We start from the raw sequence: 132,256 nt of genomic DNA, 5'->3' as shown, positions 1-132,256 counted from the left end.
CGGGAGTCACTGGTGCCACTAACTTTTACAGTTGGTACCAGCCCCATGATTTGGTTGGACCCAAATCACAAATAATATTAAAGTAATTCATAGTGCTTTACTAAGAAGTATAATAGACTATGGAGTTATCCAATAAATACGTTGTCTCATTTAAAACGGAATGCATGATTACCTAATCCAGTGATTGTCATGAATTTCTGGTTGACAATTAGACTATAGTTGCTATATTTTGCAGTCAAAATAGGACACCAGAATTTCACGTTTTTTTTATTTGTTCAAGAGATATTAATTGAATAAGCCTACATCTTTATGTGCACTAACAGTGCTGTAGTACTCGAGACCACAGTGTCTCTCGGTATTGGATACATTTGTACTCCGTCTTGATTTAGCCTCGGACAGTGAGGATTCATACCGTCTTCCCGAGACCAGCCAGGTAAAAAAAATATTAATTATCAGTTTCCATCCAGTCAGCGCACAAAACCGCTTCGCCAGGACAAATATATACACTGCTTTCTTGAAACAATATCCTAAGTCTTTATATCTATTATAGACATGTTTGCGCAATGGTGAACCTTTCGGCCTTCCGTGTGGGACAGGTTCGTGATTCGGAAAGGACAGCAGCCGTAATACCAGCGCACTCATGTAGGAGAGTAGGCAGGTATACTATGTATACCCTCGTTTGTTTTTCAGTGGGTATTACATATAGTCACTTATTAATCCCTACTGGTGCGTAATCACGCTAGTGTAGTGGAGGTATACGATTTATTAATTATGTAATACAATAGAGAAATCATGCACAACGTAGCCTACACAATCGCAAAATCCGTGAAATATATTCACATGCACGACACACAGCCTAGTTTCAACAGAATATCATCTGCAGGCAGCAAGAGTGTGCAGAGCTCAACTGGTTTTGGCATGGAGCAGCTCACAGAAGAATCACATAGGTAACCGGTAGGTTAGGAAAGACATGTCACCGTATGATATCTACCATGCTATGCTAAATCAAATGAACAAACTGTAGGCAAACCAAACCAGGGGAGTTCTGAACAGATACAAAAAATAAAAGCATTGCATGCATTTAATCGCATTTGCGTAGTGGCATAGAGCAGTACAGTTTTTTTTAAGTGTGTAGCCTAGGGTCCAGGAAAAAAATGGTCCTTTTGAAAAAGCATTTCATGCAATTCTAAATCATTTCACATGACTGGAGACTTTGGCAGAATCGTTAAATATACCCCACAAAAGATCAATCATTTAAAAAACTTTTATTTAACTAGGCAAGTCAGTTAAGGACAAACTCTTATTTACGATGACGGCCTTGTCTTGAATCCATCAATGGCCTAGGCGTGTGGAGACATACAAGTATTGTAGGCTACAATATGTGGAGGAAATTATAGTAATAAAAATGCTTTCAAATTTCACCGACTCACCCAATGATGAGCAGCTTGCTGGTGATGGCCAATGCGCTAGCGCCAAAAGCCTCTCTCAATCTTTTGTAAAACATCATTTGAAAGTTGATCAAATATGTTGGTCTTTTGTTTTCAGCAGGACCCATTTGCTTTCCAAACTGTTTTCCCTCGACTGTATTTGAAATATTGCGAAAAGCCCGTTTTGCCCGTTCACTGTTTTTTTTTACTGACATATTTGCCGCACGTCCCGACTATAGGCTATGCCTTGTTATTGGGCTACGATCCACAACTAAGCTATTTTTTTAATAAGCTATTGACCCTCTGTGGCTATATTATAGGCCTTCTCATGGCGTAGTAGGCTATTCTGAACGATTTCATGTATTTCTGAACAGACAGCGGTTATTCTATAACTTGGGCAAATGTATTTACATTTATCAGGGGTGCTGCAGTGCAATAAGAACTCTTTGCGCGGCTATGAGGAATTTAATAAATGATGAAGTGCACCGCTGGAGAGATGAGAGTTGCAGACTCATGTCTATCAGGATAGAGAGATCATAGAAAGTTAATCTCATTGTAGTTATGAGAGAGATACGTGCACGCTTCTCACACAGCCACGGCCAGGAAATGGTCTCAAACATAGGTTACAATGTTGCGCAAACCATAAACCGGGCCTGCCCAACCAGAATCAACTTAGAATATTAGACCCGGGCTGAAAATCTACTTTTTCCAGGTATTTTTGTGAGGGCAGGAGAATTAAATAAGAGGCAACTCGAATTAACTTTGTTTTTATTATAATTTTTACATGTCTACAAACAGCACTGGCTACTTGTGATGCACAATTGTCATCATGTGCTGTTTGCATTAGGGGCTTATACACACACAGGCCTGGGTGAACACAGTCCCACCCACTGGGGAGCCAGGCCCACCCAATCAGATTGATGTGGTTGAAGCATTGTTGTGGACTTAAACACATTTGTATTTTTTCTATTAAATAAAAGGGTGATTTTGAGAGTGAAAATTCTACAGGCAAACAGGACTTCTCACACAGAGTGCCTTTCCTTCACTGGAGGGGTTTGAAAAATGTAACTAACACCTCCTGCTGGCACCACTACACCACTGCATAGGGCTGACGGAAGACAGCAGTCACACACAGCCTGATGTTAAAGGATAAGCAGCCCAAACTGAGACATAATCACAAGAACACAACCATTAAAGCATTTCCCAATCGAACTAAGTAAAAGTAACCAGTGACCTAGTTTAAAGTGGAAATTAGTGTTTTAACTACTTTGCAGATATGACATATTTTTTTACTGATAATATAATTGTCAAATTCTCAGTTTGCTACAAAACATATTTTGTAAAATAGAACCTATTTTAAAATATATATATTTGACTCAACGTTCCACGACGTACACTAAGGCATTGTTGACAGAATAGATGGATGCAGTTCAATGCGTGATTAATATAATTCTCCAATGCATTTCTTGGTAGTCCCCCAAAAATATTGATATCAGGTTGTAAATCTCAGATGGCCTGGTACATTGTTTGCTGCCTCCATTCGGGATGTACTGTTTCAGTTTTAATGCCTCAACATTCTGGACAAAAACAGACAAATATAAATAAGGCTGGAAATGTTAATACAATCAAACTAGCATGGGCAATGATCACAAGTCAGTCATAACGTAGCTAATAGGCTAGCGTATCTATTTATGTAGCAAGCTAACAACACAGAGCCCAACGTTAGCTAGATAGCTAACTAACTTAGCTGCTAGGAGGATGTCATGTCATGTCATGCCATGGGTGAGTGAGTGACTGACTTTGCGCTTCGTGTAGTTTTTCGGTGGCTATACACAGCTAGAGATGCAGGTGTCATCTGGTTAGCTAGCAAGAACTTGAGTGACTGTTATCCAGTCAGCATATCTCTTGCATTCGTAAATTCACTCTGGCTATCAACTCTGATTTCAGCGCACTCGTCTGAGTGTGCCAGAGAGCAGAACTGATGAATTTACAAACGCGCAATACCAGTGTCAGTAAAGTAGGCAAAAAAAAGTCAGTCAAGAACTCATTAGATAAAATGTAAACAGCCTATCCAGCTCTGCTACGGCGAGTAAAATGGTCAGAGTGAGGTGTTCTCTCATTTGTGTCTGGAAGTAGCTAGCCAACTTTAGTCAGTTAGCTTGGGTGCTTGGTTGGGACAAGCATGCATTGGCAGGGAAGCTGCAGAAGGATGAGGAGGCTACAATTCCCCATCGTTTCAGTGCAATTTTGACAGCCAACTAGTTAAAGTAGAGGGTTTATCTAAATGTTCCTTCGTTTTGAGCTCATCTTGCTCTGGCTAACATTAGTAGTTGTTGTTGATGTGCATAACTGAGGGAGAGAGACTAGCTTCCCATGGTTGTTTGATCAATAGGACTGTAAAGTCCCCAAATGTAAGAGGACGCCTGTGGTGTTTATATAGAAATCATGCAGAAATCCATTCAGGTGTATTTTGTGGCTTTTGGCAAATGCGTTCTAATAATCTGAAGTCACACTGTTGCAACTGCTTGTAAACACACAGTTCAGTTCAAAGTGAATGATGGCAGGTCCGTGTGGCGATGGCCTACTGTAGCTCTGATTGGCTATAGCACACCGGTCTGTGTAGACTCCGGTCCTAGACAGATGTATTCATTAGGTTTTATTTACTGCAATGTCTATGAATTGTTCAAACGCACGGCCGCTTATCCACTCTATACTGCTATAGAATTTTAACAACTCCCAAACGTTCTAAGAATTTATGAAAACGTGAAAATGACCATTTCTAAGTGGTCGCTTGTCATTAAATGTTTAAAAGAGCCATATTCTTCCTGGGGGGTGTCAATGAACAGATTTGAATAACATGACACTAAAATCAGTCAATTGAAATAAATTAATTATGCCCTCATTTATGGATTTCACATGACTGGGAATACAGATATGCATCGGTCGGTCACATATACCTTTAAAAAAAGGTAGTGGTGTGGATCAGAAAACCAGTCAGTATCTGGTATGACCACCATTTGCCTCACGCTGTGCAACATCTCCTTCGCATAGAGTTGTTGATTGTGGAATGTTGCCCCACTCTTCAATGGCTGTGTGAAGTTGCTGGATATTGGCGGGAACTGGAACACACTGTCGTACATGTTGATCAAGAGCATCCCAAACATATGAAATGTCTGGTGAGTATGCAGGCCATGGAAAAACTGGGACATTCAGCTTCCAGGAATTGTGTACAGATCCTTGCGACATGGGGCTGTGCATTATCATGCTGAAATATGAGGTGATGGAGGCAGATGAATGGCACAACAATGGGCCTCAGGATCTCATCACGGTAGCTCTGTGCTTTCAAATTGCCATTGATAAAATGCAATTGCATTCGTATGACTGCCCATACCATAACCCCGTCATGGGGCACTCTGTTCACAATGTTGACATTAGTAAATTGCTCGCCCACATGACACCATACATGCGGTCTGCCATCTGCCCGGTACAGTTGAATCCAGGATTCACCTGTGAAGAACACACTTCTCCAGCGTGCCAGTGGTCTTCGAAGTTGAGCATTTGCCCCTGAAGTTGGTTACGATGCCGAAATGCAGTCAGGTCGAGACCAGATGAGCTTCCCTGAGATGGTTTCTGACAGTTTGTACAGACATTCTTTGGTTATGCAAACAAAGTTTCATCAACTATCTGGGTGTCTCAGACTGGTCTCAGACGATCCTGCAGGGGATGAAGCCGGATGTGGAGGTCCTGGCCTGGTGTGGTTACACGTGGTCTGCAGTTGTGAGGCCGGTTGGAAGTACTGCCAAATTCTCTAAAATGACATTATGGTAGAGAAATTAACATTCTCTGGCAACAGCTCTCTGGTGGACATTCCTCCAGTCAGCATGCCAATGGCATCCTCCCTCAAAACTTGAGACATCTGTGGCATTGTGTAGCATGACAAAACTGCATATTTTAGAGTGACTGTTTATTGTCCCCAGCACAAGGTGCACCTGTGTAATGATCATGCTGTTTAATCAGCTTCGATATACCACATCTGTCAGGTGGATAGATTGTCTCAGCAAAGGAGAAAATGATCACCAATAGGAATATAAATAGATTTGTGCAAAAAATTTGAGAAAAAAGCTTTTTGTGCGTATTAAACTTCTCTGGGATCTTTTATTTCAGTTTATGAAACCTATGTTGCGTTTACATTTTTGTTCAGTGTAGTTTGCTTAACAAATAACTTGCATGATGGATTCCAGCTGTGTGCAATACTAGGAGTTAATATACCACAAACACCAAGGGGCTTTTCCAATGGCTTATAAGTAAGGGGACCAAATGGTTTGGGTCAAAAAAAATACTGAATACCCCGTTGAAAATGGTAAAACTTTTTTATTAAGGCCTACTGCTTAATTTCAAAAACACCACAATGGTAGCCACTTAGTTTCAGAAGGATATCACAAGTTCATATGACTAACCACATCATAACCTAAAATCTAACGTTGTTTTACTTGTGTTTGTAAAAAAAAAATTTTTTTTAAAAATAGGCCTAATGTATTGCTTCAAAATATGGTTGAAACTATCAAGAGATTGTTAGGATACGAATGATTAATAGTGCTTTATATAATGTCCCAATAGGCCAAGTAAATTAGCTAACATCTTCAAATGAAATAAACCAGAAGACAATTGTATTAAGCAACTTCTATGTCGTAATCCAGACAAATTCAAACAGGCGCTGGTTCAGCCCTAAACCACAGACGTTCCAGTTGATAGAAAGACGCAGATCACCTCACGCAGAAAGGAAATATGATTGATACACTTGTCTTAATCTCAGGGGGCATTCCATGTGAGTTTGGCCAAAGTTTATTATGTTTAGGATCTTCTTGAAATTCAATTAATAGAAAAAAGGTATATTTTTTATTTAATTTAACTTGGCAAGTCAGTTAAGAGCAAATTCTTATTTACAATGACGGCCTACCCCAGCCAAGCCCTAACCCGGACGATGCTGGGCCAATTGTGCGCCACCTTATGGGACTCCCAATCACGGCCGGGTTTGACACAGCCTGGAATCGAACCAGGGTCTGTAGTGATGCCTCTAGCACTGAGATTCAGAGCCTTAGACCGCTGCTCCACTCGGGAGCCCAATATGTTTGGCATACTTTTGATATCTGCATCTAAATAATTAAGACATTTTTCTAAAGTAGCAAAGCGTGCACTCTGGACATTTTCAGGCAGCATCTACAGACTAATCATTGTAGTATCTTAAAGCAATCCATGCATGAAGACAGACTACGCTTTCAAGGTAAGGAAACACATTTTCTTTTGTTATTTGGGTAAACTATTCCTTTAAGTCAGGAGGAGCACTAAGGTCATTGGACTTTAGATCATGTGTTTGAATAAGCAGAACAAAACTGGCATGTGGTCATTACCAAAGGCACTAAATAAAACCCACTGAGATCATCAATTAATTATGTTAATAGTGTGGTAACAAGTTAGTGCAACTCACCATAAAGACTATGGTCTACTTGTAGCTCTAAAAAGGGAGAAATCTGAGAGAAGATGTTCCACTATGGCCTACAGAGGAAAGCATTCAGCTGAAATAATGCATATTACTGAAAATACATTGTCAGAATAAATAAAAATAATCACTATTTTCTCAAAATGTATCTTTTGGCATATGTGTACATACGTGTGTATTTCTGTATCTGGAAAAGTTCAAAAACAGCTGCTGGGGCACAATAATGACTTCAATCCAGTAGTGCTTGTGAATATTCTTTCACAAACAAAACAAGATAATGCTTCCTTAAACCCATCAAAGCATGACAAAAATTGCTCTCATAAGATTTACTACAAAACAGTTCATTGAAAGTGGGGTTTGTCCATTTAACATCCCAACACAAGTAGGCTATTGTATTTTAGAGTGAATAAATCTAGTGATGAGTCTTCTTAGCAAAAGTATGTATAATCAGAGGATAAGTACATTAATAAAATGGATAGGAGGTACATTTAGGATCATCCTGGTTTAGCAGTCTTTAGTCTTTGAAAGTAACATGTGCCACATTAGGGACAAGGGCCTTGCCGCTTCCTGCCTTCTCAGGATCCGAGTCACTGGCAAAGTCATCATCATCACTGCCCAAGTCACCAAAGTCATCATCAAGCTCATTGAAGTCCTCCTTCATCCGAGTACGTCCGGTCATCTTTTGATTGGTGTATTCCTCCTCTTCCTCTCCCTGCTTCTGTGTGTTAACCCTTTGGGAGGAATTTGAATTAAAAACCAAAAAAAAAAAAAGACAAATGGAACCCTTTGATTTTTACGGCCTGAAACTACTAGTTCCCAACAACACACTTTTGGAATGTCGACCTAGGTTTTTTGTAGGTTCTTCAGAGATTTAAGCCGATTGAAATAGAAGTAGGGAGGACTGGATAGTTGTAACACTTTTTACCTTTTGGATAGTTACTCCAAGCTTTTTAATAGCTAGAGTTCAAAATGAGATACATTTTGTAGCAGACAAATGTATTTTAAAGCAATCAGAGAATGCATGATTTTAACACATGGAGAGTAATGTTACAACTGACCCCGGGGTCAATTAACAGTATTTGGGGTGTAATATAAAGAACATTGTTTAAAATCCATGAAATACCTGTATTCAGGTTGAAAATGGCAGATTTTGACAATAAGTGCCTAAATTTGAACGCCGTGCCTGTACAGTAACATGCTATACATGAAGTCAGAGCTCTGGCTCGGCGCTTCACAGCTCTGTATGGGTTTTGACGGACGGCCATTCTGAACTTGAGCACCTCGTGCAACAAGACGCTCACTGTGCACACTTTGGAGAGGTGTGTGGCAGCGCTGGGACGATAAACCGGAAATTATCGATACCGACCACTTATCACAGGCATTTTTCGGATATCGTTCAATACGATAAGTAGCCTAAACTAGAGAAATTTGAAATGAAATAAGTTTGCCAATATGGGTGATTGTTAATGGGATAATTGATGGCTACAACCATCAAACTAGTAGTAGTAGTTTAAAGGATAATAAAAATGGACACAATAACCCATAATGACGGGTTTTGAAACGGCAAATTTGTATTTATTTTTAACCCCAGAAATCACATTTACATAAGTATTCAGACCCTTTACTCAGTACATTGTTGAAGCACCTTTGGCAGATATTACAGCCTCGAGTCTTCTTGAGTATGACACTACAAGCTTGGCACACCTGTATTTGGGGAGTTTCTCCCATTCTTCTCTGACAATCCTCTCAAGCACTGTCAGGTTGGATGGGCAGCATCGCTGCACAGATATTTTAAGGTTTCTCTAGAGATGTTTGATCGGGTTCAAGTCCTGGCTATGGCTGGGCCACTCAAGGACATTCTGAGACTTGTCCGGAAGCCACTGCGGTGTTGTCTTGGCGGTGTGCTTAGGGTCGATGTCCTGTTGGAAGGTGAACCTGTTACCAGGTCTTCTCCAGACGTGGCGCTTGGCATTCAGACCAAAGATTTCAATCTTGGTTTCATCAGACCAGAAATCTTGTTTCTCATGGTCAGAGTCTTTAGTTGCCTTTTGCCAAACTCCAAGCGGGCTGTCATGTGCCTTTTACTGAAGAGTGGCTTCCGTCTGGCCACTCTACCATAAAGTCCTGATTGTTAGTGCTGCAGAGCTGGTTGTCGTCGTGTTAGGTTCTCGATCTCCACAGAGGAACACTGGAGCTCGGTCAGTGTGACTGTCAGGTTCTTGGTCACCTCCCTGACCAAGGCCATTCCCTCCCGATTGCCTTTCCAAATCATGTCCAATCAATTGAATTTACCACAGGTGGACTCCAAGTTGTAGAAACATCAATGATGAACAATGAAAACATGATGCACCTGAGCTCAAAGCAAAAGATCTGAATACATATGTAAATAAGGTATTTATGTTTTCTATTTTATACATTTGCTGTCATTATGGGGTATTGGGTGTAAATTGAGGGATTTTTTATTTATTACATTTTAGAATAAGGCTAATGTAACAAAATGTGTAAAAAGGGAAGGGGTCTGAATACTTTACGAAAGCACTGTAAATCACAATGCTTTATGGGTAAATAATCACAATAAGACACAGGGTGACGTTGCCCAACCCCAGTCTACAATGAACAAGGTAAATTTGGATTATTTGTTTCACTTTGGCTGCGGATATGACTTTTCTGTACCATTCTTCCGGAGTGCGAAAGGTCCCGAAGCTTCTGCACATGTGCAGATCACATTCTGCGCATGCAGTTATTTACCTCTACGTTATGTAAAAAAAAAGTGTGGTCTCCCTCACTTCATTTCTCACTGTCAATCGTGAATGACAATTCTCTCAAGTTTTACCGGTGAAATGTCTATATAGCATCTGCATACAAACCATTTGATCTCAGTCAGTTTCACTGGGATGTGAATTTAGATTTTCTTGAGGAATTTATACAGTCTTTGAATTATGTACAGTGAGTGAATTTTGCCTAGTAGCACACCGTTGAGGTTTGGCCACATGAGACAAAAATGCAACCATTTGCACAATATTCCTTAAATCCCCAAAACTAGGTGGTGTTTTCGTCTTACAGTACAATACTATTATATTCAGTTCTGCTATTTAGAATACTATCATTATGTGATCTTGCACATTGATCTAACTTTATTAAATGAGCACCATACGCCAGAGTAACTTGTTTTATATGAGTAGCTAAGAGCAAAGACTGTGCGTAAAGTATAGAATCCCGCAAATGCGCTGAAGCGTCGGGACCTTAAGTGCTCGGGAAGGTCCAGAAAAGTTGGATCCGCAGCCACTCAATATTTGTTTCCCTCCAGTAGATAGCAGTCTTTGAAACGCTGTGATTATCTTATAGGAATGTTTTCTGGACTTTGATTGACAAGCTGCATTCTGAACACCACCCCGAAACAGACAACACAGTTCCCAAGCAACACCTCTGCCAGCTTAGCCCATTGTGTGTGGGCTTTAGACTCACACACACCATAGCGTAGGAAGTAGGAACACTCACGGAATTACAATGTCCTCTTTCTTCCCACACTTGGCACAAAGCTCCAGCTTCAGGGCACAGGTTTTACAAATGACGTGATATGCATCCTTCACCGTCTTCTGAGAACATTTCACACTAAAACACACAAAAACACAGAATATCCAACAAGCTTCCCTCGGTCTTCCACATTTAAAACAAGTATAGAGAAAAACATGTCCCTCACGAATGATGTAGCGCTCCTACTTGTGTCAATTATTCATACGTATGTTGCGTACACACACACACAAACGTTTTTACATGTTGGTTGTGCATTTTCAAAAGTCTCCTTGCAAGGTTTCAACTGCAATGATGTATATACACCGGATAGTTGACGTCTCTGGCCAATGAGACCATTTAAAGCCAATGTGCCAACAACATCTTAGCATTCCTCCTTTCAGGGTTTTGAGTAATGGGAGTGCATTGACAAAAATCAATATCCCAACATTAAGTAAGTCAACCTATCAACAATGGCACGATGTGTGCATATGGATGCAGCCAGTGCCAATTCAATGGATGTGGAAAATCCATTTAAATTTGTAAGTACCAAAATTATATACACTGTAAAACTTCAATTAAATTGCCAAGTCTACGGAACACATTTCAGAAAGAAAAAAATGTTTTAAATAAACGCTGGGTCTATAAATGAATTGTTTACTAGGTTTCAAGTTTGATTTGTTACATTAATTCAGTAATGCCTCGAAAAAAATAAGTTAATCATCCGTTTTGAATCGCCAGTAAAAAATAAATAATGTAAATGTTGCCTGCTAACAGCTGAGAACTGTTAGCTAACTGGCAAGCACAAAAACAGTCAGACCCCGAGATATCGAGAAGGGTGCAATTGCGGCCATCATTGCAGGAACCCCTCTTTATACCTCTATTGGTCAATTCTTAAGTTAGGACAGACAGGAGGCGGGGACGCTCCACCAGTACAGTAGGTGACAACAATGCACAATAACGTTGGACGCCACCCGCCATAAACCCAAAAGAATAACCGTACACCGGTGTCCTACGCCCCCGAATATCGGCATTGCTTTCCCGCAGTTCTGTTAACGACGGCAAGGGCTGTTTGTTAGCTTAGCCAGCTAGTCTTAAGGATGACTCTGTTACACAGCAGGTGGGGCCAACATACAAGAAAGCTACCTAGCATACGGTGTCGCCTTAGCGGTGCTAGCGAGAGGCGGGGACGACCGGTAGCAGGTTTGGACGGTCTCCCATATACCGGGGTATTTGGAAATAGCCACGGGATGGTTTTTCAATACCGTTTAAACTATTTATTGGAATGTTTTATAGACATCTATATTTGTAGCTACGTTTTAAAGTAAATATCTCAAGTCAACTTGTGCTAGATGTTAGGAGATAAACATCGCGTTCTTCATTTCAACTTTGAGAATGTTGAAATTATGATGCTTACTGGTAGTCCTCAGTCACGTGGTGTTTGTTTACAAGCACACAACGACGAGACTTGTGCGGCCAGGGGATCTAGTTACAGTATGGAATTCACAACTAAATGTTTGTCAGCTAGATGACTTATAAGCTAACTGTCGAAGTTGTGATAAATGCAAAACCAAGTTACGTTTGGTAATAGCAGAGAATCCAATCCTGGATCAAGATCCTTGCTGTCTAATTTGTTTTGTTTGGCATTTTTTTTGTTACTTGTATAACTCTGAGCTGGGATGTATGTCTGGTGTACTGGTGCGTTTCTTCTCAAAACCAAAAGAAAGAAACACAATTTAACATTATCACAAACGGGTAAGTACTGATGGGAAGGCAAGTATACATCCACAATAACATAAGATGTTTGAGAAAACCTTATACCTTTTCCCCCCATACAGAATAAAGTTGGAATAGGTTTAATAGGTTGAAGGAAAATAGGATTTTGAATGGAAAGAAATGTTAGGTGTCCACGAGGACAAAAGGGCATAGCATGCTTGTACTCACCATGTTCGAGGTTGGGAAAGGGATTTGTATTTGTTGTATTTGACTTTCCACTCAATAACTTCCTTGCAGCGTTGACATAACCCGTTGTGGACCTTCGAGTTTGCTATCTGCAATAATAACATCCGATATACACACACAGAAAATTAAAACAGTAGAGCTACAATTAGCTCAGCAGTATCCATACAAATGGTGAACATACTGTAGCTGACTTGTCAGAGTGGCTCCAAATGTACGTTAGCCAGCCAGTCATAAGACCCTACCTTTACTTGAACACTTGCTCCATATTTGTCGTTCTTGTAAGCAGTCGTGTTTTGGTGCTTTTGTCCTCGCGACCGCGATGCGTTGCCCTTTTGAGAACTCATTTTTATCTAATCATAGGTTTCTAACGTTAGCTTGATGTCAGCTACCACAACACATGGACCAGCGACTCGTCAGCAACACACAAAAAAAGTCCTTCCGGGTCACGGATTTTTTAAGTTTCGAAATAAAAGCCACATGCGAATATGTTATTGACACTTTCCCTTTCAGATAACGCATTTTCCTCATCCCCAGTCAGCATAAAATGTAAATAAGTATGCCATTCAAAATGTAAGCTCTAATGGTTCTTTCAAGACAACTTGGGAACAAATCAAATCAAATTTTTTGTCACATACACATGGTTAGCAGATGTTAATGCGAGTGTAGCGAAATGCTTGTGCTTCTAGTTCCGACAATGCAGTAATAACGAACAAATAATCTAACTAACAATTCCAAAAAAACTACTGTCTTATACACAGTGTAAGGGGATAAAGAATATGTACATAAGGATATATGAATGATGGTACAGAGCAGCATAGGCAAGATACAGTAGATGATATCGAGTACAGTATATACATATGAGATGAGTATGTAAACCAAGTGGCATAGTTAAAGTGGCTAGTGATACATGTATTACATAAGGATGCAGTCGATGATATATATATATATATATATAGATGATATAGATGATATAGAGTACAGTATCTACGTATGCATATGAGATGAATAATGTAGGGTAAGTAACATTATATAAGGTAGCATTGTTTAGTGGCTAGTGATATATTTACATCATTTCCCATCAATTCCCATTATTAAAGTGGCTGGAGTAGAGTCAGTGTCATTGACAGTGTGTTGGCAGTAACACAGACAAAAACTATGTCAAATCATGACGTCAGTGATCTTCAGGTCGAAAAGTCAGAGCAAAAGAAAGATGGCCAAGTTACCGACTTTGAATTCTGAGTTGACCGTTCAAAACGACTTTCCCAGGCGGAGCTAGTTTTTTCAGAGTTCCCCGTTGTCTTAGGCTACTAAAGTCAGATATTTCCGAGTTTCCTGTTGTTTTGAAGGCGGCATTTAGTTCCCAGTGATGAGGTTCGATTAATCACACCGGGCGCCCGTTTAGGCGTTTTTTTCTATCGGTTGAAGGTTGATTGCATTCAATTTGGAATGGCTGCCTCCCGGTCGTGAGCCAGGTGCCCGCTTCAAAGCCACAGCAAAGTCGTCTCAAAACTAAAGTGACGTAATTAAGCACGTGTAGTAATTACTAGGATTCTGTGGTTTCCTTATGCAAAATGGATTGCTTTTGATGAAAACGCTTTATTTGCATTTCAAATGAAAAGTAGTTAGAAAAGTCTAACATTTATTTTATCGAAAAAATAATATGTTGTGTGTTTCTGGACCATCCACCATGCTGCCTTGTTGACAAAATGATCGAGCCATGCAGATGACTGTCCGATTTGAGAAGGGCGCGCCTTCCTCCGCGTTTTCGTCTGATGACGTGACAGACTATGTCCGGTGCCCCGCGGCTCAGCATAATCGAAAACGCCCAGTGGGTCAGTCGTTTTCAACGCTGCAAAACACCGCCTTGAGCAATCTGATTGGTCTCTGTTAGCACATTGTAGTTTGTAATTGGCTTTCTTATAAGCCAATCCAATCATCACCTCGACACTGCGGTTTCGATATGTTCCCCAGCCGGTTTCCTTGGCTTGAACTGAAGACATCTAGCGACAGTGGGCTAGCTACAAGGATTGAAGCTGGTGGCAGTCAACATTAAAATAGCATATTTGTTTACGCAAGTCTTGTGGATGCAATTAAGTCATTATCCGGACTACTTGTTGACAAGCTTGAGTGGTAAGCAGGCGGAGCTTGATTTGGGTAGTCGTACAAGTGTCAAGAAGATAAATAGCTATTTAACGCTACCCATAAGAGAGTGGACGAGGGGGAACGAATGGGCATTCAAGTCAACCTGCCTGGTTAACTAGCTACATGTACTTGTTTCCAGTTAGCTGTATTTCATCAGCTGGCTTGTTAAGACGTTAACTACAATCCGTGACGTTACCAATAATCAGGTAAGTTATGTGTGTGATCCTCTTAGCCGTTTGCTAGTTTTTCAAAGCTTAACATTATTGCCGGTGTTTTTGTTAGCTTGCTAACTAATGTAAATTAGCTGCTAGCTACGTTTTTTTTTTTTTTTTTGCTGATCACTGCGTGACTGTTCACTTAAATGAGACCTACGATTTGTTTTCGCTAATCGATGCGACGCAATTCTGGCAAACACGACAGGGATTCAGAAGAGGGGGAAAAAAGTGCCACTGTTAACGTGAATAGCTAACTAGTTAAATGTATAGAATAACGTTAGGCTAGCGAACGTTGTAGTTCGGCCTTTTGGGTACTGTAACGTTAGTCTCTAAAACAAACCCTCGTCGACGATGTTATTGTTTGTGGTTCCCTAGAATCTGGATTGCTGTTATCGGAGGGGTCACCGCCAAGCTTGTCATCCAAGACAAGTGGTTATTTTCATGTTGGACAGTGCTCACCTTACTGTAGAGAAGTGGTTTCAGAATCGTCATAACTACGTATCTTAACATTGAGCATGATTCCTGTCCCCCAGTCCCATCTTTAACGAAAATAGATTATGGAAGCCTATGTGTGAACTAGACTGCCCCCCCCCCACCCATTTCTGACCTATAACCTGGATATTAAAACACACACGCCATAAAATTGTATTTGTCACGTGCTTTAACAGCAGGTTTAGATTAACAGTGAAATGCTTATTTATTGCCCATTCTGAGCAATGCAAAGTGAATAATAGAAAATAAAAACACAAGGAATAAATGTAATGACAACTTGGCTGTATACACAAGGTACCAGTACAGTCGATGTGCAGTGGAACAAGGTAATTGAGGTAGATATAGAGTGATTAGGCAATGGGATAGTGGAAGGGAATGGCATACATTAAAATTAGCACTTGAGAACTGACTAAATGGACCAGTCAGGACTGGAGATTGAGAAACATACATTTCCAAGTGTCAGTGAGGGAATACAAATGACACCAATATCTTTTCTTAAAGCATGTGTGGTTCCAAGAATACATTAAACAACTAGCCACTTCTCCAGAGGGACATTTTGATAGGACATCATTGAAACAACAGGCAGTGCAGACGGATCATCACAAAGGAGCTGACCAACAGGCTCTTATAAACCCAACTAAAAGTTATTTCTGAAAGCAAGCCTGGGACAGAGGAGGCATTGGAAAAGCTACTCTATGTACTCACCGTAGCAAGAAACTTTGAGGCAGACAGATTAAATCCTCATCAGTACTATAGCTGTCGACTGATCCCAGGGCCAAGGAAGGCCATACACTATTGATTCTCTTCTGCATGTATGTAAAAGCAGCTTTGTTGAGGGCAAGCCTAGGGGAGTTCATGTGCATTTCCCACTTAACAAGTCAGGGTGGATAGAGAACTTTGAGAATCCCTGCACACCAGCCTAGTAGCCTAAACCTTCGGGCTCGACTCTTCTCAGGGTTCGCCGAACCAAAAATACATGTTTAACCTTAAAATGTTTTAGATACAGGCTTTCTGTTTATCAGTTAGAGTTTAAGCAGAGGTGAAATCTGGTTATACGCTATAACATGTGTGACTCATGGTGGGTTGTTGGTCTGTTTGTGGAGCGAGTAATACATCAGTGGTCGAGACTCAGCTGTGAGTCACAGCTGTGTGTCTGAGCATACTTTCAAAATGGCCATCAATAACTGGGGTGTGCTTGTGCACTGGGCTGGATAAGAGATATGAGGTGTACAATTAGCCTAACCACATGTAAACACGCGTGCACCTTAAACCCTCTCATTTGTCCTCCGTCTTGGGGAGATCATGCAAGTGTTGGCTATTTAATGTGCCATGGCAATGATACCTTTTTTAGTAATTGTGAATGATGAGCAGTAAATGGTAATGCCCCCCCCTCCCTTGCCCCAGCAGGGTTTGAGGATGAACCACTTGTCCCTGAGTGAGCTGTGCTGCCTATTCTGCTGTCCTCCATGCCCCAGCAAGATCACCTCCAAGCTGGCCTTCCTGCCCCCGGAGCCCACCTACACCCTCTTGTGTGACGAGAGCGGCAGTCGCTGGACCCTGCACCTGTCTGAGCGAGCAGACTGGCAGTACTCGGCACGTGAGAAGGACGCCATCGAGTGCTTCATGACGCGCACTTCGCGTGGAAACCGCATCGCCTGCATGTTTGTGCGCTGCTCGCCCAGTGCCCGCTTCACGCTCCTCTTCTCGCACGGCAACGCCGTGGACCTGGGCCAGATGAGCAGCTTCTACATCGGCCTGGGCTCACGCATCAACTGCAACGTCTTCTCCTACGACTACTCTGGCTACGGGGCCAGCTCGGGGAAACCCTCGGAAAAGAACCTGTACGCCGACGTGGACGCCGCCTGGCACTCCCTCAGGACACGGTAAGTAAAGGGACCAGGGGGCGGAGGTGATGGTGGAGGAGTAGCTGTCTGACGTTGTTGTTTCCTACCAAGAGTTGTTGACTGTCTTTCCACCTTCAGCTCGCTCCATGGCTTATACGCCCTAGGTTGGAAAGCAAGGTGGGGACAACTTTTCTTGTTCATTATGATGATTGAAAATGTGTAGGCTATGGTGTCTCCTCTACCCGTCCGCCCCATAGGCAATGGTTTTCTGTTCACTGGTTCTTCTAAGCCATCCTTTTGGCCTTCCATTTATCCATCTCAATGAATTGATCCCCATGAAACCTCTAGTCTCAACACTCTCCTCTCTTCTGCCCTTTGTCCGCTATGACATCCCCTCTCACTCTCCTCTCTTCCGCCCTTTGTCCTCTATGACATCCCCTCTCCCTCTGTCTGTTTTCTCTTGTCGACAGCTCTTGGTCTCTGGTGGGGTCCTATACTAACACACACAGCTTCCCTGTGTCTTAGCATATGAGATGTTTTAAGCTGGATATTTTGTTTGTGGCTTTGTTTATGCACCATTTTTTTGGGGGGGTGGAATAAAAGTGAATCCAGATTTATTTCCTGCATCCTGACGGCAAATCAAAGTAACAAACAAATGAGTCAGGAAAGATGGAACATCCAAACACACAAGGAGAAAGACAGAGAAAAGAGTGACTCACACCAAGTGTCACTTAGGCCCAAATTGCCCACCATAATGACATTGACTAGAATAAGTGGTCCTCCATATAATAGGCCTCCTTGGGGGGGAGGGGGAGAGAGTCAAGTTAAACAGGAAACTATTATCATACAGAGACGAGTCTACATACAGCAGGTAATACTGTAGCTAGGGCTGAGAAACCTGTCTGATTGCTACTAGTCTTACATTTCAGTATGATGTGATTATGAATTCATTATGAAAGTAAGGACATTTGACTATATTATGCTTATGTGTTGAACTGGCAAAGTGGTGTTTGACCCAGGCACCTGTGGAATTGTTTTAAGATGATCATACCATAGGTCATTTAGCTATTTGAGTTGGAATTTTAGGACCCTTCTGGGTATAAAAAAAAAATATTTATGCTACAGATGTTATTGTGAGAAGACCAATTCATGGGATGTCTCATGGTCTGACAAACACCGATGTAGCTCGGCCACCTTCCACCACACATGCGGAAGGCCGACATAAGCGGATGCTTTGTATTGAGACGCAGCCCATGCAAAATACTAGCTTAAACTGACAGAATTATATATATTTTTCCCCCTTCATTATGTTACTTAGATTGACTCTCCATGCCACTGCTTGCCCCAAGTATCCACGGGGCATGTATTATTGTTCTGTTCTACAGGGAGCCCTGGCCTCCTTTTAAATAACATGAATCATCTTGGTGTGTTTCACTGCCCTGTGTTTGACAGACAACATGCCTCTGTTATTCCAATCGTCTGATCACAATACAAACCTTCACACTACTAAACTCACTGAGTTCAGATAGTGGGGAAACTTGTAAAATTTTTAGATGCAGATATGATAAAGATGAACAGAATTAGAATACTATAGTAATTTAATGGCATGTCTATTAGAGGTTGACCGATTTTATGATTTTTCAACGCCGATACTGATTATTGGAGGACCAAAAAAGCCCTTTATTTGTCTTTTTACATATATATTTTATTTTAAATATTTGTAGTAATGGGAATTACAACAATACTGAATTAACACTTTAAAAATTTTTTTTTTTAAACTTCATATAAAACAGATTTTATTTATTCAATCATAATGAAACATGTTCAATTTGGTTTAAATAATGCAAAAACATTGATGGAGAAAATAAAAGTGTATTATGTGCCATGTAAGAAAGCTAAAGTTTATGTTCCTTGCTCAGAACATGAAAATATATGAAAGCTGGTGGTTCTTTTTAACATGAGTCTTCAATATACCCAGTTAAGAATTTAGGTTGTAATTCTTATACGATTGTGCTTTTTTTTTTTTTTTTCACGAATGCGCTTTTGTTAAATCCTCACCCGTTTGACGAAGTTGAAGTAGGCTGTGATTCGATGATTAATTAACAGGCACCGCATTGATTATAACGCAGGACATGCTAGTTAACCTAGTAATATCATCAACCATGTGTATTTTCTTGTTAGATAAGTTTAATGCTAGCTAGCAACTTACCTTGGCTCCTTGCAGCCACAAGGTCCTTTTGATGCTCCACTTGCGTAACAGGTGGTCAGCCTGCCACTCAGTCTCCTCGTGGATTGCAAAATAATCGCCTTCCAAAAATGCAGATTTACCTAATTATTTTTATTTGTTTTTGTTATGAGAACTCGAAATCGGCCCTAATTAATCGTCCCACCTCTATACAAGACACCTGTCTGAGTGGACTGATCCATTGTGGAGGCCATGGGGATCAGTCTAAAGCATGCCACTGAAATTATATATCTTTGTTACGTAAGAACAATGGTGCAACACTAAAAAAATGTATTATTGTGTTATAAAATAAATGTGCTTTGTCCCGGGTTGGTTAGTGGTCACTGTCCACGGTTCTGAAACTCATTGCGCTGTTGAATTGGTGCCTTTTCCTAGACCATGTTGCTATGTGCATAATAACAAGGTTAACTTCATATTAGTGTTGATCAATGCGGCGGGGGCAGCAATAGAATGAGGAGATGAAACAGCCCTTGCCTTATTGTCTAACAAAAGTGAGGAGAATGTCTGCAGTATTGAAGGTCCCCAAGAACACAGAGGAACTCTGGAGCTCTGTCAGAGTGACAATTTTAAAGAATGGAAGAAGTTTGGAACCACCAAGACTCTTCCTAGAGCTTGCATCCCCGCCAAACTGCACAATCAGGGGAGAAGGGCCTTGGTCAGGGAGGTGACCAAGAACTCGATGGTCACTGACAGAGCTCCAGAGTTCCTCTGTGGAGATGGATGTCCTTCTGGAAGATTCTCCCATCTCTGCAGACCGAAGCCACTCTTCAGTAAAAAGGCGCATGACCGCTTGCATGGAGTTTGCCAAAAGGCAACTAAAGGACTCTCAGTCCATGACGGGAAAAAACATAATCTGGTCTGATGAAACCAAGATTGAACTCTTTGGCCAGAATGCCAAGCATGACGCATGGTGGTGGCAGCATTATGCTGTGGACTGGGACTGGGAAACTAGTCAGGGTCAAGGGAAAGATGAACGGCGCAAAGTCAAGAGATCCTTGATCAACCTTCTCCAGGCCCTATTGTGCCCTCTTCGGATGGGATTAGTTTTACTGGGGGAGGTCGGGTAATGTAATTATGAGCACAAAACACCACATCTGTAATTTTAGCCCCGTCCGAATCTGCCAGTCAGTAATTGTGTTTTTTTCTCCCCGATTTCGTGGTATCAAATTGTCCCATCGCTGCAACTCCCTTACGGACTCGGGAGAGGCAAAGGTCGAGCTGTGTGTCCAAGCCACACTGATTCTTGACAAAATGCCCGCTTAATCCGGAAGCCAGCCACATCAATGTGTCATAGGAAACACTGTACACCTGGCGACCGTGCCAGCGTGCATGCGCCTGGCCAGCCACAGGAGTCCCTAGAGCGCGATGGGACAAGGACATCCCTGCAGGCCTAACCCGGATGATGCTGGGCCAATTGTGCGCCGCCCAGTGGATCTTCCCGGGTCACGTCTGGCTGCGACAGAGCCTGGACTCGAACCAGGATCTCTAGTGGCACAGCTAACACTGCAATGCCTTAGAACACTGTGCCACTCGATAGGCCCGTCAGTAATCTTTACATGGCAGGAGAGTAACTATTCCAGCCAGAATAAAAAAAAAAACTGGGGGGCAACTCCATGGTCCTCTCATAATACTAGTCCTGTGCAAATCGACATTCCTGTGTTGAAAGAAGTGTTTGACAGGTGTTTGCGCAAGAAAACAATAACGAATTCGATAAATTGAACTAAGTGCTGCGCATTAACTTAGGCTTCATGTAGGACATTCCTATATGAACTCTGACATTGAATGCTTTTGTTTGTTTTGTGCGTCTGAATTGAATCTTGTCAAATGCATCAGTAAAGAATCCTAAGCCTATTTAATTCAACCCTTGCTGTTACTAGATATTAAAGCAGAATACAACTGGCCTAAATGTTTGTAAATTATTATTTAACTTTCACATCCATAGCGTTAAAATGCATCTCAATTGCATTTAGTTCACATCTGAACTGAAGATCACCAAAATATCCTGATGATTTATGATCACACTTCCTCAATTAAAATATTATAGCAACAGTAAACCAAAGATGGTTTCGAAACTTGGGAACCAAGCTCAAGTTATCAGTGTGGCCCTAACCCCTCAACATGTTAAAATAATTATATTTATTCCTAGAATAAAAACCTCCAGGCTTCTGTCATAACTGTCAATTTATTGACCAGAAATAAGAATTACAGGGGGCAGTTAAAAAAAAAAAAAACTAAAACAAATCCCATCTGAATCGTCCTCTGGAATAACAAACATTCTGGAGAAATGATTACATGACCAACGTTCTCTGGTAATACGAGTCCTGTGCGACTCGGCCTTTGGTCATGTGCATGTGATACATATGTGTCACGTGAAGCGAGCCACGGTTGAGGGAATAGGGAATGTTTTTCCTCAACAAATGAATGATTTCGGTACAGAGCTTTTCAGTCAAATGACTGTAATTATGTTGCTGTTTCAGCAACACTGACAGTGGGATGAACACTTTGCTGTTCTATGGTGGTCGCTGCAGCAGGGAGGAGGGAGACAACGGGTTCTAGTCACTCGCTGTTTTTTTAAACACAGCGCAGCAATTCTGAGCCCTGCACAATCAAATCAATTGCTGTTCGTACTCCCTCTAGTAGTTTTTCTTAATTATTTAATCAAACAGTGTGCTTAAAGCATCAGACATGTTCAATATATGGAAAAATACAAGTTTTATTTAAATGTAGACCAATAAATTGGTCGAAAGAGCAGATAACTCTCTTGGTCGACTAAGATCTTATTTAGTCGGGGACAGCCCTAGTGTGTGTGTGTGTGTGTGTGTGTGTGTGTGTGTTGTATGTTTTGGTGTAGGGTGAGGTCGTCTTTTAAAAAAAAAAAAAACTTTTTTTACCTGAGTAGTCGGGTGACTCAGTCATGAGTCAGAAGGTGTGTCCCACACCGTCAGCAGACCGCTTTGCCGGTGTGTACACACACTCTTTATTGTTGCATATTGTCCTAGGGTATAGGGCGTACAGCCAGTATCTGTGTTAAGGCATTGAGGCCCCACACCTGGGTGTGTCAGTAACACCATCTGCTCTCTTCACCACCCAGAGAGAGGGAGACTATAGGGACGAGGAAAGTAGGCTGAGATCCGGACTGGGATGGACAGAGGACAACCTGTTTAACGAACCATGTCCTAGATAAGACCACTTTATCGAAATTGCTTTCATAAGAAGGGTGTGATTGCGTTGTGTACGCAAGTAGGATGGCACGTTCAGTGTTTAGTATACACTGTTTGTGAAATTGTTGCCACCCGTTTGTGAGATTCTGGAACTGAAAGGGTTTTGTTTTCTCAGTGTGAGCCTGCTGTGGTTGGGAGGGCTGTCCACTCCTATAGAATAGTGCTGTATAATTTTCTTTTCACTTGGACTTGGAGGTGTTCCAGCAGTCAATCCTCCTAAGTCTAATATTGACTGGTAGCCTAGCAACAGATCTCCAGTGAGGTTTCAGACAGAATTTTATAGGATCTCTACTGAGACCCAATGCAACCCCGGCAATAGCCTGTGCCCCAGGAAGTGAAAACGACGAACTTCCTAATCAATCATATTATTGATTGGAGACAAAATGAAGGTCTCTTCTCCAGCATTGAACGCACGCGCACGCGCACACACACAACATAGGGCAACCCACACAGTAAGTGGTTTTATTAACTCGTGGTTCGTAAAGTCATTTGGTATGGGGCGACAATGCCCTGCACACAATGGCAGTAGTGTCCTCCGTCTGAGGGTAACCACTCAATCTTCAGTTCCGATTGACATGACTGGGAGCCAGTGGTGGCTGCTGAGGAGAGGACGGCTCATAATGTCTGCAATGGAGTCAATGGAATGGTATCAAACATTCCATTGACACCATTTAAGACATTATTATGATCCATCCTCTCAGCAGCCTCCACTGCTGGGAGCAGCTATTACTAATGTACAGTCGGGTATGTAGCATCAGGTCCTCTTAAGTGGGAAAAATAGTACAGAACACAAAGTACACAAGACTGAATTTGCTTATAGCCTGACTGCTTCCTCCTTGAGCTCTCCTGTCAGTTCTGTTCTTCCTTTCTTTCTTCCCTTACATTTGCTCACTCGCTCGCTTAGCCTACTTCCTCTCTCTTTCTCTAGTTTTCGCTCTCTCAATTTTCTATTCAAAGGGGCTTTATTGGCATGGGAAAAACATTTGCATTGCCAAAGCAAGTGAAATCAACATAAGTGAGAACACTCAAAGCAACATCAACAAATAACTTAAGTTAATGTTGCACTACTTGGTTTCAAAAAGAGAAATACATTTCAAGTGTTATAATATTCACTATGTACAGTGTTTTAGCAATGTTCAAATAGTTCTAGTACCAATATCTGTTTACTTACATTCTGCTATTTGTGTTATTTACTATTTAGAATTATTGTGTTCCACTGGTTGCCCTTTTCTCATGGCAATTGGCCACAAATATTGCTGACGTGATTGCACAGTGTGGAATTTCGGGCTAAGAGATGGGGATTTTATCAATGTTAGATTTGTTTTCACATTGTGGCTCTGTGGGAAATATGTATCTCTAATGTGGTTACACATTTGGCAGGATGTTAGGGAGGGCAGATCAGATTCCCCCTCATTTTGTGGGCACATAACCTGTCTTCTCTCGAGCCAGGTGACTCTCAATAGCAAGGTTTTGCACAGTCTGTACATATTCAATAATTCTGGGTCAGTCACAGTGGTCAGGTATTATGCCACTGTACTCTCTGTTTAGGTCCAGGTAGCATTCCAATTTGCTGTTTTTTTGGGGGTGGGATGGTTCTTTTCTAGTGTGTCAAATAATGATATTTTTTTGGTTTCTCATAATTTGGTTGTGTCTAATTGTGTTGCTGTCCTTTGGGCTCTGTGGTCTATTTGTATTTGTGAACAAAGTGCCTCAGAACCAGCTGGCTGAGGAGACTCATCTCTAAGTTCATCCATCTCTCACTGTAGGTGAGGACTTTGGTGGAATGTGGGCGTTGCTTCCTTTTAGGTGGATGTAGAATTTAACAGCTCTTCTGGATTTTGAAAACTTCCAGATGGTCCTAATTCTGCTCTGCTTGCATTGTTTGGGGTTTTGTGTATATTTTTGCAGAAATCTGCATGCAAGTTCTCCATTGTTTTTTTTTGTTATGGCTGTGACTTTAATTGAATAACGTGTTATGGATGAAGACATTAATATGCAACAAGTCCTCTTAATGTTGATGGAATATGCACGCATGGAAGTACCTGGCCTGCTTCTCACAAATGTAGGGAAGTACCTAGCTAGGCTTCAGTCATTTTTCTATTATTTTTTTTCCCTTCACCTCACACTGAATGAATGAAGCCCTTGTATAAATGTTTTACACATACATTCAAATCATAGTTCCTCACAGTATTTGAAAAGTCTTTCCAACACACTCCCCCTCTAATCGGTGTCGCTGATAAATGGGCTTATGGCCATTTTTCTATGGACGTGTGTTTGTTTCTATTTGAATCATTGTCAATTTCATCTTCATACAATAAGCATAGCTGTCCCCTTCATTTCCTTGTCAATTTCATTATCTTATAGGTTTTCTGAAGGTAGGCTAAGGCAGTCCTAGGTGTTTTTAATGTTGTCAAGAAAAGCAAATGTGGGTATATATAATATTTAAAAAATATATATTTTAAATAAAAGAGGAATAGTCACATACAAACTATTTACATTGCCAGGAATCCTAAACAAAAAAATCCTATTCATTAATAATACAAGTTTTAATTGCCTTTTTGTTTTTATTTTAGTTAAAGTAGTGCCATAACTTTATAAATGAGTTTAAACAAGTTTTGAATTGGACCATTTGTGAATATGAAATTTACCTAGTATTAGCAGTTCATTTAAATATACTACATCTTTATCAGAATTTCTGACATAAACCATTAAATAGTACAACTGGTCATATTTATTTTCTTTAACAAAATTATACTATAAATACAGGAAAAACACATGCAAAATTGTCTCTTTTTATACTTTTTATTTAACCAGGCAAGTCAGTTAAGAACAAATTCTTATTTTCAATGACTGCCTAGGTTAACTGCCTGTTCAGGGGCAGAACAACAGATTTGTACCTTGTCAGCTTAGGGGTTTTAACTTGCTACTAGTCCAACGCTCTAACCACTAGGCGACCCTGCCGCCCCATCTCCATTCCACAGAAATCAGTTATATTCAGCTTGAATCTTTCCAAAACATGTTTCACAGGATAAATTCTATGTTATTCTTAAATGAACGTTCCTTTACTTTGTTACTGATACAATATGTGTTAGCAATTTTCCATGCTTTACCCCCTTTTGTATATCACCATAGATATTTGACCAAAAGAATCTTGCTGAGGGAATTGTAGTATCACAAACAATATTCCTAATCTGTTTATTAATAAATTTTTATCTTTGATGTTAATATTGGCAATTAATATTTTCATGTAAATCTGTTACATTGACCATTGAGGAATTTAAGAGCTACCCCCCTGGATTCGCATAAAAAAAACAATTGCATATTCTTTCTGGGTTATTGGAATTTTAAACTTATCAAGACATTCCCCATTTGAGAGTCGATATCATCCTCATTCAGTAACTGGCATCGTATATCTTTGTTGTTCCATATAAACTATCTGTGGGGGGGAATAGTTTATACACTAACATCCAAGCTAAAATTGCCTGCTTATGGAATTTGGTTAACTTAACTGGGATTTTCTCAACATCAAAATTACAATTGAAGCAAAAATTCTAAACCACCAACAGTCAAATAAATACTTAGGGAAGATATTCCAAATACTGTTCTGGTTCAACATACTTCAGAATCCAATTTATTTTAAAAGTATTATTTAGAGTATTGAAATCTAAGACCTCCTTGTTCTTAGGTATTAGGGAGAATATCTTTTTGTAGATGGAGGCTTGTTCCTCCAAATAAAATTATAATCTTATCTAAGTCCTTTACAATTTTGGTGGGTAAGCCAAGTGATAACAAGACATAAACCGATCTGGATAACCCTTCAGCTTTGGATAATAAAACCCGACCATAAAACGAAATATCTCATCAACCACATGTTCAATTTCTTTGTTTTCTCAATAATGGGGTTAAAGTTCAATTCACTCCTCCTTTGTTTTTCATTCTTGCACATTCCAAGATAAGTTACCTTATCTTTAATTGGAATACCATGTACTTCCTGTGAAACACAATCCTTGAGTGGAAATAAGACTGACTTATTGATATGAATTTTCAAACCCTAAACCAAGGAAAAGTCTTCAATACAGGAAACTGCTTTAGAAACCTCAATTCTGACTCTTAAAAATATGGTGGTATCATCAGCCAGTTGACAGTTTAAATTCATTGCCAAGTGCTTAAACACCTTAAATTCCCTTTCTTGATTTAAAGAGCCATAATTTGAGTAACCAATAAAAAGGGAATAATTGGGCAGCCCTGCCTAATGCCACGGCCAATATCAAATCTTTGGGATGTCCCGTGAGCTAATTTTACAGAGCAAGTACAACCACTATATAAAGTTTGGACTGCTTTAAAAAAAAAGTCACCAAACCCCAAAAAACGTATTGCTTTGAACATAAACTCATGTTCTACAGTGTCAAAAGCTTTATAAAAATCAACAAATGTAAGAGAACGATCATCAAGGATGAGGTCATTATAGTCAGTCATATCTAAGATCAACCTGACGTTATTACTAATGTGTCGACCATGCATAAAACCAGATTGTTCTTCATAAATTATGAAGCAAGCCTTGTTTCAACCTCTTAGCAAATACAAGGGCAAATAATTTCCCATCATTGTTCAACGCTTAATGGGTCTCCAGTTGTCTATATAAAGAGTATCCTTATTAGGTTTGGGAATCAAAGTAATTACACCTTGCTTTAAGGAAGCCGTTAACTCTCCTTTTTCTATTGATTCTTGAAACATGGCAAGAATGAAAGGAGTCCATTTATTATTGAATGCTTTCTAAAACTTGCTTATTAAACCATTTTCAGGGGACTTATTAAGGCTTTTAATAGTCGTATCTCAATTTCACATAACTCATCACAAAAATCCCTAAAATCATTATTTATCTTCTTAGCAATGTTTGCTACATTGTCTAAGAAAAGCCAACATATTGGATGTTGGCTGTGCTGATGTATACAGATTCTGATAAAACTGGGCAACATGCTGAGATTTCTTTTGGATTTTCATTGGGAGTATTAATAATAAATGTACATATGGAAGTCTCTTCACCTGCCTTTTTTTCTAAATTAAAGAAATATTTTGTATTTTTCTCTCCCTCTACCATCCATTTTCGTCTTGATCTTACAAACGCTCCCCGGGCCTTTTCCTCGTAGATACATTCTAACTGCATTTGCAATGAAGATAGCTCCAGTAATTCGTTTAGTTTATTTTTTTTGTTGTAAAATCCATTATTCCCTTTGTCATATTCCTTCTCTCTCTTGGCACAAGCAATTTCTTTCCCCTTTCAAATAGCCAAAAGCCTTTCCAAATTTCATTATCTCCCAGTAACTTCCAAACGTATTCATAACACAGGCACAATTCCAGTATTTATCAATAATTCCTACTACTTCCTTCTTAAATACTTAATTCTCTAGTAAATTCTCATTTATTTTCCAGTAACCTTTTAATTTTATTTTTTTGACAAACCATGCATATTTATCTTTATTCAGATCCCTTTGGTCTGTTAAAATCGATGGTTCAATCGAGACTGTATCAACCTTGTCAGCCATATCTTCAGATATCAGCCAGAAATCAATACAGGATTGTATAGCTACATCTTTGGTATAATCTTATCTGGGTTCTTATGTCTCCAAATATCTAGAACACCTAACCTTGGAATATATGTCTTTCTCATAAACAGAATTACAATCCTTAGGCCATCTATCTAGATTATCATGTAATACTGTGTTAAAATCTCCAACCCATATTACTTTGGCCAATGGAAATTTAGACATAATTTTACTTATTTTCCTCTCAATGTCTCTAAATAAAATAGTTACTTGAATTGTTATTGGAAGCATAAGTATTTACAACAATGAATTGAACATGGTTGACATCTACCAATATTATAATCAATCTCCCTGTGTTATCTGCTTCATGACTCTATATATAACCCTTAAAGTTGCCTTTTAAAATAGTGACACCTGCTGACCGATTTAATATCAAATATTATTCCCCCATTGACACTATCACAGTGACTATATGAAGAATGTTAAACTTGTATACGTTCACATGAATCTGGTTCTCACAAAAAGAAAAGATCTTACTTGTTTCAAATAAAAACAGTCCTTTGCACCACGCAAGTGGTTGACCTAAATTATATATATATATTTTTTTATCCAATTGCAAATAACATTGTACCGTAGATTGGAAAAATGAATAGCCGTCAAGCTGACATTAAGTGTCAGTGAGAATTTCCCTGCCATAAAAAATGAAGTGTGTGAATATATCACTCTTGCTTTGATGTTCTCATCAGATTTTTCTGCTATTCCATCTCTGACTATATCGGTCATTCTCGTTTAACTTTGACTCAATTTCAGTGAGTTTCTTCTCCTGCTTTGTAACCTGAATGTTCAATGTTGAGTTCTGCTGCTTCAGAGTTTACTTCCTCAGCATTGAAATCAATCGTTTTCTTCAGGTTAATGATACTGTTCTTTTTCACTAAATCCATGATGTCATCTGCGCTCTTTGATTTTAGCGGTGAGGATGTGGACGATGTCTCATTGATGGTTCACTTCTCAGCTTCTTTGGAAGTTGGTCCTTGGTTGGAGTATTTGGGTATGAATCACATTCACCCCTTTTTTTTCTTTTCTTTTTTTAACACTGCAAGCATATGAGTGAGTTTCAACAATGCCTTTTCTCTCCTTGGATATTTCAACATCATTATCTCAGCAACAGTTTGGTCATGTCCTGATTCCATGCTACTAGCTATGAAGACGTTAGCAGGCTAACTTAACTACACACGCGGAAACGTTTCGATCGCTAGCTTGTTGGAAATCGTCAAATATATTTCAATGGTTTGATTAATTGCAAAATTATTAATAATAGCTACATTGTATGGTTATCATTTTTGTGAAAAAACAAATTGCAGTTGCAATCTAAAACTATAAACTTTGTGAGAGAACCCTAAAATTGTTCCTCCGATAGAAATGTTACACCCTCATGTCGCCATATCAAGCCGACCCCCAGAAAAGCAAATATTTCTGACACACTGTTGGCTTTGATGCATGCTTTTACGTGGGTTTGTGTGAGTAAACTGATTCTCTCTCTATATGTCCATCCAGAAGGTTTCCTAAAGTAGCCTGTTTGGACTCTTTAAGAATCAAATGCTCCTGACATGATTTTTTAAAGTCTTTATAAAAGGCCTATTTTCAGTAGCTTAGGCTACATTATTTCTCTCATTACAGCGTACTCTTGCGAATATTTTGGCAAAAGTGGGACGAAACCCATCAGACTTCGTTTGAATGGTTTTGTGTCAATAGGATCTGTATATTTTAAAAAAATGCAGAAATGCCTACCTTGTCAGTTGGCATATCTTTATTTTGACTCCGTTAATTTTATCAATACAAAAATGTGACATCCCCCTCCAACCTGACATTTGTTGATTTTAATATTCATGTAATAACCTGAATAATAATGAAATGCCATGATAATAACAAAGTGTAATGGCTTGTTTCAAATGGGTTTTTATTAAGAACCATATCCATGTTAACAAGTTTATGAACAGAATTGTAACACCCCTTTAAAAAAAAAAAAAAACACAGTCCTAGTGTTTTTTTTTGTGTGAATTCTTGTTTTGTAAGTGTGCCCGCCTTCCATAACAGATTACATTTTTGGGGGGGGCCAGATCCTTTTTGGGATGTTGCGTTTTATGTTCCTGTTGATGACATAGGTAGAAGGCCCTTCTTGCCTTGTGGAAGTCACCTGTGGTGTTACAGTTTAGGCCGAGGTAGGTGTAGTTCGTGGGCTCTAGGGCAACGGTGTCTTGATATAATTTATTTTCTTTCTCTCTCGCTCTCCCCCCCACTCTCGCAGATTGCATTATTGGCATGAAATACAATTTGATAGCTTTCCCATTAAAATTCTATTCAGTATTTTGGGACAAATTAGACTCCTGTTTACACACGTCACTCAATGCAGTAGTTCCATGTATAAATCAGTTCAGTTATATGAAAATCTGGAGTCCCTTTCTCATTCGAGGCCCATAAGTTGAATACAATGTGACAATCAAATGATAGCAAAGGTTATAAGTAATAGAATGGCAAGTCTCACCAGACTTGATACATAGCAGGGTTTATTAAAAAGACGCTTAAATACACAAACATGTTTCGGTTTAATACAATACGCCCCAAAAAAATAACATATAGATTGATCAATAATGGCTATTGATGCAGAAAAAACTTTTGACCATCTGGAATGGCCTTTTCTGTTCAAAACTTTCAACTTTCCAGCTGAAATAATCCATTTTGATAATAAAAAATATGGTAGAAATGTCCTAAAGCACATATAATACATTATCTGATGATGAAATTGATTTAGAAAGGGGCACAAGATGGGGAGGTCCACCCTCTTGTTTGCACCTGCAATTGAACCGCTTGCAGAAAGAATTACATGACCCAAAATGGGTTTTGGTAAACATGAATATAAACTTATTTGCAGATCTTCTGATTTATACCTGACTGGCTGTGTTTTATTGAAAGTTCAATGCCCCCTTTGCTTAAAAATGCTCAAATACTCATACTCAAATCACAGGATATAAAACTAACTTGGAAAAAAACTCAATGGCAATAAGAAAAATAATTACTCCCAATCTTGTTAAGTGGACCACAAAACAATATAAAATACTTAGGATGCTTCAGTGACTAATTTATAAAGAACTTTATTTAATTTTTCAGCAATATGAATGCAGATCTAGTTAAATTAAATGATCTTCCCATAAATCTTACAGGCAGAATAAGCCTCTCTTAGACTGGCACATTTTCTGTAATCCCAATTACTCCACCGAAGGCGTTCTTTAAAAACGTGTACTCTGTCATAACAGGTATTTATAGAAATTCATTAGGAAGATGTAAAGTGTTCCTTTAAAAATAATACTAATCTGAGGGTGGTTTTTAACCTTCCAGACTTGGAATTTTCAACTCACTACACAAGGCTTTTACTTGTGACATATTGTTAAATGCACTAAAGTGGAACAGTGGTACATATTGAAGATGCTCATGCTCATCCCCAGAATCTTTTTGTCTATTTTCAAAAGCTAAGAACATTAACAACTTCATAGTTAACACTATAACAATCTATAGAACACAACCTGTGTGTGACCAGTTCACAGTACCTGGAGGAAACATGGCAGGGAAGGGGAGACTAGTCAGGATCGAGGGAAAGATGAACGGAGCAAAGTACAGAGATCCTTGATGACAACCTGCTCCAGAGTGCTCAGGACCTCGGACTGGGGCAAAGGTTCACCTTCCAACAGGACAATGACTCTAAGCACACTGCCAAGATAACAGACGATTGGCTTTGGGACAAGTCTCGCAATGTCCTTGAGTGGCCCAGCCAGAGCCTGGACTTGAACCCGATCGAACATCTCTGGAGAGACCTGAAAATAGCTGTGCAGCAACGCTGCCCATCCAACCTGACAGAGCTTGAGAGGATCTGCCGAGAAGATTAGGAGAAACTCCACAAATACAGGTGTGCCAAGCTTGTAGTGTCATACCCAAGAAGACTCAAAGCTGTAATCACTGAATACTTGTGTAAATGTTTGGTTTGTCATTCAAATGAAATAAAATTGTATGTGTGTGGACCTTACTGTGGAATGGGGTATTGTGTATAGCTTGAAAGGGGGGGGGGGGCATTTAGAATATGCTATAATATAACACAAGTCGGGTCTGAATACTTTCTGAATGCACTGTATAATAGGCACCAAACGGATGAAAACACACAAACCGGGAGGGACTACTTGGACGTCCCTCTTCAATAAACATAATTCTCTCCCTCTGTATTGGTGGTGTCACTGTAGTCAATCAATAACAAGGCAGGAACCTAGGAAGAAACCTGGAGGAATCAGGCCGGCTGGAGATGCAGCGGGATCGCACAGTAGATTCCACGTACATGTGTAGTGACTGGGGCTGTCCCCGACAAAATAAATAATATTGATTGACAGAATAGTCTTCTATTTTGAGGTGAAAACATTACTTTGAGAAGCTCTACAGGTTATTAGTGGTGGTGCGTTATGCCAATCAGAAATACTATCAGATCCCCAAATGGGCAATTTTATATGCCTACATTTGCGCGTAGGCAAGGTAGCGGAGGGCTCCAAACAAAAGACAATGTCGACTAATTGGGGTCAGCCCTAGTAGTGACACTAGTAGAAGTGGCGAAGAGTTCCACCCTAGACAATACGAGGTGGGAGTGACGGAGCGAAAGGATCTATTGCATTTAGTTTGGATTGGTCTCGGCTCAGGGAATACATTGATGGGGTGTTAGAGCTTGCGTAACCATGGAGCATGCTCAGTGAGGTGAAGTGAGTTCATGCTGAAATTGGTCCTTTTTGGCCTGGCAGAACACACACGTTCATATCACCTGACCGACTGTTACAGCCCTGACTTTACTGTATATCAGATGTTTTAGATTAATTTATCATCAGTGTGTTTTGACAACCTCTTGCTATTTTATGCTTTGGCCGGCCTTTTATAGCCTGGCAGTAAAACCAGTAACTAGATTCGATGTATCTGATATAGGCTAAAGTTGAAATCCAGGCCTAATGTTTGAGGTACTGCTGCTCAAAACAGTTGCATGTAAAGAACAGGCTGAAGTTTTAAATTCCTCACACAGCTGAGTATTTTAGTTATTTTATATAGGTTAATTCCTATGGGACCTTGTCAAATGGGGAAACTCCTACATAGTCTATTGGCTGGCTTTGACATCCTGTGAGCCTCCGCCCCATCACGTGCCTGAGCTGTCACGCTCAAACCAGTTGGATGACCTACTCTGGGGTCAATGTTCACAGCCTGGCCTGGCTGGATTTCACTCGCTGGGAGCAGAGGATGTCTGAAGCGTCAATACAAAAGCTTTGTTCATCATGCACCAAATGGAAAAAGACTGAAGTGGGAAGATACTCTTTTTAATTTCGGTTGCAAAACATTTTCTGTTACATGCCCAAATGAACACACCCCATGCGCTGTTTTTGTGGAGCTTCTTTGACTCTCCTTTCTAAAGAGAAATGTTTTGAAAACCTACTAGTTGCATGTTACTGATTTTCATTTTAATAATCAGAAAATGAGGTTGTTCCATGATTATTTTTCTTATAGGGAATAGTGGATTACATTTTGTAATTTAGTAGACACTCTTATCCAGAGTGACTTACAATTAGTTAATTCATCTTTAAGATGGCTAGGTGAGACAATACCACAATCGCATGAAGTACATTTTCCTTCAAAGTAGGCCTATTTTTTTTTTTAGCACAGTCAGTGTATGTAGTTAGAGACATTTGCCTTTTTTGGGTGTTAAGGCACTCTTCATATATTGATTTTTTTTAAATAAAGGTGCTGTTGCTGGGTTGGGTAGAACTAATGTTTGTTCTCAGTCCTGCAACGGTTTAGAGCCAGGATCATCAGATGACTGGCTGTGTTGGTCACATTCTCCATAATCAGCTATGGAATTCTGTCTCTCGCTTGTGCCATTTAGCAGACACTTTTATCCAAAGTGACGTATACCGCTCTGTACCTCCTTTTTATTTCTCTGTATTTCATTTTTCTTTGGTCTTACTGACATGTCAATGGCCCCACACCTATCCTTTACTTCCACCTTCTCCTGACCAATTGACATCTGACCTGAGTAGTGACTGAATCATGTCAATGGAGACTGACTATCTGTGACTACATTATCATCCTGATCTTATCATATTAGATTATTTACCACCTTGATGCTGATAATGTTTAACCCGAGGGTGTTCTGTGTCTCCCCTCAGGTACGGAATTAGGCCAGAGAACGTGATCGTGTATGGTCAGAGTATCGGTACGGTCCCGTCCGTGGACCTGGCGGCACGCTACGAGAGCGCCGCGGTCGTACTGCATTCCCCCCTAACCTCTGGCATGAGAGTGGCCTTCCCAGACACCAAGAAAACCTACTGCTTTGATGCCTTTCCCAAGTGAGAGACACACACACACAGAGATCATAAAAGCAGTCATGTTTGAGTCACTCTAGATTCAATAGCCCCATCTGGTGGTCCTTGGTTGCCACCAGGTTATAGATAATTACACTGTTGACAAGGCTAAAAGGGGAAGATGCCTGCTGTTGAAATGACCACATTGGGTCATTTTAAATCCTGTTCATGTCATCTGTTTCAGCATTGGGGGAAATTATACTTGCCTAACTGTTCCCTTCCTCTTTTGTGTTTGTGTGCGTGCGTCTGTCCTCGCCTTGCCTCCCAAAGTATTGACAAGATCTCCAAGGTGACGTCTCCGGTGCTGGTTATCCACGGGACGGAAGACGAGGTGATCGACTTCTCCCACGGCCTGGCGCTGTACGAGCGCTGCCAGAGGCCCGTGGAGCCCCTGTGGGTGGAAGGTGCCGGCCACAACGATGTCGAGCTCTACGGACAGTACCTGGAGCGCTTGAAACAGTTTGTGGCCCACGAGCTCGTCAACTTGTCAACTTGACTTCGACCCTTAGTCACCCACCTGCTGCAACTGTGAACATTTTGAAATGTCCATCTTTTTTTTTATTTTAAGTTTTGTATATTTTAGTTTACCATTTAAATCAGCGTGGTAATTAGAGACGGAGGGGATGATGGAAGGATATAATAACATGCCATTTAGCAGACGCTTTTATCCATAGCGACTTAGTCATGGGTGCATATATTCCAACCCCACTATCCTAGCTGGAATGTGCCCTTTACCAACTGAGATACATTGGACCACTTGAGTGTACTCAAGGGTTGTGTGTTTTGAGCACAGAAGAGCAGTTGGATTCTGTGTGCTTGTCACATTTTTTTGCTGCCTTTCAGGATGCGGTTCTGGTCCAATGTATGGACATATGTCACACACCTAAGAGGTTTCTGTGGAGCAGCTATGATGGATGGAAGACTGGACCGCCACTCAACTAAGTCTGTATTGACTAAGGAGCCAAATCTACTACAATGTGGTCAACATGGATGTTTTTGTTTATTTTTATATATATATGTTTGCACCTATCATATGGTATGTAGAACTGTACAAGATAGAACTCTGACATTTTAAAATGGCAGTGCCAGTGTTGCCAACTGTTCAGCATATTGAAGAAAAAAAGCACGGGGTACGGACAGCATCCTTAGAAACCTCTCAAATTGTATAAGCAATACAAAGCTTTTTGTTTCATGTATTCTTTCAGTAAAGCTGCTACGACTCAATTTTATATAGTAAAATGAATAATAAAGCGCTATCATTTCAGAGGAATAGCATTTCTAGATATTGATTTTGTATAAACTGCTTGCACACCTGGGGTAGTTCTTGTTACATAGTTTAAGACTCATGTCACTGATGCCATAAAGCTTTGAAAAACAGTCAAAGTCGTTAATTCGTGATAGGAAATTGCTTTGAAGACAGCTTGGTTTTAAGGAGGACACAACTGGACTCTTGTGCACTTTTTGTTTAACCCTTATCTGACAGAATACTTTTTTTTTTTTTTTTTTTTGGTTTTCTGAGACACCCTATTAATGCAGAATAAGGTAAAACATTTACCAATGACGTACTTTATTGTATTAGTAAGACACTAAGTGGAAGCGGATTTTGTTATCAAGTGCTACTGCATGCTATGATAGGCTAGTGTTTTCTTAACCTTTTTAGCTGGCTAAATTCTGGCTAGCTCAAGGCCATGGATGCTACCCATAACCTCTAGTTTTGATTGGTACTGTCTGATGAACTGTTTGGATTGGTTGTTGATATTAGAGTAATCAAGAATGGTTAGGATTGGTTGTTGCCGTTCGATAATGTGTCGTTGAACTCTACTGGGGACTTTTCTGTACTTAAATGTAATGCTTTCATCTGTATTCACTTTATAAATAGTTTGTACTTGGACAAGCCTCTAAATTGTAGTTGTAAGTACAACTGTAACTTGAATATGATCCGGCATCCATCTGTGGTGAGCATTTCTAAATTATTCCTGATGACTGTTGAAAAATCTGGTCACCCAGACGATGTGATTTCTGTTTGTTTTTGTTTCCAAGACGCTGCATTACTGAAGGAAGTTATGTAACGTGATCTTGATTAGTGATTAATAAAAATGGATATAAACTATTTCAAAAGTAAGTATTTGAGGAATGAAAACATCTTCGCTGAATGGGTTGTGTTGCATGTTGTAGACACTGAAAGCACTAGCTGACTAGACACTCACAAGATGGTGGTGCCTTCAGAAGTATTAACCCTGACTTATTCCATATTTTGTTACCGCCTCAATTCGAAATGGATTTTTCTCGCCCATCTACACCCAGTACTCCATATTGACAAAGTGAAAACATGTTTTTAGACTTTTTTGCAAATTGATTGAAATGTTGATCTCATTTAGTTAAGTACTGACACCCCTGAGTCAATACTTTGTAGTAGCACCTTTGCCTGCGATTACGGCTTTGAGTCGTCTTGGGGATGTCTATCAGATTTACACATCTGGATTTGGGGATTTTCTCCCGTTCTTCCCTGCAGATTTTTTTTTTCAAGCTCTTAAGTTTGTTCCCTACCACTCCCCATCAATCTTCAAGACTTTCCACAGATTTTCAATGGGTTTCATGTCTGGGCTTTGGCTGGGTTGATCAAGAACTTTCACATGTTTGTTCTGAAGCCGTTCCAGCATTGCTTTGGCTGCTTGGGGTCATTGTCCTGTTTGAACCACCATGTGTCATGGTAGGGATGGCGTTAGACGGGGAATGAGCTGTGCCAGGTTTTCTCCAGATATAGCGCTTTGCATTCAGGCCAAAGAGTTGGTTTTTGTCTCACCCGATCATAGAATCTTTTGCGTTATGATCAGTCTTTCATGTTCCTTTTTGCGAACTCCAGGGGCCTCATTAATAAACCCTGTGTAAGTACAAAATATAATCAGCGCATGCACGTTTTTGGGTTTCAGGCATAAGTTGGCATTCATAAAAAAAATTACTTGGTGCGAGTGCGCTCACCTCCCTGCAAACTTTAGACCATGCATATGCACATCTTCTAGTGGTTGAAATATTTTATTGCAAGCTGGCAAGTACGTAATCAAATTTGATTTGTCACATACACATGGTTAGCAATGTTAATACGAGTGTAGGGAAATGTTTGTGCTTCTAGTTCCGACAATGCAGTAAAACCAATGAGTAATATAACCTAACAATTCCGCAACTACTACCTTTATATACATACACACACACACAAGTGTAAAGGGATAAAGAATATGTACATAAAGATATATGAATGAGTGATGGTACAGAATGGCATAGGCAAGATGCAGTAGATGGTATCGAGTACAGTATATACATATGAGATGAGTATTGTAGGGTATGTAAACATATTAAGTGGCATTGTTTAAAGTGGCTAGTGATACATTTTTTTTTACATCAATTTACATTATTAAAGTGGCTGGAGTTGAGTCAGTATTTTGGCAGCAGCCACTCAATATTAGTGATGGCTGTTTAACAGTCTGATGGCCTTGAGATAGAAACTGTTTTTCAGTCTCTCGGTCCCTGCTTTGATGCACTTGTACTGACCTCGCCTTCTGGATGATAGCGGGGTGAACAGGCAGTGGCTCGGGTGGTTGTTGTCCTTTTGATTTTTTTTGGCCTTCCTGTGACATCGGGTGATGTAGGTGTCCTGGAGGGCAGGTAGTTTGCCCCCGGTGATGCGTTGTGCAGACCTCACTACCCTCTGGAGAGCCTTACTGTTGTGGGTAGAGCAGTTGCCGTACCAGGCGGTGATACAGCTGCTGCTGCGCCTTCTTCACGACGCTGTCTGTGTGGGTGGACCAAATCAGTTTGTCCGTGATGTGTACGCCGAGGAACTTAACTTACTACCCTCTCCACTACTGTCCTGTCGATGTGGATGGGGGGCTGCTCCCTCTGCTGTTTCCTGAAGTCCACAATCATCTTCTTTGTTTTGTTGACGTTGAGTGTGAGGTTATTTTCCTGACACCACACTCCGAGGGCCCTCACCTCCTCCCTGTAGGCAGTCTCATTGTTGTTGGTAATCGAGCCTACCACTGTAGTGTCGTCCGCAAACTTGATGATTGGGTTGGAGGCGTGCATGGCCACGCAGTCGTGGGTGAACAGGGAGTACAGGAGAGTCCTCAGAACGCACCCTTGTGGGGCCCCAGTGTTGAGGATCAGTGGGGTGGAGATGTTACCTACCCTCACCACCTGGGGGTGGCCCGTCAGGAAGTCCAGTACCAGTTGCACAGGGCGGGGTCGAGACCCAGGGTGCAAATCGGAGATATGATAAAAAGCTTATTCACAAACTAACAGGAAAACATAATGCAGCAATTTGCCATTACTGAGCAGATCAAAAATCTGTTTTATTAAAAAATTTATATAAATGCAAGAGTTACTGTGCAGTTCACCTATGGAAATCAGTCAATTGAAATACATTCATTAGACCATAATCTATGGCTTTCACATGACTGGTAAAACTGTATGCATCTGTTGGTCACATACCTTTTTAAGAAAAGAGAAGGAGCGTGAATCAGAACCTGTCAGTTTCTGATGTGACCATTTGCCTCATGCAGCGCGACACCTCTTTCACATAGTTGATCAGGCTGTTGATTGTGTCCTGTGGAATGTTGTCGCACTTCAATGGCTGTGCAACGTCCCTGGATATTGGCGTGAACTGGAACACCCTGCCGTACACATTGATCCAGAGCATCTCAAACATGCTCAATGGGTGACATGTCTGGTGGGTATTCAGGCCATGGAAGAACTGGGACGTTTACAGCTTCCAGGAATTTTGTACAGATCCTTGCGACATGGGCTGTGCATTGTCATGCTGAAACATGAGGTGATGGCGCCGGGTGAATGGCACGACAATGGGCCTCAGGATCTCGTCACAGTATCTCTGTGCGTTCAAACTGCCATGGATAAAAAGCAATTGTGTTTGTTGTCCGTAGCTTATGCCTGCCCATACCATAACCCCACTGCCCCAATAGGGTACTCTGTTCACAACGTTGACATAAGCAAACCGTACTGTCAAGTTCTCTAAAATGACAATGGCTTATGGTAGAGAAATGAACATGAAATTATTTGGAAACTGCTTTGGTGGACATTCCTGCAGTCAGCATGCCAATTGAACACTCCCTCAAAACTTGAGACATTTGTGGTTTGTGGACCTTTTATTGTCCCCAGCACAAGGTGCACCTGTGTAATGATCATGCTGTTTAATCAGCTTCTTGATATGCCTCACCTGTCAGTGGGGTGGATTATCTTGGCAAAGGATAAATGCTCACTAAAAGAGATGTAAATACATTTGTGCCCAAAATTTGAGAGAAGTAAGTGCTTTGTGCGTATGGAACATTTCTGGGATCTTTTATTTCAGCTCATGAAACATTGGCCCATTACTTGTTGCATTTATATTTTTGTTCAGTGTAATTAGACATAGGAATCTTTTTCCTGTTTTATTTTCATAATCATTGCAGTATAAATTCCTCACCTTTTTAGGCTGTGATGGATTTATATTCCTGAAGGAACACATTATCATCCCCATCTCATTTAATTGGACAAGTAGCCTAGTAAATAGGTAGGCTATACTGTACCTACGACCGTAGCACAACCATGCTGAAACCACAATCAATTACCTTTCTACATTAATGCTTTAATTACTTAAAAAGCTGATGGTGAATAGCACACTGACTGTTTTATGTTGTTTGTGTTAAAACTACTATTCCTTTCTAGGCACATTACCAAATACTATCAGAACATCCCTTGTTTGGGTCCGCATATGATTAAATTGACCAAGTAGTCGTTCCTGTCAGTTAATTGCTATTGTAGTCCTTTGTAGCTCAGCCTGGCGCTTGTGACACCAGGGTTGTGGGTTTGTTTCTCGGGACCATCCACATGTAAAATTTATGCACACATGATTGTAAGTTGCTTTGGATAAAAGTGTCTGCTAAATAGTATATATGATATGTTATTATTGTATCTTACTCTTGCATCAAGGTTAACACAAATGTTCCATTCTGGATATGTTCATTTGTTTGTTTTATTCAACCTTTATTTTGTAAGATTGGTGTCACACCCCCAGGTATGTTGTGTTGACACTGGGTGGCGTTGGCAACCATCTTACAAAATGAAAGTTGAATAAAATAAATAAATTAACATATCCAGGAAGGAGAAGTTTGGCATTAACCTTGATGCAAGACTAAACAGCACACAATTGACAGGAACAACTTCTGGGTCATGCTAACCCAAAACAAGGGATGGGATGTTCTGATGGTATTTGGTAGTGTGCTTAGTGGGAATAGTACTGTTTTTTAAATAGTTTTTAAAATATTTTTTTGCATAGCACACTGATTGTGATGGCTGATGGTGCATGGCACACTGATTGTGATGGCTGCCACTACCTAATACCATCAGAACACCCCATCCCTGGTTTGGGTCCGCATATAAGGGAATTGACCCAGGAGTCGTTCCTGTCAGCCATGTGCTGTTTACTTTTGCATCAAGGTGATGCCAAGCTCCTTCCTGTATATGTTTATTTATTTATTTTATTCAACCTTTATTTCGTCAGATGGGTGCCGCGCCCTCCAGGGGCCAAATCTGTGATGACCTGATAACTAAATATTTTTAAGGACACCAAAAGTATGTGGACACCTGCACGTCAAACATCACATTCCAAAATCATTGACATTAATATGGAGTTGGTCCCCCCCTTTGCTGCTATAACAGCCTCCATTCTTCTGGCATGGGTTTCCAGTAGATGTTGGAACATTGCTACGGGGACTTGTTTCCATTCAGCCACAAGAACATTAGTGAGGTTTGATTTGATCAGCTCCTTGGTCTTACTGATGTTGAGAGTTTGTTGTCCTGGCACCGCACTGCTGTCTCTGACCTCCCTGTAAGCTGACTCATTGCTGTCGTGATCTAGCCTACCACCGTCTTGTCGTCAGCAAACTTGATGATGGTGTTGGAGTCATGCGCGGCCATGCAGTTGTAGGAGTACAGGACTAAACACACACCCCTGAGTGGACCCCATGTTGAGGGTCAATGCGGTAGAGATTTGTATTGCCTACCCTCACCACCTGGGCCCTATCTGTCAGGAAGTCCAGGATCCAGTTGCAGAGGGAGGGGTTCAGTCCCAGGGTCCCTAGCTTGGTGATGAGCTTGGAAGAGACTAAGTTGTTGAAGACTACAGCTCAGCCTATGAACAGCATTCTAACATACTGTAGTTATTTCCCCTCTTGTCCAGTTGGGAAAGGGCAATGTGAAGTGCAATTGAGATTGTCTTCTCTGGATCTGTTGGGGCGGTATGCAAATTAGCTTGAGTATATGGTATTTGGAATGATGGGTGTTGCACAGGATGTTGGTGGCACCTTTATTGGGAGAACGGGCTTGTGGTAATGACTGAAGCGGAATTAGTGGAATGGTTTAAAATACATCAAACACATGGTCTCCAGGTGTTTGAAACCATTCCATTTGCGCCGTTCCAGACATTATTATTCTCCCCTCAGCAGCCTCCTGTGTGGTGTTGATGTGTGTCATGACCAGCCTTTCAAAGCGCTTCATAATTACAGATGAGTGCTACACAGGGATATTCATTTAGGCAGGTTACCTTAGAGTTCTTGGGAACAGGGACAATGGTGGTCAGTATGAAACATGTTGGGATTACAGACTGGGACAAGGAGAGATTGAAAATGTCTGTGAAGACACCTGCCAGCTGCTCTGCGCCTGCTTTGAGAACGCACCCTGGTATTTCGTCTGGCCAGGAGGCCTCGTGATTCTTAACCTGTTTAAAGTTTTGCTCACATCGGCCATGGAGAGCACATAAAAGGCATTTATTTACCTTGTTTGGGAGGAATGAAAATGTGTCTAATATAATCAGCGTGTCAAAAACTAATGTAGACATTAGTTATGCATTTATATAGTTTCCAAATGTTTGTATTTATTTTTTGATTATTATTATTTTTTTTACAATAGAGTGCCAAGATGGCTGTGCATTAGCTTCAGCGCCGGAAATCCACAAGAAGAACGAGAAGGAGACTCGGACTGCCTGGCCTGTGCCCTGTCTTCCGTTCGTGCGTCAGCAGGTGGCGGCAGTGTTAGTCAACTCAAGCTCCTCCCATGTGCTCGTGCGCTCCTTCCTCCTCACTTCCTCTCTCCAAACCGCGCCTGTGAATGGGGCTGGCGGTCTACAGCCCCGAAAGAAAACACCATGTAAAAGTATAAAAAGTACATAGAACGCAAACTATTGATTTTTCTCATTATTAGTTCCGTTAGTCCACGCGTCGGGGGCAACGCTTGCATTTCGGAAGAGAGCGTGAGTGAGGGCACAGATTAATCCCGTGCAAGGTAGGAGACCTCACATTGTTCCGATGGTTCCGCAATCAGCCCCGGGTGAAGATGATAGAAGATTTCCTTAAAGTATTTAGCAAACGGTCTGTCTGTAGCCTATACAGACCGAGCGACTGTGTGAATTTTCAACAGAAGAACGTTATGTATGATTATTGCATAGTAAAAAGGGGGCGCTTGATCCAAACTACACACTCCATGTTGTTTAAAAGTTCAGTTACTTAATGTATGGATGCAACATGTTTCTGTCATCTGTCAGTGGAGACAGAGGTGTGTATTCGCCTGTAAAGTACTGTTTAAAATAGATGTGTGACCAAAAACCAGCACGACATCCTTCCTGCTACTCTACAATTTCACTCTATCTTGTTGCAGATGTGTATGATTAACCCAGCCAGTTACTTACTCCTTTCATATCTTGAATTTCTGATATGAGAAATGTATTACATGTGTATGAAGTACATATGTATAGTAAGTATGTTTCTCCCATTGAAAGAACACAGTTTAATGTCCATGGATGATGGGACTGTTGCGGACATAGGTTTAGGCCTAATTGTTAAATCATTGGCTAGTCAGACCATTACTACTGTTCCAGCTGGCTTTGTTTGTGTGTGAGGGGGGGAATTTTCCTCTAGCACTCTAATTGGTGCCATCTGGGTTCTCTTTTTAACTTGGCTTCAGAATATAGCAATACATTGAACATCTCCTTCATTACTCTGGACAAGGGCAGCCACGGTCACATCCTGGATGGACGGATTAATTATACATTTCAACTAAACTCCCCACCTGGGGAAAACAGTAAAGGCCTGCTGGATCGTTGCCTGTTTCCCTGAGTTTAAGATCCCCTTATTTTTCCACTTTCACTCTTCCCTCTCTCTCCCTGCCCTCCTCTTCCCTCTCTCTCTTTTGTTCTCTCTCTCTGTCAGTAGGTCGCAGACAGATACCATGCAGATAAGTGATGGCCCCAGTTACTTCCCGGTCTTTGTGGCCCCGCCCAACGTTAACCACCGGTCGCCAGGATTCGTCCCCGGCAGGGTCGTACCTGTCCACTCCCCGCCTCCAACTAAGGCCCCACCCCCTCCCCCCCTGAAGCCCATTGGCCCACCTCCTGAGCGCCGGGCGACCTTTAGCCTATCAGAGAATGGCCACCGCCTAGAGCGTGGTCAGAGGAAGAGGAATACTTTAATATGCTTCGGTGTCTCAATGGGGGCCTTCTTTTTCTCGATCATCCTCATCCACAGCCTCACCAGTGGAGACGTGTTGGATGGTAAGTGTGTTTGTGAGTATGAGGATGTGATGAGCTGATAATACTGACCTGGCTAAGTTACTTAGGCCCATTGTTCCACAGGAATGAGACTGAACTATAGTCAATGACCGATCATATCCTGTTTTGCTCTGTCTTAGAGCTATATCTAAGTGCTGTGTCAATGATGTTGTCTTTGATTGGTCATGTCTGTGTGTACAGGGAACTGTCCAGACCACAGCACCTCCCTGAGCAGCTGGAACCCTGGTCACAACCCAGAGAAGGCCATGGTTGTTCGGAGGGGAGATCTGTTTCGATTGGACTCTTCTGCCACCTTATACTCCCTAACCATCCAATCAGGAGGTAGGCTAGGTCCTCTCTCTGGTCTGAATGCTGTTTCTGGCTAGCTCAGAAGTACAGCGCATTTGGAAAATATTCAGACCCCTTCACTTTATCCACATTTTGTTACGTTACAGCTTTATTCTAAAATTGATTAAATCGTTTTTTTCCCACTCATCAATCTACACACAATACCCCATAATGACAAAGCTAAAACAGGTTTTTATTTTTTTTTGCAAAAAACTGATATCACATTTACGTAAGTATTCAGACCCTTTACTCAGTACTTTGTTGAATAACCAGCGATTAGAGCCTTGAGTCTTCTTGGTTAGGATGCTACAAGCTTGGCACACCTGTATTTGGAGTTTCTCCCATTCTTCTTTGCAAATCCTCTCAAGCTCTGTCAGGTGGGATGGGGAGCGTCGCTGCACAGCTATTTTCAGGTCTCTCCAAAGATGTTTGATCGAGTTCAAGTCCGGGCACTGGCTGGGCCACTTTGAGGACATTGAGACCGAAGCCACTCCTGCGTTGTTTTTGCTTTGTGCTTAGGGTTGTTGTCCATTTGGAAGGTGAACCTTTGCCCCAGTCTGAGGTCCTGAGTGCTCTGGAGCAGGTTTTCATCAAGGATCTCTCTATCCTTTGCTCCATTCATCTTTCCCTCGATCCTGACTAGTCTAGTCTTGCAGTCCCTGCTGCTGAAAAACATCCCCACCGAATGATACTGCCACCACCTTGCTTCACTGTAGGGATGGTGCCAGGTTTCCTCCAGATGTGAAGCTTGGCATTCAGGCCAAATAGTTGAATCTTGGTTTCATCAGACCAGAGAATCTTGTTTCTCATGGTCAGAGATTTTAGGTGCCTTTTGGCAAACCCCAAGGGGCTGTCATGTGCCTTTTACTGAGGGACTTCCGTCTGGCCACTCTACCATAATGTCCTGATTGGTGGAGTGCTGCAGAGATGGTTGTCCTTCTGGAAGGTTCTCCCATCTCCACAGAGGAATTATGGAGCTCTGTCAGAGTGACCATTGGGTTATTGGTCACCTCCCTGACCAAGGCCCTTCTCCCCCGATTGTTCAGTTTGGCCGGGCGACCAGCTCTAGGAAGAGTGTTGTTGGTAACAAACTTGTTCCATTTAAGAATGATGAAGGCCACTGTGTTCTTGGGGACCTTCAATGCTGCAGACGTTTTTGCTACCCTTCCCCAGATCTGTGCCTCAACTCAATCCTGTCTCGGAGTTCTACGGACAATTCCTTCGACCTCGTGGCTTGGTGCGCCACCCTATGGGACTCACGTAAACGACTGGATGTGATACAGCCTGGGATCGAACCCGGGTCGGTAGTGACGCCTCTAACACTGTGATGCAGTGCCTTAGACCACTGCGCCACCAGGGAGACCTGATTTTTAAAATGTAACTTAATCTATTTTGGTTGTAACAAAATGTGGAAAAATGTAAGGGGTCTGAATACTTTCCGAATCCAGTGTAAATAGTCACAGCATGCAATACTGGGTTCCGAGATGAAGTTGAGGAATAAAGAACACAGTCTCTGCTGAACGGATTGGCTTCATGTTTTGTCATTTATATTTGTCTCCTCGCAGGCCGAGTGGTCTTTGCAGACAATGCTGAGGGTTCCAAAAACATCACTCTCAGAACGCGCCATGTGCTGATTGAAGACGGGGGTTCGCTGCACATCGGTGCCCCCAAATGCCGCTACCGCTCCAAGGCCACAATCGCCCTGCTGGGCCGTTCAGACGAAAAGGCAGTCGCGGAAGTACCGGAATTGGGCCGGAAGTTCATCGGGGTGCGTGGTGGTGCAACCCTGGAGATTCACGGGACAGAAAGGCTGTCGTGGACCCTTCTGACCCGCAGCGTCTCCTCCTCAGGTCTAGCCATGGGGGGCTATGCCTTCCAGCGCAACTTTAGCCGTGGCATCAACCTGCGCGTGGTGGACCAGGACACGGCCAGTGTGCTGTTCAGCGAGCGCTACGACACGCACGAGTCACGCAACGACAGCCAGCGGCTCACACAGCTGCTCCGGTCGCTGCCTGCGAGGCGCATCGTCACGCTGGCCGTGGGAGACTCGGCTGTCAAGAGCCTGCTGGACGAGACCAAGAGAACCATCCAGAGCCTGCTTGGTAGTACATACGTCCATGACCTCAAATACAGGTAACGATACAATTGTATACAAAATCAATATAACCTAATGAATTTGGTAAAGAATAGGTAGACAATGACTTGAGATGGAGTCGTAGGTGATGCAAGAGTGTCATCTTATTTGGGAGCATCAGGGTGTAGCGCGTCACAGGAAAATCCGATTGCTTTCCATCTGAAGCTGCGCCATTGTCTGGAGGGGTGTGTAACTGTTAATACTACCCATCTCCTGGGGGTGATAGAGGGTTTGTAATTCCTCTGTCCCACAAGATCAAGCCTAATCTTTCATGTCTTATAGAGGCGCACCCTTTCCTTCAATACCGTTGCCAGCAGGATCTCATTTTATCTGCCAGCAGAATATCACTCCATATTCCACCAGGAAGTGAATGACTGGAGGGTTAAGCATGCTTGCTTCCAGGATTTGTGCAAAATGAGCTGACTCTGTAGTTTTCGCCTTCACACACAGTTCCCGAACAGGTCAAAAACACACTGTCCTCCCTGAACATAGAGGGACACACATCCACTAAAATAGGGACCTTTAGCAATGGAAGTGACTTGAAAACAGTACAACTTTTTTGTTGTTATTGTGATCTGCTGTAAAACCCATTCAAATAGTCTGGTTTGGGTGTCTCACTATTTTAGGTGTAGAGCTCATAAAACATCTTAAATTAATTTTCCCCTTATCTTTTCTTTTAACTTGTTATGGATGCAATCCCAATACCGGGATCGATATGACAACTACCAGTGAAATTAGAGGGCGCCAAATTCAAACCACAGAAATCTCATAATTACAATTCCTAAAACATACATGTGTTTTATATCATTTTAAAGGTAATCTTGTTGTTAATCCCATCAAAGTGTCCGATTTCAAGTAGGCTTTTCAGCGAAAGCACTACCAACGATTGTTAGGTCTCCACCAAACCACAATAAGCACTGCCATTTTCCAGCGAAATATAGTTTTCATAAAAAGCAGAAATAAAGATAATTCAAGGTTAGTGATTCATTTTATCTTCATCAGATGACACTCATAGGACTTCATGTTACACAATACATGCATGTTTTGTTTGATAAAGTTCATATTTATATAAAGAAATCTGAGTTTACATTGGCGTATTAGATTCACTAGTTCCAAAAACATCAAGTGATTTTGCATAGCCACATCGTTTCAACAGAAATACTCATCATAAATGTAGATGATAATACAAGTAATACACATGGAATTATAGATATACCTCTCCTTAATGCAACCGCTGTGTCAGATTTCAAAAAAAGTTTATGGAAAAAGCAACACATGCAATAATCTGAGACGGCGCTCAGAACAGAAGCCAAATTAGCCGCCTTGTTGGAGTCAACAGAAACCAGAAAATACATGATAAATGTTTCCTTACCTTTGAACTTCATCAGAATGCAGTCCTAGGAATCCCAGGTCCACAATAAATGCTTGATTTGTTCGAAAATGTCCGTTATTTATGTCCAATTAGCTACTTTGGTTAGCGCGTTTGGTAAATAATTCCAAAGTCACAAAACGCATCCACAATAACGTGACAATGTCCAAAAGTTCCGTAACAGTCAGTAGAAACATGTCAAACGATGTACTGAATCAATCTTTAAAATTGTTGTTTACATATATCTTGAATAAGGTTCCAACCGGAGAATTAGAATGACTTCAGATGACCGGTGGAACGCAGGTGCTTCCTCTGTGAACGCGCATAGTGAATGCATGGTCAACTCGTGGCAGTGGTGACTATTTCCTGTGTCATTCGACCCCCTGCATATTAGTCATCAGACAAAGTTCTATTGACTGTTGACATCTAGTGGAAGGCGTAGGAAGTGAAAACTCATCCATATCGCGCTGTAATTTCAATGAGAGCTTGGTTGAAGATCTGCCACCCCCAGAAAAAAATCCAAACAGAAGTGGAATTTCTCAGGTTTTTGCCTGCAATATGAGTTCTGTTATACTCACAGACATAATTCAAACAGTTTTAGAAACATTTCTATCCAATACTAATAATAATATGCATATATTAGCAACTGAGACTGAGGAGCTGGCCGTTTACAATGTCTGAACGAGTGGACCCTAACGTGACGCAGAGTTTTCAGGCGCATGTGCATTTCTTGTTTACCTTTTATATTGACAACATTATTGTCCGGTTGAAATATTAAAGATAATTTTGGCTAAAAAACATCTTGAGAATTGAATATAAACATAGTCTGACATGTTTCTATGAACTTTATAATTTGTATTTTTTTTGTCTGATTGTTTTGACTGAGTTTGAGCCTGTGGATTCTTGAAGAAAACGCGCTAACAAAACGGAGGTTTTTGGATATAAAGAGACTTCATCGAACAAAAGGAACATTTATTGAGTAAATGAATGTCTTCTGATTGCCACCATATGAAGATCATCAAAGGTAAGGGATGAATTGTATCTCTATTTCTGAGTTTTGTAATGCTTCTCCTAGGCTGGTTACTGTTTGTAATAATTTGTCAACTGGGCTATGTTCTGGGCTAGGTATGCTTTCGCCGAAAAGCATTTTATAAATATGACACTGAGGTTGGTTTAACAAGAAGTTAATCTTTAAACCTATGTAAAATATGTTTTGTTTTCTGAATTTTTATAATGAGCATTTCTGTAATTGAATTTGGCGCTCTGGAACCTCGCTGGATGTTGTCCAGATGGGACGCTAGCGTCCCTCATACCCCAGAGAGGTTAACGGGATCGATTTGACAACATCCGGTGAAATGACATAAAATTAAATTAATAGAAATATTTAACTTTCATACAATCACAAGTGCAATACACCAAATTAAAGCTTTACTTGTTAATCCAGCCACCTAGTCAGAATTCAAAAAGGCTTTGCGGCGAAAGCAAACCATGCTATTATCTGAGGACAGCGCCCCATCAAACAAACACATGACAATCATATTTCAACCTGCCAGGCGCAACACTAAACTCAAAAATAACGATATAATTCATGCTTTTGAAGAGCTTCTTCTGTTGGCACTCCAATATGTCCCATAAACATCACAAATGGTTATTTTTGTTAGATAAATTCCGTCGTTATATCCCCAAAATGTCCATTTATTTGGCACATTTGATCCAGAAAAATACCAGTTCCAACTTGCCCGACATGACTACACATTGTCTAATAAGTTACCTGTAAACTTTGTCCAAACATTTCAAGTAACTTTCCTAATCCAACTTTAGGTATTTTTTTAACGTAAATAATCAATAAAATTTAAGACGGAATAAACTGTGTTCAATAGCGGATAAAAACCAAAGTGGAGCGAGCTTTCAGGTCGCGCGCCTCATCCACAACAGTACACTTGGCTATCCACCCAGATAGGAAATGGCTACTTATTCATTACTCAAAGGTAAAACATCAACCAATTTCTAAAGACTGACATCTAGTGGAAGCAATAGGAACTGCAACCAAGTGCCTTAGAAATCAAGATCCGCATAGAAAACCCATTAAACACTGTCACCTCAAAAAATAACATTCCTGGATGGTTTGTCCTCAGGGTTTCGTCTGCCAAATAAGTTATGTTATACTCACAGACATTATTCAAACAGTTTTAGAAATGTCAGTGTTTTCTATCCAAATCTACCAATAATATGCATATCCTAGCTTCTGGGCCCGAGTAGCAGGAAGTTTACTTTGGGCACGCTTTTCATCCGGACGTGAAAATACCGCCCCTAGCCTAGAGAGGTTAAGTGCTTAATTTATTATGGATATTTATTTATTTCACCTTTATTTAACCAGGTAGGCCAGTTGAGAACAAGTTCTTATTTACAACTGCGACCTGGCCAAGATAAAGCAAAGCAGTGCGACAAAAACAACAACAGTTACACACAAACAAATGTACAGTCAATAGCACAATGGAGGGAAAAAAATACATGTGTATGTAGAAGTGTAGGGAGGTAAGGCAATAAATAGGCCGTAGAGGTGAAATAATTACAATTTAGCATTAACACTGGAGTGATAGATGTGCAGATGAGGATGTGCAAGTAGAGATACTGGGGTGCAAAAGAGCAAGAGGATAGATCACAAAATGGGGATGAGGTAGTTGGGTGTGGTATTTACAGATTGGCTGTGTACAAGTACAGTGATTGGTAAGCTGCTCTGACAGATTATGCTTTAAGTTAGAGAGGGAGATATAAGGATCCAGCTTCAGCGATTTTATTTTATTTATTTATTTTATTTTTATTTTTTTGCTGTACGTTCCAGTCATTGGCTGCAGAGAACTGGAAGGAAAGGCGGCTGAAGGAAGTGTCGACTTTGGGGGTGACCAGTGAAATATACCTGCTGGAGCACATGCTACGGGTGGGTGTTGCTATGGTGACCAGTGAGCTGAGATAAGGCGGGGCTTTACCGAGCAAAGACTTATAGATGACCTGGAGCCAGTGGGTTTGGCCACGAATATGTAGCGAGGGCCAGCCAATGAGACCATACAGGACGCAGTGGTGGGTAGTGTATGGGGCTTTGGTGTCGAAATGGATGGCACTGTGATAGACTACATGCAGTTTTGCTGAATAGAGTGTTGGGGGCTATTTTGTAAATCACTTCGCCGAAGTCAAGGCTTGGTAGGATAGTCAGTTTTACGAGGGTATATCAATGTAAACAGCGTTTATGGAGATGAATGTTGCTTTTCTCTGCCCTGGTTGCGAAAGAAAACATCAACAACCTAGCTAGGTGTATAACTAGCTACTTAAACAATGGAAGGTGCACAACTTTGTAGCCATGGATTATCTGGCTAGCTAGCTGCCTACTATAAGTTAGCTTGACATGCTAGAAAGTAATAGAAACAAGTGGAGAAAATAGTAACTCAATGAAATGTGTTTTATCTTCTGAATCAATTTGTTTCTACTGTCTTGAATGTAGAAATTGTATTTTGCCATCTCCCAAAATATATACGACCTCTGAGGAGAAGTTCAGTGAATCAGGTCGTCTCCACGGTGTTGGCAACTATTTTTCAAGGAAAGTAGAGGTTGGATGCTCTATTTGTCGCTAGAAGTCCACTACGACGTAGTGGTGACATCATAATGTTGATTTGCGCATTCCCATAAAAAAAATGTTTATGCTGTCCCCCAGTCTCTCATGCCATGATCAATTCTCCAAAGCAAAACAAAATTGTGAAGGAGAACAAAAAGGAACTGATTCAATAATTAAACTGCACAGATAAAACAGAGTACGGTAACTTATTTTATAAAGTTTTGAACAAATTAACATCTTCAAAAATGAAGGAGAAGCGAGAGAGGGAGAGCTATATTTCGTTGTTTTTTTCCCTCACTTTTACAGCTAGCGAATGGAGCTTGCTAGTTTAGCCTAGTCAAACACCCGGCTCAAACAAAGAGGGATGCTATGTTGGCTAGCTGGCTATGGCTATCCAACACTGGAACTCTTCCAAGTTAAGGTAATCTTTTGCTTTGATTAATTTATTGCCACCGAGGCCCGTCAGTATAACTGCTAAACGGCTGCCAGAAGGAATACAACGATCAAAAGAATCATGCTGTTTGAATGTGGCTGCTATGAAAGTGAACTGTGTTTGCATGTGATCATTTTAAATCTTTTTAATAAACCCCTTTTCTTAAACGGAAGCAAACTGAACTGCAGCTTTTGGACTAATGATATCTGCCTAGATCAGCTAGATGCAGGCAAAAGATTGCAACGCGTTATTAAATGTTTCAATGTCTGTCACCTTGATTACAAAAATGTATCTCGACCTGTGCACCTACGTTATAAACTTTCATTCATAGGCTAGGTTGTAGCAACCTTGTGATGGGTATAGGGAAAATGTATGGGTATAAGGAGTATCATGTAGTAGCTTAAACCTATCAATGTTACATTGTGAATGGTGAATGGAATATGAATTACAGTCATCCAATATGCTGTAATAGAAATAAGGCCAATCTTCCCGCAATCTTAAGTGGTACCGACCGCCACTGGTGTACACACACACACACACACACACACTCAGCAGCCGGTGGAGCCACACGCACACACACAAAAAGGGAAGTTGGGAAAGCAACCGAAAGTTGCTGGGGCAGCCTTCAAAAGTAGCTACATTTGTCGCTATACCCCTTCAGTATGCGCTTACCTAATTAAAAATCTATGCAATGCCCTTGAACAATTCCGTTAGGTAAGTGTAAATTAGTCACGTTTCACAAGTGGAGTTGTTGCCAAGGCAACGCTTTGGTCCCCAGCGCCAAATCAATCAAACCCATAGCGTGACACTTTCATGAACTGATCACAAATCAGTCGCACTGCCCAGGCACCATAAACAGGTTCTGTTATGCTTCCTGATTGCACACTGATTTTGTTTGTGCGTAGCATGCATGTCTGTGTGTGAGCTAGCTAGCAGGGTTCAGGGTATTTGACAGTGTTTATACCCTTTGCCAAAGGAGTGCAAGGGCGAATTGAGTTATTGCACACGCGCACATCAGACTATTCTCACATGCAAGCTTGCACACACACACCAGGGTTTTCGTTAGCTGGTAATTGCCGGCTTTTGACCTAGTGTGTGTGTGTGAATAGCCAAAGAATAAAGTTGTTCCCTGCCAAATTGACCGAGGAAAAAAAACAACGGTCGGCTGGCGATCACCGCCTCACCCACCACTTTACAATGTGAGCTGGAGGCAGTTTGCATTTTGAAAACATACTTAATGGTTTGAAACCTGAATGATTTACTTCCTATTATTAGGCATGCCTTACTTTGCCTGAAAATCTGACCATACAAACATGGAGGCAATTATTTTCTAAAAACATTGTAGGCGGCGCAAGAGTTCAAGATTGGGGAAACATACAATTTATTCTACCATTTCTACCTATCTGCGTGCCAGTTATGATTTTCATTTTCACATTTCCATGGAACAGTTTCATTTTAATAATGTCTTAATTGATCAAAATCATTCTCATGTGGTTAATCATAAAAACCGTGCTAAAAATATAAAACGAGTGATCATTGGCAGCTACATTTCTTTTTAATTTCACTAGTGAAGTCCGTTAAGAACAAATTGTTATTTACAATGACGGCTTACCCCGGTCAAACCCAGACGCTGTGGGACTCCCAATCATGGCCAGTTGTGATACAGCCTGGAATCAAGCCAAGGTCTGTTGTGATACTTCTAGCACTGAGATGCAGTGCCTTAGACCGCTGCACCAATCGGGAGCTTGTATAAATAACCTAAATGAGCTCATGGAACTCAATGGCCAATGCAGCCTTTAGCCTAAAACTTCCATTGTCAACTAAATAAAAATACATAAAGCCTACAAATAAAAACAGTAGAAAATATACTGATATATTCCTTTTTTTTCAATCACATCTCTCTTCAGCCCGTCTGCCTCTGTTTTCTATGCTTCTTGACTTGAGCTGTCACTAGGGAAATGCAACAGTATCAAATCAATCAACTGGATCCATCTGGAAGCTGTCTCGAACTAACTTGAAACATTGTCTCAACTAGCCTATTCCAGGCCCTCCGAGCTTCCAGCGCCAGTGAGCTCAGGACAGACAGTTGTTGGAGGGAAAGGTATTTTATTAGGTCTCCACTGGATAAATGGGATCATCTGATGATGATGATACACTGAACAAGAATATAAATGCAAGATGTAAAGTGTTGGTCCCATGTTTTATGAGCTGAAGTAAAAGATGCCAGAAATGTTCCATATGAACAAAAAGCTTATTGCTCTAAAATGTTGTGTCTTCTTTACCAAGATAATCTATCCACCTGACCGGTGTGGCATATCAAGAAGCTGATTAAACAGGTTCACCTTGTGCTGTGGACAATAAAAGGCCATTCTTAAAATGTGTGGTTTTGTCACACAGCGCAATGCCACAGATGTCTACATTTTTGAGGGAGTATGCAATTGGCATGCTGACTACAGGAATGTCCACCAAAGCTGTTGCTAGATAATTTAATGTTAATTTCTATACCAGCAAGATGGCGCCGGAGGAGATGGCCGCCGTTTTACGGTCTCCTAACCAATTGTGCTATTATGTGTTTTTTTTCGCAATAGTTGTCAATTATTTTGTACATAATGTTTCTGCAACCGTATCTTACGGCAGAAAAGAGCTTCTGGATATCAGGACAGCGATCACTCACCTCGGATTAGACACAAAGATTTCTTAAACAACAACCACCGCAACAAGCAGGACTCACACGATATTCTCCAAACAACCCACAGGGCAGACATCCCAATCATTCGCAAAAGGAAGCGACGAAGAGCCGGATGCCTCATCCGGACCCACAGAAGACCACTAGGAAAGCTGCCGTTAGGGTCAATATTACTCGCCAACGTGCAATCATTGGACAATAAACTCGACGAGGTAAGATCACGAATATCCTACCAACGGGACATAAAAAACTGTAATATCCTATGCTTCACGGAATCGTGGCTGAATGAAGACATGGATATTCAGCTAGAAGGATACACTCTGCACCGGCAGAATAGAACAGCACACTCCGGTAAGACGAGAGGGGGCGGTCTGTGCATATTTGTAAACAACAACTGGTGCACGAAATCTAAGGATGTCTCTAGATTTTGCTCGCCTGAAGTTGAGTATATTGTGATAAACTGCAGGCCACACTATACTTTTCTTGGCTGTTTATTTACCACCATAGACAGATGCTGGCACTAAGACCGCACTCAGTCAGCTGTATAAGGAAATAAGCAAACCGGAAACCACTCACCCCAGAGGCGGCGCTCCTAGTGGCCGGAGACTTTAATGCTTAAATGAAACTTAAATCAGTTCTACCAAATCTCTATCAACATGTTAAATGTCCAACCAGAGGGAAAAAAATTCTAGATCACCTGTACTCCACACACAGAGACGCGTACAAAGCTCTCCCTCGCCCTCCATCTGTTAAATCCGACCACAACTCCATCCTCCTGATTCCTGCTTACAAGCAAAAATGAAAGCAGGAAGCACCAGTGACTCTGTCTATAAAAAAATGGTCAGATGAAGCAGATGCTAAACTACAGGACTGCTTTGCTATCACAGACTGGAACATGTTCCGGGATTCTTCCGATGACATTGAGGAATACACCACATCAGTGACTGGCTTTATCAATAAATGCATTGAGGACGTCGTCCCCACAGTGACTGTAAGTACATACCCCAACCAAAAGCCATGGATTACAGGCAAAATTCACACTGACCTAAAGGGTAGAGCTGCCGCTTTCAAGGTGCGGGACTCTAACCCGGAAGCTTACAAGAAATCCCGTTATACCCTGCGACGAACCATCAAACAGGCAAAGTGTCAATACAGGGCTAAGATTGAATCATACTACACCGGCTCCGACTCTCGTCGGATGTGGCAGGGCTTGTAAACTATTACAGACTACAAAGGGAAGCACAGCCGTGACACGAGCCTACCAGACGAGCTAAATCACTTCTATGCTCACTTCGAGGCAAGCAACACTGAGGCATGCATGAGAGCATCAGCTGTTCCGGATGACTGTGCGATCACGCTCTCCGTAGCCGACGTGAGTAAGACCTTTAAACAGGTCAATATACACAAGGCTGCGGGGCCAGACGGATTACCAGGACGTGTGCTCCGGGCATGTGCTGATCAAGTGGCAGGTGTCTTCACTGACATTTTCAACATTTCCCTGATTGAGTCTGTAATACCAATATGCTTCAAGCAGACAATCATAGTCCCTGTGCCCAAGAACACAAAGGGAACCTGCCTAAATGACTACAGACCTGTAACTCTCACGTCCGTAGCCATGAAGTGCTTTGAAAGGCTGGTAATGGCTCACATCAACACCATTATCCCAGAAACCCTAGACCCACTCCAGTTTGCATACCACCCAAACAGATCCACGGATTATGCAATCTCTATTGCACTCCACACTGCCTTTTCCCACCTGGATAAAAGGAACACCTATGTGAGAATGCTGTTCATTGACTACAGCTCAGCGTTCATCATAGTACCCTCAAAGCTCATCATTAAGCTATGGATCCTGGGACTAAACACCTCCCTCTGCAACTGGATCTTGGACTTCCTGACAGGCCGCCCCCAGGTGGTGAGGGTAGGTAGCAACACATCTGCCACGCTGATCCTCAACACTGGAGCTCCGCAGGGGTGTGTGCTCAGTCCCCCCCTGTACTCCCTGTTCACCCACGACTGCATGGCCAGGCATGACTCCAACACCATTAAGTTTGCAGACGACACAACAGTGGTAGGCCTGATCACCAACAACGACAAGACAGCCTATAGGGAGGAGGTCAGAGACCTGGCCGGGTGGTGCCAGAATAACAACCTATCCCTCAATGTAACCAAGACTAAGGAGATGATTGTGGACTACAGGAAAAGGAGCACCGAGCACGTCCCCATTCTCATCGACGGGGCTGTAGTGGAGCACATTGAGAGCTTCAAATTCCTTGGTGTCCACATCAACAACAAACTAGATTGGTCCAAACACACCAAGACAGTCGTGAAGAGGGCACGACAAAGCCTATTCCCCCTCAGGAAACTAAAAAGATTTGGCATGGGTCCTGAGATCCTCAAAAGGTTCTGCAGCTGCTTCTTCGAGAGCATCCTGACCGGTTGCATCACTGCCTGGTACGGCAATTGCTCGGCCTCCGACCGCAAGGCACTTCAGAGGGTAGTGCGTACGGCCCAGTACATCACTGGGGCTAAGCTGCCTGCCATCCAGGACCTCTACACCAGGCGGTGTCAGAGGAAGGCCCTAAAAATGGACAAAGACCCCAGGCACCCCAGTCATAGACTGTTCTCTCTACTACCGCATGGCAAGCGGTACCGGAGTGCCAAGTCTAGGACAAAAAGGCTTCTCAACAGTTTTTACCCCCAAGCCATAAGACTCCTGTTATAGTCCGTAACCAAATGGTTACCCGGACTATTTGCATCGAGTGCCCCCACCCCAACCCCTCTTTTACACTGCTGCTACTCTCTGTTTATCTTATATGCTGTCACTTTAACTATACATTCATGTACATACTACCTCAATTGGCCTGACCAACCAGTGCTCCCGCACATTGGCTAACCAGGCTATCTGCATTGTGTCCACCACCCACCAAAAACTCTTTTGCACTTCTGCCACTCTCTGTTGGTCATATATGCACAGCCACTTTAACGATACCTACATTTACATACTACCTCAATAAGCCTGACTAACAGGTGTCTGTATATAGCTTTGCTACTCTTTTTTCAAATGTCTTTCTACAGTTTTATTTCTTTACTTACCTACACACACACCTTTTTTTTGGCACCATTGGTTAGAGCCTGTAAGTAAGCATTTCACTGTAAGGTTTACACCTGTTGTATTCGCGCATGTGACAAATAAACTTTGATTTGATACACCATTAAGCTGCCTCCAGCATCGTTTCAGAGAATATGGCAGTACATCTGAATGGCCTCACAGCCGCAGACCACGTATAACCACGCCAGCCCGGGACTTCCACATCCGGCTTCTTCATCTGCAGGATCGACTAAGACCAGCCAACCAGACAGCTGATGAAACTGTGGTATCTGTGACCAACAGATGCATATCTGTATTCCCAGTCATGTGAAATCCATAGATTAGGGCCTAATGAATTTATTTCAATTGACTGATTTTCTTTCATGAACTATAACTCAGTAAAATCTTAGAAATTGTTGCATGTTGCTTTTTATATTTTTGTTCATTGTATTTGATCTTTCACACCGAGGCTTGGTGATTATTGAAGGGGAGATTGTTGCCAGATTTTTCGAATAGGCCTACTGTGAGCAATGGATGTAAAAAAAATACTGAGAAGCTCAGTTTATTAATGCTGGACGTGGTCAGAAATCAAACATCCCCAAATGGGCACTTTCCTACATTTGCGCGCAGCAGGCTACTTCTATGTGTGCTGAGGCGCGCACGCTCCCTCAACATTAACAAGACCGAGAAACCATGCTCATTTCTCACATGGAGCACTCCAAACAAAGTAAATTAAACAGTTGACAACTTGTAAATTATGGTTATGAAATAAATCAATTTGTTTCTCACAAGTGTAGCAGGTTGTGAACTCTGCAAACAACGTTTCCTCTCCGAGAATTTCAGATTTTCAAATATGTCAAATTCCGCTTGCATCAGGTGCGCTGTTATAAAATTGTTTTGTCTGCTTCACGACAGGAGTTGCATGTTCTGTTTAAGATTAATTACCGTAATCTAAATGTGATTTCTGTCATTCTGAGCACCGTGGGTGGTTGCCCTAATGGGTTACACTCCCAATGCATATGGGTCTGGTAAATTTCTCAAATTGCCGATAAATTCAAATCTTCCCGGTCACGTTGTCCGGCGCTACCTTTCCTTAATGGAAACCCTGACTCACACACACTTGTACTTTGCCTATGGGCATTCATGCATCATCTAACCCCCCCCCCAGGATCCTGCAGGGGAGCCTCTGAAACGAACAGCAACAATCCACTTTAAGCCAACACATCCACTATCAATGATCAAACACACCCACTGCATAGAGTGACCGTAATGCCCATTGCCCTTCCCTACCCCTGTCAGACCCACATCAAATGGTTTGTCCGTTTTTAAAAGCCCTTTGTCCGCCCCTGCCTGGTGCGTCCTGGCCACGTGTCATCTACCTAATCTGAGAGGACCGAGCTCTGATGGACAGTTGTATTGTGACCTCATCTATTGTCCACAGGGCCATTACTGGCCTAAAGAAAGAGCCTGTTAAAAAAAGGGTGTGAAGTGTGTCGGGCAATTAAGGATGTTCTGAGATTTTAAAAAACAAAAACAACAAACATGCAGTTTCTCTCACTGGCATGCATGCATACAGACACACACACACACTGACTAATGGCTGCTGGGAGGGCAGGGTGCTTTCACAGATGGTTCTTGTTTTTATTTCAGCGGGTAAAGGTGCTCTTTGATCTGCTGAGTGGCGTGTTGGCCCGTGATTGTGTCGTTAGGATCAGCCTCCACAGAGAGCTGACAGTCAGGCCTTCTTCCAGACGTCATTGTGTGGAGGGCCTCTTCAGATGCGAGGCTACAATCCATACAGTAATGTAAGGGGAAATAGTTTAAATGTTTACCACGCCTGAAAAGATTACCACGCCTGAAAAGGTTACGCAATGGTTGAAAATAACGACATAAAGGGATAATCCACCCCATGAAATAAAAATCATAATATTTCTGTCAATTTGGTGAAAGCCTGTATGTAATAATAGTGAAGCCATTTAAAACTATGAAATAACACATGGAATCATGTAGTAACCAAAAAAGTGTTAAACATATCTTAAATTAATAATGGACTTTCATTTCTCTTTGCTTATTTGAGCTGTTCTTGCCATAATATTGACTTAGCCCTATTTGGTAGAAGACCATCTTCTGTATACCACTCCTACCTTGTCACAACACAACTGATTGGCTCACACGCATTAAGAAGGACAGAAATGACATAAATGAACTTTTAACAAGACACACCTGTTAATTGAAATGCATTCCAGGTGACTGCCTCATGAAGCTGGTTGATTGTTGACTGTGCCTTTTAAACAGCTTGGAAAATTCCAGAAAATGATGTCATGGCTTTAGAAGCTTCCGATAGGCCAATTGACATAATTTGAGTCAATTGGAAGTGTACCTGTAGATGTATTTCAAGGCCTACCTTCATACTCAGTGCCTCTTCGCTTGACATCATGGAAAAATCCAAATAAATCAGAAAAAAACTCAGAAAAACAATTGTAGACCTCCACAAGTCTGGTTCATCCTTTGGGGCAATTTCCAAACGCCTGAAGGTACCACGTTCGTCTGTACAAATAATAGTACTCAAGTATAAACACCATGGGACCACGCAGCCGTCATACCGCTCAGGAAGGAGACGTCTCCTAGAGATAAACGGACTTTGGTGCGAAAAGTGAAAATCAATCCCGGAACAACAGCAAAGGACCTTGTGAAGATGCTGGAGGCAACCGGTACAAATAGTATCTATATCCACAGTAAAACGAGTCCTATATCGACATAACCTGAAAGGCCGCTCAGCAAGGAAGAAACCCCTGCTCCAAAACCACCATTAAAAAAACCAGACTACGGTTTGCAACTGCACATGGGGCCAAAGATCATACTTTTTGGAGAAATGTCCTCTGGTCTGATGAAACAAAAATAGAACTGTTTGTCCATTGTTATGTTTGGAGGCAAAATGGGTAGGCTTTCAAGCCAAAGAACACCATCCCAACTGTGAAGCACAGGGATGGCAGCATCATGTTGTGGGGGTTCTTTGCTGCAGGAGGGACTGGTGCACTTCACAAAATAGATAGCATCATGAAGCAGGAAATGTTTGGATATATTAAAGCAACATCTCAATACATCAGTCAGGAAGTTAAAGCTTGATCGCAAATGGGTCTTCCAAATGGACAATGACCCCAAGCATACTTCCAAAGTTGTGGCAAAATGGATTAAGGACAACAAAGTCAAGGTATTGGAGTGGCCATCACAAAGCCCTGACCTCAATCCTATGGAACATTTGTGGGCAGAACTGAAAAAGCATGTGCGAGCAAAGAGGTCTACAAACCTGACTCAGTTACACCAGCTCTGTCAGGAGGAATGGGCCAAAATTCACCCAACTTATTGTGGGAAGCGTGTGGAAGCCAAATACCTTTTTAAACTTAGTTTTTTACAATTACTGACATTTAATTCTAGTAAGAATTCCCAAAACATTTGACCCAAGTTAAACAATTCAAAGGTAATGATACCAAATACTCATTGAGTATATGTAAACTTCTGACCCACTGGGAATGTGATGAAAGAAATAAAAGCTGAAATAAATCATTCTCTCTACTATTATTCTGACATTTCACATTCTTAAAATAAAGTGGTGATCCTAACTGACCTAAGGCAGGGAATTTTTACTAGGATTAAATGTCAGCAATTATAAAAAACAAAGTTTTTAAATGTATTTGGCTAAGGTGTATGTAAAATTCTGACTTCAACTGTATGTATATATTTACCCTCAACTTCATCCTCATCAGTCAGTAGTTTTGTTTTGTCAATTTTAGTGTGTTCAGGTGTGTTGGACACACCTAGTAATTGGCCACACCTTAATTGTTTTTTGTGTCTTGAAAGGTGGTCTGTTTCAACAGTGGGAAAAAAATGCTTGGAAGAGGTGAAGCCAATTTTATTATTTAAACGGTTATTCCGGCGTCTTTATTGACCTTACAGCATTTACTGCGATGCGGCCTTTTCAGAAGTTAGGGCATTTGTACTTCTTGTGCTTCACAGAGCTGTTGTCAAGGAAGTGAGTTTTTGTTTATTCAGGACGTACCGCTTCCACCTACCATCAAGGCGGAGCTATATGGAGCCCATCGCATTGTTAAAACATTTGGGAGGCACACTGCGATGCGGTACAGAGCTTGATTTGGTGTTCGGAGGCTTTGCAATTGCATCACACCCTCTGTACGGAGCCTCCGGATCACATTGCCAGATCAAGTATAAATCGGCTTGCAGTGATGCTATTTGCTCTGCAGAAAGTATTTTTGTTGCTTTAATAACCTTTTTGCGTGGTCTGTATTTTAACCTCTTTCAACCCATCTGTTTGATAGCATAATAAATGTTCATTGAATTTTGACCATTTGTATCAGTCCAGTGATTCTTTTAACCTCTAGATGTGCACAGGGTGAGGCCAGCTCTGTCACACTGGGCTTGGACACACTTTTTAAACGCGTTCTTCCCTTTTTGGTTGTGTCAAAAGCTAAAGATGGGGCATTCGTAAAGAGGCTTCCTCCTTAGCGAAATGGGTCTCTAACACTATACTTGAAGCATGCTGGTATAATACATTATGATGCAGTTATGCGTTGTAAAATTTGTCATGAGTATGTATAACCCACTTATAATTTCTTATAGTCAGTCATCCTTATAATTTTATGTATGGAGAGACATAGCATAACAATAAACCTTGTTATAAGACAATACAAAGGCTCAAGCCATAGTATTATACTCTCTCTCTCTCTCTCGTGTCTCTCTATCTCTCTCCTGTCTCTCTCGTGTCACTCTCTCTCTCGTGTCTCTTGTCTCTCTCTCCTCTCTCTCTCTTGTGTCTCTCTGTCTATCTCTCTCTCTTGTCTCTCTGTCTCTCTTGTCTCTGTCTCTCTCTCTTGTCTCTGTCTCTCTCTTTTGTCTCTCTGTCTCTCCCTCTTGTCTCTCTCTCTCTCGTCTCTCTGTCTCTCCCTCTTGTCTCTCTCTCTCTCGTCTCTCTGTCTCTCTCTCGTCTCTCTGTCTCTCTCTCTCTCGTCTCTCTGTCTCTCTCTCTCTCTGTCTCTGTCTCTCTCTGTCTCTCTCTCTCTTGTCTCTCTGTCTCTCTCTCTCTTGTCTCTCTGTCTCTCTCTCTCTCGTCTCTCTCTCTCTCTGTCTCGTATCTCTCTCTGTCTCTCTCTCTCATATCTCTCCTGTCACTCTCTCTCTCGTGTGTCTCTCTCTCTCTCTCTCGTATCTCTCCTGTCTCTCTCTCTCGTATCTCTCCTGTCACTCTCTCTCTCGTGTGTCTCTCTCTCTCTCTCTCTCTCTCTCTCTCGTGTCTCTGTCCATAGGCAGGCCTGGGCCTTGGTATCTGTGATTGGTGGAGGGAACGGCTCGTGTTCAGAAGCCGTGCGGGAACATGAGAACCATGATACAGGAGGGAAGGCGCTGGCCCACCAGAACTTCACCACTGTGGACGGGGTCGGCTTCTCTGTCACAGCCTACAGCGAATGGAAGAACGGTGCGTCATAACCAGTTCGGCTCACACTTTTTAAAGCCTGCTGGTATAATGGTTTATAACTTCTTACAAGCATGTATGAGCCTCACTGCCTGGTATGGCAACTGCTTGGCCTCCAACAGCAAGGCACTACAGAGGGTAGTGCGAACAGCACCGTTCATCACTGGGTCCAAGCTTCTTGCCATCCAGGACCTCTATACCAGGCGGTGTCAGAGGAAGGCCCTAAAAATGGGCAAAGACTCCAGCCACCCTAGTCATAGACTGTGCTCTCTTCTACCGCAGGGCAAGCGGTACTGGACCGCCAAGTCTAGGTCCAAGAGGCTTCTAAACAGCTTCTACCCCCAAGGCTAAAGACACCTTAACAGCTAATCAAATGGCTACCCACACTATTTGTATTGACCCCTCCTAACACGTTTTTACACTGCTTTTACGCTCTGTTTATTATCTATGCATAGTTCCTTTACCCCTACCTACATGTACATATTACCTCAATTACCTTTATCTAACCTGTGCCTATATTTTGCTATTTTAAAACATATATTTTTTTTTACTTCAGTTTCTTTTAGTAAATACACTTATTTTTCTTAACTGCATTGTTAGATATGGGCTTGTAAAATAACTATTTCACCTGTTGTATTCGACGCATGTGACAAATGTTTATTTGAAAATCATGAGGGCATTAATATGGAGTTGTTCCTCCTTTGCTGCTATAACAGCCTCCACCCTTCTGAAAAGGCTTTCCACTACTTGGAACATGGTTGCAAGTGCTTTAGTGAGGTCGGGCATTGATGTTGGGCGATTAGGCCTGGCTTGCAGTCATCCTAAAGGTGTTTCGACGGGGATGTGGCCAGGGCTATGTGCAGGCTAGTGAAGTTCTTCTACACAGATCTCGACAACCATTTCTGTATGGACCTCGCTTTTTGCACATGGGCATTTTCAGGCTGAAACAAGAAAGGGCCTTCCCCAAACTGTTGCCACAAAGTTGGAAGCACAGAATCATCTATAATGCCATTGTATGCTGTAGCGTTAAGATTTTCCTTTACTGGAATTAATTGGCCTAGCCCGAACCATGAAAAACAGCCCAAGAATATTATTCCTCCTCAACCAAACTTTACACCGGTCTATATAAGATTCCACAGTTGACAGTGCATGTCAGAGGAACATCAAGCAATGAGGTCGAAGAAATTGTCTGTAGAGCCCCAAGATAGAACTGTCGAGGCACAGATCTGGCGAAGAGTACCAAAATATTTCTGCAGCGTTGAAGGTCCCCAAGAACACAGTGGCCTCCATCATTCTTAAATGGAAGAAGTTTGGAACCAAGCAGACTCATTCTAGAGCTGGTTGCCCGGCCAAACTGAGCAATCGGGGGGGAGAAGTCCCTTGGTCATGGAGGTGACCAAGAACCTGATGGTCACTCTGACAGAGCCCCAGAATTCCTCTGTGGAGATGGGGAAACCTTCCAGAAGGACAACCATCTCTGCAGCACTCCACCAATCAGACCTTTATGGTAGAGTGGCTAGACGGAAGCCTCAGTAAAAGGCACATGACAGCCTGCTTGGGGTTTGCCAAAAGGCACCTAAAGACCCTCAGACCATCAGAAACAAGATTCTCTGGTCTGATGAAACCTAGATTCAACTCTTTGGCCTGAAGGCCAAGTGTCATGTCTGGAGAAAACCTGGCACCATCCCTAGATCGAGGGAAAGATGAATGGAGCAAAGTATAGAGAGATCCTTGATGAACGCCCCAGTCTCAGGTCCTGAGCAGGTTAAGGTTCACCTTCCAACAGGACAATAATCCTAAGCACACAGCCAAGACAACGCAAGAGTGGCTTTGGGACAAGTCTCGCAATGTCCTTGTGGCCCAGCCAGAGTCCGGACTTGAACCCGAGCGAACATCTCTGGAGAGACCAGAAAATAGCTGTGCAGCGATGCTCACCATCCAACCTGACAGAGCTTAAGAGGATCTGCAGAGAAGAATGGGAGAAACCCAAATACAGGTGTGCCAAGCTTATAGCGTCATAAGGAGACTCAAGGCTGTAATCGCTGCCAAAGGTGCTTCAACAAAGTACTGAGTAAAGGGTCTGAACACTTATGTAAATGTAATATTTTTGTTTTTTTATCTTTAATAAATTAGCAAACATTTCAATGTAGATTGATGAGGGGAATTTTAGAATAAGGCTGTAATGTAACAAAATGTGGAAAAAGTCAAGGGGTCTGAATACTTTCCGAAGGCACTTTTTTTATTTAAATATGACTTTTCGTGACTCTAGATCCTGTTCCCGCCATTAGTTCTTTCATATGCAGTAGAAAACCCCTTATGCAACGGATCTTATACCACCTATTCTATGGTCTTCCAGGTTTTCCCATATCTGGCTTCCAGGTTGATGCTTTGGACCAGGTTGTCCTGAACCTGCAAGATGATGTACGCACTTGGCAACCTGGGAACCAGGTTGTGGTTGCCAGTACTGACTACTCCATGCATCAGGCAGAGGAGTTCACCCTCCTCCCATGCCCGAGCTGCACCAGCAGACAGGTCAGAGTTCAAGGTGAGCGAAAACGAAAGGGGTGTTTGTACATTCATGGGCGCTTTCATGAATGCTCATATTGAGTATTACTGCTGTGATTTATAATTTTTTTAGATGTAGGATCTTAATTTGAGCCGGTTTGCTACAGCAGGAAAATAATCCTGCAGCAACAGGAAATGTGAATTATTATGTGGACGTTTTTCTAGTAGTTGATAAAAATTTTCGTAAGGGAAAGTCAAGTCTGGAAATTACAAACTTCAGCCTTTTTAAACCTCAACTACGCTACAAGTTCAAAATGTCCTGTATTGCAGGAAAGTTTTTCTGCAACACCGTGTGATCAAATTAAGAGCCAACATCTGTATGAATTATAAAAATAAGAATCATGATTTATTTCTATATTCTAATGATTGGTTTTTCATTTCACATCTTCTATATATGGCCCTTGGGAAAAGACGGGGACAGTACTTGTTTTTTTTCCATCAGGGGATGGTGCTGCTCAATTATATATTTCACTCCCTCCCTCCTTCCTTCCCCCTGTTTTCTGCTGTGTGTGTGAGGATACCAGTCCTGTTTATAAACTGTCCATGGTGTCACAAGCCCAGCGAGCAAAACTGGTTGCAATTACGCCATGGTCAGATTGTATATCGTAGAATTGAATTAGTGTTTTTAGCAAAAGCAACCAGAAAAAAATGTCCTCCTCAGGTTTTGTTACCAGAGAACCAGTTTCCAACATGTGTTTGTGTGTGTGTGTGTGTGTGTGTGTGTGTGTGTATGCACACAAATGAGGTTGGCACTGGCAGCAGTTGGCTGCTCATATTGGGAGTCAATAATGGCAAACCGACAGTCTCAACTCTTTATCTTAGAGTTTGTCTTCATGTTTAGAAGGAGAGGTGCAGAAGTTGTTCTGTTTGGGATTAAAGTCACTCTCCCGGCCCAATTAAATATGCAGACCTACTGTATCATGGCAATCATATATTTGGCTGACTTGTTAATATGAACACCGTAGACATATATTTAAGTGTTTACATACAGCAAATAATTGTTGCTTTTACTGATATGACACTGGTACATGCTATAAAAAAAGTATGTGTTTTCTTCACCCCCCGCCCCCCCAGGGAGGCCCCAGTTTGGCCATGTGGGGGAGATTGTGGACGGGGTGGACATGCGGGCAGAGGTAGCAATGCTCAGCAGGAACATACTCATCTATGGGGAGATGGAAAACGCCTGCTATGGAAACAACTGGTGCCAGTTCTTTGGCCACGACACGTACGGCGGACACATTAAGGTGTGTGTCTGAGTGCTTATGTACCTGTGTGTAACTGTGAGTACAGGGTCTGTGTTGAATCTTCGGCCTGCCTGCCCTGTGCATTTCAGCCGGAGTTTATCTGCTTATTTAATGCCATTCAGTCTGGTGTAATCATGTTGAAACTTCCCATATTGCTGTGGCAGAGGGTCATTGGAGCATATAGCAGGCACTGATGAGTGAGGCCATTCTGCATTCACACATGATCTGCCACAGCAGGGAGATGTTGATTCGGCACCAAATGGAATAAAACAGACTGAAACAGGGAGGGACTGTTTCAGTCTTTTTTCATTTCTGGTTGCAATTATAATTTTTTGGTTTTCCGTTGTATGCCCTAATGAACACAACCCACGCACCACTCAGAGAGAGCCCTGGAGAACAACTCGCCCTACTCTTAATGTTTTGTGTTTAGTATTGTACTCTTTATTTCATCCAACCCCCCCGGGCTGAACACTAACACAACTCAGACTGACGTATACACTTCCTGATTCATACACTCCTCCCTCACACACATTATCTTTGTCCGTGTTGCATAAGCAAAATATTTGCCCTGTATAATGTGTTACGTACATTCTTTTTTCTGATGAATACATACAGTTGAAGTCAGAGGTTTACAGAAGTTTACATATAGCCAAATACATTACAAATACAAATTCCTGACATTTAATCCTAGTAAAATTTCCCTGTCTTAGGTCAGTTAGGATCACCACTTTATTTTAAGAATTATTTATTTCAGCTTTTATTTCTTTCATCACATTCCCAGTGGGTCAGAAGTTTACATATACTCAATTAGTATTTGGTAGCATTACCTTTCAATTGTTTAACTTGGGTCAAATGTTTCAGGGAGCCTTCCACAAGCTTCCCACAATAAGTTGGGTGAATTTTGGCCCATTCTTCCTGACAGAGCTGGTGTAACTGAGTCAGGTTTGTAGGCCTCCTTGCTCGCACACGCTTTTTCAGTTCTGCCCAAAACATTTCTATAGGATGGAGGTCAGGGCTTTGTGATGGCCACTCCAATACCTTGACTTTGTTGTCCTTAAGCCATTTTGCCACAACTTTGAAAGTATGCTTGGGGTCATTGTCCATTTGGAAGACCCATTTGTGACCAAGCTTTAACTTCCTGACTGATGTCTTTAGATGTTGCTTCAAAATATCCACATAATTTTCCTTCCTCATGTTACCATCTATTTTGTGAAGTGCACCAGTCCTTACTGCAGCAAAGCACCCCCACAACATGATGCTGCCACCCTCCTGCTTGACGGTTGGGATGGTGTTCTTCAGCTTGCAAGCATCCCCCTTTTTCCTCCAAACATAACAATGGTCAATATGGCTAAACAGTTCTATTTTTGTTTTATCAGACCAGAGGACATTTCTCTAAAAGTACTATCTGTGTCCCCATGCACGGTTGCAAACCGTAGTCTGGCTTTTTAATGGTGGTTTTGGAGCAGTGGCTTCTTCCTTGCTGAGTGGCCTTTCAGGTTATGTCGATATAGGACTCGTTTTACTGTGGATATGGATACTTTTGTACCTGTTTCCTCCAGCATCTTCACAAGGTCCTTTGCTGTTGTTCCGGGATTGATTAGCACTTTTCGCACCAAAGTACGTTCATCTCTAGGAGACAGAACACGCCTTTCTGAGGTCTTGGCTGATTTCTTTTGATTTTCCCATGATATCAAGCAAAAAGGCACAGAGTTTGAAGGTAGGCATTGAAATACATCCACAGGTATTCCTCCAATTGACTCAAATGATGTCAATTAGCCTATCAGAAGCTTCTTAAAGCCATGACATAATTTTCTGGAATTTTCCAAGCTGTTTAAAGGCACAGTCAACTTAGTGTATGTAAACTTCTGACCCACTAGAATTGTGATACAGTGAGTTATAAGTGAAATAATCTGTCTGTAAACAATTGTTGGAAAAATTACTTGTGTCTTGCACAAAGTAGATGTCCTAACTGACTTTCCAAAACTATAGTTTGTTAACAATAAATTTGTGGAGTGGTTAAAAAAACAGTTTTAATGACTCCAAACTCAGTGTATGTAAACTTCCGACTTCAACTGTAATGACATGCATGTTTTTCCATTCTTCAACAGATGTCAATTGTAACTGTAAAATATAGCAATCAATAGATCAATACTATCATAATAGTACCAGTCAAAGGTTTGGACACACCTACTCATTCCAGTTTTTTTTTTAAAGTTTTTTTTTTTACTATTTTCTAAATTGAGGTAGTCACCTGGAATCCATTTCAATTAACAGGTGTGCCTTGTTAAATAGTAGAATTTCTTTCCTTAATGCAATTGTGTTGTGACATGGTAGGGGTGGTATATAGAAGATAGCCCTGTTTGGTAAAAGACCAAGTCCATATTATGGCGAGAACAGCTCTAATAAGTAAAGACAAACGACACTCCATAATTACTTTAAGACATGAAGGTCAGTCAATCCGGAACATTTCAAGAACTTTGAAAGTTTCTTCAAATGCAGTCGCAAAAACCATCAAGTGCTATGATGAAACTGGCTCTCTTGAGGACCGCCACAGAAATTGAAGAGCCAGAGTTACCTCTGCTGCAGAGGATAAGTTCATTAGAGTTACCACCCTCAGAAATTGCAGTCCAAATAAATGCTTCACAGAGTTCAAGTAACATACACATCTGAACATCAACTGTTCAGAGAAGACTGCGTGAATCAGGCCTTCATGGTCGAATTGCTGCAAAGAAAACACTACTAAAGGACACCAATAAAAAGAGACTTGCTTGGGCTAAGAAACACGAGCAATGGACAATTGACCAGTGATAATCTAAATGCCCAAATTTGTGAGATGTGAGATTTTTGGTTCCAACAGCCATGTCTTTGTGAGATGCTGAGTAGGTGAATGGATGATCTCTGGATATGTGGTTCCCACCGTGAAGCATGGAGGAGGAGGTGTGATGGTGTGGGGGTGCTTTGCTGGTGACACTGTCAGTGATTTATTTAGAATTCAAGGCACACTTAACCAGCATGGCTACCACAGCATTCTGCGGTCATACCCCTTCCCATCTGGTTTGCGCTTAGTGGGACTATCATTTGTTTTTCAACAGGACAATGACCCAAAACACACCTCCAGGCTTTTTATGGGCTATTTGACCAAGGAGAGTGATGGAGTGCTGCATCAGATGACCTGGCCTCCACAATCACCCGACCTCAACCCAATTGAGATGGTTTGGGATGAGTTGGACCGCAGAGTAAAGGAAAAGCAGCCAACAAGTGCTCAGCATGTGTGGAAACTCCTTCAAGACTGTTGGAAAAGCATTCCAGGTTAAGCTGTTTGAAGAATCTAAAATATTAAAATATACTTTTTTAGTTCCATATGTGGCATTTCATAGTTTTGATGTCTTCTATTATTCTACAATTTTGAAAATAGTATATATAAGAAAAACCCTTGAATTGGTAGGTGTGTCCAAACTTGTGTGTGTAAACATAATATGATACACAGAGAAATGTACTCTTCGCGCTCTCTCCTCTATCCCATTTCTCCTCAGATATTTGGGAATTTTACCTCGGTGCACCTGTCCCACGTGGAGTTGAGGAACATGGGGCAGCAGAAGAAGGGCCGCTACCCAGTCCACTTTCACCGCTGTGGGGACGTGGACCGACGAGGGGGCTACCGGGAACCAACCTACGTGGACGGCCTATCCATCCACCACTCCTTCTCCCGCTGCATTACCATCCACGCCACCAACGGCCTGCTGGTCAGTGTGTGTGCACGTACACTACTGTTCAAAAGTTTGGGGTCACTTAGAAATGTCCTTGTTTTTTAAATAAAAGCACTTTTTTGGGGGGTCAATTTTACAATGGCATCAAATTGATCAGAAATACAGTGTAGACATTGTTAATGTAATCATTTTAAAAAGGCTAATTGATCATTATAAAACCCTTTTGCAATTATGTTAGCACAGCTGAAAACTGTTGTGCTGATTAAAGAAGCAATACAACTGGCCTTCTTTGGACTAGTTGAGTATCTGGAGCATCAGCATTTGTGGGTTCGATTACACGCACAAAAAGGCCAGAAACAAATAACTGAAACTGGCTAATAAAAATAAAATATTATGATGGGCAAAAGAACACAGACGCTAAACAGAGGAACTCTGCCTAGAAGGTCAGCGTCCCGGAGTCGCCGCTTCACTGTTGACGTTGAGACTGGTGTTTTGCGGGTACTATTTAATGAAGAAGAAGCCCAGTTTTATTGCTTCTTTAATAAGCACAGCAGTTTTCAGCTGTGCTAACATAATCACAAAAAGGATTTCTAATGATCAATTAGCCTTTTAAAATGATAAAATTAGCTAACACAATGTGCCATTGGAACACGGGAGTGATGGTTGCTGATAATGGGCCTCTGTACGCCTATGTAGATATTCCATAAAAAATCTGCAGTTTCCAGCTACGATAGTCATTTACAACATTAACCATGTCTACACTGTATTTCTGATCAATTTGATGTTATTTTAATGGACAAAAAATGTGCTTTTCTTTTAAAAACAAGGGTTTTTCTAAGGGACCCCAAACTTTTGAACGGTAGTGTATTATAATAATACATAGGATTTTTATAGTGCTTTTCTAAAATCCGAAGACTGTGTGTGTGTTTTAGGGATGGGCACAGTTATTTGAATATCCGAACGGACGTTAGTATGCAATTACTTGGGGGAGTATTCATTGTTTTTAATAGCCTAGGCCTAGTTTTATGACTTTTTTTATGAGTGCACCCCATAAAGACACACCGGTAGCCTACACACGTTTCACATGTGAAGCTTGTTGTTATGTCGGTCAATCAAAATGGCGCTACATTGAGGCTCCATGTGTAACAAGTAAAGTGGGAGATTTCTAATCAATGCAGAGCTGAATTAAAATGACGGAATTAAATTGACTAAATGAGGAGTAGGCTACAATGGTCAACCAACAAGGTAGGCTGTTGTTTCATATGAAAGGAGTTGTTTTAGACAAGGACTGGTAGCGTAGCAAAATAGCCTCAATTCGCATTCCTACTTTAGCCAGCTAACTTAGCTGGCACAGCTCTCCCGCTGTGTCTCTGTCTCTCCCCCTCTGTGTGTGTCTCTCTGTCTCCGTCTCTCTGTCTGTCCCTCTGTCTCTCTCGGTCTCTCTCTCTTTATCTCTCTCTGTCTCTGTCTGTCTGTCTGTGTGTCTCTTCTCTCTTTCTGGCTTTCACTCCTCTCGTGTTTGTCTGTGCCACTCACATACACACACACACACACACACACACACACACACACACACACACACACACACACACACACTTTTTTTTCACATAGGATTTACAGAATCTTGCCTGTAAAACATTGTGGGCAATGTTTATATGACCCCCTTACAAGCAGGCCCATTTTACCACATTCTTTACCACATTCCTGCATATGCCTTTTATCCCTTCTGTGCACATGCCAGTGATGAGTGTTAGCAGTGATGTGCAGATGTGGTTGGTCTTCTATTTGAATTAATCCATTGAATTTAAACCTTCAAAAATGAATCTATTATTAATTAGTTTAGGCAGGTCCTAAGAAACACATTTTATTATATTTTCAAATGAACATAATAGCTTGTTTTGAGTTTAATTAGGTCTATGTCACAGGTCTGTGCAGCCTGCAGCATCCAAATGAAATCAATAGTTTGGTCTTGTCTGTTTTAATGAACAAAATAACAATGTTTCCTCCAATTTTTGGGGGGCACTGAGCAAATGTTAAGTCTTGTGAGTGGAAACTTGAACGGTGTGAGAATTTTGTGCAACTTCCGGGGAGCGTTTACAGTGGACACTGAGGCTGTACCCTTACAATTTTAGACAGTAGCCAATAGGATATTGTGGCTATTTGAGCATAATGGAGGCCTACCAACAATACCAATGGAGCCAATCCCAGAACATTTCCACATAGAGATAGCTTTTGATATCTATGATATAGCCTACATGTGGTGTTCAATGCAGGCCTACATTGGCCTACAAGGGCTTGATATTAATTGATAATGTTTTACTTGATCTGTAACACCATGGGCCAAATAGGTGACTGTAAATTGTATTGTGTTGTATGATGCATTAAACCACTTTATATAAAAAATTTAAAAGTAATTATTATTACCATACTGGGAATTAGACAATGGATAACTACCCCTCTGCATATTTGTTTATTTGCATAATTCAAGCCTGTCTCAAAATACAACACTACCCCTTTAAGTCTTTTTACCTTTTGGGCTGTTCGAAGACAGTTTGAAATGTCGCCTACATGTTTTGTGCTCTTGTAGGAAGCAGTAACTCCCAATTTGCTAACCTATATCTATCTATAACTGGGCAAATAACCCACTAACTAGCAAAGAATTTCGACAAATGTGCACACGCATTGCTCTGGTGAAAGACTGCTCATGCCGCCCCCCCCCCCAATAGAATTATACTTAATTCCACTCTGGCTCTGCCTACAACAAAATCACAGACTCCTTCTTGAAAAGTTAGATCTGCTTTGGTTTGTTGCATTGAAAAGGGGCTGATATAATGTTGATTCGATCATAGAAAAAACGTTAATATATATACAGTGGGGAGAACAAGTATTTGATACACTGCCGATTTGCAGGTTTTCCTACTTACAAAGCATGTAGAGGTCTGTAATTATAATAGGTACACTTCAACTGTGAGAGATGGAATCTAAAAAAAATCCAGAAAATCACATTGTATGATTTTTAAGTATTTTATTGCATGACATAAGTATTTGATACATCAGAAAAGCAGAACTTAATATTCAGTACAGAAACCTGTTGGAAATGTCAGAGATCATACGTTTCCTGTAGTTCTTGACCAGGTTTGCACACACTGCAGCAGGGATTTTGGCCCACTCCTCCATACAGACCTTCTCCAGATCCTTCAGGTTTCGGGGCTGTCGCTGGGCAATAAGGACTTTCAGCTCCCTCCAAAGATTTTCTATTGGGTTCAGGTCTGGAGACTGGCTAGGCCACTCCAGGACCTTGAGATGCTTCTTACGGAGCCACTCCTTAGTTGCCCTGGCTGTGTGTTTCGGGTCGTTGTCATGCTGAAAGACCCAGCCACGACCCATCTTCAATGCTCTTACTGAGGGAAGGAGGTTGTTGGCCAAGATCTCTCGATACATGGCCCCATCCTTCCTCCCCTCAATACAGTGCAGTTGTCCTGTCCCCTTTGCAGAAAAGCATCCCCAAAGAATGATGTTTCCACCTCCATGCTTCACGGTTGGGATGGTGTTCTTGGGGTTGTACTCATCCTTCTTCTTCCTCCAAACACGGCGAGCGAAGTGTAGACCAAAAAGCTCTATTTTTGTCTCATCAGACCACATGACCTTCTCCCATTCCTCCTCTGGATCATCCAGATGGATATTTGCAAACTTCAGACGGGCCTGGACATGCGCTGGCTTGAGCAGGGGGACCTTGCGTGCGCTGCAGGATTTTAATCCATGACGGCGTAGTGTGTTACTAATGGTTTTCTTTGAGACTGTGGTCCCAGATCTCTTCAGGTCATTGACCAGGTCCTGCCGTGTAGTTCTGGGCTGATCCCTCACCCCTCATATTCATTGATGCCCTATGAGGTGAGATCTTGTATGGAGCCCCACACCGAGGGTGATTGACCGTCATCTTGAACTTCTTCCATTTTCTAATATTTGCACCAACAGTTGACTTCTCACCAAGCTGCTTGCCTATTGTCCTGTAGCCCATCCCAGCCTTGTGCAGGTCTACAATTGTATCCCTGATGTCCTTATACAGCTCTCTAGTCTTGGCCATTGTGGAGAGGTTGGAGTCTGTTTGATTGAGTGTGTGGACAGGTGTCTTTTATACAGGTAACGAGTTCAAACAGGTGCAGTTAATACAGGTAATGAGTGGAGAACAAAGGCTTCTTAAAGAAAAACTAACAGGTCTGTGAGAGCCGGAATTCTTACTGGTTGGTAGGTGATCAAATACTTATGTCATGCAATAAAATGCAAATGAATTACTTAAAAATCATACAATGTGATTTTCTGGATTTTTGTTTTAGATTCCGTCTCTCACAGTTGAAGTGTACCTATGAGAAGAATTACAGACCTCTAAATGCTTTGTAAGTAGGAAAACCTGCAAAATCTGCAGTGTATCAAATACTTGTTCTCCCCACTGTGTATATATAGTACAAACTAATGGGGCGAACTCTAGCTTCTATCTCTTGCGTCTCTGCGCGCGACACGGCATTTCTTCTGCACGGCAGAAGAGTTGTGTAGCCGCGCACACAGCTTAGAGGGAACATTGGACAAGACACATACCCGATCACAGTCAACGCACATACTTTTGTATGTATAGTGTATGTGGACACCCCTTCAAATGAGTGGATTCAGCTATTTCGGCCACACCCTTTGCTGACAGGTGTATAAAATCAAGCACACAGCCATGCAATCACAGTAGACAAACATTGTCAGTAGAATGGCTTTACTAAAGACCTCAGTGACTTTCAACGTGGCACCGTCATAGGATGCCACCTTTCCAACAAGTCAGTTCATCAAATTTCTGCCTTGCTAGAGCTGCCCCGGTCAACTGTAAGTGCTGTTGTGGTGAATTGGAAACATCTAGGAGCAACAGGGATTCAGCTACGAAGTGGTAGGCCACACAAGCTCATTGAACGGGACCGCCGAAGCACATAGCGCATAAATATAGCCTGTACTTGATTGCAACACTCACTACCAAGTTCCAAACTGCAACGTCATCATAAAAACTGTTATTCGGGAGCTTCATGAAATGGGTATCCATGGCCGAGCAGCCTCACTCCAACTAGACAAAAGGAACACCTATGTGAGAGTGCTATTCATTGACTACAGCTCATCGTTCAACACCATAGTGCCCTCAAAGCTCATCACTAAGCTATGGACCCTGGGACTAAACACCTCCCCCTGCAACTGGATCCAGGACTTCCTGATGGGCCACCCCCAGGTGGTATGGGTAGGTAACATCCGCCACGCTTATCCTCAACACTGGGGCCCATCAAGGGTGTGTGCTCAGTCCCCTCCTGTACTCCCTGTTCACTCATGACTGCATGGCCAGGCACGACTCCAACACCATCATCAAGTTTGCCGATGACACAACAGTGGTAGGGCTGATTACCTTGAACGATGAGACAGCCTATAGGGAGGAGGTCAGAGACCTGACCGTGTGGTGCCAGGACAACAACCTCTCCCTCAATGTGATCAAGACAAAGGAGATGATTGTGGACCACAGGAAAAGAAGGACCGAGCACACCCCCATTGTCATCGACAGGGCTGCAGTGGAGCAGGTTGAGAGCTTCAAGTTCCAACAAACCATCATGGTCCAAACACACCAAGACAGTTGTGAAGAGGGCTGCTCCATTGAGAGCATCCTGCCTGACTGGTTGCCTCGCTGCCTGGTATGGCAACTGCTCGGCCTCCGACCGCAAGGCACTATAGAGGGTAGTGCGTACGGCCTAGTTCATCACTGGGGCCAAGCTTCCTGCCATCCAGGACCTCTATACCAGGCGGATTCAGAGGAAAGCCCTAAAAATGAGCAATGACTCCAGCCACCCTAGTCATAGACATAGGCTACCCAGACAATTTGCATTGCCCCCCCTCTTTTATGCTGCTGGTACTCTGTTTATTATCTATGCATAGTCACATTAACTCTACCTACATGTACATATTACCTCAACTAGCCGGTGCCCCCGCACATTGACTCTGTACCGGTACCCCCTGTATATAGCCTCGCCATTGTGATTTTACTGCTCTTCTTTAATAATTATTTGTTACTGTTTATTTTTTACTTAACACTTATTTATTTCATTAAAACTGCATTCTTGGTTAAGGGCTTGTAAGCTCTACACCTGTTGTATTCGGCGCATGTGACAAATACAAATTGATTTAATATAACAGAATATAATGCAAATAATATTTTTTCTACACTTGTGTCACGGGAATGTGTGGAACCGCTGTCATATCAACTGGCTCTAACCAGAATAGAAAGAGGAGTGGGAGTCCCTGGTGCACAACTGTGCAAGAGGACAAGTACATTAGTGTCTAGTTTGAGAAACGGACGCCTTACAAGTCCTCAACTGGCAGCTTCATTACATAGTACCTGCAAAACACCAGTCTTAACATCAACGGTGAAGAGACGACTTCGGGATGCTGGCCTTCTAGGCAGAGTTCCTCTGTCCAGTGTCTTGTGTTCTTTTGCCCGTCTTAATCTTTTCTTTTTATTGGCCAGTCTGAGATATGGCTTTTTCTTTGCAACTCTACCTAGAAGTCCAGCATCGCGGAGTTGCCTCTTCACTGTTGACGTTTAGACTGGTGTTTTGCGGGTACTATGTAATGTTGTTGTGTGGGAAAAATATTATTTGTATTTTATTATTTCATATTCTTAGCTTATTATAAAATATATGTGTGTTAATTGTGATCAGGGTAGTCAGTATGTCTGGTCTGTTCAATTAACAAACTAACTAGGCCTATTTAATTAATGTGCATGGTGCTGCCAGTAACATAATTAAGGTATGCCTTTCAATTATTTTATTGATCTCATAATGTTTCTTAGGACCTGCCTTTTGTAATGGTATATATTCAATGGATTGAATTAAAATAGATGTCGACCCACGTCTACTCTCACTTCTAAACTTGCCGGCATGTATATGGGAGATACAAAAGGCTCATCTCGACAAGGACATGGTAAAAATGGGACTGTAAGCCTCCTGAGTGCATCACAAAGCTTGCTGTGCCACTAGAGATCCTGGTTCGAGTCCAGGCTCTGTCACAGCCGCCCGCGACTGGGAGACCCATGGGGCGGTGCACAATTGGCCCAGCGTCGTCCGAGTTAGGGGACAGTTTGGCCGGTAGGGATGTTCTTGTCCCATCGTGCACTAGCGACCACTGTGGCGGGCCGGACGCAATGCATCCTGACACGGTCGCCAGGTGTGTGGTGTTTCCTCCAACACATTGGTGTGGCTGGCTTCCAGGTTAAGGGGCGTTGTGTCAACAAGCAGTGCGGCTTGGCTGAATTGTGTTTCGGAGGAAGCACGGCTCTCGACCTTCGCCTCTCCCGAGTACGTACGGGAGGTGCAGCGATGGGACAAGACTGTAACTACCAATTGGGACAAGACTGTAACTACCAATTGGATACCACGAAATTGGGGAGGAAATGTACATGTTTTAAATGAATTGGACTGTATGAATTGGGTTTTAAACATGAGCAGGTTTCTTTTTACTGGCATCGTACCAGTAAAGGGTATATGAAAGTAAAGGGTATATGAAAGTAAAGGGTATATGAAAGGGATAATAGACTGTCACACACCGGCTCCTGCAGTCCAGATATCTGAAAAAAATGTCATGAATTTATTTGAATAGCGAAAACAATTCAAATGCCCATCTTCTGTGTGTGTGTGTGTGTGTGTGTGTGTGCGTGCGTGACAGAACTTGAGGACCATGTGATGCTGGTCTTTAAACAAATTCATCTAAAATGTGTTGATGAACATTAAGCTCCAAGCTGATTTCATGCTCTGCTCCAGTAAGCGTTTCCTCTTTACTCCCGTCTCTGTGTAACCTTTCCCAAACATTTCCCAGGTGAAGGACACTGTAGGCTATGACACCCTGGGTCACTGTTTCTTCCTGGAGGACGGGATAGAGCATAGGAACACGTTCTTCCACAACCTGGGTTTGTTGACCCGACCGGGAACGCTCCTGCCCACCGATCGCAATGAGACCATGTGCACCAGCATCCGAGACAAAGTGTACAAGAACTACACCCCTTCACCGAGCATGGAGTGCAAGTAAGACACAGAAGAGACTTGTCTGGCCACGGATAGAGAGAGTGAACAAGTGACAGAGGGGAATAATAGAGGAACGGAAAGCAAGTGAAGAGGCAGACATTTGAAAAGATAATGGCTCAAAATGAAAGCGTTATAAAGTGGAGGTATACACAGAGTAGACTGACCAGGTGAACGTTATGAGTCCTTATGGATGTTACCTGTTAAATCCATTTCAACCAGTGTAGATGCATGGGAGGAGAGCCGTTAAATAAGTTTTTTTTAAGCCTTGAGACAATTGAGACATGGACTGTGTGTGTGCCATTCAGAGGATGAATGGGGCAAGACAAAATAAGTGCCTTTCGATGGGGTATGGTGCCAGGCACACTGGTTTTGAGTGTGTCAAGAACTGCAACACTGGTAGGTTTTTCACGCTCAACCGTGTTCTGTGTATATCAAGAATTAACCACCACCTAAAGGACATCCAGCCAACTTGACACAACTGTGGGAAGCATTTGAGTCAACATGGGCCAGCATCCCTGTGGAGCACTTTCGACACCTTGTAGAGTGAATTGAGGCTGTTCTGAAGGCAAAAGTGGGTGCAACTCAATATTCGGAAGGTGTTCCTAATGTTTTGTACACTCGTATGTGTGAGTGAGTGTGCGTGCGTAATGAGTTAGATGAAGTGTATGTGCGGCTTTATTGGACAGGCCTACCGTGAGAGAAGACGGAGGGATCATGTCCTCTGTGTGAGACTGATAGGGCTGTAGTAGTCTTGTCCCTGCAATAAGAACCACCCCGCTGCATGGGATGTGTTTCTGGGGGAGGTTGAAAAGGAGGTCAGTTTGGGGAGCAGCAGGCGCTGTATTTGGAGGAGTGTGTATGCCCGCGTGTGAGTTGGCAGACCTGTCCCCGTACAGGATTTATGTGGGAGAGGTGGATTATTCCATGGATAACAGGAGTCAGGGTTCTGTTTCTGCTTCATATTAAATGCATATATCCTGATACTAACAATCACTCACGCCTGGAGACATCTTCTTTAATGCCCCTCCTCCTCCCTGTGTGTGTGTGTCTTGGTGTGCTTGCGTTTGTTCTAGGGCAGTGTCTACGTTTTGGATCGCCAACCCCAATAATAACCTCATAAGCAACGCTGCTGCTGGCTCCCAGGTAAGACTATAATGATGTACGCCAACCCACCAAAGCAACCACTGTTTAATGAATGAATAGCAATTTGCAGGGGACTGATGATGTTTATCTGGTACGGTTGTATTGCTCCCCTCATCTCAGACATCAGTCATTAAAATTTTGATCTAATGGATGATCAGTCCTTGTATCCGTAGCTCCGTCTATGAATTCTAGCGGTTATGTATCTCTAGCCATCGCTCAGCCGTTTATGGCATTTCGTTTTTTTATTTGATTTTTTATTACGAACTGCAGCTTTACGGTTTAGCAACTCATTCGGATAAAAAACTGTGGCTTACCGGTTCATCTCATGTGATCTGGGGAGATATTGTCTTCCTACTCTTACATCAACAGCAATAAATGATGACTTGAACTGGGGGGGTAAAGTTGAACATCGTTACCCTACTGCTCAAGTTCAGGCACAATTGTGTCAATGTGTAAGCTCAGTACTCAATGACAGTCTTAGTGCTCAAGGATCATTCTTTTTTCTTCACCTCATTGTCAAAGCCACATTATTGTCCCCCACAATGAAATTCAAATGAAATGTTATTTGTCACGTGCCGAATACAACAGTCAGATTATATGCAACGCAGGACACGCTAGATAATATCTAGTAATATCATCAACCATGTGTACTTAACTAGTGATTATGATTGATTGTTTTTTTATAAGATAAGTTTAATGCTAGCTAGCAACTTACCTTGGCTTACGGCATTCGCGTAACAGGCAGTGCAACGAGAGAGAGAGGCAAGTCATTAATTGCGTTGGACTAGTTAACTGTAAGGTTGCAAGATTGGATCCCCCGAGCTGACAAGGTGAAAATCTGTCGTTCTGCCCCTGAAGGAGGCAGTTAACCCACCGTTCCTAGGCCGTCATTGAAAATAAGAATGTGTTCTTAACTGACTTGCCTTTTTAAATAAAGGTCTAAAAAAAATTAATGGCAAATCGGCGCCCAAAAATACCGATTTCCGATTGTTATGAAAACTTGAAATCGGCCCTAATTAATCGGCCATTCCGATTAATCGGTCGACCTCTACTCTGTTAGTGCCTTGCGGTCGGAGGCCGAGCAGTTGCCATACCAGGCATGGATGCAACCAATCAGGATGCTCTCGATGGTGCAGCTGTAGTACCTTTTGAGGATCTGAGGACCCATGCCAAATCTTTTCAGTCTCCTGAAGGGGAATAGGTTTTGTCGTGCCCTCTTCACGACTGTCTTGGTGTGCTTGGACCGTATTAGTTTGTTGGTGATGTGGACACCAAGGAACTTGAAGCTCTCAACCTGCTCCAGGAGTCACATGTGATATCTTAGACTCCAATTGAAGAGTCACGTGATATCTCAGACACCATTGGCCCGATTTTGACACAACTTGGGTGAATGATGCATCTTGCCAAAGACATCTGACATTTACAAAATTACACTGATTGGCTGAAGGAGGGGGGCGCTGCGTCATTCGTAGGGGACGACATGTTTACTGTTGCCTTGTTTTGTCCTTCTCCTTTTTCTCCCTTCTCTGCCACCCCTCCCTCATGTCATCCTAAAGGATGCTGGGATATGGTATGTGTTCCACAGCTCTTCCACAGGGGACTCTCATGGGCTGGTTCCAGAGACCCGGGCAGAGCTGACCCCTCTGGGGATCTTCTACAACAACCGGGTACACTCCAACTTTAAGGTACCACTCACTGGCAGCACTGTGTGAAAGACAAACACTGGTAAAAGCATGGTGCTAGCAGCGCCAAGGTCTTGGTGTTCAATTCCTGCAGGGATCACATATACAGTTGAAGTCGGAAGTTTACATACCCCTTTACCAAATACATTTAAACTCAGTTTTTCACAATTCCTGACATTTAATCCTAGTAAAAATTCCCTGTTTTAGGTCAAACCGTAGTCTGGCTTTTTTATGGCGGTTTTGGAGCAATGCCTTCTGCCTTGCTGAGCTGCCTTTTCAGGTTATGTCGTAATAGGACTCGTTTTACTGTGGATATAAATACTTTCGTACTTGTTTCCTCCAGCATTTTCACAAGGTCCTTTGCTGTTGTTCTGGGATTGATTTGCACGTTTTGCACCAAAGTACGTTCATCTCTAGGAGACAGAACTCCTTCCTGAGTGGTATGACGGCTGCGTGGTCCCATGGTGTTTATACTTGCGTACTATTGTTTGTACATATGAACGTGGTACCTTCAGGCATTTGGAAATTGCTCCCAAGGATGAACCAGACTTGTGGAGGTCTACAATTTTATTTTCTGTGGTCTTGACTGGTATCTTTTGATTTTCCCATGATGTCAACAAAGAGGCACTGAGTTTGAAGGTAGGCCTCGAAATACATCCAACTGGACACCTCTAATTGACTCAAATGATGTCAATTAGCCTATCAGAAGCTTCTAAAGCCATGACATTTTCTGGAATTTTCCAAGCTGTTTAAAAGGCACAGTCAACTTAGTGTATGTAAACTTCTGACCCACTGGAATGGTGATACACTGAAATAATCTGTCTGTAAACAATTGTTGGTAAAATTACTTGTGTCATGCACAAAGTAGGTGTCTTAACCGACTTGCCAAAACTATAGTTTGTTAACAAGAAAATGTGTGGAGTTGTTGAAAAGCGAGTTTTAATGACTCCAACCTAAGTGTATGTAAACTTCTGACTTCAACTGTACATACTAGTAAGAGCGCTTCCAATTGTCTGATTTCATACAGTTTTCCAGCTCTTACTCAAAGCCACAAAACTTACACGCTCACACACTTACCTCACTCGCCACATAAGTGTGCACACACAGACATGCACACACTAGCCTTTACAATAGGCCTCTGTTTCTCTGGCTCAATAAATTAGGTCAGGTGAACTGAGAGCCCTTTGTCCACTGACCAGAAGTGCCTGTCTCATAAGGAGTGTGCTTACAGTCTCAAGACTATGCTCCAATTATATACCCCTGGTAATGCTGTCTCGTTGCATTGCATTCACACTTGAACTGCATATACAAACACCCTTAAAACCCAGACATATGACAATTCACAGAGCTGCTACTGTTATACTCACGTGTAAAACTGACTCTATTGGGGGGGGGGGTTCTGTTTGGCTGACAAACAAATGCATTGTGCGTTTAAGTCCGTACTTGTGACAGTGGTTCCCATACCGGTTTGTGTTACCCAGGCTGGGCTCTTCATTGATAAAGGTGTAAAGACCACCAACGCAAGTGCTGCAGACCCCCGGGAGTACCTATGTCTGGACAACAATGCCAGGTAAGCACAGGTTAAACTACATCATATTTAGAACACACAGCTGAGCAAATTTTACAAAATGGACGAGCTGGTCATGTGTTCTCTGTGCTGGCTACACGGACTCGAATTTTGACATGAAAGGATAAACAATTTGGCGTGGTGGAGAGACCATGAAATTCCGCTGGCGCAAAGAGAGAAAATGCACGCATGCGGAATTACACTTATTTGACATAGTGATATATTAGAGACCTGTTTATTTGTTCAAATATGAAACTATGCCCTGGTATTACAAGAGACCGGCGCTCCAGGGCTCGAAAGTGCGACAAAATATACTGAACAAAGGTATAAACGCAACATGTAAAGTGTTGGTCCCATGTTTCATGAGCTGAAATAAAAGATCCCAGAAATGTTATACAAAAATTATATTTTGTGCAAAAATGTGTTTACATCCCTGTTAGTGAGCATTTCTCCTTTGCCAAGATAATCCACCCACTTGACAGGTGTGGCACATCAAGAAGCTGATTTAACTTCTTGGCGCACCCATCCCGTTAGCGGGATCATTTTCGTCAACATCCTCTGAATTGCAGAGCGCCAAATTCAAATTAAATTACTCAAATATTTAATTTTCATGAAATCACAAGTGCAATATAGTAAAACACAGTTTAGCTTGTTGTTAATCCACCTGGCGTGTCAGATTTAAAAAATAAAAAAAAGCTTTTTGGCGAAAGCTATCCAAGCGTTTATGTTAGGACATCTCTCTCAGCAGACAAAACATTATAAACAGCTAGCAGCAAGTAGATTGGTCACGAAAGTCAGAAAGCAATAAAATGATCGCTTACCTTTGATGAGCTTCGGATGTTTGCACTCATGAGACTCCCAGTTACACAATAAATGTTCCTTTTGTTCCATAAAGATTATTTTTAAATTAAAAAACCTCCATTTGGTTGGCGCGTTATGTTCAGAAATCCACAGGCTCGAGCGGTCACGACGGGGCAGACGAAAATTCCAAATAGTATCCGTAAAGTTCGTAGAAACATGTCAAACGTTTTTATAAACAATCCTCAGGTTGTTTTTACAATAAATAATCGATAATATTTCAACCGGACCGTAGCTTTTCAATAGGAGTGAGAGAGAAAATGTCTGCTCCAAGCTGCTAACGCATGCAAAACTCTGCTGGCACCCAGCCATCCAATGACGCGATGTGATCTTTCTCGCTCCTTTTTCAGAATAAAAGCCTGAAACTATGTCTAAAGACTGTTCACACCATGTGGAAGCCATAGGAAAAGGAATCTGGTTGATATCCCTTTAAATGAAGGGAAGGCATGCAATGGAACAGAGAGGTTTCAGGAAAAACAGCACTTCCTGCGGTTGTGGGCAGTGCAGTTGCAGTACCAGGCGGTTATACAGCCCGACAGGATGCTCTCAATTGTGCATCTGTAAAGGTTTGTGGGTTTTAGGGGCCAAGCCAAATTTCTACAGACTCCTGAGGTTGAAGAGGCACTTTTGCGCCTTTTTCACCACACTGTCTGTGTGGGTGGACCATTTCAGATCGTCAGTGATGTGTATGCTGAGGAACCTGAAGCGTTCCACCTTCTCCACTGTGTTCCTGTAGATGTGGATAGGGGCATGCTCCCTCTGCTGTTTCCTGAAGTCCACGATCAGCTCCTTTGTTTTGTTGACGTTGCGTTAGATGTTATTTTCCTGGCACCACACACCCAGGGCCCTCACCTCATCCCTGTAGCCTGTTTCATCATTGTTGGTAACCAGGCCTACTACTATTGTGTCATCTGCAAACTTGTGGCCACGAAGTCATGGGTGAACAGGGAGTACAGAAGGGCGCTGAGCATGCACCCTTGTGGGGCCCCTGTGTTGAGGATCAGATAAGTGGAGGTGTTGTTTCCTACCTTCACCACCTGGGGGTGGCCCGTCAGGAAGTCCAGGGCCCAGTTGCACAGTGCGTGGTTCAGACCCATGGCCCCAAGCTTAATGATGAGCTTGGCGGGTACTATGGTGTTGAATGCTGAGCTATAGTCAATTAACAGCATTCTTACATAGCTATTCCTCTTGTCCAGATTTTTGTATTTTTATTTAACCAGGTAGGCTAGTTGAGAACAAGTTCTCATTTGCAACTGTGACCTGGCCAAGATAAAGCATAGAAATTCGACACATACAACAACACAGAGTTACACATGGAATAAACAAAACATACAGTCAATAATACAGTAGAAAAAAGAAAACAAAAAGTCTATATACAGTGATTGCAAATGAGGTAAGATAAGGGAGTGAGGGCAATAAATAGGTCATGGTGGCGAAGTAATTACAATATAGCAATTAAACACTGGAATGGTAGATGTGCAAGTAGAGATACTGGGGTGCAAAGGAGCAAGAAAAATAAATAAATACAGTATGGGGATGAGGTAGATAGATGGGCTGTTTAAAGATGGGCTATGTACAGGTGCAGTGATCTGTGAGCTGCTCTGACAGCTGGTGCTTAAAGCTAGTGAGGGAGATATGGGTCTCAAGCTTCAGTGATTTTTGCAGTTCGTTCCAGTCATTGGCAGCAGAGAACTGGAAGGAAAGGCGACCAAAGGAGGAATTGGCTTTGGGAGTGACCAGTGAGCTATACCTGCTGGAGCGCGTGCTACGAGTGGGTGCTGCTATGGTGACCAGTGAGCTGAGATAAGGCTGGGCTTATCTTAGAGACTTGTAGATAACCTGTAGCCAGTGGGTTTGGGGACGAGTATGAAGCGAGGGCCAACCAACGAGAGCGTACATGTCGCAGTGGTGGGTAGTAGCTTTGGTGACAAAACGGATGGCACTGTGATAGACTGCATCCAATTTGTTGAGTAGATTGTTGAAGGCTATTTTATAGATGACATATCCGAAGTCAAGGATCGGTAGGATGGTCAATTTTACGTGGGTGAGTTTGGCAGCATGAGTGAAGGATGCTTTGTTGCGATATAGGAAGCCAATTCTAGATTTAATTTTGGATTGGAGATGCTTAATGTGAGTCTGGAAGGAGAGTTTTCAGTCTAACCAGACACCTAGGTATTTGTCCACGTATTCTAAGTCAGAGCCGTCCATAGTGATGCGGGACAGGCGGGCAGGTGCAGGCAGTGATCGATTGAATAGCATGCATTTAGTTTTACTTGCATTCAACCACTCTCGGATATGTGGGACGGTAGCGTCCCACCTGGCCAACATCCAGTGAAAATGCAGAGCGCCAAATTCAAATAAATTACTATAAAAATTGAACTTTGATGAAATCACTCATTCAATATACCAAATTAAAGCTACACTTGTTGTGAATCCAGCCAACATGTCAGTTTTCAAAAATGCTTTATGGCGACAGCAAACGATGCAAAGAGAGAAAAGCATATTTCAACCCTGCAGGCGCGACACAATGCGCAGAAATAAAAATATAATTCATGCCTTACCTTTGACGAGCTTCTTCTTTTGGCACTCCAATATGTCCCAGAAACATCACAAATGGTCCTTTTGTTCAATTCATTCCGTCGATATAAATCCAAAATGTCCATTTATTTGATCCAGAAAAACACTGGTTGATGAAAATACAAGTTTTATGCATGGAACTTTAGATACACTTCTCCGTAATGCAACCGCTGTGTCAGATTTCAAAAGAGCTTTACGGAAAAAGCCAACCATGCAATAATCTGAGTACGGCGCTCAGAGAACAAATACAAATATCCGCCATGTTGGAGTCAGTTGTCAGAAATAACATTATACATATTTACTTAACTTTGATGATCATCATCAGAATGCACTCCCAGGAATCCCAGTTCCACAATAAATGTTTGATTTGTTCGATAATATCCATCATTTATGTCCACTTTTGTTAGCGCGTTTGGTAAACAAATCAAAACTCACGAAGCGCGTTCACTAGTTGCAGACAAAATGTCAAAAGGTTCTGTTACAGACCGTTGAAACTTGTCAAACGATGTATGGAATCAATCTTTAGGATGTTGTTAACATACATCTTCAATAATATTCCAACCGGAGAATTCCTTCAGAAAAGCAAAGGAACGGGAGATAACTCTCATGTGAAATGCATGTGACCAGCGTGCATTTCAGACCCCCTTCATAGTAGAAGCCTCAAACAAGTTTCTAAAGACGGTTGACATCTAGTGGAAGCCTTAGGAAGTGCAACATGACAAATATCCCACTGTAACTTCAATAGGGGCTGAGTTGAAAATCGACCAACCTCAGATTTCCCACTTCCTGGTTGAATTTTTTCTCAGGGTTTTGCCTGCCATATGAGTTCTGTTATACTCACAGACATCATTCAAACAATTTTAGAAACTTCAGAGTGTTTTCTATCCAAATATACTAATAATATGCATATCTTAGCTTCTAGGCCTAAGTAGCAGGCAGTTTACTCTGGGCACCTTATTCATCCAAGCTACTCAATACTGCCCCCAAGCCATATGCCATCATCATGATTCTTTGTTTAGCAAAATCTTCTGTATATAAAATTCTAATGATGACGTTAGCTTGTCTACAAATGGTCTGAGGCATTCGTTAGATGAATTAGTCTTTTTTTTGTTAAGATGGTTTTGGGAAACCGTTCAGAGATTTCCGAAGGTTCTTACAATGATCTTAGCCTTAAGATGCTTTTGGGAAACCAGCCCTGTACTGTACTTGGATAGTCTGTACTTGTCTGTACTGTACTTGGATAGTCTGTACGGTACTTGTACTGTAGCCTGGAGGGTCTGGCAGGTTTTTGTTTACAGAGAAAACAAGGCTCCACAGATAGTTTATACTCTGCAGCAGTTTATCCAAATACAAGCCTCGGATTCAACAGATGGAAAATAGCTTAGGCCCTCCTCCAAGACCACTGCCTACGCTGTGTGTGTGTGTGTGTGTGTGTGTGTGTGTGTGTGTGTGTGTGTGTGTGTGTGTGTGTCTAGGTGAGTTTGTGTGTGTCGTGTTTGTCTGTGGCTATTTGAAAGAGTGCTGCGTGTCGGAGAGAGATTAAAAGTATGTGTGTTTCTATACTCATATTACATATGGGTCCATTTCAGGTTCCGTCCACATGAGAATGCAGACCCAAACCGGCCGCGGGTGGCTGCTCTCATCGACACACTCATCGCCTTCAAGAACAATGACCTCGGAGCCTGGATACGTGGCGGTGACATCACCATTCAGAACTCTGGGTGAGTGCTGGGATGTCAACACATTGAGCCCATGATGAATGCACTTACATTCATCATTGTTCATCAATGTCCTGTGCAGAAGTCATATCATGGGTTGTCTCTTAGGTTTGCTGTATGATTGGCACAGAGTTAAGTGTATCAAATGTTACCCAGGAGTTACCGTAGCAACTTGCATTACAATCAGAGGTTAGCATGCTATGCTAACATGTAAACAAGCAGCCAACTGTGTGTAACCTATCATTGGGCTATGTGTAGCCTATTAGCATGTTGCTAATAGTTCATTTGGTTCCTATTTCTCAGTCCACAAGGCTGTAGATGACAGTGAACCAGTGTCTCCTCCATTGCTGGGTTTTCCCCATAATTACTGATGCATTTATTCTCTCTGGTTATAGATTTGCAGACAATGGGGTGGGACTCTCCTTTGCGAGGTATGTACTAAGGCTCCTGTGTATGTTTCTACATCTGTGCATACCCCCCCCACACACACACACACATTTGCTCAAAAACATATCCCCTGCCTGTTGTCTTCCGTTAGTGACGGTAGCTACCCTAAGGATGAGGGCTCCAGTCAGGAGGTGACCCAGTCTCTGTTTGTGGGAGAAAGCCACAACCGCGGCTCCAACGGAGGCCAGAACAAGTACTGGGGCCAGGGAGGAGCAGATGGCAAGATGAGGACACTGCCCAGGAACAGGTGTGTGTGTAATAAAAAACATAGTGTTCGAAAGGGGGTGAACAAGTGTGTTGCTCTTGGAAGGGAAGTACTACTTCCTGTAATAGGATGAATGGTTTTGCTGTGTCACTTCCTGTGTTTCCTGTTAAACAATTTACTAGATCCGTGTAGTAAGCCTTATATGACAGAGACTAAAAGGGGGGGAATCCTGTGTTGGAAATAGAGGTTGACCGATTAATCGGCATAGCCGTTTAATTAGGGCCGATTTCAAGTTTTTCATAACAATCGGTAGTCTGCATTTTTGGATGCCGATTATAGAGAGAAATATTTGACGCGTCATAATAACTACAACCTAAAACTTCTTAACTGGGAATATTGAAGACTCATGTTAAAAGGAACCACCAGCTTTCATATGTTCTCATGTTCTGAGCAAGGAACTTAAACGTTAGCTTTTTTACGTGGCACATATTGCACTTTTACTTTCTTCTCCAACACTGTGTTTTTGCGTTATTTAAACCAAACTGAACATGTTTCATTATTTATTTGAGACTAAGTAGATAAAATAAGTGTTCATTCAGTATTGTTGTAATTGTCATTATTTTATGTAAATAAATTAATCGGACGATTAATCGGCATCGGCTTTTTTTGGTCCTCCAATAATCTGTATCGGCGTTGAAAAATCATAATTGGTCGACCTCTACTTAGAAATCAATCGCCAATAAAAGTCTGAGAAAATGTAAGTCAGTCACGGATGACAGTTGCGCAGGAGCACTCAGATCAGGGACATGGAGCACGCTGTCAGCCACCCAACCACAGTTAGAGAGACGGGCCTCATGGTCGTGTTCATTAAAGGGGCAATACACAGTTGCTACATCAATTTTGGGACTTGAATAATATACAGTGCTTCCAGAAAGTATTCATGCCCCTTGACTTATTCCACATTTTGTTGTGTTACAGCCTGAAATCAAAATGGATTAAAAAAAGTTTCCCCCATCTAAAAAAATGTCTTCCCCACGCAATACCCCATAATGACAATGTGAAAACATATACAGTGGGGCAAAAAAAATATTTAGTCAGCCATCAATTGTGCAGGTTCTCCCACTTAAAAAGATGAGAGAGGCCTGTAATTTTCATCATAGGTACACTTCAACTATGACAGACAAAATGAGGGAAAAAAATCCAGAAAATCACATTGTAGGATTTTTAATGAATTTATTTGCAAATTATGGTGGAAAATAAGTATTTGGTCAACTACAAACAAGCGCGATTTCTGGCTCTCACAGACCTGTAACTTCTTCTTTAAGAGGCTCCTCTGTCCTCCACTCGTTACCTGTATTAATGGCACCTGTTTGAACTTGTTGTCAGTAAAAAATACACCTGTCCACAACCTCAAACAGTCACACTCCAAACTCCACTATGGCTGAGACCAAAGAGCTGTCAAAGGACACCAGAAACAAAATTGTAGACCCGCACCAGGCTGGGAAGACTGAATCTGCAATAGGTAAGCAGCTTGATTTGAAGAAATCAACTGTGGGAGCAATTATTAGGAAATGGAAGACATACAAGACCACTGATAATCTCCCTCGATCTGGGGCTCCACGCAAGATCTCACCGCGTGGAGTCAAAATGATCACAAGAACGGTGAGCAAAAATCCCAGAACCACACGGGGGGACCTAGTGAATGACCTGCAGAGAGCTGGGACCAAAGTAACAAAGCCTACCTACCATCAGTAACACACTACGCCGCCAGGGACTCAAATCCTGCAGTGCCAGACGTGTCCCCCTGCTTAAGCCAGTACATGTCCAGGCCCATCTGAAGTTTGCTAGAGAGTATTTGGATGATCCAGAAGAAGATTGGGAGAATGTCATATGGTCAGATGAAACCAAAATAGAACTTTTTGGTAAAAACTCAACTCGTCGTGTTTGGAGGACAAAGAATGCTGAGTTGCATCCAAAGAACACCATACCTACTGTGAATCATGGGGGTGGAAACATCATGCTTTGGTGCTGTTTTTCTGCCAAGGGACCAGGACGACTGATCCGTGTAAAGGAAAGAATGAATGGGGCCATGTATCGTGAGATTTTGAGTGAAAACCTCCTTCCATCAGCAAGGGCATTGAAGATGAAACGTGGCTGGGTCTTTCAGCATGACAATGATCCCAAACACACCGCCCGGGCAACGAAGGAGTGTCTTCGTAAGAAGCATTTCAAGGTCCTGGAGTGGCCTAGCCAGTCTCCAGATCTCAACCCCATAGAAAATCTTTGGAGGGAGTTGAAAGTCCGTGTTGTCCAGCAACAGCCCCAAAACATCACTGCTCTAGAGGAGATCTGCATGGAGGAATGGGCCAAAATACCAGCAACAGTGTGTGAAAACCTTGTGAAGATTTACAGAAAACATTTGACCTCTGTCATTGCCAACAAAGGGTATATAACAAAGTATTGAGATAAACTTTTGTTATTGACCAAATACTTATTTTCCACCATAATTTGCAAATAAATTCATTAAAAATCCGACAATGTGATTTTCTGGATTTGTTTTCTCATTTTGTCTGTCATAGTTGAAGTGTACCTAATGATGAAAATTACAGGCCTCTCTCATCTTTTTAAGTGGGAGAACTTGCACAATTGGTGGCTGACTAAATACTTTTTTGCCCCACTGTAAACAGTTGAAGTCGGAAGTTTACATACACTTAGGTTGGAGTCATTTAAACTCATTTTTCAACCACACCACAAATTGATAACAAACTATAGTTTTGGCATGTTGGATAGGACATCTACTTTGTGCATGACACAAGTAATTTTTACAACACTTATAATTCACTGTATCACAATTCCAGTGAGTCAGAAGTTTACATACACTAAGTTGACTGTGCCTTTAAACAGCTTGGAAAATTCCAGAAAATTATGACTTTATAAACTTCTGATAGGCTAATTGCCATCATTTGACTCAATTGGAGGAGTACCTGTGGATGTATTTCAAGGCCTACCTTCAAACTCAGTGCCTCATTGCTTGACATCAGGGGAAAATCAAAAGAAATCAGCCAAGACCTCAGAAATAAATTGTCTGGTTCATACTTGGGCGCAATTTCCCCAAAAAAGTGGGAGGCTTGCAAGCCGAAGAACACCATCCCAATTGTGAGGCACGGGGGTGGCAGCATCATGTTGTGGGGGTGCTTTGCTGCAGGAGGGACTGGTGCACTTCACAAAATAGATGGCATCATGATGGAGGGAATATTTTGTGGATATATTGAAGCAACATCTCAAGACATCAGTCAGGATGTTAAAGCTTGGTTGCAAATGGGTCTTCCAAATGGACAATGGCCCCAAGCATACTTTCAAAGTTGTGGCAAAATGGCTTAAGGACAACAAAGTCAAGGTATTGGAGTGGCCATCACAACGCCCTGACCTCAATCCTTTAGAAAATTTGTGGGCAGAACTGAAAAAGCGTGTGCGAGCAAGGAGGCCAACAAACCTGACTCAGTTACACCAGCTCTGTCAGGAGGAATGGGCCAAAATTCACCCAACTTATTGTGGGAAGCTTATGGAAGGCTACCTGAAACATTTGACCCAAGTTAAACAATGTAAAGGCAATGCTACCAAATACTAATAGTGTATGTAAACTTCTGAACAACTGGGAATGTGATGAAAGAAATAAAAGCTGAAATAAATCCTTCTCTCTACTATTATTCTGACATTTCACATTCTTAAAATATAGTGGTGATCATAACTGACCTAAGACAGGGAATTTTTACTAGGATTAAATGTCAATTGGAATTGTGAACAATTGAGTTTAATTGTATTTGGCTAAGATTTATGTAATCTTCTGACTTCAACTGTGTATATATTTTTTCTTCTCAAATGCATTTAAAATGAATTGCAGAAATATCTAATTTACATATGTATTCACACCCCTGAGTCAATACTTTGTAGAAGCACATTTGGCAGTGATTACAGCTCTGAGTCTTTCCACACCTGGATTGTGCAACATTTACCCTTTTATTTTTTTAAAACTTTTTTTATTTTTTTTCAAAATTCTTCAAGCTCTGTCAAATTGGTTGTTGATCATAGCTGGACAACCATTTGCAGGTCTTGCCATAGATTTTCAATAAGATTTGTCGAAACTGTAACTCGGCCACTCATGAACATTCACTGTCTTCTTGGCAAGAAACTCCAGTGTAGATTTGGCCTTGTGTTTTAAGTTATTTTCCTGCTGAAAGGTGAAGTCATCTTCCAGTGTCTGGCGGAAAGCAAACAACCAGCTCCATTCTGTTTATTTTTATCTTGAAAAACTCCCCAGTCCTTAACCATTACAAGCATACCCATAACATGATGCAGCCACCACTCTGGAAATATGGAGAGTGATAATGTATTGGATTTGCCCCAAACATAATAATTTGTATTCAGGCCAAAAAGTGAATTGCTTTGCCACATGTTTGTGCATTATTACTTTAGTGCCTTGTTGCAAACAGGATGCATATTTTAGATTAGGCTTGCCATAACAAAGGGGTTGAATACTTATTGATTGAAGACATTTCAGATTTTCATTTTTAGGTAAATTGTACAAGTAAAAAGAAAAAAAAAATCCACTGTGACATTGGAGGGTTTTACATGTAGGCCAGTGACAAAAATCTAAATTTAATACATTTTAAAATCACACTGTAACACAACAAATTGTGGGAAAAGTCAAGGGATGTGAATACTTTCTGAAGGCACTGTATACCCATTGATTCTTGAAGAATATAACTTATAAATGCCTCATGAGCTTATTAAAATTAAAGTAAAATTATATATTTTTAAAAACACTAGGCTCAAAACATGATTAAAACTGTAATTTGGATGGTCAGTCCTTGCTTCCACAGCTCTGTCTATGAATTTGAAAGTTTCCCCATCCCTCAGCTTTTTACCTAAACAAGGGTGGGTGGTTTCTTTGTTATGGTTTCAACTGCTGATTGCCACTTTAAGGCATGCAACGGGAAAAGGTATTCAAACATTTTGTAGTAAAAAATCAAACTACTTTTTCGCGAGTTGGTAGTAGGAGAGAGGCGCTTCAGAGAGAGAGGTCGTTTCACCGGCCGAGGGAGAGTCCGCTAATCCAAAAGCGATATAGTGAGGTTAATCCAAAGTAGATAGTTTCCAGAGGCAATAATCAGAGGCGGCATTGGGCACAGGAGACGAGAGGAAGAGTCAATAATAAGACGGCAATCTGAGGAAGGCTCCAGGCAGATGGCAATGATCACAACAGCACAGTCAGTCAGCTAATGTAGCATGCTAGTACTAAGCTAAGGTTGAAAAAACTTGTAGCCTACTATACAGAAAGCAGGACAAAAAGTTGACCAAACTAATTGGAGGATGAAAAACAAACAGAACAGATGAGTTACTAACCAATTAGAACATGCAGGAAGGATTTTCCACTTTCCTTTTGAGCCAGAGGCAAGCCTGCTGGTGCAGGAGAAGCCAGAGCTGCCTTGACTGGAGCAGCCGAGCAGGATCATGCGGGTCTCCACGTGTGGGGAATCTGATTGGTTGTTTACATCACACCTCCTCGTGATTAGAGGATTGTAGCTCACCAATGCCAACACTTGGTCTGCATGGCTAGTGGCTAACATTAGCCTGTTTGAGCTAGCTAACGCAGAGTATATTCTCCATATGACTTTGAGAAATAGTGCATTGTGAGTAGTTAAGAAGATATCTGAAGATAAGTTAGTAAATATTTTTTACAAAAATTTAAAAAACAACCATGTTTGTAGTTATAGGCAACCAGATTGTGACTGCAACAAATTTATTAAGTCTTTGACCACACTGTGTTGTTACTTTGTGAGTATAAACACATGCTTCCTGCCCTTAACCAAACTACAATTTTTAAATGAATTATAGAGCATTTATAAAGTGTGCATAAGCACTACGTAAATGCCTTTCAAATTATTTATACTACATGAAGGGTGATTTAAAAAAAAAAAAAAAAAAAAGAGGTCATAATATCTGGTGCCAAACCTGGCATGTCCCCTTTGCCACCCTTTATATAGCAGGACATTTCAAGGGTTTATTAAGGCTTAGAAGTTGTTGTTCATTTAAAGTGGTCGCTCTGGTCATGCTCGCCTGTGGCCACTACCTCCTCCGAAGGTCACAAAAACGTGGGAACAGCTAATTACAGCGTGCTCTAATTTCTCAGATGACGCCCTCGTTTTTGACGGCCCTGTTACTCCTCTCTGGGATTAATGGGCCTTTTTAGACACTTCCTGACCACCCTGTAACTGCTAGATGTTTGTGTTGTTGTCGCCACTGATGACATCACAGACAGGATTTTCCCAGAGAGGGACACAACAATGTTCTCACTTTGATCTCCTTTTGTCATCTAGTTAGACAACGAGCTGATAATCCTAGCAATAGGCCTAATGTTTCTCTCCAGTGTTTTCAATAGCTATACATGACGTGTAGGTTGTCAGCTGATTCATTCGGGAAGGTAATTTTGAAGTTCATGTGTGTTGTGTGACTCTCGCGCTTATTTTTCCAAGGACATTCCCGATCCGTGGCTTCCAGATCTACGATGGTCCTGTTCGGCTCACCCAGAGCACTTTCCGAAATTATGTCCTGACGACGGAGCGCTTCGCCAGCGCAGTGGGCTTCAACCTGAAGAACACCTGGCAGCTCACGCCCCGCAACAACCTGTCCAAGCTCAGCTTCCAGCCCAATGTGAGTAGCTAGCACACCACTCCACCTTTCATCCTAGAAGTGGGCACTCATTCACCACCCCTCGTGCATAGAAAAGCATTGGATTGGTGCAAGCAAGGTGGTGCCATATTGTTTATGCCATATTCCTTACACCAGTGAGTCCTTTTATATACGAGGGGGAGTGTATGAGTGCACACTTTGGGAGAAGGGCCATTGTTCTACCCCTTCTTTCAAATACTGACAGAATAATGATGTTATGAAATACACAGTACCAGTCAAAAGTTTGGAGACACCTACTCATTTCAGGGATTTTCTTTATTTTTACTGTTTTCTACATTGTAGAATAAAAGTGAAGACATCAAACTATGAAATAACACATATGGAATCATGTAGTAACCAAAAACTTGTTAAGCAAATCTAAATACACTGCTCAAAAAAATAAAGGGAACACTTAAACAACACAATGTAAATCCAAGTCAATCACACTTCTGTGAAATCAAACTGTCCACTTAGGAAGCAACACTGATTGACAATAAATTTCACATGCTGTTGTGCAAATGGAATAGACAACAGGTGGAAATTATAGGCAATTGTAAGACACCCCCAATAAAGGAGTGGTTCTGCAGGTGGTGACCACAGACCACTTCTCAGTTCCTATGCTTCCTGGCTGATGTTTTGGTCATTTTTGAATGCTGGCAGTGCTTTCACTCTAGTGGTAGCATGAGACGGAGTCTACAACCCACACAAGTGGCTCAGGTAGTGCAGCTCATCCAGGATGGCACATCAATGCGAGCTTTGGCAAGAAGGTTTGCTGTGTCTATCAGCGTAGTGTCCAGAGCATGAAGGCGCTACCAGGAGACAGGCCAGTACATCAGGAGACGTGGAGGAGGCCGTAGGAGGGCAACAACCCAGCAGCAGGACCGCTACCTCCACCTTTGTGCAAGGAGGAGCACTGCCAGAGCCCTGCAAAATGACCTCCAGCAGGCCACAAATGTGCATGTGTCTGCTCAAACGGTCAGAAACAGACCCCATGAGGGTGGTATGAGGGCCCGACGTCCACAGTTGGGGGTTGTGCTTACAGCCCAACACCGTGCAGGACGTTTGGCATTTGCCAGAGAACACCAAGATTGGCAAATTCGCCACTGGCGCCCTGTGCTCTTCACAGATGAAAGCAGGTTCACACTGAGCACATGTGACAGACGTGACAGTCTGGAGACGCCGTGGAGAACGTTCTGCTGCCTGCAACATCCTCCAGCATGACCAGTTTGGCGGTGGGTCAGTCATGGTGTGGGGTGGCATTTCTTTGGGGGGCCGCACAGCCCTCCATGTGCTCGCCAGAGGTAGCCTGACTGCATTAGGTACCGAGATGAGATCCTCAGACCCCTTGTGAGACCATATGCTGGTGCGGTTGGCCCTGGGTTCCTCCTAATGCAAGACAATGCTAGACCTCATGTTCCTGGAGTGTGTCAGCAGTTCCTGCGAGAGGAAGGCATTGATGCTATGGACTGGCCCGCCCGTTCCCCAGACCTGAATCCAATTGAGCACATCTGGGACATCATGTCTCGCTCCATCCACCAACGCCACGTTGCACCACAGGTTTGGGAGGAGATCCCTCAGGAGACCATCCGCCTCCTCATCAGGAGCATGCCCAAGCGTTGTAGGGAGGTCATACAGGCACGTGGAGACAACACACACTACTGAGCCTCATTTTGACTTGTTTTAATGACATTACATCAAAGTTGGATCAGCCTGTAGTATGGTTTTCCACTTTCAGTTTGAGTGTGACTCCAAATCCAGACCTCCATGGGTTGATAAATTTGATTTCCATTGATCATTTTTGTGTGATTTTGTTGTCAGCACATTCAGCTATGTAAAGAAAAAAGTATTTAATAAGAATATTTCATTCATTCAGATCTAGGATGTGTTATTTTAGTGTTCCCTTTTATTTTTTTGAGCAGTGTATACATTTGACATTCTCAAAGTAGCCACCTTTTGCCTTGATGACAGCTTTGCACACTCTTGGCATTCGCTCAACCAACATGAGGTAGTCATCTGGAATGCATTTCAATTAACAGGTGTGCCTTGTTAAAAGTTAATTTATTTCCTTAATGTTTTTGAGCCAATCAGTTGTGTTGTGACATGGTACGGGTGGTATACAGAAGATAGGCCTATTTGGTAAAAGACCAAGTCCATATTATGGCAAGAACAGCTCAAATAAGCAAAGAGAAACCACAGTCCATCATTATATTAAGACATGTTTAAGACTTTTTTGGTTACTACATGATTCCATGTGTTATTTCATAGTTTTAATGACTTCACTATTTTTACAGAAACTTTGAAAGTTTCTCCAAATGCAGTCACAAAAACCATCAAGCGCTATGATGAAACTGGTTCTCATGAGGACCGCCACAGGAAAGGAAGACCCAGAGTTACCTCTGTTGCAAATGATAAGTTAATTAGAGATAACTGCACCTCAGATTGGAGTTCAAGTAACAGACACATCTCAACATCAACTGTTGAAAGGAGACTGCGTGAATCAGACCTTCATGGTCGATTGGACATTAGACCAGTGGAAATCTGTTCGTTGGTCTGATGAATCCAAATTTGAGATTTTGGGCTCCAACCACCGTGTCTTCGTGAGATGCAGAGTAGGTGAACGGATGATCTTTGCATGTGTGGTTCCCACCGTGAAACATGGAGGAGGAGGTTTGATGGTGTGGGGGTGTTTTGCTGGTGACACTGTCAGTGATTTATTTAGAATTCAAGGCACACTTAACCAGCATGGCTACCACAGCATTCTGCAGCGCTACACCATCCCATCTGGTTTGCGCTTAGAGGGACTATCATTTGTTTGTCAACAGGACAATGACCCAAAAACACACCTCCAGGCTGTGTAAGAGCTATTTGACCAAGGAGAGTGATGGAGTGCTGCATCAGATGACCTGGCCTCCACAATCACCTGACATCAACCCAATTGAGATGGTTTGGGATGAGTTGGGCCGCAGAGTGAAGGAAAAGCAGACATTAAGTGCCCAGCATACAGTGGTTGCTCCACTAAAAGTTGTGTGATTATGCTGCGTTACTTGGAGGTCATTTGTGGTTTAGTACAGTAGCCTGCGTCACCACTTCATTGCTCCAGACCAGCGCAAGGGGGAGTTAGAGCACCTATTATGCTTTTGGGTCATACTGTGTCTCTAACTGACAATGAATGGGTGACATAAACCTAAATAGAAACAGATAATTGTGCACAACTTCAGTTTTACTTACTAAAACTGCTGTTTCGCTAAGGTTTTTATTTTATTTTGTTAGGATTATTTTGCCCCTACTATAATACTGTATTCCACTCCCGACCGGTCACGTTATACAGCGCCTGAGTTTTTTATTTTTTTATTTCACCTTTATTTAACCAGGTAGGCTAGTTGAGAACAAGTTCTCATTTGCAACTGCGACCTGGCCAAGATAAAGCATAGCAGTGTGAACAGACAACACAGAGTTACACATGGAATAAACAATTAACAAGTCAATAACACAGTAGAAAAAGAAAAGAGTCTATATACATTGTGTGCAAAAGGCATGAGGAGGTAGGCGAATAATTACAATTTTGCAGATTAACACTGGAGTGATAAATGATCAGATGGTCATGTACAGGTAGAGATATTGGTGTGCAAAAGAGCAGAAAAGTAAATAAATAAAAACAGTATGGGGATGAGGTAGGTAAAAATGGGTGGGCTATTTACCGATAGACTATGTACAGCTGCAGCGATCGGTTAGCTGCTCAGATAGCAGATGTTTGAAGTTGGTGAGGGAGATAAAAGTCTCCAACTTCAGCGATTTTTGCAATTCGTTCCAGTCACAGGCAGCAGAGAACTGGAATGAAAGGCGGCCAAATGAGGTGTTGGTGTTCCTGACTGACTGCGTGTATTGGTTCCTGACTTCCCTGAATAGTTGCATATCGCGGGGACTATTCGATGCTATTGCAGTCCGCCACAGGATGTTTTTGTGCTGGTCGAGGGCAGTCAGATCTGGAGTGAACCAAGGGCTATATCTGTTCTTAGTTCTGCATTTTTTGAACGGAGCATGCTTATCTAAAATGGTGAGGAAGTTACTTTTAAAGAATGACCAGGCATCCTCAACTGACGGGATGAGGTCAATGTCCTTCCAGGATACCCGGGCCAGGTCGATTAGAAAGGCCTGCTCACAGAAGTGTTTTAGGGAGCGTTTGACAGTGATGAGGGGTGGTCGTTTGACTGCGGCTCCGTAGCGGATACAGGCAATGAGGCAGTGATCGCTGAGATCCTGGTTGAAGACAGCGGAGGTGTATTTGGAGGGCCAGTTGGTCAGGATGATGTCTATGAGGGTGCCCTTGTTTACAGATTTAGGGTTGTACCTGGTGGGTTCCTTGATGATTTGTGTGAGATTGAGGGCATCTAGCTTAGATTGTAGGACTGCCGGGGTGTTAAGCATATCCCAGTTTAGGTCACCTAACAGAACAAATTCTGAAGCTAGATGGGGGGCGATCAATTCACAAATGGTGTCCAGGACACACCTGGGAGCTGAGGGGGGTCGGTAGCAGGCGGCAACAGTGAGAGACTTATTTCTGGAGAGAGTAATTTTCAAAATTAGTAGTTCAAACTGTTTGTTATGGACCTGGAAAGTATGACATTACTTTGCAGGCTACCTCCCCCTTTGGCAGTTCTATCTTGACGGAAAATGTTATAGTTGGGTATGGAAATCTCAGAATTTTTGGTGGCCTTCCTGAGCCAGGATTCAGACATGGCAAGGACATCAGGGTTAGCAGAGTGTGCTAAAGCAGTGAGTAAAACAAACTTAGGGAGGAGGCTTCTGATGTTGACATGCATGAAACCAAGGCTTTTTCGATCACAGAAGTCAACAAATGAGGGTGCCTGGGGACATGCAGGGCCTGGGTTTACCTCCACATCACCCGCGGAACAGAGGAGGAGTAGAATGAGGGTGCGGCTAAAGGCTATCAAAACTGGTCGCCTAGAGCATTGGGGACAGAGAATAAAAGGAGCAGATTTCTGGGCATGGTAGAATATATTCAGGGCATAATGCGCAGACAGGGGTATGGTGGGGTATGAGTGGCGCAACGGTCTAAGACACTGCATAGCAGTGCAAGCTGTGTTGCTACAGATGCCGGTTCAATACCTGTGCCGCCCTCGACTGAGAGACCCATGAGATGACTGTACTTTTTTAGTTTCTCTCCCTCTACAAACAGAAATAAATAAATCTAAATAACAAACTGGCTTTCTTTCCGAATTAGTAACAATGTCTCACCATGTTCAAGAATGTCCTTTTTCTTGCTCATATTACGTTATTTGAAAACAAAATCATCATCTCCAAAATATATATTTTTTAACAAAGTGATTTATTATTATTATTATTAATTTAGAATTCTATAAAAGCTTGTTGGATATTCTAACAGATATATTATTAACCCTGTTATTAGCAGGACAATATATTCAATCTGGACACTGACCCTCCAAAATGGAAGGAAGTAGAGAACGTTGTCCGACGAGCAAGAGCGGCCTCGGCTCCTGGGCCTAATGGAGTACCATACAAGCTCTACAAGAACGCCCCGGATGTTCTACGCTTTCTTTGGAGGCTCATGAGGATAGTGTAGAAAGAAGGAAATAATACCAAAGGCATGGCGAAGGGCTGGTGGTGTGCTAATCCCGAAAGAGAAGGATGCGACAGACATCAGTCAATTCCGAACAATCTCCCTTCTCAACGTCGAAGGGAAGATCTTTTTCAGTATAATAGCACAGAGGCTGTCCACTTACTTGTAAAGGAACAAGTAAATTGTTACATCTGTACAGAAAGCGGGCATTCCTGGTTTCTCTGGTTGCCTGGAACATACTAGTATGATTTGGCACCAGATACAAACATCTAAGAAGGACAAGAGAGACCTCTGTCATCTTCCTCGACCTGGCCAATGCCTTTGGCTCAGTTGCCCATGAACTCCTCTGGGAATCCTTCAACATTTTCCACGTACCAGAACCCAACACTACACTGGTAAAGGCCTATTTCCAAGACCTGCAATTGTGTTTCACAACACCTGACTTCACAACAACATGGCAGCGCTTGGAAGTAGGCATAATGGCAGGCTGTACAATTTCACCTCTGGCCTTCACTATGGCCATGGAAGACATCACCAGGGCATCGAGATGGGTGGTCGGCGGTGAGAGAACTAAGGAAGGGCTCCGTCTCCCACCTATCCGAGCATACATGGATGACATGACTACACTGACCACCACTGCAGCATGCACCAGGCGGCTACTTGCAAAACTGCAGGATAACATCAAGTGGGCCTGGATGAAAATCAAGCCAAGCAAATCTCGAAGCATCTCCATAGTCAAGGGACAGCTTAAAGATGTGAGGTTCTGCCTTGGAGATGACCCGATACCAACGGTGTCTGAGCAACCTGTCAAGAGCCTAGGTAGATGGTACAACGAAAGCCTCCGGGATAAAGATTAAGTGCAGCAAGTAAGGCAGGATATCGCCGACGGTCTTCAACAAGACCCTACTGCCTGGGAAGCTCAAGCTTTGGTGCCTACTGTTTGGACTTCTCCCCCGGGTAATGTGGCCACTCACCATCTATGAGGTCCCAATAACAACAGTGGAGAAGATGGAGCGAACCATTACCTCACCTGGAGGCACAATCAGGTCCTCGAGCCTGGCTGCAGCACTTGAGATCAAGAGGAGTGCAACCAATTCATTACCTCCAAAAACAAGCAATCCCGTCAAAACATCAACATTCATCCGGGAGGGACAGAAAAGGCCCAAGCATCCTCCTTCGAAGCCAGAAACTGGACACCTAGCCATGGGCCGGTACTGGAAGATGCTTGTCGATATTGGCCAGCAACTCATTTTTCCACCTGAGATTGCTTCTAACCAACCTTAGGCCAGACATGGTACTCTGGTCCCCTTCAAACGAAAGGCTGTGTACATCATAGAGCTCACAGTCCCATGGGAAAACTCTGTTGAAGAGGCCTACGAGCGTAAGAAACTGCGTTACACAGAGTTGGCAGCAGATGCAACTCAGCGTGGCTGGAATGCAAAAGTCTGGCCAGTTGAAGTGGGATGCAGAGGATTCGTGGCTTCTTCCACCATCAGGTTGCTGAAAGAACTTGGAATCCATGGACAGGCTCTGTGGCAGACCAGTTTCTCAAGCAGCTGAAAGAGGCAGCCAGTGGATCTGGATCAAACGGAAGGACCCTTGTTGGGCTATATCTTCATGAACCCCCACCCCCACCTGAGAACCCAATTCAGTTCCCTCCAACTTGAGGAGGGCATATGAGGTATGCGGTCGGCTGTAGGGCTGGCTCAGGGAAGAGGACGCCCCTGCCTTGCATAGTCCCGTGGGAAATCTTAATTGGGCATGGGACACAAGCTAAGGCTTGACACCCTTTAGCTGGCCACCTTTGATGAGGGTGTTTAGTGATTAAAGGCCGAAACACCCACTGATTCGAAGGCACACTACTGAGGATGTGTCCCAAAATTGACATCTTAACCCAGTCTAAGAAATAAACCTCCCATGCCACTCCCCTCAACATCACGGCAAATCTCATGTGAGTGCATACCATATATTGGCACAATGGACAGTTTTTAACATCTCGTCCCGTGTTTTATGATTCTATTGGTCATGGCTCCCGAGTGGCGCACCATGGGATTGCCTTGCAGTTCTCCAGCTGTATCCACTGAAAGCACACAAGGTTTGAGGCACGATGGCAGGGGGCACGGGATGGGCCGCAGACCCGCGCACAGAAGACCGACCTAGACCGACCTTTTTCTTGGATTAGAAACACCATAATATTAATCAAATGAATTAAGCAACATTTCTTAAAATCAGTCCCATATACTATGTTCTTACAAAAAAGGTTTTAAAATCTCTAGTACAGCTACTATTGAAGGCTATAGAATGCTTCTCAAAGATGCCATCTGGTGGTCAAACTAGCACTGACTAGCATTAATGCTACCAGTGGTTCACACTTATTACACATAACGTGCCATAGAATTCTGCTGCAACATTGCAAGCTGCACCGCAAGCTGCTGCAACTTTTAAGGGACGAACCACTGTATGTGGGAACTCCTTCAAGACTATTGGAAAAGCATTTCTCACTACTGATTGAGAGAATGCCAAGAGTGTGCAAATCTGTCATCAAGGCAAAGGGTGGCTACTTTGAAGATTCAAAAATATAAAATAAATGTTTAACAATTTTTTGCTTACTACATGAATCCATATGTGTTATTTCATAGTTTTGATGTCTTCACTATTATTCTAAAATGTAGAATATAGTCCAAATAAAGAAAAATCCTTGAATGATTAGGTGTGTCCAAACCTTTAACTGTTACTGTATGTCTGACAAAGGTCACCGACTGAAATATTAGTGTTTATAGAGTCTAGAATTTACATCTGCTTTTTTGAACTTTTTCATAATTCCCCTCTGAGGGTCCTTGTTAAGATTTAGTGGCACTTGTGCTTTCACTGACAGCTTTGTTTTTAGAGTGCAGGGATCAGACACTGTTTTCCTGCACATGCTCTCCTTCCGTCTGTTTCTTTTTTTCCCCTGTTGGTTTGGTCCCATCTGTTGGTAGAATCCCCTTTGCCCTGGAACACAGCAGAGCTCAGAGTTACGGGGTTGGCACTTACAGACACAGCGAGACACTGTCTGAAAGAGAGGGAGAGAAACACTGACTAAAAGAGAGAAAGACACAGTGACTGAAAGAGACTGTGAATGTGTGTGTGAGAGAGAGAGAGAGAGAGACTGACTGAGAGAGAGACTGACTGTGAGAGAGACTGTAAGAGAGAGACTGACTGTGAGAGAGAGACTGACTGTGAGAGAGAGACTGACTGTGAGAGAGAGACTGACTGTGTGAGAGCGACTGTGAGAGCAACTGTGAGAGGCAAAACGGCAAAAGAAGCACAACTGAAATTGATTTTTTTTAAATACAAAAATAGCACAGATGACAACTGGTTTGATGCAAATTGTGAAATTATAAGGAAAACACTTAGAACACTATCCAACCAAAAGCACAGAGACCCAAATAATGGTGAATTACACCTTAATTTATTGTGAGACTTTAAAACTCATAAAAGTACACTCAGAACCAAAAAAGCAAAGTACAACAGCAAGCAGCTGACACTATTTGAGGAGTCCATAAACACAAACAACTTCTGGCAAAATTGGAAAGAATGAAAGAAAAATCAAAACAAGAGGAATTAGCGATACAAAATGGTGACATATGGACAACCCATTATAAAACACTCTACAACACCGTTCAAATTGACACAAATGGAGAACGCCAAATTCATGAGAAGTTGAATGGATTAGAAAAAACTTTAAAGGACAATCAAAATCCATTGGACTCCCCAATTTCTGACCAGGAGCTCTATAAGAAACTTCAGGCCCTCAAATTTTAAAAAGCATGCTGACCTGATGGGATCCTAAATGAGATGCTCAAACTCACTAATGCAAAATTTCAATTGGCTATATTAAAATGTTATCCTGAGTTTAGGTTATTTCCCTGACATGTGGAATCAAGGACTCATAACCCCAATCTTTAAGAACGGAGACAAATTTGACTCTAACAATTACAGAGGCATTTGTGTAAACAATAACCTGGGGAAAGTTTTCTGTAGTATTATAAATGTAAGAGTTCTAAACTTCCTTAATAAGCACACTGGCTTGAGTGAAAGCCAAATTGGATTTATACCAAAATATCGCACGACTGATCATATTTACACCCTACTCACCCTGATAGATAAACATGTCCACCAAAATAATATGGGGCAGCAGCGTAGCCTAGTGGTTAGAGCGTTGGACTAGTAACCGAAAGGATGCAAGTTCGAATCCCCAAGCTGACAAGGTAGAAATCTGTTGTTCTGCCCCTGACCAAGGCAGTTAACCCTCTGTTCCTAGGCCGTCATTGAAAATAATATTTGTTCTGAACTGACTTGCCTAGTTAAATAAAGGTAAATTGAATACCAAAATAGACGCTTGCTTTATCGACTTCCAAAAGGCATTTGATTCTATTTGGCATACAGGACTGTTCTACAAAGTTATTGAAAGTGGTGTAGAGGGTAAGACATATGACATAATTAAATCAATGTATACTGGCAATACGTGCAGCGTTAACATTGGCAAGAAAATAACATAATTCTTTAACCAGGGGCGGGACCTTTGTCAGGGTTGTAATCTGAGCCCTGCACTCTTCAATATTTACATCAATGAATTGGCCACTATTCTAGAAAAATCCTCAGCCCCTGGTGTTAGTCTCCACAATTCAGAGGTTAAATTGCTGTTGCTGACAGGTGTATAAAACACTGGAATGGTAGATTTGCAGTGGAAGAATGCGCAAATGACCTATGCCTGCTGTCACCCACAGAACATGGCCCTACAGCAGAGCCTGGACCTGAGCAATACTGCCCAACCTGGGCCCTGGCAGTAAACCCCAAAAATACTAAAATAATGATTTTCCAGAGAAGATCCGGATCTCAGGGAATTAGACCAAAGTCCTCAATTGATACAAAATATATAGAGTACTGCACACACTACAATTACTTAGGTTTAAAAATAAGCTCAACTGGACACCTTAATGATGCAGTGAATGAACTGAGAGAGAAAGCACGCAGGGCATTCTACACCATTAAAAACCCAATTCAAATTGAAATACCTATTAAAATGTGGCTAAAACTATTTGAATGTGTCATTGAACCAATTGTACTTTATGCCAGTGAGGTGTGGGGTCCCACTTCCAAAACAAGATTTAACCAAATGGGACAAACACCCCATTGAAACCCTGCATTCTGTAAGAATTAGGCCAATATCCACTAATAATAAAAACTCAGAAAAGAGCAATTAAGTTTTGGAAACATCTAAAATACACTGACCCCTTCTCATATCCCCTCTCATGACCCCCTCTCATATCTCTGAAACTTGAAACACTTATCTCCCTCAGTAGCTTTAAGCACCAGCTGTCAGAGCAGCTCTCAGATTACTGCACCTGTACATAGCCCATCTATAATTTAGCCCAAACAACTACCCCCCCCCTACTGTATTTATTTATTTTGCTCCTTTGCATCCCATTATTTTTATCTCTACTTTGCACATTCTTCCACTGCAAATCTACCATTCCAGTGTTTTACTTGCTATATTGTATTTACTTCGCCACCATGGCCTTTTTTTGCCTTTTACCTCCCTTATCTCACCTCACTTGCTCACATTGTATATAGACTTACTTTTCTACTGTATTATTGACTGTATGTTTGTTTTACTCCATGTGTAACTCTGTGTTGTTGTATGTGTCGAACTGCTTTGCTTTATCTTGGCCAGGTCGCAATTGTAAATGAGAACTTGTTCTCAACTTGCCTACCTGGTTAAATAAAGGTAAAATAAAAATATATAAATATCATTACCAAGCCCTGCAATGCTAAGAGCTGAGAAAAAAAAAGAGTCCCCTTATCCAGCTGGTCCTGGGGCTGAGTTCACAAACCTGTTCTGATAACACACTGAAGTCTCAGAACCAGAACATCCAATCAATCAGAATAAAACAAATTTCTACAGTCAAAACAAAACTATATTGCTTATTGGGAAACACAAGCACAAAGCAAAATGAAGTGCTATCTGGCCCTAAATCGTCAGTACACCGTGACTAACTATTTGACCATGGTTACTAATCAAAACCTCAGAAAAACCTTGACAAAGTACAGGCTCAGTGAGCACAGCCTTTCCATTGAGAAGGGTAGACACAGGAAAACCTGGCTCCTTGTAGAGGAAAGGCTGTGCAACCGCTGCACCACAGCAGAACCTGAGACAGAGCTGCATTTCCTGACAAAATGTAAAAAATATAAAACAATTAGTGTAATTTCCCCAAATTTGAAACCCTTATTCATTATATACATTGTTACGTCATGCCAATAAAGGAAATTGAAATGACTGACTGTGTGTGAGAGACTGACTGACTGACTGTGTGTGAGAGACTGACTGACTGTGTGTGAGAGACTGACTGACTGACTGTGTGTGAGAGACTGACTGACTGACTGACTGTGAGAGAGAGACTGACTGACTGTGTGTGTGTGAGAGAGAGACTGACTGACTGTGTGTGTGTGAGAGAGAGACTGACTGACTGTGTGAGAGAGACTGACTGACTGTGTGAGAGAGACTGACTGACTGACTGTGTGAGAGAGACTGACTGACTGACTGTGTGAGAGAGACTGACTGACTGACTGTGTGAGAGAGACTGACTGACTGACTGTGTGAGAGAGACTGACTGACTGACTGTGTGAGAGAGACTGACTGACTGTGTGAGAGAGACTGACTGACTGACTGTGAGAGAGAGACTGACTGACTGTGTGTGAGAGAGAGACTGACTGACTGTGTGTGAGAGAGAGACTGAATGACTGTGTGAGAGAGACTGACTGACTGTGAGAGAGAGACTGAATGACTGACTGTGAGAGAGACTGACTGTTAGTGTGAAAGAGAGAGAGACTGACTGACTGACTGTGAGAGAGAGCGAGAGAGAGAGACTGACTGACTGTGAGAGAGAGCGAGAGATTGACTGTGAGAGAGACTGACTGTGTGAGAGAGAGAGACTGTGTGTGTGAGAGAGACTGACTGACTGTGTGTGAGAGAGCGACTGACTGACTGTGTGTGTGTGTGGAGAGAGACTGACTAACTGTGTGTGTGTGAAACTGACTGACTGTGTGTGTGTGTGTGTGAGAGTGAGTGAGTGACTGACTGTGTGAGAGAGTGTGTGTGTGTGTGAGACTGACTGACTGTGTGTGTGTGTGTGTGTGTGTGTGTGAGTGAGTGTGTGTGTGTGTGTGAGAGAGAGAGAGAGAGAGAGAGAGAGAGAGAGAGAGAGAACTGTGTGAGAGAGAGAGAGAGACTGACTGTGTGTGTGTGAGAGAGAGAGAGACTGACTAACTGTGTGTGTGAGAAACTGACTGACTGATTGTGTGTGTGTGTGAGAGAGCGACTGTGTTGGAGTGCCCTCTAGTGTCAGGCTTGACTCAACTCGAAACATCCATTTTCAAAATGTCTTTCAAGGACTTTTGTTGAACGCTTTTCTCTGACACCTGGGTTGTTTTCACTAGGAACGTTTTGCTACGATGTGCATTAATGAATACGACTCTAACATACATTCAGCTCAACTCTCAAATACTGTCGACCTCCAAGATCAGAGTTAGGAAACCTACACACAAAGTTGTGCATCAATCATTTTCTAGGCCATACATATCATCGTTGTAAGTCACTGGTTGTGTTGTAGTGTGTGTATATCTTAACCTATTGTCTGTGACAGGTGGGTCTGAGAGTGTTCTTCGGGCATCCGGGCCAGTGGTTCGAGGAGAATGATCTGGACGGGGATAAGAACTCCATCTTCCATGACGTGGACGGCTCTGTGACAGGCTACAGGGACGTGTATGTGGGCAGAGCAGACAACTACCTGATCCGTCACCCCGACTGTGTCAACATCACCCAGTGGAACGGGTTGGTCTGCAGTGGCACCTACTCTCAGGTATGGGGGTGGGGGACATTTGCCATAATGCCTATCACCAGTGACTTTATTCACTGCTTAGGTAACAGTTTCCTGTATCAGAAGGTCGGCTGGACCTCACTAAAGCCCCGTAGATCACTCCAATACTCCCTTCTTGTTTATTAAGCTCTGCTCCACAAGCTTCCAACATATCTCACTTCCCTGTTGAAATATGAGATACCAAACCCGTAGGGTTGGCTGACTCTTGGGGTATGATTGGGAGGCATTTTTATATCGTCATACCGTCCTTCTCTCAATCCGGGACATACAGTATTATTGATTTAGTCCACAAGGGGGGCGCCGAAAAATAAAAAATGCTTTTACCAGAATGCTAACAAAATTAGCACAAGTAATAGCGAATTTCAATGGAGGCTGCTAGCTAAATATGCTAACGAGTGCAAACGAGAGACGAAAAAGTATTTGCAAAGACAGGCAATCCATCTTATGAAGTTAAACATCCAGTTCATTCAGAAAGTATTCAGACCTCTTGACTTTTCCCACATTTTGTTACGTTACAGCCTTATTCTAAGATGGATGAAATAAATAATAATCCATATCAATCTACACACAAATACCCCATAAATGACAATGCGAAAACAGATTTTTATACATTTTTGCAAATGTATTCAAATTATAAACAGATACCTTATTTACATAAGTATTCAGACCCTTTGCTATGAGACTCGAAATTGAGCTCAGGTGCATCCTGTTGCCGTTGATCACCCTTGAGATGTTTCTACAACTTGATTGGAGTCCACCTGTGGTAAATTAAATTGATTGGACATGATTTGGAAAGGCACACACCTGTCTATATAAGGTCCCACAGTTAACAGTGCTTGTCAGAGCAAAAACCAAGCCATGAGATCGAAGGAATTGTCAGTAGAGCTCCGAGACTGGATTGTGTCGATCATAGATCTGGGTAAGGGTACCAAAAATGTCTGCAGCATTGAAGGTCCCCAAGAACACGGTGGCCTCCATCATTTTTAAATGGAAGAAGTTTGGAACCACCAAGACTCTTCCTAGAGCTAGCCGCCCAGCCAAACTGAGCAATCGGGGAGAAGGGACTTGGTCAGGGAGGTGACCAAGAACCTGATGGTTACTCTGACAGCGCTTCTGTGGAGATGGGAGAACCTTCCAGAAGGACAACCATCTCTGCAGCAATCCACCAATCAGGCCTTTAATTGTAGAGTGGCCAGACGGAAGCCACTCCTCAGTAAAAGGCACATGACAGCCTGCTTGGAGTTTGCCAAAAGGCACCTAAAGGACTCTCAGACCATGAGAAACAAGATTCTCTGGTCTGATGAAACCAAGATATAACTCATTAGCCTGAATGCCAAGCATCACGTCTGGAGGAAACCTGGCAGCATCATGCTGTGGGGATGTTTTTCAGCATCAGGGACTGGCAGACTAGTCAGGATTGAGGGAAAGATGAATGGAGCAAAGTAGAGAGAGATCCTTGAGTAAAACCTGCTCTAGAGCGCTCAGGACCACAGACTGGGGCGAAGGTGAACCTTCCAACAGGACAACAACCCTAAGCACACAGCCAAGACAATGCAGGAGTGGCTTTGGGACAAGTCTCAATGTCCTTGAGCGGCCCAGCGAGAGCCCGGACTTGAACCCGATCGAACATCTCTGGAGACCTGTAAATAGCTGTGCAGCGACGCTCCCCATCCAACCTGACAGAGCTTGAGAGGATCTGCAGAGAAGAATGTGAGAAACTCCTCAAATACAGGTGTGCAGAACTTGTAGCATCATACCCAAGAAGACTTGAGGCTGTAATCGCTGCCAAAGGTGCTTCATTAAAGTACTGAGTAAAGGGTCTGAATACTTATGTAAGTGTGATAAAAATTTGAAACAGTTTTTGCTTTGTCATTGTGGGGTATTGATGAGGGGAAAGGCTAATGTAATCCATTTTAGAATAAGGCTGTAACCATAACAAAATGTGGAAAAAGTCAAAGGGTCTGAATACTTTCCAAATGCACTGTGTAGAGGTAGGAGCTACCGAATGTTTTTTTTGTTGAGTTTGGACATTTACAAGCAAATGTGAATGAGAGAGATTTTGCAAATCAACAAAGTTTTGACGCATGCTTGTCTGAAGGAAATTCAGTACATTCTGTGTATGTGGGGAGTGTGGAGTCGCAAAGGCAACGGGCCTGCCTGCTCTGCTCGGAGAAGACGGCCAAGAACGTACAGGAGAACAAACAAATTCAGCCACCAGCAATTTACGTTTAATGGTCGCCTTAATGTAGAATTAAAAGATAAAATGCATAAGAAATATCTTGCTGTCTTTTTGTAAACACAGATGTAAAATTATTCATATTGTAATTTCTGCTCGGCGTCAGACTAATTTCGTGCTTCAGTTGCACTTCTCCACAATTCACCAACAAGCGTTCTATCAACAGGCAGCGCTATGACTCATGTGTAGCCTACTTTCTCCTGTACTTTTCTCCTGTACTTTTCTCCTGTACTTTTCTCTGTGTGGCTACTTTCTCCTGTACTTTTCTCTATGTAGCTACTTTTCTCCTGTACTTTTCTCTGTGTAGCTACTTTTCTCCTGTACTTTTCTCTGCGTTGCTACTTTTCTCCTGTACTTTTCTCTGCGTTGCTACTTTTCTCCTGTACTTTTCTCTGCGTTGCTACTTTTCTCCTGTACTTTTCTCTGCGTTGCTACTTTTCTCCTGTACTTTTCTCTGCGTTACTACTTTTCTCCTGTACTTTTCTCTGCGTTACTACTTTTCTCCTGTACTTTTCTCTGTGTTACTACTTTCCTCCTGTACTTTTCTCTGTGTTGCTACTTTTCTCCTGTACTTTTCTCTGTGTTGCTACTTTTCTCCTGTACTTTTCTCTGTGTTGCTACTTTTCTCCTGTACTTTTCTCTGTGTGCCTATGGTAAAATGCAAGATTTACTTCAGGCAATACATTAGGACGTTTAGCTGGCATTCTTTCTATGATAAACATTAGAAATATGTTGGTTGTGCATTGTTTTTGCAAAAAAAGACAGCTTTTTCATTGTAAGCTTATTTACTTGTGCACTTCTGTTGTCATCTGAAGAAAATGAAGCTATTTTCTGCCAAATGTGTTGCTTTAATGTATTTTCTGTGAAGGGAAACCATACTTGAACGTCCCTGATCACTTTATTGAAGCAAAAAAACAGTGTTGACTTGCAATATAAAATGCAACCCCTGTCAATACACAGCTGGACTCACCTGCTCCAGCTTTCTCCCATTGTGCTATTTACAATGAAACATGTGTCTCAACCGTTCTGGGGAACTTCTGTAAGCTTCATAATGTAAAATAATGTGACAGGTGAAATGAGAACGCAATCTGCTTTTTCTCCTCACGTATTGCACAAATTGACTGCAGGTATTTACTTAAATTATTTACAAATATTAAGGTGTATTGAAAAACGTTGAAGAAATAGTTTCAACGGTATTAAAGGTATTGGAAAAACCATCTCATGGCTATTTCCAAATACCCCGATATACGCTATATCGCCCAAGCTATCTTGAGGTCCTGCTTGTTTCCACAAAGTTTGGTAAATCCTCCTTTAGTTTTAATGCACCACAGTTATGGAGCACCTTACAAAACAAATGACATCTGGATTCAGAGTTTTTAAAACTCTGTTGTTTAAATGAATTCACTGAAGTGTGTAATTGATTATTATAACTTGTTGTAATAACCTGATGTAATGTATTTATAGCTGTCTTGTAGTTTAAAAAAATATATTTTTGTTGCCGTATTGATGTCGTTTTTGTCCTCAGGTCACCATTGTAAACGAGACACTGGTCTCAATTGGATTAACCTGAATAAATAAGAATGTTTAAAAGTAGTTACTGAACTCTATTGGTCAACAACTTCTACTGTCTTTCCTACCAGGTGTATATCCAGACCCAGGGAGCTCCCAGCCTCAGTCTGTCCATCAGTAGAGATGAGTACCCTGAGGCTCCCCTCGTGCTGAGAGGTATCAACAGCCAGCGGGCGCTGTCCCAGCAGTACCAGCCTATCCTCATGATGAGCAAGAGCTACACCCTGCACTGGGACGGCCCGGCTCCCAGAGAGATTGTCCTCTCCCTCATCAACTTCAACCAGTGAGTGACACATTGGGACGTGTGTGTGGGTGTGTTTCTTTAAAAAGCTGGTCGATCTGCGTCTTGCACTCTGTCTTGTTTGTTCATATTGAAACGGGTCTTGGACTCTTCTCATTTTCTATGCAAGGCCTGGGCCTGAAGGGCTCTGCTTTTGACCGTCTCGTGTGTGTGTGTGTGTGTGTGTGTGTGTGTGTGTGTGTGTGTGTGTGTGTGTGAATGCGTGTGCGATGAAAGGCTATCTTTGCGTTTGTCAGTGAGGTTAGTTCAAAAGACAGATTTTTAACCGTCATCGTCACCTGTTGTCTCCTCTCTCTTCAGAGGTGACTGGGTGCTGGTGGGCCTCTGCTACCCGCCTGATACCACCTTCCAGGTTATGGCTGACATCAACGACCGCCAGAGCAACACCTTCAATGACATCACCGACTACGGGCCCTTGTACTCCCTCGCCGAGCTGGAGAAGAAGCCACTGGAGAGGAAGTACTTCTTTGACCACAGTGTGGGGTGAGAGAGTCACTTTATGCCACTGTCTGAATATCTCCTGGCCCTCTTTCTTTGGGGTGAATCCAAACTTCCAATTAAGTGTCATTTTCAAGTGAACATTTTACTTAAGTTCTGATTTGCCCCTCTGTCAGTGTCTCTCTCTCTCTCTCTTTGTCCCTCACCTCTCTCGATTGACACCAGCCTCTCTGCTCTGTCCTAGATTGCTGTGGCTGTATTTGCAGGCGAGGCAGAGACGCGACGGCCACAGCTACTGCTCGGTTAAGGGCTGCGAGAGGGTGAAAGTGATGGCCACCACGTCGTCCTCCAAACTGACCTGTAACTGCACGGCCAAGGCATACCCCAAATACACCAAGGCCCCCTCGGCAGTGGTCCCCATGCCCACCCTCAGCACCCAACCTTGCAGGGACTGTGGAGCCTCCCAGGTCAGTCTACTACCCCCCCACCACCACTTTCATTGTTACATTATTATTTCTATTGGAAAAGGCTTGAGCACATTAAAGCCCTGCTTTTGAATCTGTGTGTTTTCTGGTAGCTGGTGTTTTCCAGTGACCCGTGGAACGCCTACCTCCAAACTCAGATCAAGTCTCTCAGCAGCAAGGAGCAGCATAGTGGAGACACACAGTCCTTCATCACTGTGAGTACCACAGGTTTGAAATAACATGTTAGTACGTTATGTGTTTTTGTCGAGTACATTGTCCCTGTGCATCACAGTGTGCATGTTGTTGGTGTGTTGATTTTTCTCTGTTCTCGACGCAGTTGTTTCCATATAACATTCATAATAATGTCCATCAAAAAGCCATTCTAAGTGTTTATAGAATGTTTATGAATAGAAAAGCACCATCCCATGTTTTAAATCTGTATGTGGTGTCGCGTTCCGGCGTACTTCTTATCCACTTTTCTACAATATCTTATTTCCTCAGGTGAACCGTGAGACGTTCTCCTTCACACAGCCAGGCTTCTTCCTGGTCTCTGTGGATGCCTGCTCTGGAAAAGTCACAAAGAAGTCATCTTTCTCCAAAATGGACTCTAAAATGGAGCAGTATTTTAAAACTGGAATACCAAAGAGGTGAGGGGAAAAGATTCGACCTTTTGCTGGTTGGAGTTAGAACTCAATTGGTGGTCTGTTGCAGTTCTGGGTTGAAATACTATTCAAACTTCAACTATTCAAATACTATTCAACTTTTGGAATTTTGATGAAAGACATTTGTCTTGATTGTGAATCAATTAATCCTAATTGGTTATATTCTCTTATGACTAGGTCAATAGTGCTTCTGGGAACGCGAGGGCAGCCTGATGGCTTAGCCGGTGTTGCACCGTATCTGGTCCCCCTGGGCATGGCCAAGGCAGCAGATCTGCAGAGTAAAGGTTGGTGTCACTTTCAGATGGTTCCCTTTCGTGGGTGCAATTACTGTAGGCCAGGTCTGGTTTTTCTATCCTGTTCTCTGGCCCTTGTCACTATTTCCCTCTTTTACCCCTCCTGTCTCTCCAACTGTCTTTTCTCTGCAATGTATACTTTTTATTCTGTCTCTGCTCATTTCATTACAGTATTTTCCACATTACACGTTTTTTCTCTCACAGAGAGCCTGGTGTTTTGGGGGTTCCAGGGTGGCTCTTCCCCCCCTCCGTGGGCCTCTATCCTAGCTGGGCAGGGTGAGGAGGGGCTGGGGCTGCAGGAGCGCTACCTCCCCCTGGGACTGGAGGCCTATGGCTGCACACAGGCCAGCACTCGCAGAGACATGGAGCTACTTAGGACCGCCACAGGACCATAGTGACCAATGAGAACACAACTTACCCAAAACACAATCAACCAGCGAATGAATGTGACCTTCTATTATTTATTATTTTATTGGCAAAGATGTTTACTAATTTGTGTGTGTGTGTGTGTGTGTGTGTGTGTGTGTGTGTGTGTGTGTGTGTGTGTGTGTGTGTGTGTGTGTGTGTGTGTGTGTGTGCTCACATGCCTGCCTGGGTGTGGTGTAGTGGGATGTGTGTGTGGGGCATGGGGAGGGTCTGTAGATGCATGAAAATATGCACTTTCCTAGTCACATGATTTGCAATATCAGCCAGTCATCTCACTGAGCCATGAATTCATATTCAGCCTTCAATGAAAACAACCAAAAAGATGCTGCACATCTACCATATTTCAACAAATTAGACTGGAAACAGGAAATCAATGGGGGGTGGAAAGCAGATGAACAAAGTAACCACATCAAACTGGTGTGGTCTATCACTCCTATCCTGTTCCCCCTGGTGGGTTTCTGTCTCAGGCCAGTCTTTGACCGGTCTGCTGCTCACCACATCCATAGACCAAACGCATCATTAAGAAGAGGACTGACAAAGCAAACCAAAGGAAAAACACTCATTATTCCAACTTTGTCCCCCCCGTCTGTTTCCTTGCACGCCCCTGGGGGGGAGTTTTGTTCAGCTACTAGATCTGTTGAAATGGGATTTTACTAAACGAATCATCTAAGTGTATTAGAATGAAAATATTTTCTATGGGATTACATTGAGACTGTTGCATTTTCAACAACTGTTTTTTTTCCCCCAAGGATGTGTCCTTTTTTGTAAGGTATTTATTTGATCTCTAGACAGTGACACTTTCCCCAGGGCTGGCTACGCGTGTAGCGGAGATGGGTTGTTTCTCTTCTTTTTCTTCTCATTATCTCACCATTGAAACAGTGTTTCCAACTCATTTACCTTTTAGGATGGTTATGTGCACTCCCCTGCGTATTTATTTGGACAGTGATGCTAAAATGTTTCATTTGGCTTTATACTCCATTTTGGATTTGAGATCAAATGTGTTATGAGGTGACAGTACAGAATGTCACCTTTTATTTGAGGGTATTTTCATACGTCTGTTATGAGGGTTAGAAATTAATGCTCTTTATGTACAATATCTAGTCCCCCCCAATTGAAGGTGGATAAGTATTTGGACAAATTCACTTGTAGTGTATTAAATTTAGTCGATAACGTTTAGTATTTGGTCTCATTCATACAGTAGCACTCAATGACTACATCAAGCTTGTGACTACACACTTGTTGGATGCATTTGCAATTTGTTCTGGTTGTGTTTTGGATCATGTTGTGCCCAGTAGAAACGAATGGTAAGTAATGTGTTATGTCATTTTGGAGTCACTTTTATTCTAAATTAGAGGTCGACCGATTATGATTTTTTCAACGCCGATACCGATTATTGGAGGACCAAAAAAAGCTGATACCGATTAATCTGACTATTTTTTTATTTAATTGTAATAATGACAATTACAACAATACTGAATGAACACTTATTTTAACTTAATATAATACATAAATAAAATAAATTTAGCCTCAAGTAAATAATGAAACGTGTTCAATTTGGTTTAAATAATGCAAAAAAAAAGTATTGGAGAAGAAAGTAAAAGTGCAATATGTGCTATGTAAGAAAGCCAATGTTTCAGTTCCTTGCTCAGAACATGAGAACATATGAAAGCTGGTGGTTCCTTTTAACATGAGTCTTCAATATCCCCAGGTAAGAAGTTTTAGGTTGTAGTTATTATTGGAATTATAGGACTATTTCCGTCTATACCATTTGTATTTCATTAACCTTTGACTATTGGATGTTCTTATAGGCACTTTAGTATTGCCAGTGTAACAGTATAACTTCCGTCCCTCTCCTCGCTCCTCCCTGGGCTCGAACCAGCAACACAACGACAACAGCCACCATCGAAGCAGCGTTACCCATGCAGAGCAAGGGGACAACTACTAGAAGGCTCAGAGCAAGTGACGTTTGAAACGCTATTAGCTCGCGCTAACTAGCTAGCCATTTCACTTCGGTTACACCAGCCTCACCTCGGGAGTCGATAGGCTTGAAGTCATAAACAGCGCAATGCTTGACACACAACGAAGAGCTGCTTGCAAAATGCACGAAAGTGCTGTTTGAATGAATGTTTACGCGCCTGCTTCTGCCTACCACCGCTCAGCCAGATACTTAGATACTTGTATGCTCAGTCAGATTATATGCAACGCAGGACACGCTAGATAATATCTAGTAATATCATCAACCATGTGTACTTAACTAGTGATTATGATTAATGCTAGCTAGCAACTTACCTTGGCTTACTGCATTTGCGTAACAGGCAGTCTCCTTGTGGAGTGCAACGAGAGAGAGGCAGGTCGTTATTGCGTTGGACTAGTTAACTAAGGTTGCGAGATTGGATCCCCCGAGCTGACAAGGTGGAAATCTGTCGTTCTGCCCCTGAACAAGGCAGTTAACCCACCGTTCCTAGGCCGTCATTGAAAATAAGAATGTGTTCTTAACTGACTTGCCTAGTTAAAAAAACATATATATTAAAACGGCCCTAATTAATCGGCCATTCTGATTAATCGGTCAACCTCTATTCTAAATATGAGTAGAAGGTTAGCAATTTTGGGGGGTATGACATGTACGCCTTTAACTTTCTCACTCATCATTATTCACGATTCATTCATGATTGTCCGTAAACATGGTAGCAGCCAAGTGTTGAGATAATATTATATTTTGAATTACAATAAACGTGACTTCAAAATGACAGAATACAATATTTACTATTCGTTTCTAGTGGGCAGAACATAATCCGAAACACAACCAAAACAAACTGCGAATGCATCCAACAAGTTTGTGGAGTCGCAGGCTTGACGTAAACATTGCATGATAGGAATATGGGACCAAATCCCAAATGATTGACTACATGTAATGCACTAAGTGAATTGTCCAAATGCTTATGACACCTTTCAATGGGGGCCTAGATACATAAATTGCATTCAGTTCTAAACAGTAAAACATGTATGAAAATACCCTCACATAAAAGGTGGCATTCTGTACTGTACCGTGAAATAAAACATTTGATCTCAAATCCAAAATGCTGGAGTATAAAGACAAATTTGAAGTTTTACCTTCCCTGTCCAAATAAATATCTATGGGAATGTGTTGTTTATTATGTATCAATGCCTAAAGTATGTGTTTTACAGGAGTCCGAGGGACATTTTACAAGGTAAACATTGCCTTATAACGAACAGACTAGTAGTCCATACCAAAACCAAGGCTTACTGTACCTCTCAGGTCTCCGTAGGTGATTTGAGCAGGGCTCCCCACTGTGGCAGTGATTAGTGACTTTCTGGATGTGATTGGGAGTATTCTTTTTAGCTGGTGAGCCAGATTTCACAAATAAATTGTAGAAAATGTGCAAACTCTGCCTACTTGTTACCCCGGGAAAACTAAATGAATGCAGCCATTGTGAGCGATTCTCTGTGAAGGAGAAGGACCTGCTTTTTAACCACTGTTATGTTGTAAATATGTTTTTTTCTTGTGCCCCCACCCAAGATGCACAAACCAAGATTGAGCTCTTATAATACAAGTATGTCGGTGGTGTGGATGAAAATATTGAGAGGTTGTCAATGGTGAGTGCGTGTACACAGTGTGAGAGAGTGCCTTTCAAGTTGATGTTAGTTGTATTTGACATGTTGATTCACTACTCTTCAATCAAACCTTTTATATTTGACATTTCACATCATTGCTCTTCTGAAATTGGGGAGTTGATAACCATTTATACTTGTATGATGGTGTTCTGTCATCGTTGTTCATGATCTTATTTTAGCTGATGTATTCAACACAATCAAGGATGCCTCTTCAATGACAAAATGTTATGCACAAAGGAATCCGATTACTGTATAGAGTACACTCAGGTTAAAGATGGCACAAAAAAAAGGTTAGGCAGGGAGACTACCAAGAACTGTGTATTCCTGTAAAGATGTGTTGCTTGACAAGCCTACTACTTGGGGGGAGGCTTTTTACAATTGTTAGGAAGTCCTACATATGCCCATGCCATCACCCCCCCCAAAAAAAAAAAAAAATAGCATATGAACATGTCATAAGCCATTGGAAAATGTGTGGAATTACAGAAAATTAGTTTTAAAAATGTTGTCTCAGGCTCATGGCAAAATGTACAGAATATCTGAAAAATTGGTAGCACTTAATAACTCCAAGCAATAAAGCATTTATAATGGATTAGAAAATAGTTTATTCCTTTATTCATCCTTACTTCATTAATATAGGTCATTATAAACCATTTACTGATCATGTTCTGTTTACGTGGCCTGGTCTAGAGTGTGGACTATTCATACTTTATAAGTGAGTCGGTTTCACAAAAAAAATGGTCTCAAACTTGCCCTAGTCTAGATTTAAAATGTCTGATTTCCAGAAGGACAATTAGAGTTAATCTAGATCTAAATGAAGGCTTAAATGAAACCAGGCCAGAGGCAGGTTTAACAACAGATTAATGGATGTTGACCCCAAGGTTGACCTTGGAAATGGATTACCTGGACTATTTCAATTATGATTACAGAGCACCACCGAGACTGAACAGAAGGGCAGTTAATGACCGGAGCAACCCACTGAATGATTTTGATTAAATCCATTTCTGTGACCATTTCCATATGTACAAAGAAAATGCAGCTGATATTTGTTTGCTTGAGCAAGGCTTTCATTTGACTCTTTGGGGAAGGCCCTTCCCTACAAGTACTGACCACCATGAGGTTTTTGGCATCTGGAACCTTCCATCGTGAAACAGGACATTTATGTTGTGTAAGTGAACCAACTATTCAGAATAGCAATGATAGAGTGTATGTGCAATGCTACAGTGTATGTGACCTGAAAGACAGTTACGTCAAGTTCCCCGATACTGCTGCCTAAGCCAACTACAAGGTAGAGTCCTATAAATATCGGCTGTATAGATGGATGTCATTTCCCCATCGTGTCCCTCAGATTCTGAGGTGTACAGGAATCTTAAAAACTGGTTTTCAATAACATGTACAAAGTGTGTGCACTCCCAATTTGAAGTTTTCCAACATTGTTGCACGTTGGAAAGGTGCAACGCATTACTCAAGTATTTTCCAAAACTCCTCTGTACGCTCAGTTTGAAGGAGGACAACATACAGTAGTGGAGTCATACTTGGTGACAGTGGGTGGGCACAGACCAACTTGTTCACCCTCTATCTTCATCCAATAGAACCTGAGCAATAACGGTACAAACAAACTCATATCCACACCAGAGGTGTAGTGGAGCGCATGTTTGGTGTATGGAAGAGTTGTTTCCAGTGTCTCGGCAACACATTGCGCCTTCAACCTAGAATATGCTGCATTGTCTTAATTGCAACAGCTTCACAATTACCTCAAACCGCAACAAAATGTAACACTTACAAGAACTTGTGAAGTCAATATAGGCTTTTAATACAAACATATCAGAAGCCTAGATGGTCCGCGGAACACACCCTTTTTCAGAGCACTGGCTCTGATTTATACACATACAACATATGAGTCCATCCCACATGCAAATGAAGTTACTTCCCTCAGTCCATCTGCCACCATTATATCCCAATCTGTGCATCCTGCTTGTTCAGCTCAATAATGCCCATATTTGCTTTCAGTCAAGTTATAATGGTGACAGGACCTCTTCATGTCCCAAAAATAATACATGCCCATCTTATGCTATGGGCCCCCTTATGTTCAGCCTGGTGTGTTCTTTGGTATGTCTATCCTTATTAGGACTCATAGACTATGTGTCTCTTCTGACATTCCTTCAGCATCTTCATGTCCTAAAAATATATGGCCTATGTCTATAGTCCATCAGTTGGTCATTTGGCTGACGCCCTCCTTTGTATGTCCCTCTGACCTTGGTATGTCCAGCTGTCCTATGCTCTCATGGCCTTACTCTGGCCTCCTGTCCTATACAATGGCAAATGCACTCTAAGTGTATCTTTCTCTTTTGTTACGGTATTATGTTCCCCCCTATATGTACATCTTTCTCCCACACTATCCAGATCATCGTATTGAAGATGAGGATGATGCAGATGTTCCCATGGAAAAGCCAGCAGAAATGGATAAGCCTGCAGAGATGCTTTTGTATAATTCAGCACTTCTCACAATAAAGATAGCTCAAGTGATTGAAACAAACAAAAGCCATGGATTGAAAACGAAAAAAGAATAATTCACAAATGGAAATATCGGGACCCCGAACTGGTGCTGGTTGGAGAAGAACATTGGTACTGCTGATGCTTCATGTTTCTCTCCTCCATAGTCAACTCAACAGGAAGGATTTGCATCTTCATATCTTGCTCTTTTAAATACATTGGTTTGAGCTCATGAAATTCCGTGGCCAGCTTCTCATGCATGCTCTCAGCCTCTTTTTCTGTGCCCTCCATCCCGGGTTAGTGACACGATCCTCTGTCCTGACTGAGGCAGATATCGTTGGCTGTCCATCCTGTTATGACAAGTCCCATCCAAGCGACGGTGGTCATATGCCTCTAGAAAATGATTACATTGCTGCATTGGAGAACATTATTTCTTCAAGAGTTAAGCAGCTCATGTTTGGTCTTACCAGTCTTGAAACGCTCCCTTACAAGCAACAGCATTTGTCATTAAGTAGATTTTTATGTTTTTCCACAGGACCTTAGAAAGACGACAATATAGAAATGATATTAGTAATTATGTATGATATCGTTTGTGTTACATTTCTGTCCAAAAATACATTTAGGTCCCACTGTGTTGTTACACAAGAAAACTAACATTTCAAAGTGACTCTGATTTGTAAAAGTGAGCCAACAGTAAATACAGTATCTAACCTGAAGTTTTGTTTACTTTTCATTTTAGTTGAATTCATTACAAATGGTGGTCTTGTTTTTCTTTTCTTGTTTTCTGTTGATGAATCATGCTGTTCGCTCTCGATAATTGGGTGGTTTGACACAATTTGCTTCAAGAGGATTTTTTTCAAAGTCACAGATATTCTTTGAACCTTCTCTTTTACCTGTCCCGTGTTTGATTTAAGTGACTGCAATTCCACACGATGCTTATGTATTAGTGTCCTATCCCTGGGTTTTGACGCATCCTCAGGTCAGCACCAAGTCTTCATCGTCAATCTAATCAGGCTTCACAAAGATTAACCGGTTAGCCCTTTACTTACCTTGGTCTGAGACTCTACTGTGGTTAGAAACTAAAAGATTTTTTTACATCTGGATTAATTTAAGTAGAATTAGCCTAGTCCTGATTTTAAATTTAACTCTGTCTGCAAAACCGCCCCTATAAATACTTTTGAGTGACTAGTGTAATTTCTCACAAAAAGATGGACATACCTGATGTTCCTTAAGGTCTCAAAATAGCCTAGAACATTTCAATGGTAAAAGAATAAGCACACAACACAAGATGTTAATTATGAATAAACTATTTACTAATCCATTCTCAAACCTTTAATACATTGTTATTATACCATTTTTTTTTTATGTCTGCCCCATGGCAAAATGTGTGGGCCCGAATGTGTAAAATAGCATTAGCTTAGCTGTAAAACTGCACATTTCTCTCTGTACTATGGCAAATCTGTAGAATTTCAGGAATTTACAGGAGGTAAGTGTCCCCCCAACCCTCAGATGTGGTAGTCCGGCCCTGTCACCAGGGGGTGTGTGGTACAGAGTCTTCACCCTGCGCTACCACAGGACCAGGGATGGGGGTAGGGCCACAATACACCTGAACTCATCACGAGGGGACCGCAGTTGATCTCGGGCCTCGCTGCCAGTATCTCCACCATGATTACTGTTTCAATATCTGGCCGCGAGATTAACTTACCTGAATACTATATTGTGTCATATGTCAAGGTTCTTTGACCTGCATAGGTGTTAAACAGAGAGAGAGAGAGGGAGTATGATCTCTGGCTGCTGGTAGTAACTATGGCTACCAATTCTGCATTTCAGCTGTGATGTTTAACCTGCATTTGTGATTGATTGTGTCCTGCTAATACTGTGTAGTCAAGATAGAGTTGTCATATTATCTCAAATTTACTCAAAGAATCTCAGTGGACTGGCAGACTTGTTATGGTTCTTTTAATGAGCCTCTAGAGCAGATAGCATCTCAAAAACATCTTGGTTAGAGAAACATTCACCAATTAAAACATATCTGTCTACAGAGTGGTGAGGTGGCCTCTACAGTATGAGCATTTGAGCACTTTAAAAGAAAACAAAAAGCATTGAGCAATTTATTTCCCTTCATGCACTGGGCTGGGAAGGAAACACTGAAAAAAATAGTAATGCTTTTAGAAAATTTGGAACTGCAGGCTATGGATTCCCGTAGGTCTATGCTTTGGTCTGTATTGGGCTCTAGCATACTTCAATTGAAAATAACTCCAGATGTTTAGGCAACAGTTAATAGTTGTAGGCTATGGTGATGAGACAAATAGGCTACATGTCCAATGTTACAGTGAAGGGTGAATCCATTGGAATTCAATCACTTTTTGACAGCATCCCTTTTGATTTCAACAAAACCTTCTATACATGTTTTCTCATGGAAGAAGTGGTCAGAAAGCGACCTTTTGGACCTGAATGCCAAAACATTCAGTAGATAAAGGTGCTCATAGTTTACCCATTTTGCATATCCCACCATACCATGAGATATCCATGTCTTCAATCACTGGAAAACAAACAGTTGAGTTTTATATGTATTAAAAGCTTACAAATGTAACGGCGTTCGTCTGTTGAAGGAGAGTCGGACCAAAATGCAGCGTGATGATGATTCATGATATATTTTAATGAAGGAAAACCTATACATACAGAAACTACAAAACTAACGAAATGAAATAATGAAAACCGAAACAGCCTATCTGGTGAAATACAAAACACTAAGACAGGAACAATCACCCACAAACACACTGTGAAACCCAGGCTACCTAAATATGGTTCCCAATCAGAGACAACGAGAATCACCTGACTCTGATTGAGAACCTCAGGCAGCCATAGACTATGCTAGACACCCCTACTCAGCCACAATCCCAATACCTACTAAAACCCCCAATACCACAACACAAAATAAACCCATGTCACACCCTGGCCTGACCAAATAAATATATAAACACAAAATACTAAGACCAGGGCGTGACAACAAACAAGGTTGTCAAACTATTTTGCATAATTTCTTAAATGTTTTTTTTTTATTATGACATTTTTCAACCTCTAACGTCAATTATCTAAAAACACATAAACTCAACAAAACAAACCCATATTTGCATATGTTGTAGCTTAGAACCTACTTTACAATATCTGAGTATTTTCTGTTGTGCCCGCCATCAGTTGAGACACAATAGGATCTCGAATACAGGGTGGGTGTCATTTAAATCATAGAAATATAATTTATAGAATGGACCGATCCCTCAAACCCTGCAATTTAGCTAGTACACCATTGAAATTGAATTGAACTTTTACCTTTTAATTACTACCAGAAAGATGGCCGCCGGTCCACCCACCGTCGAATGTCAAATTAAATGGTCATGTCTATTCTATTATGTATATTTCCATGATTTCAAAAGGTTTCCTATGGAGGATTGACAGTATAATTTAAAATAACAGTATATTCCCATTCAAGTCAACATTCTCTGATATTTGGCCCTCCAACCATCTTTGTGGTACCATTTGAAAATGTCAATTTTATTCCCATTTTCATACATTTATCAGCCAAAACATGACACCCACCCTGTATTCAAGAGTTGTGTCTCAACTGATGGCGGGCACAAGACAAAAATATTTTCACTTCATGATGTAAAATAAGGTCTAAGCTACAACAAAAAGCGGTTTTAGATCATTGATGATAAGGTTAATAAATTACACATTTTCATATAAAAAAAATGGGGGGAAAAATAAATAATTATCAAATAGTTTGACGACTCTGTTTGTAAGCTTTTAAGTTATTTAAATCTCAACCGTTTATCTTTTCCAGCGATGTAGACATGGATGTCTCATGGTAGTGGTGGGGTATGCAAAATAGGTCAACTTTGAGCACCTTTATCTCTTGAATATTTTGAATGTCACTTTCTGAGCACTTCTACAATTGGCATGTATAGAATGGATATATCCTGAAGTGTTTTCAAGCTCCAGATAACCCACGTGGCTTTGCCTTGGACAAAGTTCTGTGTAGATGAGGTGCCATGCCAATGCCATCATAGTAAAAAAATATATATATTACTACTATTTGTCATTAAATGATACAACTAGCTTTCTGTGACAAGCTTAGGCGAATCAATCTGGCGCCAAATGCCATTTTTTCACGATAAAGTGACTAATTTCATGCCCAGGCGCACAACTACATGAGTGATAGTTTAGCCAAAGATTGTATAGGGAAGGAAGGGGTTAGGCAGCTACTAGCAAGCTAAGTTCAAGGAAGGAGGAAGCTCGTGGATGCGACAGAGCACAACTGTACTGTGACGGATCGGCATGGCGGATAGTTTAGTTGGTAGCGGTAATGCAATTCATATCGATAATAATTCCAAGAACACAATAAATTGAACAGGAACAAGATGCATTGGGATGAATGCTGCTGGAGAAATATTGAGTAGTGATGAGAGTAGACTTGTAATGCTTAGGACTACTCTAGACAAAGATATTTTTGAAGAAACTTTGATTTAACTTTATCAGTCATCCATTTGAAGACAAACAGAATATGTGCCACCTCTTTGGTGCCGAATGGTGTATGTTGCTAGTGTGTGTAAAAGCCAAATGAGATGTGCAAGGTGTGATAGGGATCATGAGTATGGCAAATGTGGGCCTGATGTTAAGGTTAAGTGTTGCAACACTGACGGAGTGCAACAAAAGGGCATGGAAGCGTGAAGGTACAAAATAACAATTAATGCATCTTCTGCTGAGGCTGCTGGAAAAGTGACCGGCAAACCCATTGTTCAAAATGCTCTGGCTCCAGAATATCGGCAGACAGTGACTGCTCCAAGGAGGCCCGTAAGTGCCTCAGCCTACTGTCAATGTGACATGCGAGCATAAATGCTTGGTTACGGAGAAAACTATGGTTGTAAATCATGTACATTTCTTAGCCTTCTTGTTTAGGTCAATCAATATGAGTGCTGTACGCAAGAGCAGGACTGGACGAATAATGGAAGTTGTGAAGGCAGCCAAAGACATTCTGGGGATTTCAGATACTGAATCATACGCCAAATAATCAAATCAAATCAAATCAAATTTTATTTGTCACATGCAGATGTTAATGCGAGTGTAGCGAAATGCTTGTGCTTCTAGTTCCGACAATGCAGTAATAACGAACAAGTGATCTAACTAACAATTCCAAAAAAACTACTGTCTTATACACAGTGTAAGGGGATAAAGAATATGTACATAAGGATATATGAATGAGTGATGGTACAGAGCAGCATAGGCAAGATACAGTAGATGATATCGAGTACAGTATATACATATGAGATGAGTATGTAAACCAAGTGGCATAGTTAAAGTGGCTAGTGATACATGTATTACATAAGGATGCAGTCGATGATATAGAGTACAGTATCTACGTATGCATATGAGATGAATAATGTAGGGTAAGTAACATTATATAAGGTAGCATTGTTTAAAGTGGCTAGTGATATATTTACATAATGACCAGGAACCTAAGTAACCTTACATGTAATGTAATCAGTACAACCAAATATCAACATTTGAAGGAGATGTGTCTTCTGCTTGGATAGTTCCATCTGTGCCACTGACTTAGTCTGGCTTTAATTCCAGTTTGTCTACAAATTAATAGTTTATATGGTGGATTTACATCTCAATCTCAAACAGAAAATCGAAGTATAAAAATAGAACTAAATCAAACTTTATTTAAAGTGCATTCAAAGTTAGATTTGATTTAGTCCGATACTTTAACTTATTCTATAACCTATACTAACCTACACTTTAATTTTTGTTTGAGATGGAGATGTGAATCAAACATATAAATTATTAGTTTGCAGAAGATACTGTAAATATCCTTCAAATGTTGATATTTGGTTGCGTTGACAACCAAACACAATTCAACAAGTTAACAAATGATATGTTGGATTCATGTCTCCAACTAAACCAAAAATAAAAGTTAAAGAATGGGATTATTAAACCAGTGGCTTAAATGGAACTATCCAAGCAGTACATCTCCTTTAGATGTTGCTGTTTGGTTGCGTTATCAACTGAACACAATTCAATATTACTTTTGTAATGCATTAAAAAGCCTGAAGTTAAGGATATCATACAAACTAAAGTAACATTCAACATCAAAATGAGTAACACATGCATGGACATATTTTGAGGTTACTGTAACTATACATTTCTTCTTATGCAATCAAATAAAGCGTGCATGTTCAAGATCGCATGTAAATAGTGTAGGTCATCGCAGGTCTGTGGAGATCTTCACAATTGCTTTAATAATCTGCGCAGAATCTCAAACAGCACTGATCACTTGCACCATTTACTTTTAATGTAACCTCAGCTGCAATTCAGGTCATTTGGTTATGCTGCTAGATGAAGCACGGCAGTAACACATTCATCTGTTGTATAAATAAACATTGTGATTGTGGTTGAAGATTTTAGGGTGGGGAGGGGACTAGTTTGTATCAATGATGGTCGGGGGACACGGGTCAATGTGACTAGAGGTACATCGTCAGGTTTAGATATTACATAAGTAGCATCCTCCATTGCTGGTATATGTGAGTGGGATGTGAAGTCAGAATCTACATTAGGGGGGGTGACCATTTCCCAGTTATGTGCAACATTGACCTTGACATTTGTTTTCAGAAAAGGGACCTGGTCACAGTGCTTTGACAAAACAAACTGGGAACTATTTGACACTTCATGTCAATGGGTCAGTAGAAGACTGCTACGTCTATGAATTCCGGCATATTGGATCCTTTCTTATTGGCTTTTCCAATAGGACGGGGGATGATAGACGGACGATGGTTCCTTGGTGGGCGAAGCACAGGGGATGGTAGACGGACGGTGGTTCCTTGGTGGGCGAAGCACAGGGGATGGTAGACGGACGATGGTTCCTTGGTGGGCTGAAGCACAGGGGATGGTAGACAGACGATGGTTCCTTGGTGGGCCCGAAGCACAGGGGAAGATAGACGGACGATGGTTCCTTGGTGGGCCCGAAGCACAGGGGATGGTAGACAGACGATGGTTCCTTGGTGGGCCCGAAGCACAGGGGATGGTAGACGGACGATGGTTCCTCGGTGGGCCCAAAGAACAGGGGATGGTAGACGGACGATGGTTCCTTGGTGGGCGAAGCACAGGGGATGGTAGACGGACGATGGTTCCTCTGTGGGCCCAAAGTACAGGGGATGGTAGACGGACGATGGTTCCTCGGTGGGCCCGAAGCACAGGGGATGGTAGACGGACGATGGTTCCGTGGTGGGCTGAAGCACAGGGGATGGTAGACGGACGATGGTTCCTTGGTGGGCGAAGCACAGGGGATGGTAGACGGACGATGGTTCCTCGGTGGGCCCAAAGTACAGGGGATGGTAGACGGACGATGGTTCCTCGGTGGGCCCGAAGCACAGGGGATGGTAGACGGACGATGGTTCCTCTGTGGGCCCAAAGTACAGGGATGGTAGACGGACGATGGTTCCTCGGTGGGCCTGAAGCACAGGGGATGGTAGACGGACGATGGTTCCATGGTGGGCTGAAGCACGGGATGGTAGACGGACGATGGTTCCTTGATGGCCCGAAGCACAGGGGATGGTAGACGGACAATGGTTCCTTGGTGGGCCGAAGCACAGGGGATGGTAGACGGACAATGGTTCCTTGGTGGGCCGAAGCATGTGTTAAGGCCATCAATGATCGTGATAATGCATTTAGGACATTGAAGGATAATTTGACATTTGATCACAATAGATTTTCAGAGAAAGAGATTGTGACTAGGAATGGCATTAAGACTGCAAAGAAAGGTATGTGGCAGGATTTCTGTTCTTCCATAGGAAGGAAAGAACAACTGGGGGTTGTGTGGAAGATGTTAAAGAGGATGATGGGGAAAGACAGTACAGTACCTGTGTTAGCTTATGCTGTATCAAACAAAGAAAAATAGGACGCTCTGGAAAGCGCTTTTGCAGAAGTACATCAAATTAAATGTATTGGTCACATACACGTGTTTAGCAGATGTTATTGCGGGTGTAGCGAAATGTTTGTGCTTCTAGCTCCGACAATGCAGTAATATCTAACAAGTAATATCTAATAGTTTCACAACATATACCCAAAATACAGGTAAATCTAAGTAAGGAACGGGTTAAGAATATATACATATAAGTCAGAGCGGCATTGGACTAAGATACAGTAGAATAGTATAGAGTAAAGTTAATACATATGAGATGAGTAATGCAAGATACGGAGACATTAATAAAGTGGCTTGTGTTTCATTTCCTTAAAGTGGCCAGTGATTACTAATCTATGTCTATACGCAGCAGCCAGCAGATGTGCTGGAGATTGCTTTTTAGCAGTCTGATGGCCTTGAGATAGAAGTTGTTTTTCAGTCTCTCGGTCCCAGCTTTGATGCACCTGTACTGACCTCGCCTTCTGGATGATAGCGGGGTGAACAGGCAGTGGCTCGGGTGGTTGATGTCCTTGATGATTTATTGGCCTTCCTATGGCATTGGGTGATGTAGGTGTCCTGCAGGGTGGGAAGATTTCCCCCAGTAATGCGTTGAGCAGACCGCACCACCCTTTGGAGAGCTTTGCGGTTGTGGATGGTGCAGTTGCCGTACCAGGCCTGACAGGATGCTCTCAATTGTGCATCTGTACATTTTTGTGAGGGTTTTAGGTGTTAAGCCAAATTTCTTTAGCCTCCTCCTCCCTGTAGTCTTATCATTGGTAATCAAGCCTACTACTGTTATGTCGTCTGCAAACTTGATGATTGAGTTGGAAGCGTGCTTGGCAACGCTGTCATGGGTGAACATGGAGTACAGGAGGGGGCTGAGCAAGCACACTTGTGGACACCAGTGTTGAGGATCAGCGAAGAGGTGTTGTTTCCTACCTTCACCACCTGGGGGCGACCCGTCAGGTAGTCCAGGACCCAGTCGCACAGGGCGGGGTTCAGTCCCAGGGCCTCGAGCTTGATGATGAGCTTGAAGGGTACTATGGTGTTGAATGCTGAGCTATAGTCAATGAACAGCATTCTTACATAGGTATGCCTCTTGTCCAGATGGGACAGGGCAGTGTGCAGGCGATTGCATCGTCTGTTGATCTATTGGGGCGGTAAGTAAATTGAAGTGGGTCTAGGGTGGCAGGTAGGGTGGAGGTGATATGATCCTTAACTAGTCTTTCAAAGCACTTCCTGATGACAGAGGTGAGTGCTACGGGGCGATAAGTCATTTAGTTCAATTACCTTTGCTTTCTTCTGTGGAGACAACAGACTGGGATAGGGAGAGATTGAATATATCTGTAAACACACCAGCCAGCTGGTCTGCGCATGCTCTGAGGACATGCTCTGAGGACATGCTCTGAGGACATGGCTAGGGACATAACGTTGACAATAAGTGATGAATGTAAAAGGAAGAAAAGAAAAAGATGTATATTGTAAGAAGTGGGATTCTTGAGAATCACAGGATGGGGGCGCTAGAGAGCGAGCTATGGAGTAGACATGCTTTGCTCGAGCTCCGCTCTATTTTGAAACAAATTGATATTTATCTTAACCTCTCATGACCTATAACTTCAAACATTGTCTGGCAATGTGACAAAGGGAAAAGGCGCTAAACAAGATCATTTGAATGAGATAGACAACGGGTGCATGAGGTTGAGCAGATGACAGTCGATCACAAGGCCAGGCTACAGGACATAGAGAAACGGTGCACAACATTAAAAAATGACAACAAAACCCTGAAAGCCCGATTGGAAATGCTTGAGTCGCATTCAAGACGCCAGAACATCCGAATATTTGGGATCCAGGAGGACACTGATACTGCCATTGCTGGCTAGTGAAAACTTCAAAACGGCCATCGAAGCCGGCCAAGGGCGTGCCACCAAGGCCATTCATTTCACGGCGGCACTATCCCCAGACCAGGGATCTCATCCTCAAGCTGGCTAGTCAAAAGTGAACTACAATAGAGCCAGGGTGTCTTTCTACCCAGATCTTACCTTGGAGGTGAGGAACCAACAGAAAGAGTATGATGAGTTACGCAACAAATTCAGGGCAGCCAACATCCGATATGGATTCCTCTTCCCAGCCCGTTTTAAGGTGACAGTCGAGGGATCAACACGTACATTTGACAACCCAAAAGAGGCCGATCTGTTCTTGTCAAGCAAGTTCCCTGGCTGAGGATACAGAACGGTTGTGTTAACCAGCTAAAAGGCCAAATACAGGCCAGGAATGTGTTTGAATTTCCTGCCTATATCTTTTCGATCAGAAATGGGGACTTATATGATGGGTGAGATGTTGTGGCTTATATAGCATTGTTTAGCCTATCATGTTTTACCGCCACTCACCCCCTAACGTGAGAGTTAAGTGTTATTTAATATTAGTTTATATGCGGAGCATCTATAGATGATGAGTTAGTTCAAGCTGTAT

The 132,256-nt window shown here is 42.0% G+C and overlaps 3 protein-coding genes across 9 annotated transcripts; 2 read left to right on the top strand and 1 right to left on the bottom strand.

Annotated features, from left to right (window-relative positions):
- Positions 1 to 5,778: 5,778 nt before the first annotated feature.
- LOC112263241 (uncharacterized protein C9orf85 homolog) lies at positions 5,779 to 15,317 on the bottom strand. Of its 2 annotated transcripts, none has more exons than XM_042330619.1 (4): positions 15,213 to 15,317; positions 12,379 to 12,485; positions 10,423 to 10,536; positions 5,779 to 7,655 (listed from the first exon to the last, which is right to left on the bottom strand). In XM_042330619.1, exons 1-4 carry the CDS (start codon positions 15,261 to 15,263, stop codon positions 7,439 to 7,441), a joined length of 489 nt encoding a protein of 162 aa, XP_042186553.1. In that variant the 5' UTR covers positions 15,264 to 15,317; the 3' UTR covers positions 5,779 to 7,438. The 2 variants fall into 2 exon arrangements, with proteins under 2 accessions (XP_042186553.1, XP_024295064.1); XM_024439296.2 differs by lacking the exon at positions 15,213 to 15,317 and adding an exon at positions 12,639 to 13,031.
- LOC112263239 (alpha/beta hydrolase domain-containing protein 17B) lies at positions 11,421 to 36,639 on the top strand. Of its 4 annotated transcripts, none has more exons than XM_024439295.2 (4): positions 11,421 to 12,189; positions 16,653 to 17,128; positions 34,335 to 34,514; positions 34,800 to 36,639. In XM_024439295.2, the coding sequence occupies exons 2-4, from the start codon at positions 16,662 to 16,664 to the stop codon at positions 35,023 to 35,025; spliced, it is 873 nt and encodes a 290-aa protein (XP_024295063.1). In that variant the 5' UTR covers positions 11,421 to 12,189; positions 16,653 to 16,661; the 3' UTR covers positions 35,026 to 36,639. The 4 variants fall into 4 exon arrangements, with proteins under 4 accessions (XP_024295063.1, XP_042186552.1, XP_024295062.1 ...); XM_042330618.1 differs by having other exon boundaries at positions 16,650 to 17,128; XM_024439294.2 differs by lacking the exon at positions 11,421 to 12,189 and adding an exon at positions 13,625 to 14,744 and having other exon boundaries at positions 16,650 to 17,128.
- Positions 36,640 to 42,633: 5,994 nt separating this feature from the next.
- Positions 42,634 to 116,877, top strand: LOC112263238 (cell surface hyaluronidase). 3 transcript variants are annotated; one of them, XM_024439291.2, is made up of 24 exons: positions 42,634 to 42,857; positions 43,784 to 44,121; positions 44,320 to 44,460; positions 46,032 to 46,599; positions 63,105 to 63,274; positions 65,628 to 65,816; positions 66,911 to 67,080; positions 70,614 to 70,823; positions 78,669 to 78,874; positions 79,948 to 80,017; positions 81,574 to 81,702; positions 83,181 to 83,269; positions 88,291 to 88,422; positions 88,815 to 88,850; positions 88,958 to 89,113; positions 95,605 to 95,782; positions 109,085 to 109,300; positions 113,195 to 113,406; positions 113,725 to 113,907; positions 114,107 to 114,329; positions 114,440 to 114,541; positions 114,828 to 114,973; positions 115,166 to 115,272; positions 115,486 to 116,877. In XM_024439291.2, the coding sequence occupies exons 2-24, from the start codon at positions 43,800 to 43,802 to the stop codon at positions 115,674 to 115,676; spliced, it is 4,146 nt and encodes a 1,381-aa protein (XP_024295059.1). In that variant the 5' UTR covers positions 42,634 to 42,857; positions 43,784 to 43,799; the 3' UTR covers positions 115,677 to 116,877. The 3 variants fall into 3 exon arrangements, with proteins under 3 accessions (XP_024295059.1, XP_024295058.1, XP_024295060.1); XM_024439290.2 differs by having other exon boundaries at positions 43,781 to 44,121; XM_024439292.2 differs by lacking the exons at positions 42,634 to 42,857; positions 43,784 to 44,121; positions 44,320 to 44,460; positions 46,032 to 46,599; positions 66,911 to 67,080 and having other exon boundaries at positions 63,139 to 63,274.
- Positions 116,878 to 132,256: the final 15,379 nt, after the last annotated feature.

The sequence above is a fragment of the Oncorhynchus tshawytscha genome, linkage group LG12, assembly GCF_018296145.1.
Source record: "Oncorhynchus tshawytscha isolate Ot180627B linkage group LG12, Otsh_v2.0, whole genome shotgun sequence".
In the NCBI taxonomy this organism is placed as follows: domain Eukaryota; kingdom Metazoa; phylum Chordata; class Actinopteri; order Salmoniformes; family Salmonidae; genus Oncorhynchus; species Oncorhynchus tshawytscha.
Note: the sequence above shows the minus strand (reverse complement) of the source record. Positions and strands in the feature narration are given on the sequence as shown.

Excerpts from the sequence above, each read along its gene's own strand:
- LOC112263238 (XM_024439291.2), top strand. The coding sequence starts at position 43,800 with ATGCAGATAAGTGATGGCCCCAGTTACTTCCCGGTCTTTGTGGCCCCG. Across the intron at positions 44,461-46,031 it reads CCTAACCATCCAATCAGGAG|GCCGAGTGGTCTTTGCAGAC; the intron begins GTAGGCTAGGTC and ends GTCTCCTCGCAG. Across the intron at positions 63,275-65,627 it reads CTACAGCGAATGGAAGAACG|GTTTTCCCATATCTGGCTTC; the intron begins GTGCGTCATAAC and ends ATGGTCTTCCAG.
- LOC112263241 (XM_024439296.2), bottom strand. The coding sequence starts at position 12,740 with ATGAGTTCTCAAAAGGGCAACGCATCGCGGTCGCGAGGACAAAAGCAC. Across the intron at positions 12,486-12,638 it reads GAGCAAGTGTTCAAGTAAAG|ATAGCAAACTCGAAGGTCCA; the intron begins GTAGGGTCTTAT and ends TTATTATTGCAG. Across the intron at positions 7,656-10,422 it reads AAAGAGGACATTGTAATTCC|GGTTAACACACAGAAGCAGG; the intron begins GTGAGTGTTCCT and ends TTCCTCCCAAAG.
- LOC112263239 (XM_024439295.2), top strand. The coding sequence starts at position 16,662 with ATGAACCACTTGTCCCTGAGTGAGCTGTGCTGCCTATTCTGCTGTCCT. Across the intron at positions 17,129-34,334 it reads TGGCACTCCCTCAGGACACG|GTACGGAATTAGGCCAGAGA; the intron begins GTAAGTAAAGGG and ends GTCTCCCCTCAG. Across the intron at positions 34,515-34,799 it reads TGCTTTGATGCCTTTCCCAA|TATTGACAAGATCTCCAAGG; the intron begins GTGAGAGACACA and ends TGCCTCCCAAAG.